This window comes from Carassius gibelio, chromosome A16 (assembly GCF_023724105.1).
Source record: "Carassius gibelio isolate Cgi1373 ecotype wild population from Czech Republic chromosome A16, carGib1.2-hapl.c, whole genome shotgun sequence".
Lineage (NCBI taxonomy): Eukaryota > Metazoa > Chordata > Actinopteri > Cypriniformes > Cyprinidae > Carassius > Carassius gibelio.
Window position 1 is genome coordinate 17,272,097 of NC_068386.1, and position 110,067 is coordinate 17,382,163.

The 110,067-nt window shown below is 37.8% G+C and overlaps 8 protein-coding genes across 13 annotated transcripts; 1 reads left to right on the forward strand and 7 right to left on the reverse strand.

The window, feature by feature from the left end:
• Positions 1-9,983: 9,983 nt before the first annotated feature.
• LOC128030803 (ankyrin repeat and IBR domain-containing protein 1) lies at positions 9,984-34,619 on the reverse strand. Of its 2 annotated transcripts, none has more exons than XM_052618798.1 (20): positions 34,449-34,619; positions 31,666-31,930; positions 30,185-30,485; positions 28,195-28,377; positions 27,896-28,013; positions 23,538-23,746; positions 22,398-22,486; positions 22,142-22,286; positions 20,271-20,437; positions 19,289-19,377; positions 19,035-19,165; positions 17,881-18,015; positions 17,601-17,687; positions 17,233-17,299; positions 16,838-16,983; positions 16,573-16,751; positions 16,238-16,289; positions 14,151-14,262; positions 13,171-13,214; positions 9,984-13,096 (listed from the first exon to the last, which is right to left on the reverse strand). In XM_052618798.1, the coding sequence occupies exons 2-20, from the start codon at positions 31,851-31,853 to the stop codon at positions 12,317-12,319; spliced, it is 3,222 nt and encodes a 1,073-aa protein (XP_052474758.1). In that variant the 5' UTR covers positions 31,854-31,930; positions 34,449-34,619; the 3' UTR covers positions 9,984-12,316. The 2 variants fall into 2 exon arrangements, with proteins under 2 accessions (XP_052474758.1, XP_052474759.1); XM_052618799.1 differs by lacking the exon at positions 34,449-34,619 and adding an exon at positions 32,077-32,235.
• A 6,779-nt stretch (positions 34,620-41,398) lies between these two features.
• Positions 41,399-42,603, reverse strand: LOC128029990 (fatty acid-binding protein, adipocyte-like). Its single transcript, XM_052617441.1, has 4 exons — positions 42,437-42,603; positions 41,949-42,124; positions 41,717-41,818; positions 41,399-41,545 (listed from the first exon to the last, which is right to left on the reverse strand). Exons 1-4 carry the CDS (start codon positions 42,507-42,509, stop codon positions 41,492-41,494), a joined length of 405 nt encoding a protein of 134 aa, XP_052473401.1. The 5' UTR covers positions 42,510-42,603; the 3' UTR covers positions 41,399-41,491.
• Positions 42,604-44,936: 2,333 nt separating this feature from the next.
• Positions 44,937-52,013, reverse strand: LOC128029989 (stathmin-2-like). The gene is made up of 5 exons (XM_052617440.1): positions 51,838-52,013; positions 49,685-49,780; positions 48,823-48,998; positions 48,430-48,621; positions 44,937-46,333 (listed from the first exon to the last, which is right to left on the reverse strand). The coding sequence occupies exons 1-5, from the start codon at positions 51,854-51,856 to the stop codon at positions 46,274-46,276; spliced, it is 543 nt and encodes a 180-aa protein (XP_052473400.1). The 5' UTR covers positions 51,857-52,013; the 3' UTR covers positions 44,937-46,273.
• Positions 52,014-53,337: 1,324 nt separating this feature from the next.
• Positions 53,338-59,151, reverse strand: LOC128031217 (uridine phosphorylase 1-like). Of its 3 annotated transcripts, XM_052619499.1 has the most exons (9): positions 59,002-59,129; positions 58,798-58,843; positions 57,156-57,333; positions 56,838-56,949; positions 56,584-56,742; positions 56,081-56,195; positions 55,707-55,916; positions 55,463-55,609; positions 53,338-55,362 (listed from the first exon to the last, which is right to left on the reverse strand). In XM_052619499.1, coding segments are annotated over exons 3-9 (894 nt in total). In that variant the 5' UTR covers positions 57,158-57,333; positions 58,798-58,843; positions 59,002-59,129; the 3' UTR covers positions 53,338-55,213. The 3 variants fall into 3 exon arrangements, with proteins under 3 accessions (XP_052475459.1, XP_052475458.1, XP_052475460.1); XM_052619498.1 differs by lacking the exon at positions 57,156-57,333 and having other exon boundaries at positions 58,798-58,842; positions 59,002-59,151; XM_052619500.1 differs by lacking the exons at positions 56,838-56,949; positions 57,156-57,333; positions 58,798-58,843; positions 59,002-59,129 and having other exon boundaries at positions 56,556-56,696.
• Positions 59,152-61,484: 2,333 nt separating this feature from the next.
• Positions 61,485-65,229, reverse strand: LOC128031124 (uncharacterized protein C8orf88). 2 transcript variants are annotated; one of them, XM_052619362.1, is made up of 8 exons: positions 64,281-65,229; positions 63,941-64,028; positions 63,487-63,563; positions 63,339-63,367; positions 63,137-63,212; positions 62,883-62,992; positions 62,720-62,775; positions 61,485-62,588 (listed from the first exon to the last, which is right to left on the reverse strand). In XM_052619362.1, the coding sequence occupies exons 2-8, from the start codon at positions 63,943-63,945 to the stop codon at positions 62,579-62,581; spliced, it is 363 nt and encodes a 120-aa protein (XP_052475322.1). In that variant the 5' UTR covers positions 63,946-64,028; positions 64,281-65,229; the 3' UTR covers positions 61,485-62,578. The 2 variants fall into 2 exon arrangements, with proteins under 2 accessions (XP_052475322.1, XP_052475321.1); XM_052619361.1 differs by lacking the exon at positions 63,941-64,028 and having other exon boundaries at positions 64,281-65,228.
• Positions 65,230-66,529: 1,300 nt separating this feature from the next.
• On the reverse strand, positions 66,530-70,988 carry LOC128031041 (RNA-binding protein 12B-like). Of its 2 annotated transcripts, none has more exons than XM_052619242.1 (2): positions 70,793-70,988; positions 66,530-69,020 (listed from the first exon to the last, which is right to left on the reverse strand). In XM_052619242.1, exon 2 carries the CDS (start codon positions 68,996-68,998, stop codon positions 67,091-67,093), a length of 1,908 nt encoding a protein of 635 aa, XP_052475202.1. In that variant the 5' UTR covers positions 68,999-69,020; positions 70,793-70,988; the 3' UTR covers positions 66,530-67,090. The 2 variants fall into 2 exon arrangements, with proteins under 2 accessions (XP_052475202.1, XP_052475203.1); XM_052619243.1 differs by having other exon boundaries at positions 70,880-70,973.
• Positions 70,989-73,695: 2,707 nt separating this feature from the next.
• Positions 73,696-94,253, forward strand: LOC128030804 (histone-lysine N-methyltransferase SETD2). The gene is made up of 22 exons (XM_052618800.1): positions 73,696-74,054; positions 76,079-76,201; positions 77,388-77,409; positions 77,521-81,452; positions 81,611-81,742; positions 81,919-82,047; positions 82,135-82,258; positions 82,369-82,446; positions 82,900-82,997; positions 83,106-83,250; positions 83,833-83,967; positions 84,121-84,249; positions 84,461-85,642; positions 87,058-87,106; positions 87,190-87,466; positions 87,638-88,382; positions 89,541-89,666; positions 89,854-89,990; positions 90,201-90,312; positions 92,009-92,083; positions 92,187-92,288; positions 92,827-94,253. Exons 2-22 carry the CDS (start codon positions 76,173-76,175, stop codon positions 92,986-92,988), a joined length of 7,920 nt encoding a protein of 2,639 aa, XP_052474760.1. The 5' UTR covers positions 73,696-74,054; positions 76,079-76,172; the 3' UTR covers positions 92,989-94,253.
• A 2,543-nt stretch (positions 94,254-96,796) lies between these two features.
• LOC128031232 (tumor necrosis factor receptor superfamily member 16) lies at positions 96,797-109,045 on the reverse strand. The gene is made up of 6 exons (XM_052619516.1): positions 108,658-109,045; positions 104,986-105,118; positions 104,494-104,865; positions 100,802-101,018; positions 100,522-100,664; positions 96,797-99,316 (listed from the first exon to the last, which is right to left on the reverse strand). Exons 1-6 carry the CDS (start codon positions 108,709-108,711, stop codon positions 99,003-99,005), a joined length of 1,233 nt encoding a protein of 410 aa, XP_052475476.1. The 5' UTR covers positions 108,712-109,045; the 3' UTR covers positions 96,797-99,002.
• Positions 109,046-110,067: the final 1,022 nt, after the last annotated feature.

Below are 110,067 nucleotides of genomic sequence, written 5' to 3' on the forward strand. Positions count from 1 at the left end.
GTCATAAAATACAACATTCCCACTGCCTGTTTCCTTTCAAATTTCCTGGATTTCATCACGCCTGTCTCTGATTATTTCTCCCTGATGGAGCAGAAACAAAGAGGGAGTGCACATCTATCCCACATCCCATGAGGGAGAAGATGACAGCAAAGCACTGCAGAGAAGGTCACATCTCAACCGCTAAATAAATAAATAAAAAGAAAACAGATGCCATAGTGAAGTTACAGATGGGTGATCAAGCACTTTAAAACACTACATGAGAGCTGAATTTTGATGAAAACTTTTTGTCAAGGACCCATTGTTCTATTAGACATAATTCAATGTCAGTTTACCATAAGTTTACTTGTTACCTCTTCATTCTTAGGAGGCATGGAGTGTCTTTTCACTTGTATGCAGATGACACTCTATTTGCCTTTGAAGCGTACTGAACAGAAAAGGTTTAGAAACCTTGTCTAAAAGATATATTATCCTGGATGCCCTCAAATTTTTTTAAATAAGCAATTGTGTTTGGGCCCTACCTTGATAAAGAAACTACTGTTAATGTCACCAATAAGCAATTTTACCTCAAATGGATTATGAAAAATATGGGAGTATTTTTACACTGAACAAAATTATAAATGCAACATTTTGTTTTTGCCCCCATTTTTCATTAGCTTAACTCAAAGATCTAAGACTTTTTCTATGTGCACAAAAGGCCTGCTTCTCTTAAATATTGTTCACAAATCTGTCTAAATCTGTGTTAGTGAGCACTAACCGAGATAATCCATCCACCTCATGGGTGTGGCATATAAAGATGCTGATTAGACAGCATGATTATTGCATAACTGACTTAAGTGGGCAAATGCTCACATTTGATGGCATCTGGCACTTTAGAGAGTTGTTCTCTTCATGAATGAATTCTGTTTTTCACTGTACAGGGCAGATGGCAGACAGCGTGTATGGCACAGAGGGTGAGTGGTTTGCTGACGTCAACGTTGTAGATCAATTGGCCCATGGTGGCGATGGGGTTACGGTATGGGCACAGGTCCATTTTATTGATGGCATTTTGAATGCAGAGAGGTATCATGACGAGATCCTGAGGCCCATTGTTGTGCCATTCATCCATGACCATGACCTCATGTTGCAGCATGAAAATGCATGGCCCCATGTTGCAAGGATCTGTACACAATTCCTGGAAGCTAAACATTCCAGTTCTTGCATGGCCAGTATAATCACTGGACATGTCACCCATTGATCATGTTTGGGATGATCTGGATCTTCATATACGACAGTGTGCTCCAGTTCCTGCCAATATTCAGCAACTTCGCACAGCCATTGAAGAGGAGAGGACCAACATTACACAAGCCACAATCAACAACCTGGTCAACTCTATGTGAAGGAGATGTTTTGTACTGCATGAGGCAAATGGTGGTCACACCAGATACTGCCTGGTTTTTTGGAACAGGAAATGAGTTTAGCTCGTGAAAAATGGGGGCAAAAACAAAAGTGTTGCGTTTATAATTTTGTTCAGTGTAGATTCCACTTTAAAGTTTGATCAACACATAAAGATAGTTAAGTCAAGCTTTTTTCACCTGTAACTTCCATATAGAGTTAAGACTTTTCTATCCTCCAGAGATCTTGAAAAAGGTACACATTTGTTCTATCCCGCTTGGATTATTGGAATTCTTTAAGCTTAATATGGTTCAAAACACTGAGGCCAGATTTTTAACTGGAGTCCAAAAATGTGAACGTATTACTTCCTTAACTGGTTAAAATTTTACCTTCTTATCCGGGCATTCAACAAATCTTAATAAAGTTTTTATTTTCTTTATGTGTTACTTTTCTTTTTTTCTCTGTAAAGCACAGTAGTCAACCCCTGTTAATTAACCCTAACCCTAACCCTAAATTAAATTAAATTAAATTAAATTAAATTAAATTAAATTAAATTAAATTAAATTAAATTAAATTAAATTAAATTAAATTAAATTAAATTAGAGTAATTAGAGTAAAGGAGTAAAGGTTTGGAGAGTTAGTATACAGTTAACAGTAATTTATATTTATATTTATAGGGTTGATTTGTTTATCATTTATGCCATTTTTTTAAGGCCTTCACACTCTTTGCACAATGTGATCTCATTAATCATATGTAAATTGTGGTTCTAGCACACACATTTTTATTCATGTTTGGATAGATATTACTAACATTGACAAATTAAAGTGTAAGCCTTTTACATATAAACAACTGTATAGATGTAAAACAAATTGAATCCTTCTAAGATTGAGAAATATTTAATTAATGGAATTAATAGGGTTGATTTTATTAAATTTATATGAACTACATTAACATATTTATTTGCACTGCCTTTATTGAATGCATACCTAATTTGATATTAAAATTGCTTCTTCAGTTCTGTATGAATTCCTATGTTGTATTTAACTGATTTAGAAGGATTACATCACTTTGCCAAAGCCTAAACCTTAAAATGCTAAAATGAATACAAAATTCTGTCATCATTTAATTTTTATATTTTATAAAGCAACCTAATATAAAAATATAAATAAATTTGTGCATTATATTCAAAGTCTTTAGAAGTTATGATTGTCCGGTGTAAGTAATCTAACTCTTCAACATCTGTATCCACCATCACACTCAAACAGTGCATCCTATGCTTATTAACTCTGAACATTAATGCAAAATAATTTTTTTTAAACAATATGAAAATCTACTGAAGCAGTATTTAACAAAGATTCAAGGAATGTGGACATACTTTCATTCCAATCTCCATCAGATGACAACAATTACTGTTCATTAATTTATTCACATTTAAGGTTTACTTTGAGATCACAGAAATGAAATATCAGATGTTTAGATTACATTAATTACATGTATGGTTATAGTTCATAACAAATAAACAAAACAAAAACAAAACGTAAAGGTCCCGTTTTACGTGCTTTTTTGAGGCTTTGATTGTGTTTACAATGTGAAATATAACGTGTTAATTTTTCGAGTGTAAACGGGTTCTGATTGGGCCAGCGGTACCTGTGTTGTGATTCGACAGTGCAGCTGAGAGCACGCGGCCCTCCTACAAACGTGATTGGGCTAGGACGCAGGTGCTGGAGATGTATTTATAGTCACAGGAGCGTTTTTACTGACGTTTTTACTGACGAGATGCGCATGAAAATCGCACTCGTTTTTTTTCACAGCCCTAACATCTACAGTAGTTAACAAAGCTAAACAGCGTTGCCCTTTGTGTAATAAGTTACAGAAACTGTTAAACGCACCAACTTAAATAATAAAATCCACTTACCGGTTGTGGTCCATAAACAACGCCTTCTCCAGGCAAAGAGGGAACTGCTCCATCTTTCAAGAATAATCTTTGTGCGAATCCGGCATTAAACTGATTGAGATTGAGAACGTTGTCCTCAGCAAGCTGTCCTCAGCAAAATGAGCTGCACATAGTTTTACATGTGGATTATAATTTTTGTGGAACCGAGTTAAACATAAATTGTAACCATTAATCTCAAAGTACAGCGTCCCTGGGAAGCCCAAACAAAGATTATTGGACTCATTGGAGATGAAAATAACAGTGTTTTAACGACATGGCGACAAAAACAAACAGCTCTTCCTTCTTCTCCATCGGAGCGCAACAAGACCACGCTTTGTGAATTCATGTGGGCGGTGGTTAGTCAAAAAAACTGTTTTAGTGACGTCATTACTGCAGGAACTAGAGGGCTGTAGTCCAAACGGGTCGTTTTTTGTAGGCGAATTCTGGTAAATAAAATATCTCGCTTGGCATTGAACTTTGAGCTTTAGAATTTTACTGATATTATTTATACTCTAACAACAACATAACACACGAACTAAAGTTTGAAACATGGGATCACGAAGAAGGGGACCTTTAAGGTTTGATTCCCATACAAACAGCGAGATTTTGTTGAAGACATGGGAGAGCTGCATCTGACCTGTTTTATTTGCTCTTACCAAATGGTCCTCCAGTTGCTTCGATCACCAGGACAAAGTAAATTAAGAATGTTTCCCGTCTGTCCTTTGTTGAACCACAAACATTTACAACCACAAAGATTTTACACTCATTGTCATAGAAAGAAAAAGGCAATAACAGTGGTTTCTGACACCATTGGGATTTTGTTCACATTAGGGAGTTGATTTCAATGCCAAAGGATACATCAGTGATAAGGATCTTCTTTCACACCTACAGTATTAGTGGTGCATTCCAGACATTCACTATGACTAAGAACATGAGAAACCTAAGTAAACATCCACACAAAGACTTCAAGAAATTGAAGTTACTCTGTGTGGTGTACAACAAAGACCAGATAACTATTTTAGTCTCAACAAAAGTAAAAATATGTTCTCACAGGCCATTCGGAACTATCTGCTATTGGAAGTTCAACTTCGTCCCATCAGACACATAAAAAAGAAATATGATGGACTCTCAAATCAACATCTGTGAAAAAGTTTTTGAACAATCTTCTTGCAAGCCATCTTTTGGGTGAAAATGAAAAGGAATTTCCAAGAGATTAAAAAAGGTCTGATAGGATTGTTTCCCACATCAGTTTTTCTATCTGCATTCTAGCCGATTTTGAGATATTGAGCATCAAATTTTTGCATTCAGTATAGCAAAACCGATATGGGTAAAACCACTTTCATATAAGAAAATGACAGATGACAAATGTATTCTAAATGTACAATACAAAATCCTCTCAGATTTGTAAATGGGGATTTTTTAACAGGTCAAATGCAGATATTGCAGGAATTATAAGGTTCTATCTTGCAAAACAATAATCAAAGCAGTGATTTAAGAAACAGTTTATAATTTATTTTAAAACTAATCTAGTTTTGTAACAATGTGTCTACGAGAAAGTTAAATTGAATGTTTTCATTCATATTTAAGAACAAATAATTTTGTTCTTACTCAAGTTAAAGGGTTAGTTCACCCAAAAATGAAAATTATGTCATTAATAACTTGCCCTCATGTCGTACCAAACCCGTAAGACCTCTTATCATCTTCAGAACACATATTAAAACATTTCAGATTTAGTCCGAGAGCTTTCTGTCCCTCCAGTGAAAATGTACTGTATACTGTCCATGTCCAGAAAAGTAATAAAAACGTCATCAAAGTAGTCCATTTGACATCAGAGGGTCAGTTAGAATTTGTTGAAGCATCAAAAATACATTTTGGTCAAAAATTAACAAAAAATACAACTTTATTCAGCATAAATTTTGGTAAAATTTATAATTTTTGCTTCCTTCGGAAACACCAACGAAGGTATTATGGACCCTATGAACTTTCATTGCATGCACACATTTGGTCACACTTTATTTTAAGGTGGCCTGGCTACAGTGCAGTTACACAATTATACAAAATAACTGAATAATATTAATTAACAACATGTACACTGGGTTATGGTTAAGATTAGAGTTTGGTTTGGGGTTAGTTGGTTGTAATTGTGCATAATGTACTGTTATTAATATAGTAAGTGCGTGTAACAACACTCTCAGAATCATTTTTTTTTGTTGTTGTTTTTTTTTTTTTTTACAAAGGCAGTCACTGGGGCAATAATCAGCATCACCCGGTGGCAGCATTTGTATGTTTTTCCTTAGAGTGAATGACACTGTAAAATAAAGTGTCACACATTATTTTTCAGAAGAAAGAAAGTCATACATGTTTGGAATAATATGAGGATGTGTAAGTGAGAATTTCTGAATTTGGCTGAACTACTACATTAAAACCTGGAGCCAGACTGGTGCATCAATGTGGTAAATCTGTACTTTCAAAGCAGAAACCTGAAGTAGTTCCAACTAATTTTAAACATCTGTCAATTTAGTTCTCCTCCATCAAATGATCAAGCTTTCAGTGATGGACCCCGATGGTCAGGTCAACAGCGCTTCCACCATGAAACATAGAAGCATGGGGCCTCAACTTAATACGCAGAGATCTCCTTCATAATACGCCAAACATGTGTGTTGATTTTTCAGTCCTCTCTGCATGTGGTCGCTGTGAGATTGGGCTGGTTTTGCCCATGTAACAGTCCTGCTCTGTGGTAACTGCTCTGAGAAAGCATGGAGCAGGACTAACACTGCGTCCCTATCAAAACCACATGTGCTTGCAATTTCCCCATGTGGCTGGTGTTAGAGGGCAGAAGGTATGACCTAGGTAGTTTACATACAGGATTTAGTTTTTCCCTGCAGAGAATGATCTTCTGGTACCTTCACTGGAGTCCAGGAGACATAAATCAGTTATTACACATTGCCCTTTGAAATAACATTATAGTCTTTCAGCTGTAGACGCTATAGACATCAGTCATATCAGATGTCTTCACAGCTCTCAATTGATTTCTTCAAAAGGTCAAAGACTATACATTTGGTACAAATATTAGTAAATGCATATAGTCATTTAAATATGATGAGAGTCACTTCCTTAATATTCTTTCACATCCTAAAATAAAATATTTTTAATTAGTACTTTTATTTACCAAGGATGCACAAAAAAATAAATGACAGTAAAACCATGGATAATGTTACAAAAAGTTTCCTATTTGAAATAAATGTTAACATAGTGTACACAACAATTTTAAGCAGCACAACTGTTTTTAATAATAATAATAATAATAAATGTGTCTTGCGCACCAATATTTAGAAAGATTTCTATATGACACATGGGTGCCATCACAGGAATAAAATACATTTTAAAATGTATTAAAACAATAGTTTTTAATTGCAATAATATTTCACAAATGTAACTTTTTTAACTGTATTTTTGATCAAATAAATGCAGCCTTGATGTGCATCAGAGACATCTTCAAAAACTGGGTAAAATCTTCCCTAAAATCTCCTTAAATTTTGGGAAGGTAGTGTATACAGTATATTTTATAGTTTTTATTGTTAAACAATTATAATGATAAAAAACATTTAAGGAGTATGTTATTAGAAAGTGTTGCATTTATATATATATACATATATATCTGGAACATTTTTACTTTTACATTTTTATTTCTAAAAACAAGTGCTGTCAAACAGAAAACAAATAATGCAAATATGATGATTTTTGACCCCTCTTTAAAAAAAGCAAACATATTTTTCCTAGTCAATATGTTAATATGGTCACTCTTTATTTTAAAGTTCAATTCTCACTATTAACTATGACTTTTGCCTCAATAAAGTTCTAATTTGCAGCTTGTAGTCGTTTAGAATTTAGGATCTAAAGTGTGGTCATGCAAAGATTTCGATGGGTTTAAAAGGGGTCATCGGGTGCCCATTTTCCACAAGTTGATATGATTCTTTAGGGTCTTAATGAAAAGTTTGTAACATAATTTGGTTAAAATTCTCAATGGTAGTGTAAAAAACACCTTTTTTACCCTGTCAAAAACAGCTCTTTTCAGAGCAAGCCATTTCGTTGCAGTTTCCTTTCAATGTTAATGAGCTCTGCTCACCCCGCCCCTCTCTTCTGCCGCTCTTTGAAGAACGGTTTACTCTTATTGAACATTTTTATCATTGTAGGGTGGATGTGTACACACACTGCTAACACACATTTCAGTTCAAACAATTTGTAAAAGTGCATGCAGCATCCCATGACCCCTAATCACACTAAATCAGTTTCAGAAGGAAAAGATCTGATTCCACTATTCGTTCACAAATCCAACATTGTTCTTTGAACGTGCCAAGGAGGGCAGATGTCAAAAATGTTATTGAATAATGATTTTTATTTGGTCTGTTCCTCACATTTGTGTATTAGACAGTACGGAGTATTAACTGATTACATGTATTCTGAATTATGTAATCCAAAACTTAAATACTTGTAATTAGAAATGCTTATAATCAGACTACGATTTTGTTTTTTCTGATTAGAGCACACATTATTTGACCACTTGATTTACAAAAATAATTTCAGTGTTTTCTCAACATTTAATTTTTTTTTCCTTTTTTTTTTTTTTTTACTTGAATGTAATTTGGAGTAAGTAATGGATTATAATTTAGTAAAATTTAGTAATCTACAACCGACAACTAACCAGAAATCAACAAACGCAATCAAACAAACAACAAATAAAATAATGCATTGTAACTGAGGCTTAATGGAATACTAAATTTGCCACACAACTTTTTACAGTTTATCTGTCAAAAGTATCTATCCTGTTGCACAATATTAGTTTCAAAGGCAGTATGATCATAAACAGGATAAGATCTTTGCACTGTTTGCTCAGACAAGTAGTCATCCTTATTCATCCATTTATCAGGCTGCTTTTCTGTTGTGCAATGACTAAATCTGAGATATCGCTCATAATTAAAGTGACAATTCAGACGGTCTGGAAACCCTCCTTCCCGATTATGCACGGATCACTTAGTACTGTAAGTGTCAAGCACTATCTCTCTCAGTTCACTTCTGCTCTTTTAAGTTGAAAGAAATCCTTGAATCGTACAGTCTCAAAATGAAGTAATACTAGGAAGTAAGCAAATAAGCGATTCCAAACGCAAAACATTTAATGAACAACTAGATGCATGAGTGTTGCATGAATGACAACGGTTCAGCTCAGTTCTAGAATTAAAGAGATTTTCATGGGAAAAAGTGCGCGAAACCCTTCCTTCGAATCAATTCCAGCTGAGCCAGTAAAGCACCCCAATGAGAGAGAACAAAACAAACGACTGTCAAACTATTTTGTAATCACATATAGTTATAAATAGCCCCATGCAAACATGAGGGATGAATCTCCATAAATACAGAAATACAATAGCAGCAATTTCATGTGCCTTTCAAAACTAGATGATTCACCTCGAATTGGTTTTGACTGTGGGAATCAAACACAGGATGTCCTGCTGACATGTTTTAATGGCCTCTTGAGGAACTTTTGAGCTCCTCCTCCTCCTCTAAATGATACCTTGAATTGCTTCCATGAGTTTGGGACGGAGAGTGCCAACAGTGCTTGCCAGTAACACAGACGCCCTCGTGCCAGAGCAATTCAAAGAAAAGAGGCGAAACCTTCTCTCATTCTCTGGGAACTTACTACTCTCTACTGGAGCGCTGGTGCATGACCGCTGGTCTGTTCAAGTGCTTGAAACTACTTTCATCCAATGCTGCAATGCTATCAAGTACTGTTTTTTGTCACTTTCACATTGTTAGTTGCACAATAAAAACACTTGTTTTCTCCATTTCCTTACAGTAGTTCTTCACATTAACTATGGGACTATTGATTTATATCCTTATTAAAACTAGCTTGTTTTCATAAAAAAAAAAGCATGGTTTATTCTTGTGTTATCTAAAATATGTTAAGCAATAAGTCTTTCGATGCATGTTTGAATGTGCAGATCCAAATGTTTTCGAGATACTGTAGTATTCATTAATGGAAAGTAAATTCCTGTTTTTCCTAAATCGGACATTCAGATCACAAAATGACCCAGTCTTTCTCATAAAACTGGCCCTAGAGTAATTCAAACAGCGGTTTGCAAATATAGAAACTTCCTCCCATCTGACATTTTATTCAGTAAAGTCACTGTGCTTATGAGCTCCTGGTATTCCCCCAACTCCTGACCCCTAGGCATCTAACCAAGTCAATAAATAGAAACATAATTTCTTCTTCTTCTTTTTTTCTGGCCAATCATTCTGCATGTGCCTGATATAAAAATTATACACAAACTGACTGGAACACCAAATATTATGTTAATAATATAATATAAGATTTATTTTTATAAAACTACTGTTTTACAAGGTTCACTTTATGAAAAGTTACAGTCAAAGAAAGCAGGAAGTGTCATTCTATTTGTACCCACTAGAGGGGCTGATGCTCAAGACAGGAGAACACTGTCATAACATTTCCACTTGAACTTGATCTCAATTAGAAGAATAAGAAAAATATTATTTGTAGCAGCCACTTGCCTTTAAATAGCTTTTAATAAACACATTCTCATTATAATAATAATTATTATTATCATATGTTGCTTTTGCACTGTGCAATGTTTTGTTGAAAGAATACTACAACTTTTACAACTGAACTTGTCTTAGCAACTTTATTGAGATTCACACTCAAATCAGTCCAATTCATTGACCAAACATCATACATTTGCATTTTCCATATAAATTGGGAATGTATCAAGTAAAGATTATGAAAGTGCAAATACCATTTCAAGGATTAGGTGCTTAACAATATAAAATCTGTAATGGGTTACAAAATGTGCTTTCCCCCCCACCCCCAAACAATAGCTTCGACACTTGAATGGTCTTTTGTCAAGAAAACATGATCTATTTTTATTATAATTACTTAATGCACAACATACGGTCACATCAAGGACAACTTTTGTCAATCACTTTTTTTTTTTTTTTTTTTGTCATGTCTGGACAGATGTTTGAAATCTTCCATCTGCTTACTTTGAACAGACATTAGCTTCACCTCAACCTTTGGCAACATACATTAGTCCGGAGAAATACTGCGATTAAGTGAGCTAAAGCCATTCCGATCCCACATACAAACTACACATACTGAAAAACTCCCCCAAACTTTGACAAATGGAATGAAAAAAAAAAAAAAAAAACTTATCGGACAGGTTTGTCTTCAGTTTCACTTTGAAAAGTTTACGCAGCGTAAAACTGCATTCGGACATTAGGCCAGAATCAACATACATACGACATCAAGCCACAGTAAAACATCAGGCCCCTTGCTCAGTCGAACCCACAGCTGAAACCACCAACATAACGGCAAGCCTATGAGCTATAACAGGCTATTCCATAGCTGAAATGGGAGCTAATTTTGTGCATTACATTTTATGAAGTGCTTAAAACTTAGTGCTGCTGTGATTTAGCCGTTTCATCAGATGAAATGTGTGGCAGGTGTTCACATGAAAACTGAAGCAATTCAACAACATTGTTAATTGGTTTGAATGGCTTTTAGGAATTATTCAGCAGACAGATTTAAGTTATAAGCAAATAATGAAAAGTGGCACCATGTTTTATATATATATATATATATATATATATATATATATATATATATATATATATATATATATATCTTCATTCATTTTTAAGGACATTCAATTTCAAATAAATAGAAAATTCATTTCCATAATTTATTGTAATGAAATACCACAGTTAAAAAAAATCATAATTGTTGAGTTTTACCAGATATAGAAATAATATGAAACAGCTTTTCATCAAAATGAAATGCCTTGGCCTCTACTGAAAGATCCGTAGATGAGACCATGAGAAAATTAGGTTTTTAATAGAAAAATAAAATAAAATGCACCGGGAACACATGAACGGATTTTTATCCGACATTTACATTTAAGAGTTTGATTTTTACTTTGTGGCCATGTGGAAATCACATCTTAACACAATGAATAGAATCGTATTAAATATAAAGGGATTTGATCCGTAAATGTTTCAGAGTTCATTAATATTTATATTTTATTTTTATTTTTTTACTAATTGCTTTAAAAACAACCTGGAAGAAGGGGCCAGAGTCATGCTGCAGAACAAACAAACAAACAAACAAGCATGTATAAAAATGTATTTAAAAAAACATTGAGCTCAGTTTGCGAATTACGGTTCGTATCGGAAATTCCCCCACTCTGGGCTCCGAGCGCAAGAGAGCGGCTATAAATAAAGAGAAGTTTCACAGAAAAGGCACGGTGATAAGTTGCGAAGACAAAACGTTTTCCAGATCCGGCGTGGCGCTCCTGAACCGAGTTTAACCTCGCCGGTACTTTCCATTCTAATTAACCGGTGACGGATTACAGTGATTACGCATGACCAGAAAAAAGAAAAGTCGACTGCAACTAGAATTACGGTTCATTTAGTTTCTGTGATTATCAGCCCTGCTCCTCGGAGCGTGATGCTGCTGTGTACTTCTCTAATACTACAAATCTAGTTTAAAGGAAGGATAGTGTACTCTATAGGGCGGCTAGCCCCTCAGCAGCAGGCACGATCAGCACACCGTCCGCTCGGCGTGTGCTAGCCAGTGTTTTTTGGCACCTACAGTATCTATTACATCCTATTTAATCAGTCAAACTCGCACTGAATTTTGTCCTGTTTTATACAGTAGATTTTTCTAACTACCTCACTTCCTGTCCCATCTTCATGGCGCTTTCTGTTTCAGTTGCTGTCTCTACTAAAATTGTTTAACACTCCAGAACCGGAACAAGTTTTTTAGTGAGCAAAGAACACGTGCCTCATGAGCACAAAGGCCTGAAACACACGAGTACTGAGCGAGTACTCAAAAATGGTTTCGATTTCTACATATCTGACAATACAAAGCTTCTCATCGTGATTAATCGATTGAATCCGGCATCATTTAAAAAAAAGTGGCTTAGCTAGTAAGTGAAGTCAGTATTTCATACAAGGTGTACTTGACCCTCCCATTCAGAGGAGCTACTGCTAGGCTGGTCGGGGTCTGAGTCACATTTTGGGGTGTCAGAGTGACACGGGTTCAAACCGCTCGGAGTTTCGCCCAACTCGACGGACGCAGCAGAAGGTACCAGACACATATCGAGGCCTACCAGGTCTAATTGTGTCGGCCGGATGGGCTCACGTTCTCCTGTGACGATACCGGAGTCAAACTGCTGCTCTGCCTCTCCATCGCCCCCTGCTGTCCACTGTGGAACGGTGCACTCAGTCGGCTCTGATGTCTTCTTTGCCGACTGAGCAACGAATTCACCAGCAGAAGGGACCAAATTGATGTTCTGCGGGTTCATGTCATGAAACCAAGCCATGATGTTTCCTAGTAGGTTGGCGTTGTCAGAATCGAAATCCGAGGTTTCCATACGTCCCGAAGGAGCTTGGAAGGGACCCTCAGCAGACTCAAAGGAAGGATTGTTGAGATTGTCGAAACACAGAGGGACGTTCTGGCCACTGATATTACCGAGCTTCTTTAGGCTGTCACCCACCTCTAACAGCTCGGAGCTGCTCAGGGCAGCACGGGGCACGTCTATCCCGCACAGCACCGGGTCCAGCCGTGTGGGCAGGGATGATCCGATAGCCCCCAGAGATGCTTCGTTTGCAATGATCTCTTGTGCATCAATGCCAGCACTGGCTGCAGTCAGCCCAGAGTCCTGCAGGGATAGCTGGATAGCCAACAGGATATTCGGATCATCCTCATCCAGGGAACTGTGAGGCTGAAAGGTAAAAGATCAGATGTTACTCTCAGCTGTTTCACCACATAACCTCTGTCAAGAGGGTCTCAACTCACCATGGGCAGACCCAGTCTCTGACCACCACCAATTTCTGGAGTGTCTGTAAAAGACGATAAATGGAAAATGTTTCGTTTAGTTGGATTGCTGGTACAGTTTTGTTCTTTTATTGCAAGGATCTCTACTCACTCCAATGGTGATGGTGCGAAAAACACAAGGATTTGCGACCCATGATTTCTCAGTTAATGTTGCTTAATAATCTTGAAGGTTTATGTTTGGGTAACACTTTAGTATAGGGTCCAATTCACACTGATAACTAGTTGCTTATTAGCATGTCTATTATTAACATATTGGCTGTTTATTAGTACTTATACAGTACATATAATGAATGACATCCATAATCCTACCCAATACCCTAAACATAACAACTACCTTATAAACTATTAATAAGCAGCAAATAAGGAGTTAATTGAGGCAAAAGTCATAGTTAATGGTTAGTTAATAGTGTGAATTCGACCCTAATACAAAGTGTGACCATAATTTTAACTACAGTGTTTTTCAATGTCACATTTAAAGTTCACATCTTCTAAATGTAGTAAATTGCAAGTTCGTCAGAACGAATGTGTATATTACAAATACATCAGCTAAACATTTCAACAGAAAATGAAACGTTTGGCAGTTTACCACAGTTAAAAGTATTTGGGATTTGGATTCGGTCACATTTACAGTACAGCATGTGTTGTTCAGTGTGCCATGTCATCATAAGCAGAACATATGGTCTGACAGACATCTTTTCTCAAACAACGAGTAAGAGATTCATTGCATTTATTTATATTTCTCCCAAAAAAAGCCTATACTGCAAAATGAAGTGGTGATAAATTGGTTTACAGTGTATTTTCTGCTGACTTCAGTGTGCAGAGGACAGCAAAAACATTGTGAAAACTGCACTCGCAGCTGCTTAAGCAATGGAGCAACAAAATCCTTACACGTAGCAGCAAATATGGGCACCAAAATGAAAACACATTCATGGAAAACATACCTAAACTGCTGTGGCCTAGGTCATCAGGTTCGGGTGTGTTGCTGCGGAGGCTGCCCATGTCTCCTCTCCTGCGCTGCCTGTGTCTGCGTCTGTACTGGAACTCAGCATATGCCTACAACACAAAACACCATTTCAAAGCTGCTTCAAGAGGTGCACCAGCATTCCCACCGGACCCTGTGAATAAAAGTCAGACTCTCAGAGGAACCCTACAGCTCTCTATAGGGATTCTGCTGTGTGGCAGCATCAAAGTTCAGGGCATCGTCATTTCAGTTCAGGGAAGTCGTGGCCTAATGGTTAGAGAGTCGGACTCCCAATCGAAGGGTTGTGGGTTCTAGTCTCGGGCCGGACGGAATTGTGGGTGGGGGGAGTGCATGTACAGTTCTCTCTCCACCTTCAATACCACGACTTAGGTGCCCTTGAGCAAGGCATAGAACCCCCAACTGCTCCCCGGGCGCCGCAGCATAAATGGCTGCCCACTGCTCCGGGTGTGTGCTCACAGTGTGTGTGTGTTCACTGCTCTGTGTGTGTGCATTTCGGATGGGTTAAATGCAGAGCACAAATTCTGAGTATGGGTCACCATACTTGGCTGAATGTCACTTCACTTTTTATGTCAGAATAACAGACAGACGCTTTGAGTAAACTCAAGAAGGCTTTTAAAGGAAAAGTTCAAAACAAGAAGGAAAATGATGGCATTACTACTCAACTTGGCACTCAAAACCCTTAAGGATAACTTTTAGTAATGTTTATTTATATATAAAAAACAGCTATATAATATTATATAATATAATATAGGTGTTTTGTATTATTAAATCTTAAAGGCTCCAATCTCATTCATACTATCTGCATGGAAAAGAGTGACCAGCATCATTTAAAGGTTCTCATTTTACATTCCATGAAAATAAATAGACAAAGCATTTGAAACTACATGAGGGAGGGTGAGTAGAAGATCCCAGAATTTTCATTTTTTGCAAAACTAACTAAGCTCCACAAATCATGTACATATCCACTCTGTAATGAAATTTACTACAAAACCAACAATATATGGCATTTCGTTGTATATGTGTCAGTATAAGCTATTTAAGATTTAATCACCAATCATAATTGATCTATACTGCACTTCTTCCAATTTTATTTTCACCACAGGTCGACAAACTGTGAAAAAAAAAAAAAAAAAAGTCTTAAATCTAAACCAAACTGAAGCTGCATGCAGTTACCATGCAGTAATGACAGCAAAAATAAATAAATAAAGTACATTTAGGAAAAACATTCCTGATATGTACCGCTCAAGCATCAACAATGAAAAAAGGTTGAATAAAGTGCATAACTACTATTACTTTCTACAAGCCATAAATTTAGAGCAAAAAAACCATAGCCTGCACACATGATTTTAAAAGAAGAGCAGCAACCAGTAATACAGACTGAAGTGGTGACCTGGTTCACTTTAAAACATCTACAAAAACGCATATTTCATGACCTTTCATGGAAAAGTCAAAGCAAAAAGCAGGAAACTGCCTTTTGAAGCTGCATCACCAAAGGCATCTTTTAGAAGACAATGTTCGGGATACATTAACAGAAAAGAAAAAGATCTCTGTCTCCAGATGACGTTAACCGCATAAGAATTCTTTGTCTGGAGTGCACAGCAATCATCTGAAATATATGAACAGCGCCAACAGAATATGAACAGAAAAAAATAATTCATGCGCCCAAATAAAAGTGGACAATGACATCAGTGATGGAGAGTACATGACAGGTGCCATTCCACTGGTTGTGTAGCCGTTCCTGAGATGGGATCTAATGAGGATTCTTTGATACCTGCGGATGGCTTCCTGTATACTGACAGTGCTCTCTCGGATCAATTCCTCCGAGAAAGGCATGATTCCTCTGGATCTTTAGATTAGAACAAAATAGCGGTACACTGTTTAACATTAAAGGTCTCACACATTCACAACTGCTGCAACAGGACTGAATCTTGTTATATAGGCCGGTATGCACTGCCAAAACGTCAGGCACCATACACCAGCTAAGAAGATTTACCAAAGACACAAACTATTCCCAAAGTTTCAAAACAAACCAAACAAAAGAGTTACCTCGGGAGAAGAGAAACCCAAGTACTCCCAGTCCCATGTTCCACCGGCAAAACTGTAAACGCAAACAAAAAAGTAGGTCCCATGTGAGCCTGCATTTGCATTTGAAAAAATATTTTTGGAAATACACTACTACTTTTAAAATACAGTGGCAAATCAAAACCTTTCCTTCATAGAAATGTGTTTTCTGTCTTTTAAAAAATAGAGTTTAAAACTGGATTAATATTTTTTAATACCGTTTTCAAAAAATCTATTTTTAAAATACATATATTTCAAGGTTTCTATTTAGCTTTTTTGTCTATTTTTAAGCAGCCCGTAATTGAGGAAAAGACCCTTACCTGCGTCGAGGGGCTTCGGGGGAATCGTTGGGCGCTACACCTCTTGCCACGGAGGCCAGAAACTCCTGCCTCTTTTGTTGCACCAGACAGGCAGCGCGGATTATCTTGTGACGAGGCGTGCGGAGGTAAGGCCGGTTGACTTTCTGTGCAAGATCTTCAGTCACCATTTCCAAGTCAGTCTAACAAGAGCAATAAAAGTAAGCTGTCACGAATTCAGAAACATACACAGTAAGCATATCCCATACCTAGCATCTGTATTACTAACCTGCATAAGTTCAAATATTTCCTTTTTTGTGCTTCTGGGCTCCAGAAAGAACCCATAAGGGTAAGAGCACTTGAGAATACGACGAGTCTTAAGTAGTTCATGCACTGCATCTTCAATGAAAGTAGTATCTGGAGGGCCACCTTCTCCTGCAACAACACAGTAATACAATACAGGAGTTAATATCTAATTTAAAACGTCTACAACACTAAGTATTAAACTTGATATACTGCTAAATGTAGAAGGAATCGCTGTGTGAATATAAAGGCAAGTTGTATTCTCTATAGAGTGCTTCCAGTCTGTAAATTCAACAGACTGATACAAGGTTGTTAATGCATTATCACAGCTTAGAAATAATTAATTAACACTGATTATGTAAGTGTGGGTTTGCATCTTACTTCCACTCAAAACTTTGCTCAGTTGTTCCATCTTGTCTTTGGCTGTCTTAAGCAGACGTTCTTCTAGCTGTAGGAAGAGATGAAGACCATGTGCCTCTGGGTCATTTTGTCACATTTAATGTCAATCCACAGACTGCCAAATGTCTGATCACTAACCATATGATTCATAAACAGCAGGTCAAAACAAAAACGGTGGTTTTTCACTTTAAATGCCATTTAGACAACCTCTAGTCAAGGTGGTTGTTGTCCAGACTAAGCTGCATTGTGAACCAGACTTCATGGCATTTCCTGTAGCCGATGACTATGTATGACTGTGTGAAATCATGCAGATTTTTGTAGTTTTTTTCTCTTTTCTTTTCTATTTTTACCTTGTAGCTGTGCTCGTGGTTCTTAAAGCGTGTGTAATAGTGCATAAAGCGATCCAATTCCTGGAAGCTCTTGTGTTTCTTCTCAGCCTGCAAAAAACAAAAAACATAAGTGTGTGTGTGTGTGTGCGTGTGTAAACATCCAAACACAGCCATACTCAGTTTGAAGATATTTTTCTTTCCCTTTCATTATTAAAAACTCCATACTTACTCCAACTCTTATGGTGTTTGATAAATATATAAACAAACAAAACAGCATGAGCATGTATGCAAGAATATGTACCTCAACGGTCATCTCTTTAGACTGCTCCTCCACCTGCTGAATGACCTCATAGCGTGTGCAGCGGTAGTAACCTCCTGTAGAGGAACTGTGTTTTTTCCACTCTTCCAGACAGATCCAACAGAAATCATACTTGCACTGTAAACACATACATTCTTGATTAACAACATCTGAACTAAAACAAACTATTAGTCTACTTTTATTATGTCACTAGCAAATGCATAGCGGCATTACACTGGGATTCTGGCAGCAAGGATTATGTGTGTTGCTAGGAAACTATCTCTCACTTTTTATTTTTGGAGCGCTAGTACTTGAAATGTCTTTCCCTGTTTAGCAACCTTGTTTGCAGGATTATCAAGATTGATTTAACAGTAATGGATTCCTTCCTAAGCAACAGTGACACACATTTCTTGTTCTTCAATCAAAGAGATTAATCCAGATTTCCTAATCTATCGTTTTAAAATGATTTAACATCAGCCCGCTGTTGCACAAGAAGAACTTTAGAAACAAATCTTAATCTTAACAGTCAATCATTCAATCATGATTAGCAAAACATAAAAAGCCGAAAAGCTTCAATTCAATGCTTTTTAATAATCCTCATTGACCCTTCCAATCAGGTTTCATCCAAATTTCCACTCTTGACAGTCTTGATTTACTCTTTTCATGGCTCAAAGCCAAATTGTCACAATTCCCTCTTGGTTTACTTCTTACTGGAAGATAACATTTCATCTCTTTAGAGAAACAGAACTCTTTTACTCTGGGAATCCCCCAGGGTTCTGTTTTTGGCCCTCTCCTTTTCCAAATCTACAAATGTTTTATTTGTCATATGAGCAACCATAATGGTCTCAGTTATTTTATAACCTGTTCTGATACACACCCTCCCACTCATTTCGGTCAGTGCCACTGGGAATTTTCTTTAACACAAAAAAAGGAGATTTACAAGTAAGTGGGCCGAAACTCAGATGTGTGTACTGACTTAGTTTTTGTTAATCCCTTTCAAACTTCCTTTGTATGAAGTTTGACCATTTGTTTCCTTCTAACGTTCTCACCAACTCTTCTCAAGCCTGCATTTTACAGCTCCAAAAAACTCCATAACTGTGCTCCACACTTAACCTGGTATATGCAGTACATAAATCTATTATTTTTACACAAATAACCTTGGCACATTGCATGTGGTTACAGCCCTCATTCTTCTGAATGGGAGATTTGCAGTTGGCACAGGGTTTGGAGTTGCTGAGTAACCACAGGCAGTTGGCAGCATCTTCATACGCCTCACTTACACCTGCCACTGTAATGGAAAAAGACAGAAATAAAGTTGCTTGAGGTCCAAAACCATTTTTAGACAGGTAGGAACAATACTTCAGAATATTTATCTTAATAGTTACTGAAAAGTACAGCAAAACAAGCTCACGTTCTTCCGGTTTCATATCACTGACTTTCTGGAGCCACATCTTCCATGTTTGGCAGTCACATGGTTCATGGGCCTCTCCTTGGCACTCCCTGTGGGGAGAACCCCCAGTGTGATGTCAGGCCTTAGCATAAAGGAAACTCCTTTTCTAGTGAATATTTTATTTATGTTCTATACATTTCAGTTGTTGGTGGTGGACAGGCTTTGAAGGATAAATATGCGTGTCAAACATGAGTAAGATATTAACTTATGCTAACATATTAACATGGTGTAATATAACACGATCCGTTCCTTGTACCCTCCAGGTTCAGGAGTTTGAGATGTTTTAGTTTAACATTGGGTTTTTTTTCACTGCCATCGACTAACCAATTAGGACAGAACGGTGACAAACCAGTTGAGAACCACTGATATAGCACACAATGTTGGCAGACTGTTGACCACAAATACATTTAAACAACAGCTTCTTTCATATTAGATTCAATGCATATTCACTCAGGCATATTAAATGTGTATATGAGACAGAGAGTGAAGGGTGTTTTGACTCAAATATAATGCTCAAATTTGGCACAGGCAGTCATGAGATATGAGCCGACTGTGTAGGTGTGTGTATATGTCTGTGTTTGTGTGTAGGGGACATAAGGACCAGAGCTGTGGGAAAGAGAAACTCAGCCAGCTGCATCGGCAGTGACCACTGTGAGCAGAACATACATCCAAACACACATTCTTCCATCATTTTTCTATATTTATGTAACATTGGTGATCTTTTCAACAACGTCTTTGTTAACGTGATTTGCACTGCTAAAGTGCTAAGTGCAGAATATGAGTCCTTCAGAAATACTCTTAATATTATTTAAATACTATTAATATGAGTCCTTGATATAAATAACGTTACATCAAGTAGTGAACTGGAGATTTTGTTCAGAATTACAAATCCTCTTTTCTGATATAATGACTTGAAAGATTTGTATCAGTGACTGGCACTGACCAGCAGAAAAGATGGCCCTTGCCACAGTCCACCGCAGGGGCCTGGAGGCGAGGAAAAGTGAGCGGGTCAGAGGTACTGGCACCATGCCCCTGTCCAGCCAATCGCACCGCTCTATCACAGCCAGCCCGCGGGCACCACCGGATGGCAGGATTATTCTCCACAAATGCCTGAGGCAGAAGGAGAAAAAGAGTAAAAAGGAGGACAGAGAAAGAATAAAGAAGAAAGCAAGCGAGGGAGGCATTTAAAACCCAAAATACTGCCTTACTCATTTAATATGTGGCTCTGCAATTTTCTGATTCTAAATGTATAATGACTGCTAAACTGTATATTTGGCATTTTTAGATGGATCTCATGTCCTCTATGTTTCCTATCAACACAATAGATTAGAGAATTCTTTACTTCATAGTTTCTGACTATAGTAAAAATGGCTTTGGACATCAGTACTAATTTCAATATATCACCAATTAAAGTAAGAAAACAGAATCATTGGTCATAACAACAACAAACTAGTAAGAGAAATAGAGTTGCACTGTAGCTACATATCTAAGCTAAATAGTTGCAAATTAACATTAATAATATATATATATATATATATATATATATATATATATATATGTAATATGAACTTATATCATTCAAGAGTTTTGATAATGTTTTTTAAATGTCTTTTATGCTCACTGAGCCCGCATGTTTTGGCTGCATCCAAAATACAGTAAAACGTAATCAAATTATTACCGTTTAAAATAACTGTTTTCTTTTAGAATATATTTTAAAATGTATTTTTTTCTGGCTATGGCACAGATGAATTTTCAGCAGCCATTACTCCAGTCTTCAGTGTCACATGATCCTTCAGAAATCATTGTAGTATGATGATTGGTTATCAAGAAATATTTATTATTATTATTGTTATTAATTATTATGTTCAAAACAGTCATGCAGTTTAATATTTCTTTGGAAACCCTGATACATTTTAATCTAGATCCTTTGATAAATATAAAGTTACAAAATAACAGCATTTATTTGAAATAGTAATCACTGTTTTAATCTGTAGCAATATGGCATTCGACTCAAATATAAAATAACATTTATGATTATTATTATAATTTGCAACAACTTAATAACCACATTTGATCAACTGAATTAATGAATAAAAGTATTTCATTTATTTGAAAATTTCTAAATGCGTCAAAATTTCACATATTTTCACTGATTTAGTAAGTTAATATATGTAATAGGTGTCTAGGTTTGTCAAAGTAACTGGTCACACGTTATTCTAAGGTCCAATTATCACTGTTAACTAACTATTAACTATAACTTTTGCCTCAAGACTACTAATTTGCTTCTTATTAAAAGTTAGTAAGGTAGTTGTTAAGTTTAGGTATGAGGTAGGATTAAGGGGTCTAAAATGTGGTCATGCAGAATAAGGCATTAATATTAATGTGCTTTATAAGTACTAATAAACAACCAACATGCTAGTAATATGCAATAGGTCCTGTTACCATTTTGAATTCAATAAAATGATTTCTGTCGTGTAAAGTTTTGAGGTTTTGCCATAAATCTTTGCTGATTAACTAAAAATATTTGGTCCTTTCTGGTTCATCTAATCTGCTAAATTTTGTTATGATGCCAGGATCGGAGTTAATTTTTACCAACAGCTCCAGAAGTCTGTTAGACTTCACTATGACCCTGAAAATGGCTATGACAGAGCTCAGACGCCCCTGTGGAAGATTCAACATCATCATGGCAACATAATGAAAGGCTTGGGACTCCACGGCGTCAGAGGTGTCATTCTCCGATGAGAGCTAAAAACAATTATAACAGTACCTATGCACATAATTAAGACTAACGTGCATCTGATCATGTAATTGTACCTTGATGTCAAACTGCAGATAACGTTTGTCCATCTCTCTGGACACAATGCTTTCAATGACCTCAACAGGAACCAGCTGGAAGCAGTCATAGGCTGGGCAGAAGATGTTATGGGCCTCCCCCTCCTGAATTTTCATATTCAGGAAACTGCCAAGGGCAAGTACACAGAGACGGTTACATGACCATTACAGCAGTAGTGAGAACTGTCAATGGCTGTAATGTGACTGAATTAAAAGCCTCTGAAGAAAAAGCCCTCACCTCTCCCAGCATCCTCTGCAGAACTCGTGACCACATGGAATATCAACAGGCTCCTCAAACATGGAGGCTGCACACATACAAATTCCGCACTGACAGTGGAGAACAAAACAACATTAGTGAGGCAATATAATGTTATACAGCTAGATATAAACTACATTCTATACATGAAGCAGCATAAAATTTGATCAGAATGATAAACATTTGATCAAATGACCTTTGGCTGTTTAATATCATGACAAACAGCGCATTCCGATGAGGGGGTCAAAACGAGGCAGAAAATAGCTTATTGATGTACAAGCTTTTTTGTTGAAAAAAGTTGAAAAAAAAAAGATAAGTGGACCTCAAAGAACAGTACAAAATAATAAAAAAGGCAGTTCATGACCCCTTTATTTAATTTGTCATTTTAGATTACACTTGCAGCACTTGTCAATCAGCTATCAGAAGCACAGGATGCAGGAAAAGCAAGATCAAACTCTAATTTCAGCAATAAAATTTATGAAAATATATTACATTTATGTGATTTGTGATTTTTGTATGGTAGAATTTAATCACTGGAACTTAGAAGCCAAAAATGGGTTACTTTTTTTTTTTTTTTTTTTTACTTGTTGGCATTTTTTTGTTTGTATGTATGGTCTATTATACATGCAAATATATTTCACTATGAGTACAAACCAAACAAACTGTTGAACCCAATTCTTTTAAAAATATTTTTTTGGTTTTGCGTGTTTTCTAATATCCGCTACTTTTTTTCTTCTTCATTTTCATTTTGCAACAGCCCTTGTATTTATTTAAGAACAAAAAACTTTTTTGCAGATGCAAGATATGGATAAAGAATGTTGATAAAGCAACATTTTCATATGCAAATATTTGGGTTTATCTGTAGGTGAAAGTAAATATAGATTCACAGATATGGACCGTGTAACAAGATTTTGAACAGAAACATTCATGTTTGGTATCCTTAATATACCACTCATCAGAGGCAGTAAGAGCCTGTAGCACAATAGTTGTAATCTAACCCCATGGATACACCACCGAAATGTATCTACCTATGCATTCAATTTTATGACATTGAAACAAACTCAGAAGAGGTCTTACAATGAGCTACCAATCACTAATAGAGGACCAAATCTGATCCCTCACCAAGGAGTGATCATCATCAGCTGGGGTCAGGCTGATCTCATCCGGAGACGTGATAGAGGAGCGTGTGGTGCGAGGCGTACGAGGCGAGGGAAGGGTGTCCCAGGTGTTGTAGCCTCTGGGCGGGGGAGTTGGCATCTGAACACCTGAACGCTGACAGCAGTTTTCAGCATTTGACATCCAAGCTTCCAGGAGTTTCTCCCTGTCCCAGTCTAAATTTCAAAAGGAAACTTGAGTCAGTATGCATGGCCAAAAAAAAGGAGTCACCCAGATTCTAAAAATACACATTCTTTCAATCATCAAATTAATTTTTGCAGTGGAATTCAATTACAGCTGATTCAAGACTTTCATCAAACCTACCCAGGGGCCGCACTCACGAAAATCTTCTTAAGAAATAAATTAAGAAATTTATTAAGAAGTTTGTAAGAATGTTCTTAAGTGCAATTCTTGGAAAACTCGTAATAAGTTCTCAAATATATTCTTAAGAACATCTTAAGTTTTTTCTTAAGAAGAAAATAACAGCCGTTATCTGAATGAATACATGATGCAGTGTTTTTTTTTGCTGTCGTTGTAATGCTTAAATATAACAATTAATTTGAAATAACCCAATACATTCATGAAAAAATTGGGATTTAAGACAAGTCTGGGACTGTCCTAAATTTAAGAAGTTATTTACAATGATTTTTAAGAAGATTCTTTTAAAGAATTTGAATCCTTCTTAGGTTTTGTATTAAGAACAATCTTAAGAAAAAAGATAAGAATATTCTTAAGAATAATTTTTGGGAATATAAAATATTCTTAACTTTTTTCTAAAGTTAAAAAATAAGAAGAAAATGGCAGTTAAGAAGAAATTTCTTCTTAAGAATGTTTTGTGAATCCCCCAGCCCCAGATGTTCAGTAGGTTCCACTTGACTTTGTCTTTATATCAAACCTGCCAGTCATGGCTGGTATACTCCCAAATGGGAGGAAAAAAAGGAACTGAAGTATGCTATAAGCAATAATAAGTAACCATTAAAACGCATTTCAAGACATTTAAGACTTAAAAGGGGTTAAAAGACATTCACTTCCTATAAGAAAAAGGAAGTTTTACGCAAACAGAACAAAAGTTCATCATCCTCTAGTTCAAGACTATGCCATGGGATGGTGGTGACATATAAAAAGGACATATACTTTGATACATTTGAATGAACTTATCGGTCAAAATCAACAAACTGTGCTGAGGAAAGAAAAGATAAGAAATGCCACTTCCCAGAGGAAACCCTGGAGACAGATTCCAGAAGCTAAAGGCCAGATAACAAATTCCACAGTCCAAGGCAAAACACATAAACAAAAACAACCAAATAAAACTTGTTTCCAAAGAAAGAGGCAAGATTTTCCCAAATGAAAATCCTCGAAATGCATTACATCCGCTAATTCAATCGTCTGTACTCTACTGTGTATGCCATCACAGTCTTAGGAGTCAAGAGTGTGAATTGGGGTTTAAGATTAAAAGAAGGTAAAACTGCATATTTGAGCCTCGGCTGGTGGTCTCCAGAGAGGCTGTGGCAATAATAGCAGCGCACATGAATCAGAGCTCTGCCCTTTTCTCCCATGGGCTCTAGTCATCTGGAACAAGGCCTGCTAGACAGCCTGTTCACATAATTGAAGATTATTAAAGAAAGCACCGATCCAATTATGAGTCTGGTGCCCGAGAGTTTAGCAGCTCTAGACAGGAGTGCTCTTGTAAAATTAAGGGGAAGGAAATATTTAGGTCTGCTTTGTGAGCATGGATGCGTTTCAGAATTGCTGTACAGGGAAATACCTTACAGGTTACTTAACTTCTCCAGGGACAATACCATACATGTTTCCTATTGTTTTTTTAAATGCACACAAATCTATATTCTTCGTGAGTTTGAGTTAGGAACTGGAAGGATTGCATCAGAATAATCCTAATAAATAGGCCTGCACAGAATATATGCCCACAGATTTACACAGAATTCCCAAACACGGGCAAAATTCCTTCCCCTTGCATGTTTGTTTGCAAAATAATAGTTGGAAGCATAATATCCATAATAGTCAGAATCACCATATCCGTTCAAAATTTAATTACATGCTTTATCGGTATGGGTGGGAGATATAGCCTCAAAACTATATCACAATATTTCAAGAATATTTGCGCTAACGATATTTATGATGATATAGAGAAAAAAAAAAAACTTGGAACAACGTTTTATTGTTTTATTATAGGCAGTAGCATTTAATAGTGCAAACAGAATAAAGGGCATTTTCAATCCTTTTCCAATGAGCTACTGTCATCGATGACAGACTACCTAACTTGAACTGTAAATCTATTGTCATAAGTTGGCATTAGCAGCTGTATGTTCGACTTGAAGCAGACCGATCAGTGTACAGGTCCATAGCTGGGGTTTGCTGGGCACCCGTGCAGGTTTTACCGGTCTGCCCTGTTTGAAATTGTGTAAATAGCACAAATATGATTAAATATACAAATTAAAGAACATTTAAGTTTTTTCAAATTTGTAGGTGTCCAGGCAATTCAGGTAAAGTGAGTGGTTTTTCTTGGATTAACATTAAGGACACTGACAGGAGCTAATAAATTAGGCACAGTCACAATACATCCAATATGATACACATTCCATTTATTTCGCAACTGTTTATTTTCACTTAAGACATAACCCGACCATTTTTTCGAGGATACTTTAGAGGTGACAATTTTGTATGAATCTGTCATTTCAAGGGAAAGAAGAGACAAAACTCAATTCGGTGTTTTAGGCCCGTAGAACCGGCTCTCTGCCTGCACACTGTATGCACAGAACAGGGTTTGGTTACGGGTTTGGAACGACATGGGTGTAAGTGATTAATGCCCTTTTTTATTATTTTGATGTTGAGTATCCCTTTAAACAAAGTGAAAGTTGGTCAGTCCAATCACTTTGCACCTTCCACAGATAATTTAAACTAAAATCATAATTTACCTATGCTCAAGTCATTTGTCCATCAAATTACTTTTTCTTGTGCAGAAAAAAAAAAAAAAAAAAAAAAAAAAAAGAAATATAAAATTTGTTCCCCCAAATGAATCCGTTTAATTACTTTATTGTGTCATTTTAGTTAAATCGTGCCACAATATAGGCTACTAGTTCGGTCCCTAGTTTCAATTTTCGTTAAATCGTGATCACAATATATTGAGTTTTTTTGTGTAAGGCTCCAAAAAAAGGAGTTAATATAAAAATGTTGTAATACTTTCGATAAGGGAATAAGAGTTTTCCATCAACAAACTCTTAATTTGCTGATAATTGATAGTAAGTAAGGTAGTGGTTTAGGTATGGGGTAGGGTTAAGGGATCTAGAACATGGTCATGCAGAGTAAGGCATTAATAGTGTTATAGTACTAATAAACAGCCAATAAACTACTAATATGCATGATAATAAGCAACTAGTTAATAGCGAAGTGTTCACCTATTCTAAAGTGTTACCAAAATGTCAAAGCTGCGCTTTTTCATAAAATAAAAATGCATGATCACGACTGACTGTCAAACAAAACAAATTAAAATAGAACAAAATATACCAGACCAGAACAAGCAAACCAAACTAAACCAATGTTTATAGCACTAGTGAGAGTGTAGTACTTTCAACTCTCAACACATTTACCACAATTCAATTTAGGCAAGCCACCAGCAGTGAACATATCTTTGAGGGTGTGTTCACGCTTGTCATGTTTGGTTCAATTAAAATGAACGCTGGTGCAAGTGCAACCTGATACGCGCCAAACAAGTGGACCGAGATCGCTTAAGAGATGGGTCTCGGTCCGGTTCCAAATGAACTCTGGTGCGGTTCGAATGAAATATGAATGCAATACAGACCAAATACTTTTAAACTAACCAAAAACAGGAAGTTATGACAAGATGAGACACTTCCATTATGAGCGTGCATACCGTGCGAGTACATTGGAAATAAAAAACTTAAGCTTGCAAAAGACGCGATATGTGAACTTTTATGAGGTCTTTGTAAGTTTGCAGGTGGTGAAATTAAAGTACACGCAGAGTGCAGACGGCATTAGGTGCATTCTACTTAAAGCGATTCTGAGCAAACCGATCTGTGAATGAGTACTTCGATATCATACACCGATCGGTCTGCGCAGCACCTCTTTAAGTCGAACACACCATTCGTCACTCAACCGACCAATCAGGTTTTGAATGTATCACTATGCCTTTAGGCTTGGTATCTTTACGTTCACTGTCAAAAATGCGAGTGTGAACGCTAAGCGGACCAGGATCAAATGTATCATTTTCTTTTTAGGTCAGGACCAAATGAACTAAGAGAACTGAACTACAAGTGTGAATGCACCCTGAGTGTTTGACACAATCATACCATGAGCGCGAAGAAGAGCCTCTGCAGTGAAGAGAGGTGCTTGCAACATATCTGCCGTCTCCACTATCAACATGTCCTTCAGTCTCCTGAGGTCCTGCACCCGCAAACCTTCATAAAACTGAAACATAGACCGTTACGTATTAATCATCAAATCATAACTAAATCAGCAATCAGTCATCCGAATCAAACTATTATATTGGTCTTCAAAATGCAGGTTTAAATCGGTCACATCTGGAAACCAGGACTTGAGGCCAATGTTAATGTCACGAGAAATTCCAGAGTTTATTTGGAGAGCTTACCTCCCTGCGGTCTAAGGCTGCATACTCTGCCTCGATATCCTCCGCATGGGGGTCAGTAGAGAAGACCATCTGAGACTCAAGACTGAGCGCAAGCTCCTTATGGTGCTGCCTTTCTGCACAGTCACATGGGGTCTCCTTGATCTCATTCTCTGCAAACAGGTCTGCACCCCGCTTCACCAGAAACTGCAGAGATAAGGTAAGACTCTTAATATGCAGTGGAAAGATCACTAAATTAAAGAGGTCAATGAGGAACCAAATTTACCTTATAGGCAGGGTTGGTGAGATTTGGCTCAAAATGTTTTTTTTTTTTTTTTTGTTAAGCTGTTCAAGTCTTTTTACATCCCAATAGCAGTCATCAAGTTAAGAGGTGTAAATGTATTTATTATTTATTATATGTATTTATATCGTCGTTGGAAGGCATAGGACCATAAAATGTTCATCCAGTCACAAAGTTCTACCCTGCCTTTAATCTTTTAAGATAAGGTTTCACTGTACCTTTCGGAACATTAAGCATATACATATACACTTTTTTTATTTTTGAGATGTAGATATGGAAGAAAAATTGGCCAGTCAAATTTGTTGTGTGTGTACTGAAGTACTGAAGATCCGTTCAAGGAAGTTTCAAAACAGGAATCAGTTATATTTTAAATCCGACATAACACACACAGTTTCTGCCAATTTCACGTTAATATTGAGTACCTATTGAGTAGTACTGCATCCTTCATATCTCCGAAGAGTCCTGAGTTTTATCAGATTGATAAAAGACCGATTCAGCTTCTCTGCAAAAACAGTTGAGCTCCTGATGGCATGCTGTGAGCTAAAGAGTCACATAGCACATCACCGGGGCACCATTTTGAAGAACATCCGCTGAACACCAGCAGCTTACGCTCTTCTGTGTCAGCCACGACACAAGGATACGTTTTCTATGTGCATTTATGCTTTGATTTTAAAGAAAACAGAATGCAGAGAGACACAGAGGAGACGAATAGTTGAATAAAGTTGTTATTTTTGTTTTCATCGTATACAAAAAGTATTCTCGTCGCTTCATAACGTTTCGGTTGAGCCACTGATGGCAGATGGACTATTCTGCCAATGCTTTTCATGCTTTTCTGGACCTTGACTGTGTAATTTACTTGGCAGTCTATGGGATAGTCACAACACAAGCCTCCCGGTTTTCATCCAAAATATCTTAAATTGTGTTCCGAAGACAAACAAAGCTTTTAACGGTTTTGAACAACATGGGGATAAGTGATTAATGACAAAATGTTCATTTTGGGGTGGAGTATCCCTTTAACCTTGAATCGTACTATAAAGTGTAGCCAATAAACAGTGTTCAGAATACATTTTCTTTCAAAGGCTTTTGCATATAGATGGTTTAATCATTTCTATTGTCAAAACAAACACTTCATTTCAAGATTTCCAAATGTTCCACAGCAGGGGTCTCATACTCAAAGCACCTTGTACCTACTAGTCAGGTGTCAAAAAGGTAATCGGTGGCATTTTATTTTACAGTCCTGTTCCTCATGTACATACTATGCACTTATTATAGCAATTACAATAACTATGTAATAACTAGGTACTAACCCTGAACCTACCCCTAAACCTAACCCTACCCCATGTAGTTACCTTGCGTTACCAGAACTTTCTTAGATAAATACACTGTAAGTACACTAAGTACATGTTAGTACACATACTGTAAAATAAAGTGCAACCAGGTAATCAAATATGTGTGCAATATGACAATATTAGAACGTGAACAATTAAATGGCTCAACGATCTACCATTAAAAAAAAATTGAATGTTAGCGCTACACCTATTTTGGTGTAGTCAGGTACTGTTTCCAAAACCTATTCCCTATTCTCTATCTAGTGTTCACTATATGGAAAAAGTTAATCAGTGAATGATTTTGGACAAACAAAAAAAAAGTTTCTGTGCACGTTTTTGACAGATACATGGCTACAATCGTGCTTTATAACTGCGTTATATGTACCTCCACACATGTCTTCATCCCTGAGGCAGCGGCGTAGTGTAGTGGTGTGTTTTTTTTGTTATCGGTGGCACTGACGTCTGCACTCTCATATTCACCACGGTCCAGTTTGGCACCGGTCCATTTTAGGATCATCTGGAGGCACTCAGCCCGTCTGCGTTCATCTTCATAGGGACGGGCTAGTCGTGGCTGCAGCGCCCCTTCAGAGAGCAAGATATTTGGCCCCATGCACAACACATGCAGTGTGGTCTCATTGTGCATGTTACGTTTGTTGGGGTTTCCATCCTTGCTGAAGAGGAAGGACCTGTGAAAAGATGGCATAGTCAAAATAATGGCATGGACAAAAAGAAGGTAAAAAGCACTTTCAACAAAAAAAAAAAAGAGTGCAGTCATTGGTTCTCAAAAATTTTAGGGATGTATCTATAATAAAATTCTGACAATAACAATATGCCAACGATTATTTTTACACCACACCACCCCCATATAGCTAACTTTCCAAAAGTAAACTAACAGTCTCTCTCTTTCCAACAGTTACACATTCTGAGGAACACTGGCCTGCTGATTCAGACCCAGAATCTTCATCACAATTGCAGTTGAAACAGCTGTTTTGCCTTAAAATAACTTTTTAAAGATTGGCCTCTAAAATTCCACACTTTCTAGGCCAAAGAGTTTCACACTGGGCTGGAAAAACAGCAGAATGTGATGATTTGAGTACTTCTAACAGTTTAAGAGCATTTAAGAACCAAGGAAGTCTTGTATCACTTATAAAATACTGCTTGGAGCCTAATAGATAGACCCGAGTCTGTCAGATTCTGATGTTCTGTGGAGTGACTGCAATAAGGAAATGGAAAAATTGAGTATAAAACCCAATTCTTCAAAATCTTCTTTCTGTATTCATGTTGGTTTCATATGGCTTTGAAAATATTTATACAATTTCCAAAAAAGGGTTATAGTTAAATACTCAAAAACAATTTAATGTGGTAATAACCATCAAGTAGAAAAATAATTTCATGTGTCATAATTATTATTTGGATTTTTTTATATATTTATATATATATATCCTATAAAAAGGAATGAATTCTAATAAATTCTTAATTCATTAATAATAATTGCATCTTCAGGTAGTTGCACCACAATACATTAACTAACACTGTCTTGTCATGAAAAGGTTATAAGATATTTTAAAACACTTATTGACAATGACATAGTCATAACTGTCTTCAGTCCATCAGAAAAATAAAAAATATGAAATACAAAAAACACTGTGAAAATATCTTCTTTTATGTTGCAAAGAAGAAATAAAGTTTTGCAACAACATCAGGGTGAGCACAAAATTACAGAATTTTCAACAACAAAAAAAGAAACCAAAGCATAAAGTCAATCATTTAACATCTGGAAATTAGAAAGAAACTCGGTAATAGCTTACAATAAAAACTAAGCAGAATGACAAAATACAAAATATTACTGGATAAACCATGTCTTACCTGAGTATGCGTGTCATGGCATGTCTGGCAGCATAATGGAGCGGGGTGTTGTGTTGGTACGGTTCCCCATATGAGGTGTTGGGTTCTAGAGACTCTTTGAACTGAGGGTTGCCCTCGTACAGCTGATAGGCCAGAACCTCGTCTCCACTGATCAGTGCCTTGCGAAACTTGGTGGCCGTGTTCCCCATCTCTCGCTTCCCAGCTCTCCAGAACGATCAGACCTCTTCAGCCTGTGGGTCCACAGATAGCCGACATGGTGCGCTTCCTGGAAACAAGAATAAAGCAAAGAATGAGTCCAGTGTACTTCATCAGATACAAGTTAGCCTCATCATACAGTAAATATCAGAAAAATCTCCAACTCCACCACAAGGAAAACACAAGCCAAAGAGAATAAATCCTATTTGATCCTACCCTTACAACCACATGTAGTAAAAACCTGTTGGAACAGGCCTGAAGTGCTTATTAGAAGTCCCACCACAACCAAACAGCACTTACAAAACAAAATCACGCCTTTTAACCACACGAGAGACCTGATAGAAGCAGACGCTAAACATGACCCACTTCACATGTGTGCGCTTTAGAAGACCTGCAAGAGCATAGCCGCTTCTAAGAGCTGATCTAAAACCAGCACATCTACGCGATTCCTTGTCAACCTTCCAGAGAGAAAAATGAAACCAGATCTTGGATCAGAAGCAGACGGCTAATTGTCTCAACACACTGACTCCTTCTCCACAGGAGCTTGTGAGGAACGAAACAGACTTCCTCCAGGAACACTAGGGGCTTCCGGCTCCCTTCGCCAGCTACTGTCGACCTACTGCGAGCAGGTTCTGTCGAGGGGCAGGATTCAGCAGGGCAAAAGTTATGCCCCCACAAATGCCATCTGGCAACATGGACACCCGAGGTTTAAGCTGTTTTCATATTTACACCGACATTGTGAATGTAGTATTTTAACAGCAGAAGAAAAAAAAGATTAATTGGGCCATTTACAAAAACTAACTCGAATTTCATCTCAGACAGTCAAACTCATGGATAAAACACAACTCGCCTGGCATAGTTTTACAGCTAACCTCTTTTGGTCTTGAATTGGCTTATATTGAGCGTTAAGTGTTCACTATATTTTAAAGAGGGCTTTCGTATAACATTAAAGGGATAGTGCATGCAAAAATTACAATTATGTTTTACTCAACCTAATGTTGTTCCAAACCTATTTGACATTCTTCTGCGAAGTACAACATTCTGAAGAATGCCGGTAACCAAAGAGTTTTGGTTACCGCTGACTTCTATTGATACACCCAAAAAAACAAAAGCAAAAAAACACTGCAACATCTCTCAAAATATCTTCGTTTATGTTCCACAAAAGAAAGAATGTCATGCGGTTTTGGATTGGCGTGAGGAAGCAAATGCAAATAACGGAAGAATTTTAGAATTTGTAAACAATCTCTTTAAGCTTCTCATTGGCAAAGTGTACAAAAAGTTTAATTCAATCACTTAACATCTAGAAATCTGAAAGCCACTCGTTGTGATAGATTAAATAGCACACATCATTTTATTATTTTTATTTGAAAGTGATCCCCAGATCTGCAGGGCACTGTAATGCGCTCGTCATGTCTAACCTTACAAAAATATATTGCCACGGTATTGGTAAGCATAGTTTCCATCAGAAAATAGTTCAAGAGTTCCTCACATAAAACCACAGTCATTTAAAAATCCTCCTCCTCCTCCAAAGAAAAGTGCACTCACTAAATAATTGTTTAGCAGTTGTTTAGTACCTGCTCCTCACACTTCACACATTCATATAATAGACATTTTTGGATTCAATTTCAATCATTTTTGTGTATAAAATAAACTCAATTATTACTGCTGTCTCTGTCAGTTGCATAATGTTAGATAGGTGATGTAAGCATGTGGGCGATCCTCTCCATGCATAAAATAGCTTTTTCTAGAAGCCCAAGTTATCTGGAGCCTTCATCTCACGTGGATTATTTCAATAAAAATTATCAAACGTGTTTCTCTACTTGTAATGTTTTGATTAGCAAAAAGCGTTGTCTGAAGCATATGTCATTTTCTATCTATTACATGGTAAATTTTGTAAGGGTATTACGATACGTTAACGTTTAATTTCTCCTTCAGTAAGAGAGTGAAATGCTCGGCATGCAGGAAGTCAGCTGTATGTGTGTGTGTGTGTGTGTGTGTTTGTGTTGCTCCAGATTCTTTGCTCTGTTTATAGCCAGACGTCGATTTCCTAGAAGGGGCTGGGCGATGTGTTTACAGCCTCTGCCATTTACATACACGTTAAATAGATTTCACACTTGAATCACTAGAAAATAACCACTGGGCTGTGCTTTCATGAGTTCAAAACATTATTATTTAACGTTACACTGACAGAAATAGTCCCCAGGGCGTGTTTGCAGCTGAGCAGCGTTAGCGGAGCACTGTTTTTAATAGTTGGATGGGTTTATTTTACATGCATTTCTTTAGGCGCATCTTTATACTTGTAATTATAAAAAAATCTATATAATTAATATAATACAATTTTGATCAGATCAGTCGTGATAATAACCGAGTTAGCTTGGCAACTTGACATTACCCAGATGTTACATCAGAGAGAGAAAGACAAGTGTTTATGTGTATAAGTATAAAAAAACAAGTGCGGTTTTATAGCTGTCAACCAGTCGGCTAGTTGTTATGACACATAAACATATTAATAATAATAATAATGCATGTCGTTTCAAACAATTCATTTCACCGATGAAGCACAACAAATAACTAAATAACCTACTTACCCAATTAGCACGACGATAGCGGTCGTTTTTTCTCTTTCTGATCCGGAATAATTCAGCGCTTATCTGATGAAACCGTGTTTACTCGAAATAAAAATCTGCCTCTCGTCTTTGTTGTCAACGGTCCTCGGCCGCCGTGAAGCCTCCGTTAATCACGCCGTTGCCTTCACAGAAATGCAGTTTTTCAAAATAAAAGGCCCATCCACTGCGCTCCCGCTAGAAAAGTACAACAATCGAAAAGTACCGAAAGCGCCGACAAACGTACGTAACGGAAAGGTGGTCTTCTTTTTAAGCGTGACTTTTCGGAACGGAAGGTACTTTTCTACACACAGCAGGCAATCAAAAGTGCTACTAAAAAGTTAAACATGATCAAAGTTAACGGTTTAAAAAGTATTTAATGACATCATGACATATGCTAAGTTATTTTGGCTGACAAGTGTTTCTAAAATAAAATAGTCTGTGCTTTTGTTTTGTAGACTATAATAATAAAAATAACATTATTAAATAGTAAATTAGACAAGTAAATTACTCCCACTGCAGTAGCTTACAGTAGCACACCAGGATTACTGTCCATTTGGACAGTGTTATTTTATTACATTTGTTAATCATGTTGGATTATTTAATTAAATCATGATTATTTAATTAAATTCTGCTTATACGTTGGCTATCAACGTGCAATATGCTGATAATTAAGAAACAAACTAATCAAACTTTGAATTTACATACTATTTTTATTTGTAATACAATTTTCAGTCGTTTATTTAATTGTTCCTTTAGCAATGAATGGGTAACAATGGTACAGATTTGTTTTAATGGGCTTCCTTGCATTTTTGTAGGTGCCATAAAAATGATTAAAAGTTACGAAAGTCGTTACATTTTTAATCATTTATGAACTGTTTTTAATAAATATCAGTGTCGCATCAAGTCTTTTACTTCTTTTGCATCAAGTCTCGTCTTTACCCCTTATGGAAAGTAGGCCATGAAATCGCTAGAATGTTCTTGTTCTTCAGATTATGATGGTTAAGCACTACAGAAAATAACCGTTCTGTTTCAAGATAAAAAAAAAAGAAAGAAAAAAGAAGAAGAAGAAAGTTTAAAAGCAGCTGTTTAACTGTGTGCATAACTCTGCATAATTTTCACACCTTATTTAAACTTATTTAAATCTAATTATGTAAGAGCATTTTAGAGAGATTAGATTGAAAACCTGATCATGCTGGTAATAAACACCAGATGTCAGTGTTGTTAGAAAAACGTTATTCATCATACAGTACATGGTTCAAGTTGAAAACACATCAAATGCATTCTATATTATTACACAGATGTTAGCTCATGAACTGTAAGAACTCTAAGATCTATGAAAGCTGAGCTTTTTAAATTACATGAACCCTTTCTTTATCATTCGTTTCTTCCTACTTTAAGAGATTCCATACTTCACACTGAAAGGGAAAAACAGGTATCAGTATCTGGTATCAGTTTACCAGTATCCTATATAAGAAGGTTGAAAGGATCTTAGGTGTTCAGCATTACCTGATGTCACCCTTCACATTCAGTGCAGTATTAAAATAAAATCTGCTCCTGATTCATTCAACAAGTAGTTGGTATTATATCAATCAAGCACTTATAATCCTGTTTTGATTTTAAAAAGTTTGAAATATTGTTTTAATGGAAAATAGTTTATATATATATTCCACTGACAGTGACAGATAACATTTAATAACTTCAAACTTAGACTAATGAAAATCAAACAATATGCTCCCAACTTCATGCTGCAGAGTAATATCAAATTCGCTGAAATTAAGCTCATGAAAAAATTGAAGGACATTCCTAAAATGGTGTCCCTTGTAAGTTAAATCTAGAAAACAATGGAGCATTGAGAGAAAATGCCACAGAAAATTCAAGGCTTCACTTTCTCTGACTTAAATCTGTCTCATGACTCTATAAAGCTTGCATCATTTGATATAACACTGACTGAAGCCATACATAAATTTTTGGGAATTTATGCAAATTAATAATAATTATGATTATTATAGTTAAATGTAGCAACAATTTTAATAATCTTGACTATATAAATATATTTTTTAGAATTTATGCCAAGGAATTGTTATTAAATACAAAAAATAAAAAAGCTGTCACAAATCAGGCAGATAAAAGTGGTTAATGAGAATGCAGGGTTTTTGACAGAACTTGGAAATGGATATGAAGGCTGGTAATGATCATGGTAATAATAAGAGTTCAGAAACTGGCGGTAGAGAATGGCTTGGGCAACCGGAACTAGAGACGGGCACCAGGAGACTGGGAGGACAACAGAGGAGAGACATGGGAGGATCGTCTGGGGTACTGGAGGTTTAGGGCACAACACAGGAGTAACAATGAAAACTCCATAATTACGGGAAGAAGGAGGCGGGACAGACGAGACGAGAGAAAAGGAGATTGAAGGATGTAGAGTGACAGAGACGAGAGAGGAGAAAAAAAATTCCAGTTCCCAGACGCATTGCTGCTTGGCCCTCCACCAGCAGGGTGATCTCCTCCGCGGTGCCTGGCGGTTGCACTGGACGGCCCTCGGCGGACGGCACGAAACTCCTCCACCACCCGGTGGATGGCGATGGCCCCTCCGGTTTTGGGCAGCCAAAAGAGTTCCCCTGTTCCCTGCTCCTCCCGATTCCATCAGGGATGGCAGCAGTCTCCACCCCCCAGCGAATGGCCGGCGACTCCTCTGCTCCCTCACGGACGGCAACTGCCCCTCCACATCATGGGCAGCTGGCAGCGAGCTCGCCCGTCCCGGGCAACTCACTCCAGCCCACCGCCTCGAGCGTCCATGGCGGCACACTCCCTCGCCTGCTCGATGGCACTGCGGATTCACCACAGCGGAGAGGGATCTTCAGCAGTGCATCTCTCCTTCTCCCGGGTTTCGGCACCATTGTAACAATAAAAAAACTCCATAATTATCCATAATTAAGAAGGAGGCAGGAACCGGTGGACAATGAAATAGAAACTTTTAATCATCAAAATAAACACAAAACAGATAATTATGGTTATTATAATTAAATGTAACAACAATTTGAATAATCTTGACAATATAAATATATTTTTCAGAATTTATGCAAAGGAATTGGTATTAAATAACAAAAAAATAAAAAAGACAAAAAATAAAAAAGCCTTCACAAATCAGGCAGATAGAGGTGGTTAATGAGGTAATGTGGAAATTGAAGCATGTGAAGAATAAAGACCACTGGACCTGCCAGGGATTGAGCCTCTTGGCATCACGGAGACACTGAACATTTTTGTGATCGGAGATAACAGTAAATGGATGGTTGGCTTCCTCCAACCAATGCCGCCACACTTCAAGAGCGAGTTTGATGGCTTTGTGGGTGTTGGAACTCCAGGACAGGGACTTGGGCTTTCTTCAGAGCATGGTGGTCGAGGGAGCTGTATGCTGACTGAAATCCAATGATTTCTGAACATTGATAGAAATTGGCAAATCCTAAGAATCTCTGAAGCTCCTTTACCGACTTGGGAGTAGGCCACTCCGTGACTGCAGTCAATGGGATGTGTGGGATGATGGAACTCACATTTCTCCAATTTGAGGTATAATTGGTGTTGCCGTACCTTGTGGAGGACCTGCTTCACATGATTGCGATGGTCAGCCAGGTTTTGGGAGTATATGAGGATACCGATGTACATGATCACAGACTTGTGAAGGAACTCCCAGAGCACCTCATTCATGAACCCCTGGAAGACGGTGGGGGCATTTGTAAGGCCATATGGCATAACAAGATATTTGTAGTGGCCGGACAGGGTAATGAAGGCCATCTTCCATTTATCACCCTACCAGATTCTGATTAGATTATATGCACTCTACAGAAGATGCGGGCCCCACAGAGTTTCTCGAGAGCAGCCGGGACCAGGGGAAGAGGATACGAGTTTGACTGTTTGGGAGTGCAGTGCTCAGTAATCTATACATGGCCACATGCCCCCCTCCTTCATGCCCACGAAGAAGCTCGAGACAGCTGGGGAGCTGGAAGGTAGGATGAATCCTTGGTTAAGAGCCTCCTGGATGTACTCCTCCATAGCCTTGCACTCCGGGATGGACAAGGGGTATACTCCACCCTTGGGGAGTTTAGCCTCAGGCAGCAGATTGATTGCACAGTCCCATGGTTGTTGATGAGGTGGTTACTGGGTAGCCGCCTGCTCGCTGAAGACATCCTGGAACTCCACAATTAAATTGGATGGAGGGAGTAACCTTGGGCTCCAGGCTTTTGATGCATGTGGAGGCGACCTAGCAAAGTGGGGAGTGGTTTTGTGGACGTGGAAGTGCAGTGAGAGTCCAGCGAATAACCTCACAGGAATACAATCTGATCATCTAAGAATGTTGGATGAGCCAGGGGCATCCCTGGTGGTTTCCCCTGTGGGTCCCTCCAGCACCAGTAACTTGACCTCCTCTTCAAGAAAGAGCCCAATCTTGTTTTTCACTGGAGAAACCTGATACCTCATGTGCCCACGTCCTAACGGCTTTCCCTGGATCGTTTCTACTGAGCTTCTGGGCATGGCGATGGCGAGGCAACTGAAGACAACTTTGCGAGATGAAGTTGTCCGAGGAGCTCAATTCAACCAGGGCAGAGACTGTAACAGAACAGGAGGAAGTGAATAGTTGGATGGACATGGTGAAGAGTGAGGAGATAACAGGGTTGTGCTGGATGGTACTCACCGTAGGATGTGGGGGCTTGACAGGACAGGTGCCAATGAAATGTTTGGGACCAGCACAATAGAGACAGTCGCAAGCCTGAGAAATGTTAGTTCATTTCTCCTGAGATTGCTGGGTTGAATCCACTTGCATGAGTTCTAGTACTGGAGTGCCTGGTGGGGGAGACAGACTGGTGGGAGGCTTCAAGGGTATGGCAGCCTAGGTGTTGGGAGAAGTAGTTGGCCTTCTGCATGAAGCTCTCCAATCCAACAGAATAATCGTATATGGCCATCTGAGCAGAATACGGGGACTCAAACTCTGCCGGTAAGTATAGAGTAGAGTAGCCTTATTCCATCCACCACCAGAGTTCGGGGCTCCTTGACGTATCCGCAGCAGCTGATCCGAAACAGTTCGCCCCTAGCGGAGCCGAACACTTCTTTGAAGTGGTTAGTGAAAGCTTCGTAAGAGTTAGTTATGGCACTTTGGCATTCCATATAACTTTTGTCCAAGACAAAGCAGAATCAGACAGGAGAGAAATCAGAAAAGCTACCTTGTTGTGATGAGTGGGTAATTTCTGTGGTTGCATCTCGATATATATAATGCCACTTGGAGGTGTCTGTGACTGAGATGATTCCCTGACAAAATCATGCATCATTTGATATAATAAAGACTGAAAACCCCTACAGAAATACAGCATTGTTTGGAATTTATGCAAAGTTATTATTATTATTATCATTGAATAATATACAATTTAAAAAAATATATATCTTGACTATATAAAGCATGCATCATTTGATATAACACTGACTAAAACAGTACAGAAGTACAGCATTTTTTGGAATTTATTCAAAGTTATTATTATTATTATTATTATTATTATTATTATTATTATTAAATAATATAAAAACAATTTAAAAAATAATACCAAGACTCTATAAAGCATGCATCATTTGATATAATAAGGACTATTTTTTTAATGGAAGTTCTTCTTCTTCTTATTATTATTATTATTATAAAATCAATACCCTATCAAACTTGCATCATTTCATACAGCACTGTCTAAACAGAAATACAGCATTTTTGGATTTTGGATGAGTAGGAATAATATTTTACATTTAGTCATCAATAATTATTATTAATATATAAAAACCATAAAAACAATACCCTATAAAGCATGCATCATTTGATATAACACTGACTAAAGCCGTACAGAAATTATTATTATTATTATTATTGTTATTATTATTATATAAAATGAATATCTGGACCCTTTAAAGCTAATAATAATAATAAAATATTGGTTTCCAGAAAGCTAATTAAAAGCATATCAATTCACAATTCTTGCTGTTTCTCCTAAAACATTATTTGGTCAAATTACACTTTCAGTCCCGCTGAATGCATATTAATCCTTATAAATCAAGCAAAATCCTCTTTCACACCACGTGCTTTAATATAAATTGCATTATAATACTCATGAAGATTAGGATCACAAAAGAGGAATGTATATTTTAGAAGCAAAAGTTTGCAAGGAGCGCCTGGTCAGCCACTCCAGCTGCTAAAGTAGTGCTAATCCTGGGGTTACTGAGGTTGTTAGACTCAGGAAACTATTGTGAACTGGACTGCTGAGGATTAACACATCACATGTTCACCGGGCACTAGGAGGTGGTGATGAATGCTGCTCGGATGATATCTTTTTACGGTTGTGATTGGAGCTCAAGCGTCTTGCCATGGCAGCCATGTGAAGTGAAATTTAGGCTGTTTGAAGTTTATACAACAGATTCATAGAAATCATTTTGCATGGGAAACAGTATGGGGCATTCTGCTCGCCTTTAGTCCTATGCATAGCATGTATAGCAGCACACACCTTAATTACATGCTGCATTGCAATTGCAGTTTAATAGCAATTCTATATATTTATTCTAGAGCGGCAATGTTGCAATGGCTGCCTGAGGAGAGAATGTGAAATCTGCATTGACTTCTGAACTTATACAGCTATACTGGATCTTTCTTGTACACTTAGTGATTAGTCCAAATACAAATGAAAGTGTCTGCTATTGTATCATCTAATTATGTATGCTGTGGGATGTAATAGTGTTCCTCAACTTTTAATTTCATGTATTAATTTTCCAATTCCTCAGCTCTTAGGTCACGTATTTCATTTCTATATAGGAACAAAATGTTTATATCAAATGAATAATCAGTCAATAAGTGTAGACACATTTGATTCTTTTTTATTATTTTATTATAAGCAAAATTATTGCAACCAAGCAATTCATGATTCACATCAAATCAGTCAAATTGAACCATATTAAAATCTAATGAGGTCTTTAATCTGTCTTAAAGCCCAGAGTTTGTGCATCTTTCATCACACATCTTTCTCATATGTCCTGATAGCGACCACATCATCCATGATACATTTCTGAAGAAAGAGAGAGAGAGAGATAAGCAGCATGCTGAACAATACATGCAACACTGAAAAGTCTTATCAAATCTGATGTTTTTGTAATAAAATAAAATAAAAGGTCAAATTCATTTATTTATTTAATATGTTGGTAAGTTTTAATATTGTGCAGATGGCTTGTACACATACCGCAATCATTTTGGAGTCTTGAATCTCTCTTTCAATTATCGTGGTCTTCCCCTCCCAGGTCTGCTTTTGTATAAGTTTGCCATCTACAAGGCTCATGGTAGTCTGAAGAGAATTAAGGATTAAAGGGAAATGTAATTATTACACTCAAACTTTTTAAAAACAGTACAAATATTTGGTTTATTTCTGTATTTGTTTGTTTGCTTATTTATTTATTCTTTTTTTTAACCCTTACCCTGACTGTCCTGTCATCTGCTGTTGTCTCATCAAATTCTTCATCAAACTGAAATTTGATTTCCAGGGTTTTGAAGGTAGTGACAGCTTTCATGGAGATGAACCCCTGCTCATCCACGGCAATGGCCAGACTGGGTTTTGCTAGGTTAGCCATTTGCCTAGAAGCAAAACCAGCACCTGTGTATAAAATACAAATATTTTGCCTGAAATACAATACAGACAATGCCATTGCTGATATTTCAACAGGTGTATGACACAAATAATCGCATCCTGACATAAATAGATTTAGTTGATTAAAAAAGTATGTTATATATGAACTAATGTATATATATATATATATATATATATATATATATATATATATATATATATATATATATATATATATATATATATATATATATATATATATATATATATATATATATATATATATATATTATTATTATTATTATTATTATTATAACATTATTATACATTATGTCTTACCTACAGCCTTCATGTATTCATCAAAATTGTCACTTGAAGTCATTTTCCATTTACCAACGAATTGCTCAACCATTGTTTTTTCTATGTTCGGTGTTTAATAAAAACAAAGAAATAACTGGATAATTACAATACACGTCCTTTTGATTTTTTATATTTATACAAAGTGTTCCAGAAGCTCATATCAGAGCAGAGGGAGATTTAAAGAGCGCACGGATAAGTGTCGACACTCACTGACCAATCAGTAACAACGCTGTGATATTTGAGAATTTGATTGGCTAAAAGATTTTGAAAGGGGAGGGCTTGATAGATCGATATTTGGATATTAGATTAGGTCAAACATGTAAAACAAAGTTCGTTATAAGTCAAGAGAAAATGCTGGTTATGCAAAAAATAATACTGATAAACAATTCGTTTAACTTGACATCTTTAAACAAGTGTTTTGAGTTTTGCTGAAGTATTGGGACTGACCTGATGAATCAAACGTTATCAGTCTACAGTAGTTTTGAGATGACTGGCATCAAATGCAAAACTGAATCTTTGTTCTTGCTGGGTATTAACAGTGACTTCAAATCTGCACCTAATCAGTCCACACATTGGTAGCATTTATCCATACACGACAACCCCACAGTAGTTGGTCCAAGTTTAGTGCAGAACAGAAACGGCGCCATCTGCTGATGATTAGTAGTATTTTTTTATATATATAGAGATAGATATAAATATATTAATTTTATATATATATATATATATATATATATATATATATATATATATATATATATATATAAATATTCCTTCAAATTATTTATTCATTGATTGGTTGAATGAAAATAAATATTATCTGAATCGTATATTTAGGCAATATTATTATATTTTAATTAATTTAATCACATTACATGCAGTTTTACTTGTCAATGCAGGTCCTGGCTGATGATTATATGAAGATCTAAACATGACATGTTATGTTTGGAGCGCAGGTGCATTGGCATGGAGCTCAGTGGCAATTATTAATTAACTGAACGCAGACATTACTTCCTCTTAATTAGTCATGTAGACGCTGTTGTCCAAACACTGATTTACCAGATGACTGCATTAATAATTAAATACAAGCAGATGTGGCTGTCTTTTGGACTGTAAATAGGTGAAAAAAAAGGTGTTAGCATGTGCAGCAAATAAGATTTACTAGTGTTATGTCTGTGTGTGAAAAGTTAATTTACTCCCTGCACAAACCATTTGTAGTGCAGCACATAAAAATATACAGAGACTCTGTATATTTTTATATGTTTCAATGTATCTATCTATCTATCTATCTATCTATCTATCTATCTATCTATCTATCTATCTATCTATCTATCTATCTATCTATATATATATATATATATATATATATATAGTAAGCTGTGACCGGAAATTCAACTATAGTGGGGTACACAGAATCACAAAGGTCTTTGCCGAAAGTGGAACATGAATTAGTCTGGAAATAGGAGAATAAAAGAAGAAAATGTAGAGCAATAAGAGGCTTCTTGCAGAGGACTGATTGTGTTATTGCTTGTTCTGCTGCAGTTGCAGGGCTGAAGCAATTACTGCCTACCACATATTTTCCCACGGGCTGCTGCAGCTGGGTCAGAAAAACCTATCAAAAGCTTTCATGAATATATGTGAAAGAAAGAAAGAAAGAAAGATAGATAGATAGATAGATAGATAGAAATAGAAATATATAAATTATATTAGGATAATCTATCATATAAGACATTTATCATATAAGACATTACTAAACAGATAATTATACTAGATGTTTGCTTTAAATGTCTTATAATTTAGTTTAAATTATTGTATAATTTTTATATTATATAGAAACAGTTTAAATACAAAAACAATAGTCATTAAAATGTAACAGAGAATGATCTAACATCTAAGACAACACAAAGCAGATATATTTAACTTAAAGTAACAATATTAGTCATTCAAACATAGTGTAACATTAATTCAAAGCAAACGTATATGTAAAACTATAAAAACCAATACCGCTGGGTGCAAGGAAAAGAAAATTACAAAGCTAAAAGCTAAGATTTATTTGAAATGTATAAATAAATAAATGCAATAACACAATATGGTCCTCTGCTTTTGTACTTCTGAGAACTTTGTTTTATGGTATTAATTTCTCCTTTCCTCTAGTTTTCTGAGAAGTTAATTGGCAAGAGGAGATTTGAGTGGGTGAACTGGGATTCATTTCTTTGTTTTACACCATCTGTGAGTAATATAAATGATGAATAGTCTTAACTTTTAATTGCAAGCACATTTTTGCCTAAACAAATATATTTATATAGTAGATCTGCCCTGTTCACTGCAACTTGATCAGATCGATAGATTACACACATTATGTTCTCAGTGAATTATGTTAATAAGCTGAGCTCACGTGTTATAACAGGTTTGCTGTCATCTGCTGGTGAAGCGCTGGAATGACATTAACAGAAGCTTAAAAAAGCAAACACAGTAAACCATATTCACAGAACCCCAAACCTTTATTTTCACCAAAGTTTGCGCACACAGAAATGAGAGAGGGGAAAGACAATTTTGGCAGCCGAAGACACTTCAAGCATATTTATAGAGGAGACAGTGATCTGAAAAACAAATCCAAACGAAATCAGAATCATTCAGTGCATATTCTGCATCTGCCTATCACTTCACTTCCAGAGAGAAAGGACACAAATGCTCGGTCAGCCTAACGTGGACCCACACACACACACACACTTGCACACACTCCAACCGCACGAAAATGAACCAAAAAGAAAATAGTCACACGTCAAAGGCTGTAGTTGGGAGTATATGAGGATACATTCCGCTGGTAAAGATGTTACCTATTTTATAAAGCCATACAGATGTCAGAACATTCAGAGAGAGCGCTGCACGAATGAAGATGTCTACTCATCAGCTTGAGTGCTGAAGGCCTGAATCAATGTAAGGGAATGGGGCAGGTCAACGGAAAGAAAAACAGGGATAGAAAACTGTAGTATTCTACCGCAGGCTGTGTCAAGCTGTTTAGACTCTAGTCCAAAGGGTCCAGAAAGGGTGCAGTGTTTCCAAACGTCAGCCAACAAAAGAGTACGTTTCCAGATGTAGACATGCAGATGTGCGTAACATTTCAAGAAAGAGATATTTCATTTTACATAAGGATATTATGCATAGAAACTAAAATACAGAGAAATACAATATGCTGTTGTTTTAAATGAAACGCTATTAACGTTTCAGTACTCATATTTCAAGCTATCTGTTCAGGAAAATGTCTTGATCATGCTGGATATAAACGTAAGTGCACTATATGTTCATGAGTCTGGGTAGGTTTGCGTTTTTAAAACGTAAATCTGGGGCCTGAGCACTGAAGCGTTTTGCATTCTTCACAATTACACCAAACTTCACATCGTTTAACACTGCAAACGTAAGCGGGCGGCTTACTCACAACATCAAGAACTTCTCACATGATCAAAGCAGACGAGCCTGAACCAAAACAAATGAGCATGAACGAATTAACATAGCGTATCGTGTAGATTCGATACATTTGATTTGTTATCATTCAATCTGAAAGAAAGAGAGAGAGTGAGAGATAAAAAAAGATGTGTTTACAAAATAATACTTGTGTCTTCCCATTACTCTATGAAATCAAGCAAGACCGTTCAAACTGTATACGAGTGTGATACTAGTTGTTCTGATTGGTTTTTACCAGTGGTTAGGTGTGTGTGCGTCTGTGTGTGTGTGTGTGTGTGTGTGTGTGTGTGTGTGTGTGAGCAGGATAACAGGTGACAGGTTGGCTGATGAAGGGTTTGGATGAGGAGGAGGATAACTTCACGCTATTAGTTCTTCCCTCAGCTCCTTGTTCCTGCGGACAATTGTAGCATGTCGCTCCTGAGAGTCAAAACAAACAGAGGATCACATATCATAATTCTGATGATCAATTTAAGACTGAAAAGGGCTTATAATAAATAAATTAATTATAAAAAACACCTAACTAGGGATGCCAGTTCAGTGTGTTAATTTAGTGCAATTAATTTTGGACAAAATGTGTAAAAATTATTAATGCATTTATTGTGCCCCGCCCGCTGTGATGTTGCCTATTAGAGTCATATGCTCCTGAAATTCAAGATCAAAAACATTCCTTTTGTCTCTTATTTATATCACATGAGCAAGAGTGTCTTTCCAAATATCTGCACGATTGGAAATGTGATATTGATTTTGCACAAAAGTTCAATAAACAAAAATTTAGGCAACATATTGTCAAATGTTGTCTGTTTTGATCAATTTCACAAACAAAAATCGTTCCAAGCAAAGCCACAGTAGAACTGCTCCTTTCCAAGCAACACACAGTGGTGTTTCATTACTAAATGAATCCAGTGTTTGAATGAATTGATTGAGCCAATGAATCAGGGAACTATTCATAAAGACTGTTTCCTGAACGAAACAGCCGTTTGAACGAACCAGTTGATTCGTTGAATGATTGAATGACTCAAGGGGCAGTCACACCGCACTTTTCGTTCCGTTGACTTCCATTCATATGCATGCGAATGCAGCAGACCAGAAACGCAAGCTCATGAACTCTGACCTGCGAATTGGCATCCCGTGATGACGTGTGACCAGTAGAAGATCAATACATCACTGTGTGACCTCTCAGTACAGAAATTCAAAAATGGAGGAAGCGCTAATTTTAGCCGTAGCACAGCGTCCTATTTTATATAATTCATAGTTAAATTATTCTAAAAATAAAAATTAAAAAAGAAGATGCATGGTTCGCAGTGTCAATGGAAACAGGAACAGATGGTACATTTGAATGCGGACACATTTTATTGCTTAGTGTGTTTATATTTATATATAGAGAGAGAAACAGAGAGTACAGTATAATAAGACGCTTTCGACGCCGTAAATATTTTGCACGTTGAAAATCTAGTGTGACCGCCCCTTCACTCACTCACTCACTCACTCACAAGACAGTGAGTTGCTGCCACCTACTGGCAGCTTTTAGTTTGATATTTAGAGTACCATATCATTTTTGTAATGTCTATTCAATGCTTTTCTCATTCTACTCGATAATGCCACAAATTATCTTTTGGAGGCTAATTCCTTACACAAAACTGATGTGCGATTAATTTGTGATTAATTAGATTAATCAGCACATTAATTAATCTAAATATTTAGATAAAAAATGTAAACACTCGACAACTCTAAAGGCCCGTTCACACAAAGCACGATAACTATAAAGATAACGATATTAGCGTCCACACCAGTGAACGATACTGTTTGTGTATTCTAAGAAGACGCGTGTCTGCTGCTTTATATTCTCAATCTCATTACAGCAGGATCGATTCTGATTGGTTGGCAATGTTTTTTATCATTCATCAGAAAAAAATGATCGTTCTGAAAGTTATTCCAACGATATCGTTTCTCTGTGTCTTTATCGTTATAGTTGTGGCGAGGACTCCGCTATTCTTTAATATTGAGAAGTTTTAGAACTATATCTTTATCGTTATCTTTATAGTTATCGTGCTTGGTGGGCGATAATACATACAATACACATATACATAATAATTGTTTTTGAAAATTGTCAAATTAAACATTAAAAGAAATATAAACAAAATTACATAAAAAAACGTAAGCCATATTTGCAATAAAGATATGTCTCTAAACAATGTATAATCATAATTGCCCAATGTCCATTTTAATAATTTTTAATAAAAATAATACATAAAGTCTGTTTTGCTGGAAAATTGCAGCATTTTGCTCCTGATAAGGTCAATACATATAGTGAGATCAAATTTAACACTAACATAATTAATGTTATAATCACATATTAATCATAAATTAAATCTAAATATATTCCATCAATCATATATATTGCATTATAGCAACATTTTGCAACATTTAAACAATATTTACTCATAATTACTTAATATTTTCAACTATTTTTGAATATTTATAAATAATGTACAAAGTCTAACTGTTCTGCTCACCTTCTCCAGCAGGCGTTCCATCATGGCTGCCAGGTGGGCCTCACGGTTTTCCTTGTTCTGCTCCATCTTCAGAATGAGCTTTTCCTCTGCCATCTTGCTGAAGTTGCTGTTTTCCTCCATGGCTTTGAGCAGCACATCCCTCTCGTGCTCACGTTTCTCAGCCAGAGCTCTGAGCACCTGAGCTTCCTGGGACTGTTGAGGAAAGTCATTGAATGCATAAGCATCCAAACATAAAGAAATGAAAGGGAATATGGTTCATGAAGGTTAAATCGATGCTAGCGTGGTTGAGCAATATGTATTGATTTATTGTTTCATATACATTTGTCTGTATTAATAAAATGGTCAGCTTTATAGCTACAGCTATTCTGATTTGATTCATTCAGTTCCACTGACCCTCCTGCGGTTCTCAGCAGCCTCCAGCTTCTTCTGGATGTCTTCCAGTGACATATCCCTCTTCTTTGGAGGAGAGGTGATGCTGTGGGCCACGTCTGACACCGGTGAGGGTGGTTTCAGAATCACCTCGAAGGCCTGGCCTGAGGCCCTTTTGTTTATTGGCTTCACTTCCATATCTATACAAGACAACCACCAATGTCAATATAATTTATATAATTTTAACTGTTTGTCATGATTATGGTTTACCAAATCTTGTTTTTTATTTTGTTTTTTTCATATGCGACAAAAATACAAAACTTCATGTTTCTAATACTGTTTTCATAACTTTAAGCACATAATTAATCAAGATTCTGATCCGGAAATGATCAACATTTTAAATATTTTCCTGTATTTATTGCCATGAAAATTTTAATTTGACATACTAAGTCATAATTATCAAGTCTATTTTTGCCTTGAATATAAATATGAATTAGTGTTTCACAATTTAACTTATGTCATAATATCAGTTTTTTTTTTTTTACTTTACTTTTTTTTTATCTCAGTTTTGATATTTTGTCATAATTATGATTTACAAAAAGCATGAATTAGTTTTCTGACAGCAGAAATGGGCTTCAAAAAAAAAAAAAACGTTTTCATACATTTAAGAGCACAATCAATCAAGACTCTGAAACAAGAAATAAGCACAATTTTAAATGTTTTCGTTTATGTATAATTATATAAAAATCTTATATTTATTTATTTTTATTTTGTAATATTTATATAATTTTTTTAATATATTTATGATATAAAATATCATAGCATATTTATAGTATATATAGTATTATTCTGCTTCAAATCATTATCAGTTAGTTCTCTCACTTACCGTCAAACTCACAGACAAGGTTGTTGCGTGTCTGTTGGCTGAAGCAGGAGCAAATGAGCGAGAGCATGGACAGCTCCTTCATCTTCTCCTTGTATGCTGGAACAACACACAGTTGGCCTCTTGTTAATGTACACACATCCACTACTCTCGCACAAATGTGCTGAAGTTTACAGGCCAGAGCATATTGCCCCGTCTCTTCAGAGGTCAATAACACACGCTTCATCTCCGAGGGTCTGTTTCTATGATGCTTCAACTGAGTGACTGATCAACTCTGTGACTTTAGCTACATTAGCTACTTTTTGAAAGGCTATGATTATCATTACAGCGGTGAACAATGTAAAAAGTGGGTTTAAATAGTTGAATATCAGGAATTAAGTGAACAAGATTAAAAATGTGGGAAATTTTCCAACACGATCACTACACACCAATAAAAAAACTGGTGTAGAATCTATTTAGAAACAATTACTGATAGTAGTACATTTCGGCAGGTAACATTGATTTTTAACTCACTGAATTTTAAAGTAGAAAGAATGCAATACTATTTTCTTGTAAACTGCTTATAACCAACTGGGATACAACTAGCAAATCCCTGAAAACTCTGGCACAAATGGAGTCTACTAAGAGTCTATTCAAACAAATGGAGCTTGCAGACTCATGAAAAATGCAGGAGGCACACTAATGAAACTTCCCATTTCCTGCCCTCAGTAGCGTTTTACAGATTATAAACACATCTAACAGCCCATTAGCTAGGAAATTACTGTCAGACACAATGCAGACTAGGACACGCTAAACAGCTGTAACGAAATAAAAAAAAAGAATGCAAATATAGTCATCAGCTGGTTGTAATCTAAGATGAGACACAGATCCCATACTTCCTATGTCCAAATCACACGCAGGAGCTGTTTCCTGCCAGGGTCACATACTGGTGTCCACACATTGTCAATACTTGTGTGTCCGGTGCTGCAAAGGCCACCATGTGCAGCGTCCCACTGCTGCAGGGCTGGCCGCTCTCCCAGTCTGCGTCCCTTCAGCCGCCTGCAGCTCCCCTGCTATTCTTATCAAGATCAACAACCAGGCCCACAGAACCAGAGCCTTCCACTCATCAATACAGCCCGACACAACAGGCCCCCGATAGATTCGGAAAGGTGACTTTACAACTTCGGCGATTTTGCAGGCTACCCGGAATCCAAAAATGAATCAATACATATCTAAAAAACATTGTGAAATACGCCCATGCGGTCTGGTCATGAAATGACTCCACAACAAAACATAGGTGGATCTGACTACGGTTAAAAAAAGAAACACCATAGATTAGAAATTATTTTATTTTAATCTATTTTAAATACTTCAAAATGACTCGAACCATAGCCATGCCGATGTGTTATTGATGCTATTATATTAAAACAGTACTGTGCATGTAACAAATGAGCTAGGCCTGTGTGTTATATCTCACAATAGACTTATTATAATTGTGGTTTCTGAATGCATACTAATTAAAAATCAAATGGAGTGTGAATGAAAATCTGTCACCTTGGTATCCCTGATGCCAGCACTATTGTCTATAAAACAAGAACGATGCCATCCACAACAACAACTACAACAAAGCTTCTCTAATTGTCTTGATTATTCCATATAAAGCAAGAATCGCTGGTTAAATGCGAGTTCCTGAGGGAAATGCTCCATGAGGAGGTATCTGTGGGGGTTTGGGGATAGATTGTCTGGGCTGTGTTTCTTGGGTGCGGTCTTTCTGCATTATGATGCGAGGCAGCAGGAGCAGGTGCGCCATCGCCAATCATCAGACATAAATACAGGGCACTACTGAGAATTTGACGTACTGTGTTTATTTCAATTCATAATGAATGACATTCGCTTTGGCTATAGACTACCCTACATAAAAAGGGGGAAAACGCAAATCTACCATTGTAGAATGCATCAAATAACGCAGATTCTGATTTCATACAATGCACTTTTCGCCCGAATAAATTATTAATAATATAAGAAACATGTTAATATAAGCATTGTGTATGCTCTATATGCACCGTATAGTTTGGCATGGTATAACGCTCTGCACTGACAGACCTGGTCTCTATTAGTACGTTAACAAATGCAACAATGGATTAAAGATGACAGGTGAAGAAATGCGCAGCACGTACCGATAGCTGTTTTGGCCATGGTGTCCTTTCTTGAATCCGTATTGATTTCCACAACGGTCGAGGTGTGTGCCAGTGGCGCTGAGAGCGGACGATGCTTAAGGCACTGAGTCAGCAGAGCACAATGAGGAGCGCGGAGGGATGCGAGGAATGGGAGCGGCTGACTTCTGGTCGAGTCCGCGCAACAGCAGATTGGCCGCCGGCAGCAATTCACTTCACTGACGTGTGGAAGGAAGAAGGAAGGAGGAAGGAGGGGGGAAAAACTGGCCTGCATATAATCGAGCGTCGTGTGTGGGTACAGGCATACAGTGGGGATAGAACAGAATCAGCCCCCTTTAAAATAATCACATTATGTTGCTTTGCAGCCTGAAACGAAGACTGACATTTTTTATCCAGCTGTATTCACTCAGTGCAACTTATAACAGCCTAATGAAACACCATGTCAGAATTTGTATTATTATTTTTTAAACAGAATCATTGAGTTGGAAAAAGGATCACCCCCTTGAACCACCTTTTACTTTAATTACAGCCTGTAGTCTGTTGGGATTTGTCTCTACTATCTTATTTTGGCAAGTGCTCCAATCCCTGCTGCAGAGAAACACCCCCATAACAGGATTTTGCCGCTTTACTGTAGGAATGGTATTATTTGGATGGTATTGAATTTCCCCGACACATTATTTTTGGTGTTGAGGCCAAATAATTCAAAGTGCTCTTCAAGCTCAGTCATTACTTTTTTTCTTGCAATCCTCCCATACAGGCCACATTTGTGGAGAATTTGTGATATTGTTGCTCACATGTACACAATAACCACTCTTTGTCAAATTCCTGCAACTGCTTTAGATTGCTGAAGGCCTCTCGGTAGCCTCTCTGACCAGTTTATTCCAGGCTCTTTCATCACCCAGTCTGGAGCGATGTCCTGTTCCAGGGAGGCTCCGTGTTGTACCAGATAACTTCTGAAAACACCTATAACTAACCTTAAGAGGTCAAACTACATGTATATATGATCTGTTGGAATTTTTCAGCCCTGTTGCATATGTTTGCAGTCGTGATTTGTGTAATTTTATCGCAATAAAACTTAAATAGACAGTTTGTCATTAAAAACAAACAATGCCAAAATTGCAAGCATGGTTGCAGATTTAAAGGGATAGTTCACCCCAAAATAAAAATGATGTCATCATTTACTTTTCATTTACCCTCAAGTTTTTCTGTTGAATACAAAAAACGAACATATTTCGAAGAATGTCGGTAGCCAAACAGTTGACATTACCCATGGAAACAATTCTATGGAAGTCAATGGTTACCATCAACACTTATTTTACTTTATTAGGCAGTCACTCACTGTACGGGCAAGCCACTTCAGGACCAAATGTTGGTTTAAAAGACATGTGTTTGAACACTTTTTCATACAGCAGTTTGAGTGACAGGGTTGAATAGTTTAGATTGGTGAATGCAACCAATTTTGTGTAAACACTGAGATGGAGGAATTAGATTATTTACCTGCTGTGCAAAGGGTATCATTTATTTGAGTGTCAAATGTTACATATTTGTAATTGGGAAATCATTCAGCAACATGTTAAAAATATGAAATTTTTGATTTGATGATTATAGACAATTCATGAATATCAAAACCACTAAGACAAAAATGTATGCAGGAAAATTTGAATGTCACATCAATACTAACATAAATGCTGTCGAGGCAACTCCGCAGTTTCTGAGACTCAGCCATATATTTCGATTAAAAGAATGATTAGTAAAATTTCCTTAAATTTACTTAATCTCACACCATCCAAGATTTAGATAAATTTGTTTCTTAATCTGAACATATTTGGAGATATTTATCATTACATCACTTGCTTACCAATGGATCCTCTGCAGTGAATGGGTGCCATCAGAATGAGAGTCCAAACAGCTGAATAAAAACATCATAATAATTCACAAGTAATCCACACAACTCCAATCCATCACAAAATGATGGAAGAGAAAGTAAAGAGAAAATCTTTATGTTTGTAATAAACAAATCCATCCTTAAAGCATTTTAATTTTAAATGGTAGCATCTGTTCAAAATACCAGATATAATTCTTAACTTTTCCTCCAGTGGAAAAAGTCCATGCACTGTTGTCCTCTCAAATCAAAATTCAAAGGAAACTGTCTGGGACGGTTTTTTTCCCCCACTGCTTGTCATTGGTGCTTGATCTGTTCATATTTCTCTCCTGATTCAGACAAGACAATGTTTTCACTGGAGAAAGCAATATTATAGATAGAGAACTCATTTTTTAGAGAAAGCAACGGATTGAAGTTACAAAATAGATTTGTTTATTATACTCTCATCTTGTTGTTTACTTGCATCACTTGTCGATTATTGTTTTTAATCAGCTATTTGAAAGCGGATTCTGATGGCACCCATTCACTGCAGAGAATACATTGGTGAGTAAGTGATGTAATGATATATTTCTCCAAATATGGTCAAATGAAGGAACAAACTTATCTACATCTTGGATGGTGTGAGGTTGAGTAAATTTTAATCAAATTTCAAATTTTTTGGATGAATTATTCCTTTAATATTCTTTATTATATCTGCTTATTTTAATATTCTAATGTTGCTAATTAACCTTGATATTGACTTTTGATATACTAATGTTGACACATAACACTTCCTACTCAGTATTTATTTATTTGCATTTATTTAATATAAAACTGAAATTGGACCACATACAGCTTTCATTTATTAAATAATTTCATCTCTGTGTTTTATTTTTCAGAATGTTGTATAACAAAACATTCAGTTACGGAAATAAAATAATACATTCCATGTTAAACATAGCAAACTTAAGGAGAAATATTATGCAATATTTAATTCATTTGTGAACATTTCATTTTAAGACATTTGTGAACATTACAGTCAAATTTTACAAACAATTTGTTTGTAACATAACCATAGACCAACAAACAGAGGTTTAATGTTTTTTGAAAATTCTCCTTGGACCCTTTTTAAGGTATCTAGTGCTAAAACCGCTTAGCTCTTTCTCTCTTTTTTGTATAAAATCTTTCCCTTTTACACAACTACTTCACCAGGAGTAGTTTAAATAAGTGCCTTTTAAAACAATAATAAATATATGTAATTTAAGACAAATCAAATTGTCTAGAAAATAATGTGCCTTTTACCAATTTAAAACAAGGAAATTAAGGTATTACATTCAAGGCATGAGGTTGAATGAGCATTTTAGTAATTGCAGTATTAAACTGTAGAAAAATTCTAAGGTATTTCTGTTATCTTGGTCACTTTTGATAAACTTTTAAGAGCTGCTTTTTGTCATATATTCAAATAACTGCACTATACTTTTCCCTACCTTTGCCTCGGACTCTTTCAAAGCTTTCAAACTAACTTTTCTTATAGGCATTCAGCTTCTTTTTGATGTAATGTCCAACCAGGACCTGAGGTCGCTGCTGGTAGTTATTCAGGATGTCATGAGAGCTGGTCAGCTGGTCTCCTTTCAGTCTGTCCAGCAGCGTTACACACACAACCGCAGCTGAAGAAACAGGAAAAAATTCTTCAACCTGAACCATGAAATATCACAAACTTGCACAAGTATTGCTCATTGCTCAGTAAATGGTGTATAAATTACGTACCTTGAAGATTGCTCAGTTTGCACATGGCTGCAAACACAGACGACTCCATTTCAATGTTACGAACCCCAGCGGCATAGGCTTCGGAAAGATAGCTCTGTTTATCTTCTTCACTATACGAGCAGAAGGCCCCATCCAGCCGAGCTTGACCTGTCCCAAGACAGAGCATTCAAATGCAACAAACTCAACAGTGCAAAAAATTGACACTGCAATTATAACATTCTATACAATTTCAAAACATTTATACCTTCATAGAAGTCAAGGGTGCACATTGTGTTACCAATAACGGTCTCAAACTCTGCAAGGTCTTTGCCACACTGAAAAAGTTCCTCTGCAAGTTCGGCATCAAGTTCTGTGCTCCTGACCACTGGTTTTCCCAGGATGATCTGCTCAAAGCGAGGCTGGAACACAGAATCCACTGACTGTTTGGTAACCACCACAGTACCTGGCTTTAAACCTGACAAAAGACGGAAAAAAAAACTGCTCAGTCAGGAAACAATGAGTCAGGAAATGATTAAAAAAAAAATCCCATGGTTTCACAACATCAGGGCGAGTTGCAGTTGATTTTGAAAGCATGGAAACACCCTTTTGATTAAGCAGTTCAATGGTAAAATGGTGTACCTATTCCACCTGATGTTCCGATGCGCAATACAGTGACATCAGTGCAGTGGGCATGATACAGGAGCTTGATGAGCTCATGCAACATTATAGAAATAGATGGGATGCCCATGCCATGCTACAACACAGAAAAAATTCAAATGTTAACATCCAGATAAACTTAATTTGCAATTGTGTAATTAAAGGTACAGACAAAGGCACTATAATTAAAATGTAAGATCAGTAAGAGCATCAAAATACAGTAAAGACAGTAATATATTATTACAATTTAAATGAAGTTTTCCATTTGAATATATTTTAAAATCTAATTAATTCCTGTGATGGCAAAGCTGAAGTCATTACTCCAGACTTAACAGCTGTGTTTAAATGGAAACCACATTAGATTTGATCAGGATACTTTGATGAATAAAAGAGTTCAAATGAACAGCATTTATATGAATTAGACATATTTTGTAACATTGTAAATGCCTTTACTGACCCTAGTCTTTTGAATGGAATTCACTCACACTGACAGACAGCACAGGTCCAACTTTGTACATGGCATAGCGATCGGTTCCTTCACATATATTTGGAAATTCAGCATTAGGCTCTGACAGCCCCAGTTCTTTGGCAATGTATTCAGTGAAAGACTTCATCCTCCATGGACTTCCTCCTACACACACAAACTGAGACAAAACGTACAACCAAGTGAGTTGGACAGTCCCTGAGTAATTCTAAATGAGTAAGATTTTAATATAAAAAAAAAAGAACTGAAGTTTACTTTAACATCTCCAAACAATGCTGGTAAGTCATGAGTGGATTTTCCCAGGTTAAAATGGTACAGGATGTCATCTTTCATGGAGTCTAAATGGGGATTGTTCACATATATGGACCTATGCAGGGAAAATATAAGTTTGGCATTTATATGAAACAGGACAGCTGTTGGTTGGTTATTAGGAGAACTCTTTAAAGTAACATTTTAAAAAGGTCATATAATGTTGCTAAAAATATCTTTACATTTTGTATTTGGCATAATGCAATGTGTTTATGCGGTTTAAGGTAAAAAAAAAAAAAACTAACTAATTTCGATATACTGTACATTATTGTTGCTCCTCTCGGTCCCGCCTTTCTGAAACGCTGATTTTTACAAAGCTCATCATTCTGAAAAGCGAGGTGTGCTCTGATTGGCCAGCTATCCTGTGCATTGTGATTGGCCGAATACCTCAAGCGTGTGATGGAAATGTTATGCCCCTTAGCATACTGTGATGCCGTGTGTCCTGGCACGATGAGACAAAACCAATAAAACCCATTACAAATGAGGCATTTGTTGCATCCAGTGGGGACATAATTACTGATTATTTTGACTTGTACTGTATTTGTACGCATTGTGTTTCACGCTACATTAACATAAAACCATGTCTGGAGAAACGACAAACAACAAGCACTACTCTACACTGCTCAAAACCCGCATTTGAATCATCAGTGGCAAATTCTTGGAATATAAAAAAAACGTACTTACAGGATGTGAGTCAAAAGTGCCAGACTGCCCTTGCTAAGTTGGAACTGAGGAACAGAGTGAATGCGGGCGGTGGGCTTGACACTTAACTTTTATAAAAAAATATCTCTTTGAATTTGAGACTCTAGTCTTTGCAACTTTATAGACCTTCTTTATGCACCAAGAGCTTGTAACACTCCAAAGAAAAATTGAAATCTCATCATATGACCCCTTTAACCAAACAATATAACGTAATAACTGTCAGGAGGAAACACAGAGGTCGTGAGAAGGGCACTGAGAGGAACATATGATTTCCGTTTTGTATCACTTCTCATAGATCTAAAAGAAAATTGTTTCCTTATGGAACAACATTTGTGTCCAGCAAATTAATCTGTCATTTATCCAATGCGATATACAGTGGATGGATAAAATCCTTTAATAAATTACTGAATTACATGCATATATTAACCCTCAGGTTGTGTTTGGGTCATTTTGACCTGGAAAGAACATTATTTCTCCCGAAAATGTTACTTAATGTTATCGCATTGGACTAATATTAACTGACTTTGTTTACACAGGGTAAAACTACTTCCACCACAAAAATGGTACATTTTCGTTAAACGTTTTTTATTTTATTCAACCTTGTTACACTTGTTGTGTTCCCGGTCAAAACTGACCAGTCTACAAAAAATTTACTTTAAATCTCTTGTTATGCAATATTATCACCTAATAGTGGTATCCATCTTTTTGTCAGCTTGTTTCCCTTGAATTAGGACTGGTTTTGTGTGGTTTTTTTTTTTAAACGGATTGATCGTAGGACTCATTAATCTGAGTTTACATACCTCAGTTTTTGAGTGAAAAAGCATTATTCATGGATAACTTTGTCAATATTAAATAATATACGAAAAACAATTGCACTGTCTCTCACACTAGCATGTTCTAATGTTCACCTATCACCTATTATTTTTGGTCATAAACTGATGGACCTAAGCTCAGATTAATGAGGACTACAATCAATCAGTTCCAGCATTAACACAAAACCAGTCCTAATTGACAGAAACAGAAAACAAGCAGGCAAAGATTGATACCAATATAAGGTGATAATACTGCTTAACAAGACATTTATAAACTATTTTTGTGCCGTGATCAAAAAAGACCGGGAACACCACAAGTGTTATATGGGTTTGAACACAACCTGAGGGTTAAGAGTAAGGAAATAATGAAGAGATGATTGATTCATTCATACCTATCGCACGCCCCGTTCTTCTCGTCACCCAGCGGCATTTTTTTTTCTAAGATGGACACATCAACAAACCATCAATTTTCAACGTAAAAATGGTCTTGTATAACAACTCAACCTATGCACAATAAACAACTTTGCCAAACAATAAAATTGACTAAACAGTATTCATTAAAGGACAGTTTCTTAACAAAGTTCGATGTTCGTTACCGTGAGATGGACGTTTCTAACGCTTCCTGATGCAGTGTCCACCGGCAAGGTCACTTGATAAAATACCGTGGGTCTCAGTCAGTGGCTGCTGCTGCTGTCAAACATCCGGCTGTGCCGCTGGTGTACGTGACGGTGTCTCACGAGCAGCGTGTGTTTTCCGCAAGCCCCGCCTCCTGCGGCAGGAAGGACCAGTAGGAGCAACGGATTGGACAGTAGAAGAGTCCTTCATAGCAAGAATAATACTAGAGGCGGGGCCTCGTGTGCACGAGCACCACTTACGTAATAGAAAAAACACTCAATTTGACTACCTTTTGACATTGAAATGACTAACACAAGTTGCTTAATTTACATCACATTAACTATAGATATATTACACCAACGTATGATAACTTGTGTGTGTTTTTTTTTTAATAAATATCGTTTTATTCATTTTGACCTTTTTGTTTGATGTATCTAATGCAATGGTTTCTGAAATGAAAACTTAATCTAAAACAAAAGCAACCTTAGTAAATCACACACACAAACACACACACACACACACACACACACATATATATATATATATATATATATATATATATATATACATATATATATATATATATATATATATATATATATATATATATATATATATTAATGATAAATCAACTGATGCCAACTGGGGGCTGTTTCATAAAACAAGTTTACCAAATAAACCAGGCTTATTTCAGTTAGCCTGACTTATTTTCACTTGATTTGGTTTCATAAAGCAAAATTACCATAGCTCAAACTCAGTCACTGTGGCAACTAATGCTGGGAAATTAAACTGGTCCAGAGCAGGCTAAGCAGAGCTCCTCTATCACGGACCAATTTTAAGATCTCTCATGTAAAGAGTTGTTTACAATGTTAAAGGGTTAGTGCACACCAAAATTATGTAATTAATAACTCACCCTCATGTCGTTCCAAATCAGTAAGACCTACGTTTATCTTCGGAAAACACAGTTTAAGATATTTCAGATTTAGTCAGAGCTTTCAGTCCCTCCATTGAAGCTGTGTGTACAGTCTACTGTCCATGTCCAGAAAGGTAATAAAAACATAATCAAAGTCGTCCGTGTGACATCAGAGGGTCAGTTAGAATTTTTTGAAGCATCGAAAATACATTTTGGTCCAAAAATAGCAAAAACTACGACTTTATTCAGCATTGTCTTCTCTTCCGTGTCTGTTGTGAGAGAGTTCAAAACAAAGCAGTTTGTGATATCCGGTTCGCGAACGAATCATTCGATGTAACCGGATCTTCTTGAACCAGCTCACCAAATCAAACTGAATCATTTTAAATGGTTCTCGTCTCCTATTAAGCTGTGAACTTTTTTACATGGCTGCCACTCCCTCTGAGTTAAAACAAACCAATATCCCGGAGTAATTCATTTACTCAAACAGTACACTGACTGAACTGCTGTGAAGAGAGAACTGAAGATGAACACCGAGCCGAGCCAGATAATGAGCGAACCATTGACTCGTTCACGAATTCATTGAGTTACTTTAGTCTGTAAATTAAAGCTCAAACCCTACAGGATTACGCAGCAAAACAATAGACTAATTTTGAGAGGATCTTAAACTAGCAGCTCATGCTATGCTCAACAACCCATTTGGATAAAACTAAAGCAATTCTGCAAAGATTTGTGGACCACTAATGTCCAGGAAGTGTTTGGTTGTTGCTAAAGGTGGCACAAGTAGAGTTTAAATTTGAAGTGTTATTCACATCACTCTTAAAAATAAAGGTGGTTCGCGATGCCATAGAAGAACCTTTTTGTCTAAATGGTTCCATAAAAAACCTTTAATATCTGAAGAACATTTCTGTTTTCTTTGTGGAAACAAAAATGGTTCTTCTATGGCATTGCTTGAAGAACCTTTTAAAAGCAGCTTTATTTTAAAGCTGTAGTAGGTATCTTTTGTAAAAAATATATTTTTTACATATTTGTTAAACCTGTCATTATGTCCTGACAAGTAGAATATGAGACAGATAATCTGTGAAAAAAATCAAGCTCCTCTGGCTCCTCCCAGTGGTCCTATTGCCATTTGCAGTTGCAGTAACTTTGTTTGTGTTCAAAATGTAGAAACATTTATATAATAAGCGAGTACACCATGAATCCATTTTCCAAACCGTGTTTTTAGATTGTCCTGAATCAATAGGGTGCACCTATAATAAGTGTTTATATTCGGACTATTTTAGATTGCTTCGGGGGTACCGCGGCGGAGTAACCCAGTACCTTTTTGATTCTTCATAGACATAAACAGAGAGAAGTAGTTCCGGCTACGATGTTCTTCCGCAAGACGCAAGCCGTTCTGTTTATTCACCGCTAGAGCGTCAAAAGTTACCAACTGCAGCTTTAAGAGTTTGGATAGGAGTTGGATAAACTTTTTTTTTCCTTCAATAAAAAAAACTATATGTGTTTCTCAAATGTAAGCATGGAACAAAATCAATAAAATAATTAAGCAGCAAGTAAAATAAATGTTCTTTTAATGAGTGTATTCAGTGGAATAAATGCAATTTCAAGTTGAGACAATGAGTCAACAAATTACACTGTGACCACTGATATAGATCAGTGACTGTGACACAAAAAGCAAATATTGCTTCTGCCCAGATGTGCATATCGGGGGGGAAATAAAAAAAGATATCCTTGCATAAGATCCAGAGCTGTCGATTATTTAAAAAATAAAAAAAATTCTAGTAACCTTTAATAAAGTAATACTTGAAAAACTACAGTACTGTAACAAACACTTACTCTGCGCTCCAATCCACTTCACAGCATTTAATTACATTTCAGACATATAAATACTTATGCAAACAAAAATATCTATTTTTGCAATGTTTGCAAAGGTGAAAATAGCTTACTTTAGCTTAAAAAAACTTATAAATACCCATCCACAGGTGCAATAATTGCCAAATTATATTTCTCTCTATATTGTCCAGTGTTAATACAGTTAAGCAAAGTGAAAACATTCCCAATCTGATTCTATGAAGTGTAACTCGGGTATATGAACTTGCTAGAAATTCGTCTGTAGGTGCACTTCAATCTTAAACACTTCAAGTCCAAATATCCCCAAAATGTAATTTTAACACCACAGACCGTGAAGCCATCATAGTAACACAACCTACCTTAGGCAAGAATCAAAACCCTGAGTTTGACATCACAAATGTCTAATAATGTAAAACAAAAGTATACGGTCAAGAAAGGACAACAAGTTTACCATGAGGAAATAGGGTGTGAAATCTTTCACAAGGATCAAGGCATCAGTGCTGTTAGTTTCATTTAACTCTTTTGTACTGTGGACTAGTAAGGAACAAGCATTGCAACAACTATGTTGGGTGAGTTTTATCTAACCTAAGTTTTTAGATTTTTTTTTTTTTTTTTTTTTTTGTATTGATGTTTGTCTTTACAAAACTTTTGAAAACAGTTTTCGCTGTAAAGCTTAAGACAAACATGTTACCCTTTATAACCTTAAAGTTATCAATTTAACTTGTGACCCTTTCCACTTGGTCCCATGCAGTGCAGTTTTAGGGCAATTTAAAAAAGATTGCAAGAAATTCCCCACATTAGGCCGCCCTATGAAAAGAAATATAAATTGATAAACTGTTAATAGTTTTTCCTCATGAATTAACATGCAACAGATAAAATAATAATGTCAGCTCCAGCTCTTGCATTGGTTGTGATATTAGGTTTACGTATGCACTTACAAGTCCTCGTTGTTGTTGTAGTTGGTGATGAAGTATCTGGGAACATCATTGGTTCTCTAGATTGGGTGAAAATACTTATAATTGGAAACGTTGTGCAATACGTGCAATCTTTTGCCAAACAAGTGCTTCACAAAATCTGAAGGAAAAAATCTAATCAACTCACGCCATTCTCCAAAACGATTGGATGTTCTGGTAAAAACTCAGGTTTCATCTTAGCCATTGGACAACTTGCCAACTTGACGAGGAAGTCCCGAGTGTAGCAAATTCTTTCGGCTACAGTTTAAACAACAACAACAAAAACAAGTATTATAAGATCTACTTTAACACTGTATTATCAATGCAGTGTTTTTCTACTAATTACAGGTAAAATCATCTCCCTCATTCTTTCAGTGAATTTCTACTGAAGCAGACACTTGCCTTTCTTCTTTGGTTGGGCGCTGGTACTTTGAAGATGCAGGATTTCATAGAAATGCTCCACTTTAATAATGTTGTCCTGTCCACAGTAAAAACAGTAACCGGACAAAAAAGACACTCTCTCAGTGGAAAAAGATAAGCAAAAAGAAGAGACTAGCAGCTGCAATTAAATTCCAAAGCATGAAAATATTAAAACTGGTCTTACCGGCTTAATCTCAGCATAGCTTTGAAGGACTATAATTGAGATAACCAAAAAAAGCACACACAGAAAAACAATCAAACTTGCACCAAGTGAAATGCACTGATTTGCATTTTTAAAGATTGAAACCAGTACGAACATTCACAACTGGTACCTTGATTTGTGTTAAGACGGCGCAGTGTTCTCGCTGGTTCCAGATTTCTGATGATCCTCTTTGAGACATTCATTTTTCTGACAAACATTTCAACATCATATTGTTTTCACCTACTATTGTGAACATCCTGTCAACATATTTTCACCTATTTCACAATTCTCAACAACTAACGGAGCTATACCTGGCTCTATATAGAAGGATGTGATTCACTATAGAAACAGCCACACATTTGTAGTTGATTGTAATTAAATTATTCCATGTCTAAGAGCCATAAAGTTACTTATGTTTAGAATGTTTGCTAAAGTATTGCTCCCTAACATTTACAGCTCAATTCTGTAAGAGTAAAAGTGAAAGAAATAGGCACATAAACTAGGTTACTATGACCTAATTTCAGAACATGATGATAGATGAGAATATACAGATGACGAGAGATATTGCAGCTTTCCTGACGCACATCATCACTCTCAGTTCAGTGAGGCTAATATCTCACACGACGAATGAGTCAGGTACTTTGTGAAAACCGTTAAACCTGTCCTGTTGAGCTGTAAAAACAAAGAATGGAAACATACCAATGTCACATATGTCTAAAATATTGAAAATAAAAGTGGCATAAACTTCTGACTCAAACGGCATCAACGGTGCTAGCTGCTAGCCACGAACCACGAGTGCGAACTTTTTTCTTTTTCATTTTTTTACCACATAACATCTTCACGAGACACAACAAATGATAACAGAAGAATGTCAAAACATAATTAGTCCAAAATAAACGCGTCATTATAATAATGGCAACTTACAAACTCTCTGACAAAGCGTGCAGCTTCATCCGTCTCCGTCATTTGCAACACATTCATTCATTCCTTCATTCAGAGCTCGTGACTCTCTTCATCCGTGTGCGTTCATTATTATGGCTGTGGGTGAATTCACAGTCTCACATGTTTCACTGCTAGCTAGTATTTGAGTTTTGTCATTCTTTTCTCTTTGTCTCTCTTAAAACAGGTCAGATACTAGAAATGTTCTACAGAATAATTGTTTCCTCGTGCTCCACATATTACAAGTCCTGGGGTATGAAAAAAAGGTTGTAGTTAAGATTCTGTCATTAGATTTGGGCCCTTAGGTGCTAATAGTTACTTTCTCATAAAGGTATAGGATATTCACTGAAATAATATCACCTTGAAAATTGTATGTTATTCATAACAAAGGCACTAAACTTCTTAAAAAATTATAAGAATAAACCTACAACCAGCCTAAGCTGGACTGGTCATCCAGCCTTGACATAGCTGGTCTGCAGGCTGCTTTTAGAGGGTTTTTGACTGCTTCTTTAGCCTCAGTGTAGCTAGACTGAGACCAGCCAACCAGCTGAGGCGTTTGTTTGAGTGAATGGTGTGTTGTTCATAAAAAGGGCACTAACCTTCTTTTTAACTCCCTGCTTAAAAAAAAAAAAAAAATCTAAGCAGGTTACCTTGTTTTAGCTGGTCATAACTGGTCAGCAGGCTTATTTTAAAGGGTTTTTGACCACTTCTTTAGCTGGTCAGGCTGGGAGACCAGCTTAAAACTGGTTTTGATGAACATGTTTATTGTTCCCCCTTTCTAACGAACAACTCCTCACCCACACCTCAGCTTTGGGTTTACTTGACAACACAAACTTTTCCACTGGCCATTGTGACCCAAAATTATGACCTCACTTACCAACCTGTTGTTTGTCACAGCGCTCGTTTCCCGCCATTCTTTTTTTTCATTAAACCTGCTAGAAAATTACATTGTTACAAAATGATGTGCATACTAACATATTCATTGCATGTAATTATTAAATCTCCCAGAGTAATGCCAATAATTTGTGTATGACCTTTTTTATGTACCAAACACACACATACACACACAATTATTATTCTTTTATTTTTTTACTTTTTTGCTCTTTACAAAGATTCAAAAAAAAACCTCAAAATCCTTTTTTAAATATCAGGCCCACACTTCTACCAATGCAGTATATATATATATATATATATATATATATATATATATATATATATATATATATATATATATATATATATACACACACACTCACACACACACATACACACAGTCAGTACAGACCAAAAGTTTGGACACACCTTCTCATTCAAAGAGTTTTCTTTATTTTCATGACTATGAAAATTGTAGAGTCACACTGAAGGCATCAAGGGCTATTTGACCAAGAAGGAGAGTGATGACCTGGGCCAGATGACCTGGCCTCCACAGTCACCGGACCTGAACCCAATCCAGATGGTTTAGGGGTGAGCTGGACCGCAGACAGAAGGCAAAAGGGCCAACAAGTGCTAAGCATCTCTCAGGGAACTCCTTCAAGACTGTTGGAAGACCATTTGAGGTGACTACCTCTTGAAGCTCATCAAGAGAATGCCAAGAGTGTGCAAAGCAGTAATCAAAGCAAAAGGTGGCTACTTTGAAGATGCTAGAATATGACATATTTTCAGTTGTTACACACTTTTTTGTTACGTATATAATTCCATATATAATTCCACGTGTTAATTCATAGTTTTGATGCCTTCAGTGTGAGTCTACAATTTTCATAGTCTTGAAAATAAAGAAAACTCTTTGAATGAGAAGGTGTGTCCAAACTTTTGGTCAGTACTGTATATATATATATATATATATATATATATATATATATATATATATATATATTACTACATTCATTGTCCTGGAGTGTCCTCTAGGTCATCTTGTTTCTTAGTCGATCATGTGATTGGTAGCCGTTGTCGGTACGAGTGTATTTGACTGACTGCTGTTAAAAGGATCATGATGCTTTTTTAAAAGATAATTACTTTGTTTTTGGTATAACAGAATATGTTGACATGCTTTATGTTCAAAAAACACATTTTTCAAATACTGGACATTATTGTAGGTCCTCTATGCCCCGCCTCTTTCAAACCGGTCTTTTCTACAAAGTCCCTCTTTCCGGGAAGTGCAGTCAGCTCTGATTGGCCGACTGACCCAGTGCATTGTGATTGGTCAAAATCCGCAAGCACTCGAAATGTAAATGTAATTATTATTATTATTTATTTATTTTGGCTGCATTGCATCACAATATCATTATTGGATTGACAATGAAATCAACTTATTTATTGTGAACCACTGCAAGGAAAAAAATGCACCCTGAGAAAGAAATCATAAGTAGCAGATGCATTTAATAACATTAAGCAGGAATTGACATTTATCTGGACGCAGTAAAAAATTTATGATTCCACAATGTTAAGAAGATTCTTTTAAATCTGATTTTATCTAAAAACAAAATATAGTGGTGACATATTAAAATATCAAATTGTAGTCATTAACAGTAACAGCACAAAATTCTAGATACTGTCACTAACGTGCATACAATTGCATCATTTTAGAATAATCAAGATATAAAGTATGAATTTAAATTAAATATTTATTAAAGTCAGATTTATGAAAGGCAAGCCAGAAAAAAAAAAAAAAAAAAAAAAAAAAAAAAAACTAACGTGACACTGAGTTGGGGGAAAAAAAAAAGCACATACAGATTTAAAAAAGGAAATAAAGTTGGAAAAAACACCAGTTTCAACAACATTGTAGTCCAATAGCATATCTACACAAACAAAATCTGAATTTTCCTGGTGCCAATTGGTCTTCCATTTAATTCTTGAAGAGCAGTGAGTGCCTCTCTGTGGGTTTCGAATGCTACCGTTGCTGAACGTCTGGGAGCTCCATTTCTATCATACAGCAATGATGCAGAACCTGGAATCACTCTGTATCCATAGAAGAAGTCATAAATCTCATCGACCCTTATCTGAGAGGGTAGATTGACCAATTTAAGACAAATTGGGCCATCAAGTTGTTGGTCAGGTGATCCGTAACGCTGATGTCCATTACCATCCGGTCCAGGCCCAAATGCATCAATGTGGCCAAAATTAGGCTCAAACCGATCGCGACCTTCATAACCCAGGCGCAAATTAGGCTCCATCCCATAATCATCTTGAGGCATCTGGGTGTTGGAAAAATGAGGAGCATCTTTGTAGATTTCAGTTCTCTGAAGGTTCCTTTCTTGCGGGCTATCCATCAACTGGTCATTCACGCCAAACTTCTGCATCTGGCCCATCGTTATGCACTTAAGCATGACTTCGGATCCAAGAAACCTCTGTCCGTTTAGGGACTGTGCCGTCATGGCCTCCTTCTCAGATTGGAAGATCACCAAAGCCTCACCAAGCCCAGCTCCTCTTTCGTCCCGCAATAAGACAACCCTATCCTCTGACAGCGGAAATCCATTAAAGAAGTCCATGATCTCCACCTTACGAACATCAAATGGAAGATTGCGCACATAGAGACACCTCAACTGTGAGTCAGGATTGTTTTGTTGAGGCTGGGGTGCTTCCGCAGAGCGCCTCGACCCTTTTCCCTCATCCCGCGCGTCAACAGACGATTCCAACAAGGTGACCATTTTCTCCTTGGAGATGGGTGACACGTACACTACCTTGTTCATCAACATTTCCTTATCATGAGCCAAGCCAGCACAATAGTCTGTGAGATTTCTAAACACCACAACAGCCGATTTGGTCCTATCATCCTTTTTTTGGGCGAAGATAATAATCTGAGCATTCTTCAGAGAAACCGGATGAAGTAACACCCTCAAATCTCTCTTTTCCACCATGTAAGGCAAGTTCTCAAACATGACGCAGTATTCTTCATGAGACGGCGATCGTGATCTTGACTTGTAGGAAATGGGAGATCGAGATCTCGCTCGCTCTGAGGATGCTCTTTTCTGACTGTCTGTTTTAACGATACCTCCTTCAGCCAGCCACTGCTCCTCAGAGCATCTTGTTAGTTGGATATACCGTGGTCCCATGTATTGTCGATCCTTCTTCAGACCTTCAACTGCGTCCATTTTGGAAGCAAAGCGCACAATACTATGGCCGTTAAACTGTCCTCGGGGGTTTCTCAAAAACATAATGTCATCAATCTGTAACCCACTGAAAAAGGTATAGACGTTGTCCTTTGTTGCAGAGTACGGCATCCCTATCAATTTCAGATAAAGTTCATCTCTCTCTGACACGCTTCCTTCTCTCTGGTGTCGTGTCTCACTGAATGAAGATGGAGGTGGCCTGTTCCTCATCTCCTGATGTTCCGGCCTTCGTTTGTCTACTCTCGGGTCCTTATTGAACGCCAGAGGACCTCGTTCTGCAGAAGGACTTTTGACAACCTCCTTGTACGTGCCCCTGTTTTTTAACTCAGGCCTTCTAGTGCTTTCCTCGAGAACACTCTGCATTTCTGACTTGCTACTCAGGAGCAAGTTGACGGGAGAGCCCTTAATGCAGCCTCCCGAGCGTGCCATCGCTCGTCTTGCATCTTCATCAGATGCAAATATTATAAAAGCTTCCTCAAGCTCCCCACCAATTATATGAACCCCACCATCAGGGATTCTGAGCCCAGTGAAGAAATTGCGAATGTCCTCAGAACCAGCCGTGATTCTGAGTCCCTGTAATCGGATGACCACAGCCATGATGGAGCACACACAACAGGACCTGCAGACAAAAGGGGCACATATAATAGCGTTATCGCTGACTCAACTGTTGCCTCCATATCACAATATGCAAAAGAGATCCCAATTATCATATTCAAACCGAGGTTAATCCACAAAGTTAAGTGAAACAGACCTCTCACTGACAAAAAATTGTAAAACAAAAAAAAAAAATTGCTAACAACAACAACAGCCAGTCTGGAGCATCCAGAAAAACAACTTTGTTCCACAAGATTCAGATTAACAGGAAAGACTAGTTTTACAAACTTCAACATCGTTCTTTCAGTTTCCGCATGCAAATTTCTAAGTAATATGAACTCCAATCCATCCATATCAGAGAGAAAAAAGATTATGCCGTTTCAAGAAATTACAGATATCGCTACTAGCATCCATACAGCTAAAAGACATCTCGCTAATTGTAAAATACTATGTTTGTTATACTTTTATATACAGTTTCCAATAGAAACTTAACAAATAGCCACTTACAAACTGCACAGCCATCAAATCAAATAATAAAACAAGTTCAACACACTGAACACACAATTCCTCCTCACTGCAAAATCTTCAATTACAAAAACACACTGAACACACAATTCCTCCTCACTGCAAAATCTTCAATTACAAAAGCCTTTAAATCAGTGGTTCTCAGAGTGATTGTAGCAAAAGGATCTCGATTTCCATTATTATTATTAATAATGATTTATTATTAAGTTATAAGTTTATTCCTTTTTTAGATAGCACAGTGATGGATAAAGACAGGAAAGAACAAGGAAGGAGAGTGGGGAACAAGACCGACAAAGAAACACAGGCTGTTACTAGATTTCTGAAATAGACAAATTGGTCCTAGTTAACATGTGAATGAATTGTGTTTAATCATGGTTATGTCCTTACAGCAGAAGTACTAAAATAAATACATGTGGGGCCTTGGAGTAAAAAGGGTGGGAACCACTGCTTTAAATGCAAACAATGAGACTCAGAAATAAAGTTTACCCTCGAGCAAACTTTCCATTTCATTTCAAATTAACACACAACAAAGTATTTACATCTGAACGGTATAGAATTAAATAATATAAACAATAATTGTATTCTATAAACTTCTCAGTGAAAATAGAAAATACTTTTCGATTTAAGATGAAGTTTAAAAGAAAGCCAATGTCACCGACAGCCATCCATTAGAAACATTAAACGAGGCGTATGTTCAGTTGCAAAAAAACTCAGGAAACACAAGCAGGGGGTCTTCCAATGAAATATCCCATTTAGCTACAGTTTTTATGTAACCAAAGCACGACTGAGCTCGAATTTCCGCACAGAAACACAGTATCACACTGAGACTCGACATGCCTTCCGCTTTCTCATAGAGACAAAGCATAATCCGTACTAACATCAATCTCCTTTTTTTCCAGGCCACGGTCAACAAATACAACTTGTATTCAACATATACACATTTGTAGAACCTCTCGTGCAAGCTTTTTGCGGCGAAACACCGGCTAACGTATCTGCTTTCTGAAGAAGAACTAACGTAGGCGAAATCCAACAGCTAACGTGACATTAGCATTCACAAGCATCGTCGATTATAGCCAAACCCACTAATCCAACAATTTTAATCTGCACAGTGCACGCTGATACACTATTAACACACGGTACGTGACTTAAAAACCACCGTCAACTCCGCAACAGCTGAAAACATCGATTATAACAAAGAGTCCAGCTGTCTTCGGTAGTATCGGTAATAAAGCCGAGGCCCATGATGTGACGCGCAATACGGATCAAACTTACACAGAACAAAGGAGATAGCAATCCTTTCCAAATATAAAATAATGAGATATTAATGCCGTTCTGCGGTGTGATCTGTCCGATTCCCACCGTGACTAAGCAACGATTTCGCTTTCGTGATATCCGAAGCGAGGACGAATCGCAAGAAACTACAGCTTTCTCATCTCCTCCACCGCCATCAGCACAACTACGGAAACCCGGAGGCGCTGAACTAAACGCAAATGACACTCGAAACACACGAACACTCACTTGTCTGACCAGTCAGTCCAGTACTGTTTCCTATGAATGAAGTATACCATTAAAATAGATATGAAATGTTTACAAGACACACTGCACACTTCGAAGATCTTGATTTAATAGATCTAAATCTGTCACATGGATAACCATCAAGTGAAATTGTTCAAATATACTCCACGACCTTAACAAAACTGAAGGTCAAAATATTGAATTGGTCAGAAGAGCTATTAACACTGACACATAGGACTGTGTCTAATTTGTTTTACTTGTCACATAACAAAATTAATTTTGGTTGTATTACACTTTCTTTAAAAAATGTTTTCAATGTAGATATAGGTTTAGCCTTCTAATTTTTAATTAATTTTTAAAAGAAATAATAATGAAATATGCCAAACTACTTACACCAGTATTTATTTTATTGTCAAATAATTGTATCCTTTTATTGAGATTCTTTCTTTCTTTCAAATCTCTGGACAGTTACACAATTTGTATATTTGTAATAATATATTTTATCATATTACTTTTATATTTTAAATATTAAATATTTTAATAATCAGTTGAGACTTAAGTGGAAATTCTATTTTTAGTGTCATGTATGTTTACACCAATTCCATAGAAATTACTATTTAATAACTAGGATTATTTATTTATGCAAATTAAAAATTATTTGAGGGGAAGAGAAAGAAGTCAACAGTAAGATCTACAAAAAATCGAATATAGAATAATATCGAATTATTGTAGGGGACTTTCCCCCCTTAATATCTATGGAGGTTACAGTCCTGCTAACTTTCACAGTTGGGACAATAACAACCAAATAATACTTGTTATCTAGCAATTTACAAACAACCTGATTTCAGAATAGACCTGTGAGCAGATCCCTGTAAACTGATATACAACAAAGGGTTAATGAGTTAGCGGTCCATTGAACACAATGATGTCCTCATTTTAACCTCTGTGGGGATTTAGACACGATAAAGGAGTCGTCTTGGTTACCATGGCTAGCTGCCAACAATTATTCTCAATGTAATGAGGTACTATATTTCACAAATAAAAGTTTAGAAAATCTCGAAAAAGAAAGAAAATAGAGTAAATGCCCTAAATGTGTCCACACATACAGACAGGTCTGTCATCAGGTGGGACCCGTGGTGAATTTGGAAGTGTTCTGACTGTGAACTCGAAACAAATCAGGTTTAGACAGACATAGACATTTGAAGATAGCAACACCACATCAGACCTGCAGAAGCAAGAAATGTTAAGAATTACAAAAAATTCATCAAATTCAATACAAATTCATCAAAAGAGGCGTGCACAGTGCAGCTGGGCTTAGCGGGTGTTGACAGTTGACAGTAGAGGGCTCTGTTCACTACCGCCTTCAAGTATATATGATTAGTAACTAAACAAATTGACTGCAATGTCTACGACACAAAACAACAAACACAACCGCTATCATGTAATTAGACATTTAGTTAAACATTATCTATATATTAGTGCTATCTATGGCATCACTTTGCAAAGCATTTGTCAATTTATTGAAGTGGAATATCTTTTTAAAATATTTCATATATGAGCAATGAAAAACCATACAGGTTTAATTGCCTATACCAAATACACTGAAAGAGCTTCTCATAAAGTGAAAGTGAAAGTGGAAAAACTACACACATATCAGTATATAAATGAAGTCTTTTATTAAGATACTGCTGAATACAACAGATTGAGAAATGTCTGTTAATTATAATAATAATAAAAAAAATATATAATTATTGTTCAGATAAAAGTCCTATAAAGCTTAAAACAGGTCATGATTCAGATTTTATCTCCATATAAACCACAAGCTTTTCTTATAATTAACTAGTATTCTTATTTTATGTATTTTCATTTTATTCGTTTTAGTATTAAAAGTCAGTATGTAGTAAGTTAAATTAAGTTTTTTTTTTAATTACTAGTATTAAGTAATACAATAGCGAAGGGTACCTGTTCAACTTTTCACTTGATTCATTAGAAACTAATACTCCTTTGCCACTAGTCAGTACAGAACAGATATTCAAAACTATTTGAATTATTAACCAAGCTTTATTTACTAAACTGTTTCAATGAGATAAGTAATTAAATGGATAAAAAACAACAACTATGTTTTACTATCAAAATTGAAACGTCATTTGTCACTATTGGGAGAGTAATCATATCATGAATAGTTTCTAGTGAAATGAACAAATGCTTAGTGAAATTAACAAATCACTATTGGATTACTTACTTATAGGACTAGCAACAGTAAAACCGATACCTTTTAGTCTTTTAGAAATAAATGTTAAAATGGCTTGCCATACACAAACTGTCTATTTTACGAATTCCTCCGTATTTCACATTTCCAGTTTAAAGCTTTGATAATAGTTCCCAAAGACCAATGAAGGCCCATTTGCTTTCAACGTTTTGTCTGACCAAATACATTACAAAATAGCTTTTAGCTGCCTCCGTCGTACGCGCTAAATAATTGTATTCCGCGTTCCGTTGTAATGGAAGATTTCTTAGCTTAACAATAACCCCAAAACGGTGGGATCGTCATCAGTCACTCTGGACATCAGCTCTTGCATGCCATCCTCCTCCTTCACGGCATGAGCTGTGGCTGGCTCGTAGAGAGAGGAGAGAAGAGGAGGAGAGGAGAGGAGAGGAGGGGAGGAGCCGCAACCGGTGCATCGCACATCGACTCCACCAGATCATCGGAGGCAGCCCTGCTACACCATGAAACAAACAGGATGGTGTCTTTCACAGCCTGCTCCGTACTGATACAACAGTACAGAGGAGTCATTTAATGAGTATTTACTGGGTCACCGTGGACCGAGCATTAATGCACACGTTTGGATCTAGCTGTATGCTATCTAGCACCAGACGAATTGTGTTTCCGAGAGCAGTTTGTTGCCCCGTGTGGATTTGACGTCTGTTCTGCTGGATGTTTGGGAAAAACCAAGTGAAAGAGGTTGCCATCATTGTCCTACAAGATGGAGTGCTTAACCGAACTGGAGAAGTATAAGAAGTGAGTACTTTATAGCTGCTATGCGTTTGTTTTGGCCCACAAAACCTACATAATGCGAACCTACATGCACTACAGACTTTAACCAGTTAGCCATTGAGCTACCTAGTTAGTCCTTTTGCTGCTAACTTGCTAACCCACCGTTAACAGTGGCCCGTTTTCATGGGTTTCAGAGCAAAAACCACAACTCGAACCATGAAATAAGATTTTTAGAGAGATAACCAGTTAAACTCAACAAATAAGTAAGGATATAAATAAATAAACTTATCATAAACGTCTCAAAAGGTGGCCAGAGCGACAGTTGACTTTGCAGTTAGCCAAAGGGAACTAACGTAAGTTACTACAAACAGGGACCGATCAGTAAATTAAAATACAGTTCCTTTAAATAAAAAAATATATTCGTTGTTGGTAGAAAATCAAAGGGTGTTTAAAACATTATTAGGCAATACTGTAATGTCAGTGTTTATTTTGTTATATGTTCTGGAAACACAAGTGAAATCAGATGCAGCGAGGCCTCCATGTAGGCCTCAAATCCACGAGGTAAATTTTTCAGCTGCCCCGGTGTTCATGGTCAGAGGATCAGCGCGTTGCCATTATGAGCCAAACAGTCAGTGCTGGAGGTAATGGTAACGAACCGAAGGCCGTGCTGTTAGAGAACCTGAGTTGTTGACGTTGTGTTGTTATTGTCAGCCACGTCAATAACAGAACCGAGACAACTGTGGACAAAATACTATGTTGTTGTGCAAAAAAATGTCACCCACATGCGCGATGTAGATCATCTGCAGTATTTTTTCTTCCACTTTTCAAACAAACTGATCTTACACGTCGTCTTATTATAATACAAACTCTCAAGCTTTTACTATTAAGACATAATAGACTAGACAATCAAGTTTTACTCCTTGTCAGATCATCAAGCGTGCTAACTGATGCTATGTGTCCAGGGCACAGACTTTACCCTTCACATTTTTTGACAAAAGATTATATTAGTGCTCGTCCCTCCACTTTACTTCTGTGTGCTGCTGCAAGCCAAACGTTACAGATGAATATTTCAAAATTTTGAAAAGCACACCAAATGTAAGCCTTATTATTATCAGTGAAATATTTTGTCCTAAAAAAAGTGTTTTGAAAAGCCAAACATTGAAATGAATGAATATTAAATTTAACTGCATGAGCCAAGTAAAATGCTAAATGATGAATATGACAAGTGAGCTGAATATGAGCTGAATATAATTTTGTATGCATAAATGAGACAATTTACCAGCCTGAAAATTGAGACAAATACCAGGCCAAATATTGTATTACTAGAAGTCATATTAATAATATTCAAATGATGGCTGAGTTTACGGCAGAATACTGCAGTTTGATTTGACATCATTAGTAAAATGAAGAGTTTCCCTTTTAAAATGTTGATGAGCTTACTTCTTTTATAGCCTCCATCACTCACAGTTGGTTTCATCTGAAATTCAGCATGAAGATTCACTATTTATTTTATTAATGTATATAATAGATCTTATTGTAAACAATTCATTCATCCATCCATTCATTTTTTTTTTTTTTACTTTGCAATTTTAATCAAAATGTCATAACTGGATGTTCTGGTGAAAATAACTGAAAATAACACTTTTCTTTGGTAGCATATGCAGGACTTCTCCAATCATTTAGAATTGCAAGTTCCCACCTTCATTTTATTATTTTTTAATAATCTCTTACATTCAGTTTTTTAAAAACAAAATATTTGTAACCACCTCTGTTTCACTGCAACTTTAACATTGTTCTCGACCAGATCAAAACAGACTTGTGACCCACTGGTTGAGAGCCACTGGCCTAAACAGCAAAAACACTGTAAACGTCTTATAAGAATTAATGTAGCACTTCCAGTGGTGTGTCTGTGGGGTGTCTTCACCTTTTAGCAATGAAACACCTGAAGCCTTCATCTATAGACAAACATACAAATAAAGTAGACAAATATGTTTGTATCATGGAATCCTTCATTGCCTGAATGCATTTATTCTGTCTCTTCTCCATAGGTTTGACTTCGTATCAGAGAGCATACTACTCTGAGTTGGTTTGCCCCAGTGTTGCAGCTGCCTTCAAGCTGCTCAACATCAGCTCTGTCTCAAAATGAGTGATCTGTTGGATCAAGAGCTCAGGTACTCTCTCAAGTATGGCTGTTGAGTGGAATAGGGTGCAATATAGCATTTGCTTAAACTCCCAGCAAAATGTTAAACAGCTTTCACTTTTGGCTGTTTTTGGAACAGAGTAGTGTTCTTTGCAGTAGTGTTCTTCAATTGAGCTTCAGTGAACATAACTTGAATTGCAAAAATCAGTGTCCGATTTGTCACGTGTCAATATATCTTTAGCTCCTTATGTCAGCTGACAGTATGCAAGAATGTTAAGCCATGCTTCCCTGCAATACTAATCCTGCTTCTCCAGTTCCGGGCTAAATTTGGTTTTGCGCTTTTGGGGGATTTTAGATAAACCGAGTGCTTGCATATATTATATGTAGACTTAAAAGCCATTTTTATTTCACCTTGCACTCTGCAGCTTAAAAAAAAGTTATTTTAAAACAAAACTGTGAGATGCCACAGCATTTTATCACAATGCAGTTTATTCGTTTTGAAAAATTGTTTTCAACAAAAAACTTACTTGAATGTGGTCAAAGGTTTTTTTTTTATTTTTTTTTTTTTCGCAGCTCTTGCATGTTCAGTATTTGAGCCTTTGCATGAAATGTGATTTCACATGCTTGATATTTTAGTTTATTTTATGCTTCTGGTGAGCGTCATTAGTGATATAATTTTAGATGTATCATTGTTGCTTTAGAATGGCTAAAGTGGGTAACATCAACATTCTATTATATACTTCATTATTGATGGTGCCATGATTAAAAATATTAAATAGGGTCATGGTAGATTAAAATATTGGCTATCTAACAGATATGAATGGCATGAGAAATCCCTTCCAATTTTCCTACTATCATTTTACTGACTCCATTATTAAGGTTAGATGAAGAAAAGGAGTCTCAGAGGAACATGTAACCTAGTTGTTGCTTGGTAGCTTCATTTAGGTTTCATTGGAACTAGCAAACAGTCAGCTTATTTATTTTTGACAGTGTGTCAATTGTTTATTATATGAAGTGACTTCAAAAATAGTAAGTCCATTTGTACTTGGGCTATATTGTGTTTCATAGACTATTTTTAACTATTAGTCCTTAGCTGTTGGATGAAAGAGTGGTGTTTTTTTTCAAAGCAGGTTTTTAATTTGCCTTGTAATGAGATTTTAAATTGACTAGACCAATGTTCTGCTTTTTCCTTTCATGCTATTCTTCTGTGACAACAGGAAAGATGTGAAAGATTGTTCGGTAAGTGTATAATTCATATATTTTTGTTTCAGTTAAATGCACATAACACGAAACATGTTGTGTACATACACATAAAATACTAATTTTATTATATTTTTTTTATATCACTAGATCAAGGTTGAAAACCTCCCGAAGCAAGTTATATTCAAAGGCCTTGCGCCTAGGGTCATATTGACAAACCATCTTCTGCCTAAAGGAACCAAAGCGAAGGTAAACCTTGAGGAACAGGGTCGACAAAAGGTCTCCTTCAGCTTCACACAGATAAAGAAAACACGTCAAAATGTATTTCTAGCCCCAGCGAGCCCGGAGACATCTGCAAGTGAACATTCTTCTGCACTGCAAGCTGGACCAGTACCTACTCCAGATCTAGCAGGACAGAGTGATGAATCCAAAAATGTGGATACAAATACTACAGCAGTTGTGGAGACCCAGACAGCACCCGCCCCAGTATCCTTCCCTCCCAAATCAAAACATGTTCTTGGAAAATTGCATTTTAAGAAACAGATTCTCAGCGTTACTGTTGTTGAGGATAACTCCATTGTCAGCACTGCCTCAGCAGAGATTTCGGAGCCAATAGTCCTATCTGAGTCAGAGAAAATTAGTTCTTCAGCCAAGGTTGAAACTGAAACCTCATTGCAGCAGTGTCACACAAACTCCGTCACTGACAGATCCTCTGAAAAAGTTATCAAAGAGGAAATCCCTCAGGAGAAATTAGACTCATGCCTTAAAGGTCCTGTTTCTTCCCATATTGGGAAGGGAGATTTGGATTCTTCCATTATTTCTGAGCGTGAGGAAAACAGAAAATCCCAGCCCCGATCAGATAGCACGCTTCCAGGTTCGGAGTCTGATGGGGATTCAATCCGAACATCATCTAGCCATAAGTCTAGTGACCTCAAAAATAAGATTAAATCTGAATGCCAGAGTAACGAAGCAAAAACATCCTCTAATTCCAAAACGAAGGAGTTAGAAAAATCCAGGCCTGATAGGAAAGAAGATGAAAAGGGGTTGAGTCGTGCAAAATCTGAACGTGACTCCAGGCACACATCATCAAGATCTTCTCGTTCTGACAGAGACAGAAGAAGGACCAAAAGTCGGTCACGGTCTAGATCTCGCGGTTGTCGAACTAGTTCATATTCCAGGTCTGAAAGATCCAGGAGTGAGAGACAGTCAAGGTCAGATAGGTCACATTATCATGATTCTGAGCGGAGGTCTCATAGAAGTTCTCCTCATCGTGAAAGGAGAAGCTCACGTTCACGAGCCGATGGCAGGTCTCGTGACAGTTCTGACTCGGAGGATGACCACCGGCGGACAAGGACTCGAGGTAGTGACTCAAGTCGATCCTCCACTTATTCTAGCTCACAAAAAGACTCAAAATCATCCACTCACACCAGATCCCACAGGGACTCAAAACCTACAGATTGTTCTCGATCATCTGAATCGGACAAAAGAACACAGCATTCAAAATCAGAGCGATCTCATTTAAAAGCGAAAGACTCTGAATCCAATAGAAAGAGCTCTCCCGATGCAGAAGCAGTTCATAGGAAATCCAGTTCCCACTCAAAATCTGAGGTTAATGCTAAAACCTCAAATTCTAACCCAGCTACCTCATGCCGAGCATCTGAGAAAAAGGTCCATAAAAACAGCTCTGACTCTGATGAGGAGCACAGAAAAAAACGTCAGCTACAAGGTTCAGACAGGTCATCTGTGTCTGGGACTTCGTCTTCCAAAAACACTGATTCAGCAGATCACAAGAATTTAAATAATGTAACTGGAACAGAGAGACAATCAAAAGAAAGGTTAAGTAATAATACAAAGCAGTCACAGTTAACCCCCAACCCAGTTACTCCTCAGAAGGAATATAGCAACATTAATGACAGCTCTACTCCGCCTAAATCTAAATGCATTTCTGAACAGATGCATGAAGCAACGCACAACGATAATTTGTTCAAAACAAATCAACAAACTGAGCATCAACCGCGAAACCAAGAGGAAAAGTGCACAGATGTTCCTGAGAGTCCCAAGAAAACTGATAGACTGAAGGAATCCACTTCCACAACAAATAGAACTCTTGAAGTAAAAAGTTCCACTGATGAACCTGGAATTAAAAATGAGATTCCAATCCAAAGTACAGCTCTGGCAGAAGGACTGATGGACTCATTTTGTTTAGGCCACACTCCAGATCAGGATTCAGTAGGATCACTGGCAGACCCTCTTTCTGTGAAAGAATTACCACCTGGAGGATGCTTTAAATTAAACACTAAATTAGATGGGCTTTCACCAATCAGTAGTAAAGCCAGTGCTCAACTCTGTGAGAAAGATTCTGAGCAGCATTATGGGAATCCTGAACAACCCATTAGTGGGATTTGGAAAAAGGATGGTAGTTCTAAAAAATCCAGATGGGATATTGTTGGTCAAGCCACTTCAGAAAATCAAAGCCCTATGAAAATAGTGAATCCAGATATGAAAATGGTCATTTCGGTAAAAAGAATAGAGTTCGACAATGATACTACCCCTGATGAATCCTGCACACCGAAACGGGACTCTGAAGTACCATCTGTAGAAGGACAAAAACAAGCGACAACCTCAGCTGAATCTCACCAAAAAGTTAGTCCTCGTACATCTGACCTTGCAACCCAACATACTCATTGTGAACTTCTAAATCAGACTGTTGAACTTCCTCAAACAGCAAGTGCCCCTGTTGTTAGTGATCCTCCCCTTAATTGCAGTTCTGGTAGTAAAGACAAAATCAACTTAGACAAACTAAAGCCTGAAACTCAAGACCCCGATTCCTTAAACAATGATGGTAAATGCCACAGTGAGGACAGTGAGAGCGAAGAATCGGACTCTGATTCAGATGATGCGCATGTTTCTTTAAAGCGGCTGCACTCTGTGGTGGTTGTGCCAAAAAATTCAACCCTTGCTCTTGAGACAAATGACTTGACGGAACCGTCTCCCGGGTCCTCAGGGTTTTCTGGACAGCAACCGATTGAAACGATTGAAAGCATTAATAGGGAATTTGGTTATGGCTATAACAATCAGTCAAAGCTTGAGGAATCATCAGCACTTTTTAAGGCCAGTGCACAAGCTAGAATGTTAAGTCCAGATATTAAATGTGTCTCCTACCAATCACAAAGCAACATGGTTGACAGCACCAGCCACTCGGAGGCTACCAGTGCTCGTGTGGACAAGAACTGGAGTGCCCAAGAAAGACCAAATAGTGTTCAGATAAACCAAGCATCACTTCAGAGTTTTGAAAAGACTTGTATGCGACCTGAATCGGATCACCATCAATACCATGATAGACCAGATAGCTGGAATGGAAGGAAAGGAGGAAAGCAGCACTATGGGGACTCCAATGACTTAAACAATGGGAAGAATTATGGCTTAGCCTGGGACTTCAACCAGTCAGAACAGCCCAGCACCACATTTCAGCAACCGGACAGCAGTCATGGCACTGAACACCTGCCTCAACCAGGAATTGCTCTGTTTGATGGTGGTCACACACCAGGTCCATTGGCTCAGCCTGACATCTCTAAAACCATCAGACCAGTCAACGCACATGTGCCTTTTCAGTATCATGATTCAGTTAACCAGATCCACCCAGACTCTCTGACCAATGATCATGATGATGACAGGGTAGTAGGGATCAAACAGGGATCCATCCTCTCTGCTCATCTTCCAGGATCATCCACATTTGTTCAAGCCCATGAGATAAGTAGCAATTGCAGCTTCACCACAGAAAGCCAGATCACCTCGGAAGCTCCTAGAGAAGACAACCAAAAGCCTCATCGAGGAAGGGGTCCACCTAAGAAGAGACGTCCTGAGTTTGAATCGGAATCGGATAATGAGGCAGAGGCCGGTCTGACCAGTAAGAAGGAGTGTTTGGATGAGAGCTCAAGGGTTTTGAAAGATTGTAAGGTGGAGCGCCCACTGCTGAGTCGAAAAGAGTTCCTGGATCCAGCTGTGTGGAGGGAAAAGGCAAAGCAGAAAAAAATGCCACCTTACTTCGACCTCATTGAAGAAAATGTGTATCTGACCGAACGGTAAGAATACGTTTTTATGCCTGGCGATTGAATTCACCTTCTTTGCACTGACGGTGCCATGCTCTGCTTTTTTTAATTAACTTATTTCTAAATGTTCATTTGTCAATCTTAATTTGATCTTTCATAAAGCCCATGCAATCTGTTCTCCGTCTTTACAGCAAGAAGAATAAGTCTCATCGAGACATCAAGCGAATGCAGTGTGAGTGTGCTATCCTCTCAAGGGAAGAGCGCGCCCGAGGAATGATGGCATGTGGGGAGGATTGCCTCAATCGCTTGCTGATGATCGAGTGGTAAATGTCCTGCTACTACATCATAGTATTCGCCTTATAACCGAGATAATCTGTAGTTAGAGACTTTAGTTATCATGTTTATGTTACTTGCTGAGTTTATATAACTGGCAAATTACAGTAATTTGCAATAAATCATCGAGGGCAAAATTTTTATTTTCTTTTTCTTGTTCTTCCAGCTCTTCCCGGTGTTTAAATGGAGCATACTGCTCCAATAGGCGATTTCAAATGAAGCAGCATGCAGACTTTGAGGTAATTTTGACTGAGAGCAAAGGCTGGGGCTTAAGAGCAGCCAAAGACCTACAGCCGTAAGTACTATTTGCTTCAGTAAGCAAGTGCTTATTACACATTCATTATTTATTTTATGTTAAGTAACCAGTTTTTTTTTTTTTCAGGAATGACTTTGTTTTAGAATACTGTGGAGAAGTTTTGGATCATCGGGAATTTAAGGCACGTGTGAAGGAGTATGCACGGAGCAAGAACATTCACTATTATTTCATGGCTTTGAAAAATAATGAGGTGAGTCTGTGGAATTAGCGCAGAAATGAGCTAACGAGTGTTGCTGACTTTTATGAACTAAGCTAGGTTTAAAAAAACCACAAGATCCTATGTCTCTATTATGTCTGCAGATAATCGATGCTACTTTGAAAGGAAACTGTTCCCGTTTCATGAATCACAGCTGTGAACCCAACTGTGAAACTCAGAAAGTAAGTGCACTTTTTAATATATTCTTGTACTCACTTTACCCCGACACAAATCCTACTCTTCATTATCATAAGAGCTTGAGCTGGATTGTTGTACAGTATACTTGCATAGTTCTTCCAGTTCCAGTATGTTGTTCAGAAAGGCCGCTGCGCAGCACCACCTCAACTTCAGGGCAACAATAGAAGATGTTAATGTGATTGTTGGTGTGATGTTATCAAGGAGAGTGAGTCAAAATTGCTGACTCTTCTGTCTAACAACCAAATAGTCCATTACGGAGGTCAACTGCAGTGAAAGGTTTTTCGGCCACATTTTGTTCTACAACGTAATGCATCTGATTGCATTTCTCCATGCATTTTTTTTTTGCCTATGTAGGAATAGGTGCTTCAGGAACTTAGAGTCTTTGATTTCTATGTAAAATCTTACTTTGCATTTCTAATCCCTCGCACCCTTTGCAGTGGACTGTAAATGGTCAGCTCCGAGTTGGCTTCTTCACCACCAAAGCTGTGACCGCTGGAACAGAACTCACTTTTGATTATCAGTTCCAAAGATACGGGTAAAAGATCCAGTCATTTCCTTTCATGCATAGTCTTGTTTTTTCTTCAAATACAACTCAGCATACATGATGATCGTAATATCACATCTTTCTTCCTTTGTCCACCAGTAAAGAGGCCCAGAAGTGTTTCTGTGGAGCTCCTAGCTGTCGAGGTTTAATTGGTGGAGAGACTCGGGTTAGTGTCCGAGCAGCAGGTGGGAAGAAACAGAGGGACCGCTCACGGAAGAAAGACACTGACAGTGCGCTTACCACGGTGAGCAAGAGGGCCCAATTATTGTGTTTCATCCAGCTACTGGAAATAACAAGAGAAAGGCAGAATAAATCCAATCAGTGACTGTGAATGTTTTGCATGTCAAGTCCATGACTCTGATATCATGTTTCACTGGTTTCATTTAGTCTACGTTTGCGCTTGAACAATTATGTGCTAACGCCGGACACAAATAATACATGGCCTGCCAGATTTTCAAACCATTGTAGCAAAGTGTTATCTTAAAGTAGCAGTACCAAAGCAATGTTCTTGTGGCTGAATTGGATCAGCTTTGTTCTCGCTTGCATGTTAATTGCACTTTCAGGGCTTGTTCCAGTCTACAAAAAAAACATGGCTAATATATTCGCCATATATTCGCATTTTGAGGTTTTTATGGCTTGTTTGAACTAGCACTCTTCATCTCTGGCACAGACCTGCACTAAGAAAGCAAACAAAATGTAGAAACATCCTCCTGATACATGATACATTAGAAGTGAGTTTTTGCCATGGTCACCGTTCGATCGCGATCAAAGAAAGATTTCTCCTGTGTTGCTGCTGGTATCGAAACTGGTTGACATTGTTCTGCAGTTGGACGAGGAGCTGGAGGCTCTGCAGGAAAATGGAGAAGGCTTGTCTGGAGAGAAGGATGTGATCTCGCTCTGCAGACTCATGGTGCGAGTGGAGACGATGGAGCAGCGACTCACCTGCCTTAAACTCATCCAGGTATATTGCAACACCGTCACATTGAAATGAGTTGGATTTATTGCACGGCATTGCAGTGCTAGAGGACATACTACTGCATGTTTGTGGTTTGGGGTTAAGCATTTAAAAATGACTGAAAACCGGTCATACTGAGTTTTTTGCATGTCTGTGCAGAATACCCAGAATCCCTTGTGCCTGAAGCAGTTTTTGGATCACCACGGCCTCTCGCTGCTGTGGATATTTATGGTTGAACTTTCTGAGGCTAAGAGCAATTCTTTAAACAACATTAAACTACAGCTGGAGGTAAGAGTTTAAAACAAACACACACACAGAGTAAAGGGGGAATCAAAGAGCAGATCACCAAACAAATTAGCCATTTTCCTCAAGCAAAATCCAGAAATTCATAGCGGTCTGATATTTTAGTAAATGTAACATAATTATGATAAGGCTGTATGTAGCTAAAATTTAGTATGCTGTCTCTTAAAGCAATTTTTTTTGTGTGTGAAATTCGTAGATAATGAAGGCTCTGGCAGTGCTTCCCATCTCAACAAAAAACATGCTTGAGGAGAGCCGAGTGCTGCAGTTTATCCAGCGATGGGCTCAAAGCCGGCCCCTCAGCCAACCAGCAGAACAGGATGGCTACTCCAGTGAGAGCACCTCACGTGCCCAAACGCCCCTCAACACCCCTGATGGACCCCCAGCCAAGCTGGCTACTGAGCTGGATGGGGACACTCCCAAGCGAGCAGTCTACCGTAGGTTGAAGATTATCAGTGAGAACAGTCTGGACAGTGCCCTGTCCGATGCTAGTAAAGCTTCGGATGGGAAAGAAGAGGAAGACGAGGAAGAGGAAGAGATAGAAGATGAGCCTTCACAGTTGGGAACCACAATTGAAACGGAGGAAAAAGTAGAAAACTGTGAAGCGCCTTCTGAGAGTCAGGCTGAGCTTGAGCCCGAATTAAAACAGGAGCCCCCTGAAACTGAAGAAGTCACACATTCAACACCAGAGGTCACTGGAAGTGAAGGAGAGACACTTGAAACACAAGAACCTGAAGAAAAAACCCTAGTTAAGCCTGAAGAACAACTGGAGGACGAGAAGATTGTGGAAGAGACCAAGAGTGAGGAGCCATCAGAGTCCCAGCCAGAGTCAGCAACAGTTGAAGATGCCCCTTCAGTCACAGATGCGTCATCAGTCACCGACACCACATCTGCAGCAGACATTAGTAATGATGTAGTTGCTGAAGTGGAAGCTCCCATAAATGAGACCCAGGTGGAAAACCCATCTTCTGAGCAATGCAGCTCCGAGGAGAATGCAAGGTTCAGTACTGAAGAAATCACACCCACGCAACCGTCAGAAAACATAATGGAGAGTGTATCCTCTGAATCCACAGCTGTTGCCATAGAGAGCACACCCACCGAATCTCCATCCGCCTCTGTGGAATCCACTCCAACTGAATCTGCTGCTGTTTCTACTGAAAATGCATCATCAGAGGCTGCTGTAGCCGCTGGTTCTGCTGATGCATCTGCGCTGGCTATTGTGGCTGTTCCAGCAGAGGGCGCTGCAGTGGGGACGCCCTCTCAAGATGAGGAGGAAGGGGTTTCTGATGTCGAAAGCGAGCGCAGTCAGGAGCCACAAGTTCGGGCTTCTGATATCAGTGATATGGCCGCCCGGCTGCTGGACAGTTGGAAAGACTTGAAGGCAAGGCTATAATTTTGTCATTAATTACTCACCCTCATGTCGTTCCAAACCCGTAAGACCTTTGTTCATCTTCAGAACACAAATTAAGATATTTTTAATGAAATCCAAGAGCTTATTAATACATCATTGAAATAGTACATGTGACATCAGTTGTTCAACTGGTGCAAAAATCTCTAATAAGGTTTTTCTGACCTGACTGTGCCTTAACATGAATACGAATGAATCACTATCCAAACACAGATGCTGCATGAGCAGTTTTTGATTAAAATTAGATAACATAGATTTACAATTTAAAGCAAAAACAGGACGCTGTTCACACATATAAACCACATCAGATATGACTGAATATGAATGGGTGTTGCTATTCAATTCAAAATATCACACATTACCATTTATTATTTTGCACTCCAGACATAAATTAAGAAACCACTTCACTGCAACCATAAACCGAATTTTATCATAAACAGTGATCAGATATCAAAGCTGGAGTATTTAATCTTTCAAATGATACACCGTTTGTCCAGAGCAAGTAAGAGTGTGATGTTTTAACGTGTTGTGAATGTGAAACAACAATAATATGAAGCCGATCTTTGCAGGTTAAGTTAAAACTCTTAATTCACAATGCTGTCTAAGTTGCTTCGGCACTTGCAATACCGGTATTTTTTAAAATTCATACCGGTTGCGTAATCCAAACCAGTTTACCATTTGGACCGGTATTTTGCCCAGCACTTGGTTCAACCTTATTTTTATGAAGCTACGAGAATAGTTTTTGCATGGAAAAAAACACAAAAATAACGGCTTTATTAATGATGTCACACGGACTATTTTAACAATGTCCTTACCACTGTTCTGAGCCTTGAACACGGTAGTTGCGTTGCTATATATGCAGCGTCAGAAAGCTCTGATACAATAAAAAATATATCGTAATTTGTGTTCTGAAGATGAACAATGGTCTTACAGGTTTGAAACGACATGAGGGTGAGTAATTAATGACCGAATTAAAATTTTTGGGTAAACTTTTAACCCAAAACCAATACTAGTAAAGCCCAAACTATCTTTATGCTTACCATGTGGGTGATGTAAACTGTAAAAGAAATGAAAGGGATGCAACAACAAATTAGTGGAGATGGAAATTTTTTTGAAACGTTTTTGTTGTCCATAACTTTAGAGTAGAAATGTGTGCATACATTGAACAAATAAAACTTTCCAATGCATGTTCATCAAATGGAGTATACCTGAAAGACTATGCATTCAGCTTTACACACATACACATAAAAACTGAAGTATACTTTGGGCTTAACTGTACATGTGAATCACTTTTTACAAGTAAATGTGCATTTAAAGAAAAGATCATGTTGGATAACAAATAAACAAGCTGTTTTTTTTTTTTTTTTTTTTTTTTTTTGCCCTCTCAGGAGGTTTACAGGATACCAAAGAAGAGCCAGGTTGAAAAAGAGTCAAGTGGTAGGTTGATACTTCTACCCAGTTCAATTTTAAACATTTCATTCTTTTTTTGTAATAAACCCTGATCCATCCTTTTGTTTTAGATCGCAGTCGTGATCGAGAAGCCCTGATGACCCCTCGCACACCTTCAAGCAGTCGAGAGAGAGAGCGAGAAAGAGAGAAGGAGCGTGATCGGGATCGAGACCGGGACAGAGACTGGGAGCGTGAACGAGACTGGGACCGTGACCGCGAGCGAGAGCGGGACCGGGAGAGGGATGGAGAGAGATCAACTCTTCGCAGTGCAGATAGAAAACGGCGACGAGGCTCCACCTCCCCTCTGCCGCCTTCAGCTTATGAGAGGGGCCGCAGAAATGAAGACCGGTAAGATTTAAGATACAATAAAATTAATACATACAATAATGTAATTATTTAATCATCCTCATGTTCCAAACTCGTCCCTGGTCCTTGGAACAACATGAACCAATTATCATTTCTGATCAAAATACGCGATAGATTTACATGTTCAAAGTGTGGTTACTGTATTTTCTGTAGATATGAGCAGGCCAGCAGCAAAAAGAAACTCAACACCAAAGAGTCTCGTAACAAGCTGTCTACTGAGGAACGACGAAAGCTCTTCGAGCAGGAAGTGGCTCAACGGGAGGCCCAGAAACAACAACAACAACAGCAACAACAGCAGCAGCAGCAATTACAGACTCTTGTATTTAACCCTCTGGCCTACACCTCCAGTCCAAACTTCATGACCTACCCGCCTGGATACCCTATCCAGACCTACGTGGATCCCACCAATCCCAATGCAGGAAAAGTGCTCCTGCCCACACCTGCTGTAGAGCCTCTTTGTGTTACCCCGGCTCCTGGTACATTCGAACAAACACCTACTCAGTCCATCATTTCAGATCTCAGTCTAGCTTCACCCTCTTCCACCACCACCCAGGCCGGACCTGCCTCCAGTTTGGCACACATCCCTGCCTCTCTGGAGCTTTCCTCTGACACACAGACTCAGCAGTTTGTCCAGCCTGATGTGCCAGCACAGGACCCGAGCGTGACTGTCCTGTCGGTGCCTGCGCAAACAGCCAGCCCACAGATCCAGGGTCAGCAGGGCTACACAACGCTCTGGGACCCCAACACCCAGCAAGCGGTCACGGTACAGACACAACCGACCCAGCAATACTCCACCACGGCACAGCCTCAGACTGCCATCTACTATCAGGGCCAGCCCTGCCAGACCATCTATAGCATTCCTGCTGGCTACCCACAAACCAGCACTCCTGTCATACAGGTCATACACCAATACTTTCCTCTCAGTCCTCATTCTCACTATATTCTCACAAAGTAGTTAACTGATAAAAGGTTTTGAGTGCAGATATGTAGACTGTGGTATACGTTAGGGCTTTCAAAAAAAAAAAAAAAAAAAATGAAATTTGGAATATTCCTTTAAATTAAAAATCCACATTCGAATGCAAGAACGTTCCATTCGAATTCTAGGTGTGCTTTAAGGAGGCAGCACACAAGATGCAATGACAATGTAAGTGTAATTGCATTTTAATATTTTTTTGTTAGCCTATCCAGTTGAAGCCACTACCACTAGCCACTTATTGCGGGAAAAGAGAACATCAATGCGGAGATCTTATTTACGTCAAAACTTACACAGAACACATTTCGCACATTTTCTAGAGGTAAATCTATCAATGTTGCGTTTCTGTCATGCATAAACGTTTACATAATTCATACATAATGCTGTTTTGATTATAGTTGTTTAAATATTATAAATTTAAATCAATTTAAAATGCACAGTTAAAATAATTTCAGTTAGGGTGAAGAAATGCTTTTGTGCATTGAGCAAAAATATTATCAATGCATGTTTTTTCAAAGCATAATGTTTGAGTAATTATTTGTTTAGATATGTAGCCATTTTGACAGCCCTAAGATACTTGCAGTGCAGTTTTATAAAATGATAGCAAACGAGACATTTACAAATGTAAAAAAAAATATTTAGCTAATCGTACAGTGACTATCCATTTTTATACATATTGTGATGCCTTCATAAAAATTTTAAGTGACGCATTTTATTTCTCTTTTTAATCACAGTGCGTTTCCCAAAAAAAAAAAAAAAATGTTCTGGGTAGGAAAAACTAGTTCTGCAAAAGTCCATCTGTTTTTTTAAATCAGTGTTATTGATCTTATTGTGAAAAATCAATTGAAGTATTTTTAAACATTCTGACCTTATATGGGACTATTGCTGTGAGATATGAAGGCAATAGCTGTCACACATTAGTGTCACCGACTCTCAAGCAGTATCTACACCCAATGTCTGCTCAGTGCATAACCTGTTCATGTAATCATTATGCTGTGTTTTTTTTTTTTTTAAAGAGTGAACACTTAGTTCTGAAGTAGTATAATGATGCCTGCTTAGCATTATGCTTGTATTTGTGTGCAGACATACACTGATCCAGCTGGCAGTTACCTACATGGGCAGCAGGTGTACACGGGTCATCAGCAGGGTGTTGTTGTGCAGCAGGGAGGCACAGTCACCACCATCGTCACATCTCAGACAGTTCAACAGGTATGTAACCCAGGCCTTTCACCAGCTGAGGGTGCTGTCACTCTCTCTCTCTCTCTCTCTCTCTCTCTCACACACCTTTTTTTTCTAGTTCCTGCTAGACTGCTTGTAATTAGTATTTTATAGACGACATAGTTCCAGTAACCCTAAACATGCCGACTAACCTCTCCTGCACTGTGATCCACCGCAGGAAATGATCGTACCCAACAGCATCATTGATCTGCCGCCCCCTTCCCCTCCCAAACCTAAAACCATTATCCTGCCTCCCGGATGGAAAGTGGCTCGAGACCCGGAGGGCAGAATCTATTACTATCACATCATCACCAGGTATGTATGGTCCTTATTAAACGAGCAATCTGTTTGGCATTAAAACAGAAAGGGGGAGCCAGAATGAAACCTCCTTTTAATCATTTAAGCTTGATGACATCAGCGTAGACTGATCTAATGATGAAGATATTCCCGCCAGGGCATGTCTGCTTTTGTCCTATTGTAATGGCTTCACTAGAAGTACATGATGAAATGCGCTTCCTCGTTCAGGCAAACACAGTGGGATCCTCCCAGCTGGGATGGGACTACGGAGGAAGCCAGTGTAGAACACGAGGCCGAGATGGATCTCGGGACGCCCACGTACGATGAAAATCCTTCAAAGGTATTTAACCATTCCGTATGCTGGGGGGAATATCATAGGACTTTTATCAACATTCACTTCGAAGGACTGCAGTTGTGCTTCTTAATATACAACTTTAACCCTGGCCATTTATGAAAATCAAAGCAAAAACTGATAATTCAGAAATTGCCTCAGAGTTGATGGTACCACCTTTACGCATTAGACCAGTAACTTTCTGGGATATTTGCTACTGATTTTAGATGCAACGAAGTTATTAACAGAAGTCATTGGAATATAAAACTCTTAAAGGTACAGTAACAAAAAAAAGGTCAAGATGGGAGTGGAGAAAAGGTCACACAAAAGCATTTCTGAAGGTTTTTGAGACTTTTCTTCTCTCTCTCTCTTAAGTTCACAATGTAAAATGATACGAATGTGTAGAATGAATGCTCAATATTTCTTTTATTCATATTAATATTAGCAAAGTTACAACATGAAAAGACTAAGAATGTTACATGAGACGTTCAGTGTATAGATTTTGCTAATATCGGCACAGTGATCTCTTTATTGTTTTTATAGTAAATCAGTTTAACACAACCTCTAATTCATATGTAATAGATTTATTTTAAGATTAGATGCGTTTGTTCCGATTAGACATACAGTATTCATTTTATTTTTTTTAAACACATACATGTGTCAGAGTTTGAAGCGGCTGCCTTTTAGACAGTATTAAGTACTAAATAGTGTGAACATTTTTGTTTGTTTTTGATTGATTTAGTATAAAAGCACTGGAACTTTAAACAGTCTCTATTCTAGAGTTCACTTTGGTACACACATGTAGGGCCTGAGACTGTCCCAGCCTCTCTGGATAACTGACGATGTTGTTCCAAGCATCTACGATGGAAGGGTTCGCAGCTGGGGCTCATCCACATAGAGAAAAGCTATTTGAAGTTCGGCGGAAAACACTTAGACCACTTAATTCTGCCTCAGTGTTTAAAAGGCATTGGTTTTTAAGAAGAATCATCTGATGCAAATATACGAAAGGTCTGACCGGGCCAATCCGAATCAAAACATGAAGTCAAAAGCAAGTTACAGAAAACAGTCTTTTAAAGACATGTCATAACCATCTTGATCCTCACTCCCATGTGTTTCTTTCTTTCTTTCTTTCTCTCTCTGCCTAATTCTCTCTCTCAGGGTTTTGCTGGTGTTTTCTCTGGCTCTCTTTGATGCTAATCAAACCCAGCTGTTGAAACGGCACTCATTTAATGTGCGCTTTCTCGTTTGGATGTCGAACTGTGCAGAATCTCTTTTGTCTTCTCAACAGTCGCCCTTCCATTTTAGACTTCCAAATATGTTGACTATTAAACTTTGAACAGATTTTGTTACCAAAGGGTTTTATTGTCTGTTGTCAGTATGTTTGCATTATCTCTAATGTGCACTGGTTTGGCCTTTGGGTTTCTTTCTGGGACCTTGGGACAAAGAGTATCGACAGTCTTGGCATTGATTCAACATAATGTCTTGTTCATGTCATATCGGCTGCCTAAGGGGACTCTGAAGGGGGTTGCTGTGTTTAATGTTGTTCATTGTAGAATTTAGACTCCCTTGTATATTTTGGAAAGGAATATTTAAACAGTCTCTAGATTATATAATCTTACATGAGTAATAGGTCAAATAAACTGACAATATTCACAGTATGTTTTTTCATGCATTGTTTTTTTTTTTTTTGACCCTCTTTGCACAGTTCTCTACAAAGACCGCCGAGGCAGACACTTCCAGTGAGCTGGCCAAAAAAAGCAAAGAAGTCTTCCGCAAGGAGGTGAGCTTTAGATTCTCTTGGGTTTTCTACCAAATAATAACAGCGGTAGCTCACGTGTGTCCGACTCGTCTAACTGTTCAGTTTCTCCTGCTTATCTTTTCAGATGTCACAGTTCATTGTGCAATGCCTTAATCCGTACCGCAAGCCAGACTGCAAGCTGGGCCGTATCATTAACACAGAAGACTTCAAACATCTCGCTAGAAAGGTATCGTGTATTCCTTTAAAACCGGACAAGGATATATATTATTAGATCTTATATTGTTTTATAAAATCTTGTTGAATGCTCAGATGCTATATAGATTTAAATTACATTTATGAATTTAGCAGACGCGTTTATCCAAAGAGACTTCCAGTGCATTCAGGCAATACATATTTTGAACAGTAGTATATGTGTTCTCTGGGAATTGAACCCACAACCTTTTGCGCTGCTAACCCAATGCTCTGCCACTGAGCCACAGGAACTAGATAAAGCACGTACATCCATATGCATGTAGATAGACATCTTTGGGTCACACAGTTTAGTTTTTTTCTTCTTTCATGTTTATTAAAACTATATAATGGTAGTAGAGACCAAAGAATGTAAGATGGGGTCTTGGTTCAATCCACTTTGCATTATATGTGGTCCTTTAAACGGGAGAAACCTTTGTTTTTGTAATGCATCGTCACTGAAGTCTTTTGTTATGATGTCATTGTTGCTGCATCTTTAAACCTTGGTGTGTGTGTGTGTGTCTATCTGCTCACAGCTGACTCATGGGGTGATGAACAAGGAACTGAAGTCTTGCAAGAACCCTGAAGATCTTGAATGCAACGAGAACGTCAAACACAAGACCAAGGAGTACATCAAGAAGTACATGCAGAAGTTTGGCACTCTGTACCGGCCCAAGGAGGACACCGAGCTGGACTAACTGGCCTGAAGCAAACCCAGGAGCCTCCTGGCAGCTCTTTCCAACTGAACGCCTCAGGCCTGAACAGTTTTGGTGCGTCAGAACAGGGCAGCTCAAGCTCGAGTCCTGTTGTTTTGTTCTACTGACCTTCTAACCATTACCTAAATGCTGCTCTGGGAGGGGGCGTTGCTTGAGCTGTCCCGCACAGGGGACGGTTTTAGGATGGGATAAACTGCTGCGGTATGAAGCGCGGAGGACGCAAACCAAGGGTGCTACTCAGACTCTTTCCAATATCTTTTTAGTCTTCTCAAAGTTATCGCTAAGACTAGTCTCATCACTTGGGTGTAGAGGATCGTCTTAAACTCTGTTCTAAATGGGGAGAAAAAAATATAAGTGGACCATTAAATCCTTTTCCGTTGCCACCCCACTCCATTACTGTAGTTTTTACCAAGGGCTTTTTGTTAGCTTGCCTGCTCTGCTAAAGATCCAATCCCTCGCTGATAGTAGTCGAGAAAGACGGACGCTAAGGATTAGATCTCAGATAAACTACCCACAGAACTAGTCATGTTGGACCCACAGGCCATGGGTCGCCCAGCTCAGCATTGTTTTTATGGATTTTAGACTACAAAATAGAAGTGTGCAGGTCTGTGAACTAACCCCATTTGCCCTGGTTTTGTATCTCCTCTCGACCGGGTGGAAGGTTATGTAGCAATGATATTTTATCAAGGTCTTGCACACTGTTTTTACATTAACATGTTTTTATTCATGTCGCAAAGGCAAATGTGAAGCCCTCCAGGCGGTTTGTAGCTTATTGTTGTGGCCATCACGTAAGGATTGATCAGGTTTACTATCCCATAAGCTCTGGCCATTAATCATCAGCTCACCCTACCTTATTAACCTGCATTAAATCTGTTTTCAAAAATGTATTATATTGCTTTATATGTGAATATATTGAGAGTTAGTTTTTGAGACCATTAGCAGAGACTTGACTGTGGGGGTCCACGTTGTCTTGTGTAAATATGTCGAATTACACCAGACGTGAAAAACGGAATGAGAAGGATATGACTAGACCCAAGTCCTCCGTCCCATCGGCACGGCTCCGTATGTTGGGTTGGGTTTTAAAGGTGGGGGTGTTGTTTTTTGCCTCCTCTGTAAAAAGACTTTGGATCTTTTTTTTATGTACAAATAGGAGTCTTGCCCCACTCCACTGTAATTACTGTGCAAGCACATTGTCATACTGAGTGTACAAACATTTTAAGATAAAATAAACTGTTTTCTAAAAAGAAGTCTTGGTTGTCTTGTCACCTTATGCATGTGTCTGTACATAAGCATTCAGCAATTAAACTACTGATTAATCCTGGATGACTAAGATTAAATATGTTGGTGCTGAAAAAAGTAAAAATAAAATGTGGAAGTAAAAATAAGAGAATAAAAAAAACTGCAGTAGCAACAGATCTTCCATATTGTAAAGTGCATTTCGATAAAAAAAAAAAAAAAAAACGTGCATGGAAGTGCAGCATCTTGGTTCTATCCACTGGTTTTTGATTGGATTTTGAGATTCTGGGCATTGCACTCAAAAATGAAAACAAGCACAGAGAGAAATCACCAGACACAAGTCTGTCGGTTTATCGGAAGATCCAGCGATGTCATTTTTATAAAAAAAAAAAAAAAAAGATCAAAATAAGATGATTACAGTTATTCATTTATTAACCATTCTTACAATTTATCAAGTAATACAAAAATCTCTTGTTTTGGCTATATCATGTAAAAAAAGTCAAATTCTCTTTGAAAACAATTATTTTAAGTCACCCATTTTAATATGCCTTATAAATTCTTATACATGAACATGTATAGTTGCCTTTATATTTTAGAAAAGGGCTTTGGGGAAAGACAATATAAAAGTCCATTTAACTTTGCAAAAAAATGTAATATACAGTAAATGGTATTAATTCATGAAAATATAGATCCCTTTATATTTAAGAAAGCAGGTCTCCCAGATTTTTTTTTTTTTTAATCATATTTGGTCAGCCAAAAAGGAACCTCATTTCAGAGGCAGGTCAACTTGCATTTAATGAAAGAAAGAAAAAAACTTTTTTTTTCTTTGAAATAATGTGCTCTTATGGATTATGTACAATGTATCTAAGAATATATATTGAATTAAATACATGCTGACTTTAAACCCATAGGGTGACTGCAACCACAGAACAGATCTGGCTCTATTAAATCAAAGAATCAAAGCGGTGCACTGCTTTCATCATAGACTCTTCCAGGACTCAGACTCTCCCTTCATGGTGCCGAAACCATCTGAGCAGAGCTGGCTTTCCCCTCCCCTCTGCAGAGCTCCGAGGGGCAGGGCATTCCTCTGGGCTGCTCCAGACCGCAGTTAAGCAGCTCCGTCTGGAGTACGTGACGGCATGCAGAGCCGCCCAAGTCCCTGCAAACCCTCTGCTCTCACTTAACAGAGCAGTCACACAAATCATTAACACATTTCAGCAAGATGTGAACAGAGAGAGTGCTAGGAAATCCACACACCTGAGCTGCACAGTGACAGCAGGGCCAGCTGTCTGTTTTACCCATATCCATAAGAAGTGTCTTTCAGAAGTATGGCTCGAGTTTTACCCCTGATTGACGCCCGAAATGCACTATTCGCTGGTATGCTTTGAATTCTAAGCGTCGCATAAGGTGACCAGATTTTTGAAATGGAAACCAGGAGCATTTCTTAGTTCAGTGGTCAAAATATTATTAGAATCTTACCTGTTATTATATGTTCATTTAAAACTGGTACATATTTGCATGTTTGTTTTATTGTTATATTCATAGTATGCGTCTGTTTGCGTAAAGTTCCCTGAATGCTAGGTTCTCAGTTAAACAAGTATAGTTCTTAGTTTTGTCTTTTTAAAAAGCATAATGAACATGCATATGTATGTAACTTATATCTGTAAAATATAACTTGCAGCTGTTATCTTAAAAATAGCTATTTCTACCTTATTTAACCCTTAAATATTTGGTTTTGTTGGTATAAACCAGGGGTCTTCAAACACAGTCCTGGACGGCTGATGTCCTGCAGAGTTTAGCTCCCACTTGCCTCAAGCTGCCTGGAAGTTTCTAGTAAAATACATTAATTAGATGGTTCAGGTGTGTTTAATTGGTTGGAGCTAAACTGGTTTATACCAACAGGTAAATCAGGTAGAAATAGCACTTTTAAGATAACAGCTGTAAGTTATATGTTACAGATATAACAGACAGTTATATAAATATACATGTTACACAAATACATGTATAGCCCTGTTATAAACAAATGTATTAAGGTTGAATTCAACAATATTACATTTTTGATGTGAAACCAATTTATAGAGGTTACAATTTTTTCAGTGTGTGTTTTTTGGAACCGTTTAGTTAATAAGTGCAAAAAAACACCAAAAAACACATTACATCAGAAAATTCGGACTGCCAATAAACTGGTGTTTTTGGTTGGGTGTTGAGTTGGCATTAACACTGTTGTGGCTCTCAAACAGATGTACATTTCTCACGGCGCTCCCTTTTGCAAACTTGAGCAATTGGCCCAGAAAAAAAAAAACACACACAACAGCTTCACCCTTCACTTTCAACGTGAAATTAATGCACACATTTTTTTTTTTTTTCAAAGCATGTTGCTTAAATGTACAGGAAGGGAAAGAGATGTATGATTTTGAGTAAATCAAAAGAATGAATCAACAACAAGAGCGTAATAAGTCCCAGTGGCTCCAAATTTGACTCTTGCAGGAAAGGCCTTTGAAATACGAGATATTTTCTGTAATTCTGAGTTCAGATCCTGTTTCACCAGTTTTATGAATCTTCAGGGTCATAAAATACAATTTCTTTGCTCACACGATGTATTATTTATTTTTTAAAGATACAAAGATATAAATCAATATTTCATTAGTAAAAAGGACAAACATAAGTGATAGATAATACAGTATAACATGAATGTTATTAACATGAGTAGCATCTCGGGCACAGAAACCATCAAGTCTCACCCATAACTCATCACTGACATACAGAATAACCTTAAAATACATACATGGTAGAGTAAACCAGCACAGCACTGACCTGAGCGTTCAAAGTAAAGGCACCAGACAGATTTCCTCTCATATAACTTGCAAAAACATAACCTTGCTTTTAGGTTGCATTGTTGGTTAAAGTGCAAACCAAGCACTAGTGTGAATGAGACAGCTTGACCTCGCTCAGGCAACTTGATCGTTTATCTGTATATTCCCAAATACACAACTCCCTCGTGCTGAACATTTAGTGGTTTTCCTCTCTGCAAACCATAAAACGCCTCAGTGTTACATTGCCCTTGACAAGCCACGGGATTCAAGTAGAATACTCTATCCAGCTTCGGTGTTGACTATTGTTTAAACGGCAGAAGCACTGAAATATAACTACAAAAGCGTGATTAAATCGCACGCATGATGCTTTCTCTGGCACTAGGATGCGTTCCGCACAAATGGAAAACTGTCATTCCCGAGGCCGCAGAAATGTCCACGTCTTTGACACCAACCGCAGCTGAAACCACATCCACCCAAAACACTGCCCATGAAAATGTCGAGCATTGGATGTGTCTCGGAGAAAACTGTTTGTATTGACACTACAAAAAGGATCGTATGAAGCATAAACTTCCCATGAATACTGGAGGAAACTTCTGTCTTGAGCAGAAAATGTTCTGTGGCGAGGGAACATCTCAAGCTGTTGAAACTAAATTCGTAAGTGAAACGCTACGTTTGCGTTAAAAACGTTACTTCCAATTCTGCTCTTCTTAGTGCAAGACATTCAAAAATGAGTCCGTTGATGCTCTTCCCCTCTTATGATTTAGTGTCTCTTTCACTTTCATGATGGCTTAAAGGGGGGGTGAAATGCTATTTCATGCATACTGAGTTTTTTTACACTGTTAAAGATTTCGATTCCCATGCTAAACATGGACATAGTTTCAAAAATTAAGTTGTACGTTTGAAGGAGTATTTTTGTTCCAGAAATACTCCTTCCGTTTTGTCACAAGTTTCGTAAAGTTTTTTTCGGGTATGGGTCTGTGTGACATTAGATGGAGTGGAATTTCCTTATATGGGTCCTAAGGGCACTTCTGCCGGAAGAGCGCACACTCCCGTATAGCAGAGCAGAGACATTCACTGATCCGAGCGAGAGCGAAATGTCACAAAAGAAGTGTGTTTTTTTTGGTTGTGAGGGCAAGACAACCCTGCACAGATTACCAAAAAAAAAACAGCATTAAGGGACCAGTTGACGGAGTTTATTTTTAAAGAGCATCGACGGAGTTGTGCAAGTGTTTTTGTTTGTTCCCTGCATTTCGAAGATGCTTGTTTTACAAACAAGGCCCAGTTTGATGCCGGATTTGCACATCGTTTATTTTTTAAGGATGATTCAATACCAATGAAAAAGGGTCACGATCGTGTGTTTGAACCACAGGCGGTGAGTAAAACTGCTGAAAATATCTCTGACTCCTTGTTAGTGCGTCCGCCTCCCATGCTGGAGACCCGGGTTCGAGCCCCGCTCGGAGCGAGTGCGAGGAGCGTCAGAAAGGACCCGGGAGAGAGGGGTTACATAAGCAAATATATACAGTTTCAGTACATACCACATAGAGACGTCCTGCTGTAGTCATTGCTGCTGCTGCTCTCATTCAGTTTCAGCTTCAGGAACTGATTCTGGATCATAAATAAACGGCTGAATCTGACTGTTAGCCATGGTTTGTTTTGGATGATGTTTTTTTTTTTCCTCACGGTAATGTCACAACTTCCAAACGCTCTCAACGCAAAAGCCTACTCGCGCTTGTGATTCTTTAGCTCCGCCCACACGTTACGCCTCCAGCGGCTTGTGTTTTTCTGAAAAAAATCGGCACAGACTATTTTTCTCTTATAAATATAATAAAACTAAAGACTTTTTGGAGATACGAAGGATGCAGTACTACTCTATAGGTATTTAAGATTAACAGGAGATTTAGTGAAAATGAGCATTTCACCCCGCCTTTAAGAAACGTATTCAAGTATTCAGACCACTGACACTCCTTGAGACGGGGCGGTGAGGGCGCTGATGATGTCCGGCCGTTCAATGCGTGTGAGAGCGGAGCAGAGCAGGCCCAGTGTGGAGCCTTCCTTTTGGGCCCAATCAGTTAAGAGGGTGTGGATAGGGTCCTGGCCCCGTCCAAAGACGTCCACGCGGTCCTGTTCATAACCGAGAGCGACTGCTAGCTGTCTCCAGCTTCGATTGTCCCCCTCTGTGAGAAGCCCCTCTACCGCATCCTTCCTGTGGGGCGGCAGGTTCACATAAAGCCGTGTGTCCTGTTTGCTGTCTCGTTTACTGCCTGCCAAGAATATGAGAAAGTGAACAAATAATTACTAATCAACCATTCACACTAAAGAAACCTACAGTACACCACGAGTGCCAATACATCCATGTATTGCAAACATTCATCGCAATCTGTGTAGTCCAATTCACAAACAAATGACTCGTACGAATCAACTCTTTTTTGTGAATCAAAACACACAGCACAACCAATGTAGCCAGATTCCTGAAATGAATGACTTATGAACCACTTATGAATCAAAAACATATAATGTGACCAAGGTAGCGTGATTCCCAAAATTATGAGCTAGTTCTTTTAATGAATAGTTCAAAAATATGAATGAATGGAACAAATGACTCTTATGTGCCAGTTCTTTTAATGAACAGTTCAAAAATATGAATGAATGGAACAAATGACTCTTATGAGCCAGTTCTTTCAATGAACGGTTCAAAAATATGAATGAATGGAACACATGACTCTTTTGAGCCAGTTCTTTCAATGAACGGTTCAAAAATATGAATGAATGGAACACATGACTCTTATGAGCCAGTTCTTTCAATGAACGGTTCAAAAATATGAATGAATGGAACACATGACTCTTATGAGCCAGTTCTTTCAATGAACGGTTCAAAATATGAATGAATGGAACACATGACTCTTTTGAGCCAGTTCTTTCAATGAACGGTTCAAAAATATGAATGAATGGAACACATGACTCTTATGAGCCAGTTCTTTCAATGAACGGTTCAAAAATATGAATGAATGGAACACATGACTCTTTTGAGCCAGTTCTTTCAATGAACGGTTCAAAAATATGAATGAATGGAACACATGACTCTTATGAGCCAGTTCTTTCAATGAACGTTTCAAAAATATGAATGAATGGAACACATGACTCTTTTGAGCCAGTTATTTTAATGAACAGTTAAAAAAGATTGGCATTTCTTTTAATGACCAGCTCAAAAAGATGATGAATAGTACAAATGACTCTTATGAATTGGTACTTTTAACAAACAGTTAAAAAAGACAAATTAATAAAACAATTGACTCATATGACAGTTAAATATGATGAATGAATGGTAGAAATGATGCATATGAGATGGTTCTTTAAATGAACAGTTCAAAAAGATAAAAGAATAGTAGAAATGACTCTTATGATTGTTAAATCTGTATGGATTCCCAGCCCCAGACATGGTATCTGTGTTTAAGCCGTTCTCTCAAACCTTTGCTAGGCTGGCTTTCCTGAAGGCTGTGAGAGTCCAGGAACACGCCACTGTCGCTGTGTAATTTCTCTCCTTCCCCGACATTATTCAGCTCGCCAACCCGTGCTTTCATAAGAGCCTGCTTCTGCTGACATGACTTCCAGCTGGACATCACATCAAATAATAAACAACAAGAATAATATTCCCTTGACAGAAACATTATGGCATTATGTTGTCTGCAAATCAAGTGTAGAATCTCTTAAATCATATATTTCTTCTTTAAACGGCTGCAGGATCTCACCATTTGTAGGCGACGTAGAGCAGGAGGCCGAGCACCACGGCAGCCAGTACAGACACGTAGACAAGGATGTTGTTGTTGTTGTTAGCCCCTTGGTCCTGTGGAGTGAGTCGGGGGGATTCAGACCCTGGTGATGGACTGCTTTCGGTTTCCTCATTCAGAGTCGGCCATCGGGGGTGTTCAGAACCAGATGGGGGGACCAGGACATTGAGGTCTTTTACTGCAAATTTTTTTAAAAGTAACAGAATTGCTCATTTTTAACTGCCTTTATAAACATTTAAAGCTCCCGTTCTTCGTGATCCCATGTTTCAAACTTTAGTTCGTGTGTTATGTTGTTGTTAGAGTATAAATAATATCTGTAAAATTCTAAAGCTCAAAGTTCAACGCCAAGCGAGATATTTTATTTAACAGAATTCTTCTACAACGAACGACCCATTTTGGACTACATCCCTCTAGCTCCTGCAGTAATGACATCACTAAAACCTCCGCCCACAGGAATACACAAAAAAGGGGGCGTGGTCTTGTTGCACTTTTTTATTTAAGTCAACTTAAGTCATCATTATTTAAGTTGGTGCGTTTAACAGTTTCTGTAACTTATTACACAAAGGGGAATGCTGTTTAGCTTTTTTAACTAGATGGTAGGGCTGTGCAAAAAAATCGAATGCTAATCCTGTGATTAGGAGTACATCTCCAGCACGTGCCTTCTTTTACTGTCGGATATGGTTCAGATCAGGATTGCCAGGTTTTCAAAACAAATCCTGCACACTTGCTTCTCAAAACTAGCCCAATCACATTTCCAGGAGGGCCGCGTGCGCTCAGCTGCTGTCGAATCACAACACAGGAACCGCTGGCACAATCAGAACTCGTAACGTATTTCTGAAGGAGGGACTTCATAGAACAAGGAAGTCATCAGCCCGTTTTTATGACAGTGAAAACAGCGGTATACAGATAGGTGAATAGTGTGAAAAATACTGTGTATTTTTTACACGCGAAACATGAACACGTTATATTGTACACTGTAAACACAAACAAAGCTTCAAAAAAGTTTATCTCTAACTTTATCTCTCTCTCTCTCTCTCTCTCTCTCTCTCTCTCTCTCTCTCTCTCTCTCTCTCTCTCTCTCTCTATATATATATATATATATATATATATATATATATATATATATGTAGTTGTGCTTTATAAATTCAAACTCATTAGACATACATTAGTTCTGACTAGACATATGAAGCATACTCAAGTACACCCTGAAGCACTTAAACACCTAGACTGCAAAAAAAAAAAGGAAATGCTCTCTTTAGCCTTCACATGAAACCCACATCTGACACACATCTGCTGTGAGTCTGATTAACACATCATCAGTGGGCGCAGGAACAGCTGACAGACTAAATGCCAGATCGAAATGTTGAACAGTGTGGAATGGTCAAGAGGATTCACCCCCCACCCTCCATCCTGAAATAGATCACGCAGACCACCCCACACACACTATCACGCAGATGCGTGCATTCTTTTGTCCACTCACTCTCTCACACACCCCACAGGCTGCCTGTGTGCATCAAACACTCGTGTGACTGCCCTGACCTAAGGTCAGCAGGTCGAGTGCTCTAAGGCCTGGTTCACACGGGACGATTTTAAAATTGTCGGCAGATTTTCCAAACCTGAGAGACCCCACACACGGCGATAAAAAATCACGGGTCTAACAGTTTTGGTCGTTCCGTGTGTGGTGTGGAGCCACACGGCAATATCAACACATCACACACGAACCGATTTGACTCCCGAGCATTCCCAGGTCAGACGGGAAATCTCGCAAAATCCCTCGAGATCAAACGTGACTTTAGAGTAAACAATCATGGCGGACGAAGAGGATGCAGTGGCCATAGTTTGTGCTTTGTTTTTAACGGGGAAAAAAACATAAGAAAAATAAGAAAAGGCGATGGTCAAAGAGGTGGAGACGACGCGAGCATGGACTATACTTGCTATATCATAATATGGAGATAAGTTGTTGTTTTATCTCATAGAAATGTTGTTACGTACTACACAGATTAATAACCGTTGAAATAAACGTTCATATATTAGTTTCCATGTACTCTGGTGGACTGCAGTTGTGGATGTAGTTATGCCCATCGACTTTATTTGTATTTGTTATATACGCCGGCTGTTTTGATTTTGTTTCCCGGTACTATCACTGCCTCGTCACCTCGCTTTCTGATTGGCTACACGCCACAGTCCACAGGCTGCGTGATTGTTTGTCCTCGGGGGACACCACACACGAGAAGAAATCGGGCAAAATAAATCCAACATGTTGGATATCCCCGATTTGAGATCGGAGCGGTCCCGACATTCTTCCGAGCAGAGGAGATTAGTCTTAACACACCACACACGGCAGGAATATTTGATCAGATTATTTTACGAGCATCCTAAGATTGTCGGAAAGGCTGAATCGGGGCTAAAATCGGCCCAATTATCCTGCCGTGTGAACCAGCCTTAACTGGTGAACAGAGGGCGACGCGGGATGTGAGCTACTAGCCAGCTGGTTAACCTTCAAACCCATTTAACACACCTCAGGGCAAATCTATAAAAGAAGTGGCACTTTTGATAGTTTAGAGATTAGACAAAATCTATGTAAAGTGTTTATTTTCTTAATCTGATCATGACTGGATTGTTGCTAAGCTCACTGAAGAATAAGAAGAACATTTGGAGTCAAAGCGAGACTGATCACAGGTGTCTGCCACATGTTAACAATCTAACCTTACACACACACACAGATGCATAAATGTTATTATATATAGCTTGGCACAAACTTCATCCAAGACACACACGCATCTCGGGTTACGTTCACACAGTCAGTGTTTGGAACTGCAAACCACATTTACTAACAGGTGTGTCAAATCAAAGACATAGAAAAGGGCCCAAGACACAGAAATGATACAGAAACTTCTTTTCAAACTGTAGTTCAAAAAGTTCTGCAAAATAAATGTATGCTTTTTATTCATCTGGGTTTTTTAACCAGCTTATAATTACTGAGTAAAGTATTATGAACAATTTCTCTTTAAACCTTGAATATTGTACACATTAATTGTTATTTTAAAAATGTTTTAAAATCAATCGTATATAATAATCTATATCTATCTATCTATCTATCTAAACTTTCTTTGTATTGGCTGAACGGCATGACGACATGACTTTCATTTGACAGACAAATTTTGAAAATATTTTAAATATTTATCATTTTTCATAAGAAATAAAAATTAAGCTGAATTACGGTTTCCTTTTTAAATTTCACCCCTTTAATAAAGCTATAATAAAGCTATAAATAGCTACAATCAAAAGTTATAATAAAATGTGATTTTCATTAATTCATTCATTCATTTAAAAAGCTCCAGGTTGTTTGTAGGGCTGCATCACTTGGCCAAAATATTTTGATTATTTAACAGTACGACTATAAATACTACTAATAATAATGTTTTATTATTACAGAATAAAACCATGAAACGAAATAAGAAATATTACTATTGTAATATTTAACTGTACAATTATAAACAGAGTGTTTTAGAAACAAACAGCACAAAAATGTAATTACATCACAGCCTTATCAAGATTTTGGTTTTGTTTTGGATAAACTCGTACTACAGTTGTATGCTGCTCCATCATACACTCAAGAGAATTCACTTAAACTCAATGAGCGTCACACTCACCCATGCAGATGGTGTCAGAGTCCGGCTGGCAGGGTCTGATCTCCACCTCGTCGTCATCACTACAGCGCGAGCAGGGCACACAGAGTTTCCTTCCACTCCTCTTCTTTGAGTAAGTCCCTGGTTTGCACCGCTCACATACGGTGTTTCCCAGCGGCCCACAAGCCCGAACCACTCCGCTTCCATGTTCACACATGCCACAGGCCGCACACAGCCCACTTGTACCGTTAACATCCCGCCACAGGAAGAAACCGTCACCGCAGTCACACTGGGTGTCCTGCGTGGGCGTGCAGCGTGCCAGTTCAGGAATCCCGGCGGGGCAGCGGACGCAAGGACGACAAGCTGAAAGAGTCTCCGAGTCTGAGAACGACACACCTAGAAGAGATTTAAAGTCGTCATTTTGACCAATAATACGGAAAAACAACAATATTCTATAAGCTAGGCATTTATTCAAATTAAAAATGAAAACTTGGGTTATGTTTTGAAAACGCTCACCATCCTGACACGGCTGACACTTGGTGTCTTCCTGACCACAGCTCTTTGCCAAACCAGTGCCCGCAGGACACATGCTGCAGCATTCTCCTGTTTCTGTAAACTGCTCGCTGGTGCAGACCTTACCAAATGTCACCTGCAAAATACACATCACATTCATATGAATGTTAATAATTCCATGCAATCTGTAGCAATTTCAAAAGTCTTTTATGCCATTTTTGTATTTTATTTTGACAAGTATATTATACTTCATATTTCTGTTATATATTGAGACTGAGAGTAAAACTCCTACAGATGTTACAGAAAACATTGCGCCTGTGTCATGATTACATTTTCTTCTATCACTGCACATTGAGCTTGAAATCCGGATCAGGCCTAAAATAATGTCATACACGTACGAATAGGCTGAGAACTGTACAAATAGTCGTATACATGTTTGTTTTTCTACAAAATACAAGACTTTTCCCTGTGATTTTGCATTAAATGGACTTTCGGCATTTTAATTGCACTGTGTTTCCTGTGAGAGCCTGAAGTGAGTTTCAAGAGTCCTTGTGACTTCACCACTCCAATTTGGGTGTAAATAATAGTGATGGAGTGTAACAACACACCCTTTCACACAACTAACAACACAAAATCATAAAAGAGTGAGGCAGACCATCATTAAAGGATGTTTAAAAAGACTCCTTGTTCATGGAAGTGGAACATTATGTGCATTAGCACCCATTTGAAACAGACGCATCATCAGTGGGGACACCGGTGCAGCTGGAGACCTCAGGGGAGGGTGTGATGATGTGTTTCGTCCCCCTCAGCTCTGCAGGTGTGATAGAGGAGGTCAGTTCTGCGGCATCTTAAACATGCATAAGTTTAGGAAAATTACCTCTCGCACACTCACTCCGCTTCACAAATGGCCCCTGGGGCTCGGACAAGAGCCAACAGATGCCTAACATGAAAAGCTCCTCCAAAGAGGCAAAGCAAAACCCACACAGCCTCTCTGATCTCTGCTGGGACGAGAGCGTCTGTTAACCCGTTGAACAGTATCTCACCATATAATTTGTATCTAAGTCTGGCTAAATAGAATGTACAAAGTGCAAACAAATGATATTTCACCTTTAAGAATTAGGATAGAGTCAGGAATGTATAGCTCTGAGGAGGGGAGGGCAGGGGGGCATAAACACGACAGACACTTCTCGCCTAAGTGCTGATTCCACAGCGCAGAGAGATCATGCATTTGAATGAAGCCACTTCACACAAAACGTCTTTGATCTACCCAAACATCTCGTTCCCTCCTCTGGGGGACAGTGTCAGTCTGGATGCCACATTTACTCTTCACCACTTCCAACAATGTAGGACAAACAGTCTTGAAGAGTCTCAACTGTTTGTGTTCATACAAGGGAAGTCAGAAGAGTCCAAACCCATTTCAAAATGTGTGTTGTGTGATCCACAGAAGAAACAACGGGTCGTTTGGTTTGGAACGAAGGAAAGTGAGTGAAGGATCACAGAATTTCTATTTTTTTTTTTTCATGCTCTGGTCAGTTTTTAGATTTTGGCATATTTTGCTTAGTTTCAATTACTATATATATATATATATATATATATATATATATATATATATATATATATATATATATATATATATATATATTAAAGGCAGTATTTGTATATGATTCACCTGATTTTATTCCTAAAAGTGATTTTTTCCTGATGACAATATTTTTCTGATTTATGGAGTAATAAAATAAAATATCCAAAATCCTGCCTGTAAAAACTCTAATATGTCAACAAAACGAAACAAGAATTTTGCTTTATTCAATAATCAGGTTTCTGTTTTGGAAAATGCATGCAGATCAGTGCATATTTAATTATAAAATCTCATTATAATATTGTATAACAAAAAACAATGTTATCAGTCAACTAGGGAAGTATGATGATATCTTTCAATCACTTATATTTAGGTTTTTGTTTAATCCTACTTGCCCGGGTTGTCTTGCCTTAAGTCCAGTGCTGTTTAATATAATAAATGAGCATATGCGCTTTGCCCATGATTGAGCTTGGAAAGGGAATGATGAGGACATGAAAGGATCCCTGAGCCCCATGCAGGAGGCAACAGTGATTGACCCCTCACCCCTCACCCCCACCAACCAAACACACAGCTGACATCCACTGAGACTGAGCTATCTCTCTGCAGCCAGCAGTAGCAGAAGCTATGTTTCACAAAAGAGTCAGAACGAATGAAACAGCAGACTAAACATGGCCTTGGGCCTTTAGAACTTCAAGATCATTTACAAAAGTGTCAGTCTGCCGCCGGAGACAGCGGGCTTCTCTATCGAAATGAGCAGGGAACAAGAGAGAGGGAAGTAAAAAAGAGTTTGTGAGTTCAAGAGGAAACCGCGATTCTGCCCCCACCAAAAGAAATAAAGTGATGTGGCTAAATGGAAAGTCAAATTACTGAGCTGCAAATTCTACCCCCTTGCTCTCCACAGACCAAGAGAAAATGGTGATAATTACAATGCTCCGAATATCCCGGGCCCCAGCAGTACTTGAGCTGTGGTTGTCTATCAACCAACAGACATGGGGGGGCTGTTTGAACACACCAGAAGACATGGATCTGGATCAGGCACCACTGATCTGAAAAGAGTGCAGAATCATCAAGCAAAAATGTTCATCGTTTGCATTTTGTGTAACAAGTGAGTAACTGTCAGAACAGACAAACCAGTTGTTTTATGATGAACTGTTTTCATTTGGAGTGACAAAGCAGCCTTTTATTTCGGTGTTCGGTTTAATGGGAATAAATCACAAGGCCGTTTGGCTCCGTGTTGACATCTGCAGGGCAAATTTCTTGGAGCGTAATTTATCATTTGGAAAACATGATGAGATATATGTTTCCATTTGGAAGCAAAAAAAAACTCAGTTTATACTCGCTGTGAACAAAAGGCGGATATTACACTGAATAAGTGTGATAATAAACACCTAAACTGTGCTTTCCGTGTCCTAAGAGACAAAGGGTGTTTTCCTGTCTTTGACTACTTTACTTGTGTGCCATGCAATATCCAGCGTTTATTAAAAACTAAGGAAAAGGAACATATAATCCACCCAAGTACCAAAAAAAAAAAAAAAAAAAAATCCCCGACCGACTAGTATGCCAGTTCATAACACAGTTGAATTGTAACACCCTCAGTTTAAGCAGTTAGAAACAAGCATTTGAAGTATGAAAGTAAACTTTTATGTCGGACTTATTTCATTTTTTTATATTTTAAAGAATGCTAAATGAAAGCGGTTTCATCTGAATCAGGTTTACCGCAGTAAACTTTTATTCGTGTTACAAAGAGTAGGTTGCAACAACAGCACACTTCTTGTACTTTACATTAAATGACTTTAATAAGTTGTAGATTTCTACTGTACTTCAGTTCGAAGCAGATTTACTATGTAGAATACTACATCAAAAATGTGTGATACATAACTTAAATAAATAGATAAATACATCCTTTACAGCCGTTAAAGCAAAAAGTGTTACAACACTCCCTGGGATCCTTTAACAGTCACTTAAAAAAAAAAGGAACTGAAAAGATGGAACAGAGAAAAGTAACGTTATGTGTTTACGGCCATCCAAACTAAAAAAACAAAAACAAAAAAAACATCATATAACATATAACATTGTATAGCAGAATAATAACTCACCTTTACCGCCAAGATACACAAACAGAGTTGAAGTGCTGCCGTTGCTCTCTTCATCTTCAGGACTTTTCCTCAGTGTTTGAGATTTAAAGAGAGTTTCTCGCGCTCAAAACCCACTGAAGTTCATCACCACAGAGCATACACAGAGGACACCCTGTCCAAAGTGTCTGGCACTCTCTTCTATAGATATGAAAGGTCTTCTTCTCACACAAGTGTTTTTTTTTTCCTTCTTCTAGACTTCCAATGGAAAACGAATAGCTGTTAGGGCAAATAGAGATAATCCTCGTATGACGCTTTAAAACATTAATACATCATCTCTCTTCTTCCTCCACAGACAAATCTGCTAGTTAGTGCTGATCCATCTTCACTGCTATTGTCTCAACACAGCTGTTGACTAAATGGCTTTTGCTGAAGGGGATGGACATAAACCCCAGATCCACGCGCGCGTGATTCACAGGAGCTCTGTGATTGGACAGACTGGCGGTGGCTCAAACTCTGAACATGCTATTATTGTGGGGAAATAATATCATAGTGCTTATTTATTACACGGCCATATCAGCAATACAAAAGACCAGTGTTACACAAATATTTTTAATATAGTTATTTTATTGGCTGTGTTTTTTTTTTTTTTTCCTTATTAAAGTTCCCTTGTATTGCAATAACTGCACTGACATTTTGGGAGGACACTGTGGTTACCGTGGTTTATTTCTGACCTAATATATTAGAACAGATTAAAACCCCATCTGCCCAGCCGAAAGAGACACAACAGTGGCTTGAGTTTTCAGATCTAAGGGGGGGGGGGGGGGGGGGGGGGGGGTTGAGGAACGTCGTAAAACCCAGCATGGGGTCTCCAGACTTCAGAGAGAAACAAATGGAGACTTCCCTCGCATACAATGACCAGAGCGCTTCAAAGAATGACCGAGAAGAAGCGGAATAGAGTCAGGAAAAGAGGGTGTCCAATGAATCCGATTCGTTTCGCCTTTTCCTTTGGTTCTTGGCGTCAACAGGCCTATAATCAGTGTTAATTTTGACAGCAAATTCGGATTTAGTCTTAGTCTTAGTCTTTTGAATAACACACCATTTAGTTTTAGTCACATTTTAGTCATCTGAAATGTTTTAGTCTTAGTCTAGTTTTAGTCGACTAAATATCATAAGAGTTTTAGTCTTAGTCTAGTCTTAAGTCTTTTAGTCTTAGTCTAGTTTTTTTTTTTTTTTAGTAGAACAAAGTCAACTTAGTTGACTTGACTAAATGTTTCCATCAGTCTGTTATGGAATGGTATTTATAAAATAAACATAAGGCCTGCTCTCAATGAAAAATATACATGCTCTCTGAAAAAGATATGCATTCGTCCTGAATGATATGCAATGCATATGACATTCTTTCAAGATGAAGTACAGTATTATTGAAATAGA

Excerpts from the sequence above, each read along its gene's own strand:
- LOC128030803 (XM_052618798.1), bottom strand. The coding sequence starts at position 31,853 with ATGGGGAACACGGCCACCAAGTTTCGCAAGGCACTGATCAGTGGAGAC. Across the intron at positions 19,166-19,288 it reads TGATATGAAACCGGAAGAAC|TGGCAGGTGTAAGTGAGGCG; the intron begins GTGAGCTTGTTT and ends TTTCCATTACAG. Across the intron at positions 14,263-16,237 it reads TGGGTTTCTCTTCTCCCGAG|GCATATGCTGAGTTCCAGTA; the intron begins GTAACTCTTTTG and ends TTTGTGTTGTAG.
- LOC128029990 (XM_052617441.1), bottom strand. The coding sequence starts at position 42,509 with ATGGTTGAGCAATTCGTTGGTAAATGGAAAATGACTTCAAGTGACAAT. Across the intron at positions 41,819-41,948 it reads CAGATGACAGGACAGTCAGG|ACTACCATGAGCCTTGTAGA; the intron begins GTAAGGGTTAAA and ends AATTCTCTTCAG. Across the intron at positions 41,546-41,716 it reads AAGACTCCAAAATGATTGCG|AAATGTATCATGGATGATGT; the intron begins GTATGTGTACAA and ends CTCTTTCTTCAG.
- LOC128029989 (XM_052617440.1), bottom strand. Across the intron at positions 48,999-49,684 it reads CCTTGTCTGTGAGTTTGACG|ATATGGAAGTGAAGCCAATA; the intron begins GTAAGTGAGAGA and ends TGTCTTGTATAG. Across the intron at positions 46,334-48,429 it reads TGGAACGCCTGCTGGAGAAG|GAGCGACATGCTACAATTGT; the intron begins GTGAGCAGAACA and ends TTTGACTCTCAG.
- LOC128031217 (XM_052619498.1), bottom strand. The coding sequence starts at position 58,835 with ATGCCGCTGGGTGACGAGAAGAACGGGGCGTGCGATAG. Across the intron at positions 56,743-56,837 it reads CATTGTTTGGAGATGTTAAA|TTTGTGTGTGTAGGAGGAAG; the intron begins GTAAACTTCAGT and ends GTTTTGTCTCAG. Across the intron at positions 56,196-56,583 it reads GACCTGTGCTGTCTGTCAGT|CATGGCATGGGCATCCCATC; the intron begins GTGAGTGAATTC and ends TCTGTGTTGTAG.
- LOC128031124 (XM_052619361.1), bottom strand. The coding sequence starts at position 64,309 with ATGAAGCTGCACGCTTTGTCAGAGAGTTT. Across the intron at positions 63,213-63,338 it reads GCTATGCTGAGATTAAGCCG|GACAACATTATTAAAGTGGA; the intron begins GTAAGACCAGTT and ends TACTGTGGACAG. Across the intron at positions 62,776-62,882 it reads CAATCGTTTTGGAGAATGGC|AGAACCAATGATGTTCCCAG; the intron begins GTGAGTTGATTA and ends CACCCAATCTAG.
- LOC128031041 (XM_052619242.1), bottom strand. The coding sequence starts at position 68,998 with ATGGCTGTGGTCATCCGATTACAGGGACTCAGAATCACGGCTGGTTCT.
- LOC128030804 (XM_052618800.1), top strand. The coding sequence starts at position 76,173 with ATGAGTGATCTGTTGGATCAAGAGCTCAG. Across the intron at positions 82,048-82,134 it reads GCAGCCAAAGACCTACAGCC|GAATGACTTTGTTTTAGAAT; the intron begins GTAAGTACTATT and ends TTTTTTTTTCAG. Across the intron at positions 83,968-84,120 it reads CCTGCCTTAAACTCATCCAG|AATACCCAGAATCCCTTGTG; the intron begins GTATATTGCAAC and ends ATGTCTGTGCAG.
- LOC128031232 (XM_052619516.1), bottom strand. The coding sequence starts at position 108,711 with ATGAAGAGAGCAACGGCAGCACTTCAACTCTGTTTGTGTATCTTGGCG. Across the intron at positions 104,866-104,985 it reads GTGTCAGCCGTGTCAGGATG|GTGTGTCGTTCTCAGACTCG; the intron begins GTGAGCGTTTTC and ends AATCTCTTCTAG. Across the intron at positions 100,665-100,801 it reads CTCTACGTCGCCTACAAATG|CTGGAAGTCATGTCAGCAGA; the intron begins GTGAGATCCTGC and ends TGTGATGTCCAG.